General features: G+C 44.3%; 4 protein-coding genes across 6 annotated transcripts in view; 2 read left to right on the top strand and 2 right to left on the bottom strand.

Annotated features, from left to right (window-relative positions):
- LOC311245345 (proline-rich transmembrane protein 4-like) overlaps positions 1–15303 on the bottom strand; it is a gene marked incomplete at both ends in the record, with an annotated part of 25732 nt that extends 10429 nt beyond the window's left edge. Inside the window, 4 exons of the mRNA XM_084335188.1 lie at positions 12506–12684; positions 12828–13115; positions 13290–13319; positions 15300–15303. Coding sequence (XP_084191314.1) covers positions 12506–12684; positions 12828–13115; positions 13290–13319; positions 15300–15303 — 501 coding nt within the window. The remainder of the gene's footprint in view (positions 1–12505; positions 12685–12827; positions 13116–13289; positions 13320–15299) is intronic.
- A 30200-nt stretch (positions 15304–45503) lies between these two features.
- Positions 45504–55516, top strand: LOC311245344 (transmembrane protein 53; the record flags this gene model as incomplete). The annotated part of the gene is made up of 3 exons (XM_084335187.1): positions 45504–45737; positions 54276–54522; positions 55155–55516. 3 exons carry the CDS (start codon positions 45504–45506, stop codon positions 55514–55516), a joined length of 843 nt encoding a protein of 280 aa, XP_084191313.1.
- Positions 55517–68018: 12502 nt separating this feature from the next.
- On the top strand, positions 68019–106428 carry rbm28 (RNA binding motif protein 28). Of its 3 annotated transcripts, none has more exons than XM_084334816.1 (20): positions 68019–68338; positions 70936–71082; positions 71534–71730; positions 71883–71958; positions 72143–72235; positions 72655–72726; positions 73790–73901; positions 74838–75067; positions 75197–75263; positions 75427–75536; positions 75671–75744; positions 76588–76723; positions 79571–79635; positions 81919–82080; positions 82291–82440; positions 90073–90147; positions 95328–95733; positions 96521–96659; positions 101536–101650; positions 104665–106428. In XM_084334816.1, exons 1-20 carry the CDS (start codon positions 68215–68217, stop codon positions 104803–104805), a joined length of 2691 nt encoding a protein of 896 aa, XP_084190942.1. In that variant the 5' UTR covers positions 68019–68214; the 3' UTR covers positions 104806–106428. The 3 variants fall into 3 exon arrangements, with proteins under 3 accessions (XP_084190942.1, XP_084190943.1, XP_084190941.1); XM_084334817.1 differs by having other exon boundaries at positions 72655–72735; positions 74838–75054; positions 75199–75263; XM_084334815.1 differs by having other exon boundaries at positions 72655–72735.
- Positions 106429–113271: 6843 nt separating this feature from the next.
- Positions 113272–113874, bottom strand: LOC311245343 (leptin-like; the record flags this gene model as incomplete). The annotated part of the gene is made up of 2 exons (XM_084335186.1): positions 113272–113613; positions 113722–113874. 2 exons carry the CDS (start codon positions 113872–113874, stop codon positions 113272–113274), a joined length of 495 nt encoding a protein of 164 aa, XP_084191312.1.
- Between the last annotated feature and the right edge of the window lie 30305 nt (positions 113875–144179).

Raw genomic sequence — 144179 nt, 5'->3', positions numbered from 1 at the left:
CTCCCGTTCTGTCAGATCCCGATTTTCAACTGCCATTCAAGTTGGCAGTGGATGCTAGTGACCTCGGTGCTGGAGCCGTCCTCCTGCAAGAGGATGCATTAGAGGTGGAGCACCCAGTGTGCTACTTTTCTAAAAAGTTTGACAGGCATCAACTGCACTACTCTACTATAGAGAAGGAGGCGCTCGCTTTGGTTCTTGCCTTGAACCATTTTGATGTTTACGTGGGATCCTCCAGTTTACCCCTTGTTGTGTATACAGACCATAACCCTTTGGTTTTTCTTCGCAGCATGGTGAATTCGAATCATCGTTTGATGCGATGGACTTTGTTCCTCCAGGCGTATAACTTGGATATTCGCCACATTCGTGGGAGGGACAACGTGCTAGCAGACGCCCTCTCACGATCGTAGTACCGGTGTTTGTGGTACCCGTTATCGCTGTTGTGGTAGAGGCCCTGACAACTAAGGGGTCACAGTTGTTTTTGTTTTGTTTATGGGTTGTTGTGTAGTGGTTGCCTCTTGGGCAACCAGTTTGGTGGGGGAGGTGTTATGTACTAGAGGCCTGGTCACTCCTGTGTCACCAGGGCAGGCAGGTGAGGGCTGCCAATTAGCCAATTAGTGCTGATTGGTTACCTGCTGGGGAGCTTCAAAGGCAGACCCAGAAACACACATGCACGGTCTGTGCCTAGTGAAAGAGCTGTCAGGTTCTTACAGTCCTTGTCCGTTGGGTTACCAGTACATTAGCTTATAGTTATATTAGTAGTTCCTTGGTTTAGTAGCATTTTTGAGTTAGAGCACAGGGTTTTGGTGTTGATTACACATAGGTTGCGTACCCATGAGCCAGGGTCGTAACAGTCCCCCATTTTCAATTCATCATAATAAGCGTGACTCGCTATGAGTGACGCACAAACAGCTGTTTCCGCGTGCTACACGCGTACAGTACAGTACGCGTACAGTACAGCTCAATACATACAATTGTTAAGGGGATGCAGACCAGAGAAAGACTTTCGTCTTGTTTACATCAGGGTCCCCCATTTTAAATTCATCATAATAAGCGTGACATTATATGTGCGCTAAAGTTCGCGTTTAAAGTGCTTAGACATTTCGGTAAATGCCCGGTAAATGCCGGTTCATTCATGCTTTGAGGCACGCTTCCTGACAGGATTTTATAATATTGTATTTTATAATATTGTAGCTTGACAACGCTCTCAGCTGAGAGTCAAGAAACGACGCTCTCAGCAGTCATCTTATGCAGCATCACTTTTCACATCAAAACAAAAGTAGAACTGTAATGTGGAGTGGACTTAAACATATTTACAATTAGCATTTTATAAAGTAGAACTGTAATGTTTACTTTCTCAGTCAGTGCTAAGTGCAGCATCCCTTTTCACATCAAAACATGTTTAAACAACCATTAAGCAGTGTTGGGCAAGTTACTCAGGAAGTATAGGAGTTGCGGAAAGCAGGATGAGAGAGCGTAGATTGCAGTGTGTATCATTTAATCATTTATCACTTAACATTTAACATTTGAAAGGCATACACACATTGGGGGATATCTTCGATGACTATGGTCTCCGCAGTCTTCGAGATATATCCAACAAATTTGACCTCACCAGTTCCACTTTTTTCTTCTATTTACAAATAAGAGCAGCTTTGAAGGCTCACGGAGTCCCATTAGATGTTCCACTTGAGCACCACAGGTTTCACAAATTATTATGATGAATGAAAATGGGGGACCCTGATGTAAACAAGACGAGCGAGTCATGCTTATTATGGTGAATTAAAAATGAAAATGGGGGACCGCGATGTAAACAAGACGAAAGTCGTGTAGCACGCGGAAACAGCTGTTCGCGCGTCACTCATAGCGAGGGGGGCGTACGCGTGGAAACAGCTGTCGATTTAGCGTCCGCTGCTGCGGGGCGTAGCGAGGGGGGCGTGCTAGCGTAGGTCAGCGGCCAATCAGAGCGCAAAACGGGAACGCGGAAACACAAATGCGTTGGTAAAAGCATACACGCCGGCCGGACACGTCTTCTTTAAACAAGTCAAGAAGAAACATCACAATAAATCAAGAACAAAACAAAAACACTATAAAGTACATTTTTTTTTTTATATAAATTAAATAAATGAATGCAACACTCCCAGACATACCCCACGCGAAGGTAAGGAAAAACTCACTAAAACCTAAAACCTAGCAATAGGTGAGGAGAGAAACCTTAGAAGGGCCGTTCAAGGGGAGGATCTCCCTTCTTAGATGTCGGTGATAGTAGTGTTGCAATAAAACAATTAATTAATTCGTTTAATAAACTATGGATTGGGATTTGAACCCCCCCCCCCCCCCCCTTGTTTGAGGAGATACCAGTGGGTCTACAGTATGTCAGGATTTCCCAATATTGGGGTCGATATAGAAAACATCCTAATCAAACAAAGATTTGTGTGATAAATCAAATTAATAATAATAATAATAATAATAATAATAATAATAATAATAATAATAATAATAATAATAATAATAATAATAATAATAATAATAATAATAATAATAATAATAATAATAATAATAATAATAATAATAATAATAATATTATTATTATTATTATTATTATTATTATTATTATTATTATTATTATTATTATTATTATTATTATTATTATTATTATTATTATTATTATTATTATTATTATTATTATTATTATTATTATTATTATTATTATTATTATTATTATTATTATTGTAACTGAGGGGTACAATTCCCTGACTGTATTACTAGATATGATACTTACTACCACTACCTTTGTACTTAATATTCGGCCACCCAGTACACGGCATAAATATATTATCATGAACACTCTCACGTAGATGAAACGGATCCAACACAAATGTACGAATTAGAAACAGGTCTTTATTTCCTACACAGCGATGGTGTGTAGAATAAGCACTTAATCACTTAATTACATTTATGAATTGAAATAGTATGCACTTTTATGGCAAGGAGTATTCGTCGGTATATCAATAGATAATGTCCAATCTCTGAAGGCGCAGGTGGTAAATATACGACCTGGAATAGTTAAGGAATAACAGCAATGATACTTTAATGATTATAGGCTGGATACACTAGAGGGGGTTAATCCGGTCGCTTGTAAGCCGACAGGAGTAGGAGGGGGGGGGGGGGTAGAATCCAGCTGCCTCGTCCGGCCAAGGGTATCCCAGGTGAACCCACTGTAGTGCCGTTCAATGCGCCGGCGATCCTTGGACCACAGATGAAAGCAGGTGGACTCTTTGTGGGCCGGCTCTCTCCGGTCCACGGGGGAGAGATGTGGAGAGACCTCGTCTTGCAGAGCGTCTCCTCACCTTGCGTCCTCTCCAGGGGGGGGGGTTCCAACACACGGTAGTGTCGGGGGTCTTTATCCATAGAATAATCAAAGTATCCAAAGCATAATCCGTGCCTGGGAAGGCGGGCTGTCGTCGGTAGAATAATCCGGTATACAGGTCCACTCGCTCGTCGGCTCTGGGGCTCCTCGGGTGCAGCTTCACATAGGGTCAACCACCCTGGGTAAGCAGCCAGTTCTCTGCCCGAAACGATGGGGTACTGACTACGGTAGTATTCTCACCGCACGAAGCACTATATATTAACAGACTATTATTAGCTTAATAGACTACGTCCAACTCGACGATATAGTGCCAAATATGACTATTCAAATATTAATATACACGATGTCTCAATACCGATGGTAGGCCGAACTTGGCCTTACTCCCACACGTGGCATCGCGGGGAGGCTTTACGTCTGTGACTCTATTGGAGGGTAAGAAACTGGACTGAAAAGAAAGTCCTACTTTAGTAGCGCAGTATATATACGCACTATGAACAAATAGTCCCATTAGTGGTGCGGTAGCCAAATTCCTACGCGGAACTAGGACTTGTTCGTACATGTCGAGCGGTACGTTTGAACTGGGTCTGAGGGGTATGGCAGCCTGGCACCAAGGTCTCGACCAATAGTAGAATGGAGACTATTATGGGATGTTCAGTAGGCTAGAATGGATATTCAATGCATATTGTACAAGGAATATACAAGGGATATCAGGGAATATTAGAGAATATACAAATACAATTAAATATATATATATAAATAAATATATATATTCGGTTTAATCTGGCCCTTCACAACAGCCACCCCCTGAATAGGTCCCAGACCTAATCAGTTAAACGGAGACAGATTAATCGCGTTGTCTATTTACACATAAGGGTTTGCTGTAGGGGTCAGTCAACTTCACAAAGTCATAGGGTTGTAGGGTCATGGTCATCATCGATTGTGTCTGGGAGTCGAGGCAGTTCTATGGGCCTTGCCACGGGACGGGTGTAAGTGCGACCCTGGACGAGCACTTCAGCTGCTCGGACCTTGCCGTCGGCACCGGTGATCACTTTGCTTACGCGGCCGGCCGGCCACATAGCTCTGGGCAGTGATTGATCAATAATCATGACGACTGTTCCTTCTGTCAAATTGTCTCTCTCCTTTACCCACTTCTGGCGGGTCTGTAGAGACGGTAGGTAGTGCAGTAGGAAACTGTTCCAAAACTTGTCGGCTAATACTTGGCTGTACCTCCACATTCGTCGGCCGTTCGCTTCTTCAGGCCGGTACATTGTCTGGGGTAATGTGGGATCTAGCCGCCCCATCAGGAGTGTGTTGGGGGTAACTGGGTCGATATCCGCCACATCACTGGAGACATATCCGAGGGGCTTCGAGTTAAGTACTCCCTCAATCTCCGTGAGGACTGTCATTAGGACTTCTTCCGCCACAGTCTGGGCCCCAAGTACTGCGTACAGGGCTGTCTTTATGGAGCGCACTTCTCGTTCCCAAGTGCCACCGAAGTGGGGTGCGTTTGGGGGGTTGAATTGGAAATCAACCTGTGCTGGAGCGAGGTGGGTCTTAAGTTCTGGGCCCATAGCTTGGAAGCTCTCTCTCAGTTCTCTTTCGCCGCCTTTAAAGTTTGTCCCATGATCGGACAATAGGGTAGACGGTCTTCCTTTCCGTGATATGAATCTACGGAAGGCCATAAGGAATGAGTCTGTGCTCATGGTCGGGAGAAGCTCGATGTGTATCGCTCTGGTGGTCATGCATTTGAATACAATACCCCACCGCTTCTCGGTTCCTCTTCCTTTCTTTATGTGCAGCGGGCCAAAGCAGTCCATACCCGTTGAGTGGAATGGCTTGTCACCGATTCGGAGGCGACATGGAGGAAGGTCAGCCATCCTTGGTATGCTGGGCTGCGCGCGCCACTTGCGGCAGTCTAGACATGTTCGTTGGAAGCGTCGTACCGCCTCTCTTCCTTGTAGGATCCAGTAACGACGTCTGATTTCCGCGAAGACTCTTTCTGCTCCTGCGTGATGTACATCCTCATCGTATTTCTTTATAATCAGCTCTGTGACCTTGTGTCGGCTGTTCAATACGATCGGGTATTTAATGTCATCCGGTAGATTGGGGGCTCTGCGTAGGCGACCACCCACTCTGATGAGGGTGTGAGCGTCGCTCTCGGGGGCCAGGTGAATTAATCTGCTGTCGGATGGGACGGGCTTTCCTCCCTGTAGACAGGCCAATTCATCGGGGAACGAGTCTCTCTGGGCTCGCTGCAGTAGAAGCAATTCTGCTTCCTCGTAGTTAGCTGCTGACATATCAGCGGGGGACTTGCACTCCGGGTGGTACCGCAGGAATGTTCTTTGTTGTGCACTCTCTATGGACGTGCAATCGTTTATGTTAGGGTCGGTGGAGGCTACGGTGCTCAATCCACAGAACACAGACTTCTTAATTTCCACCTCCTCTGGACTTGCTTCCCTCGGGATAGGCATGGGCCACTGTCCTTCCGGGAGTCTTAGGAATGCGGGGCCATCACTGTAGACATTGCGACGGGTGAGGTCATCCAGGGGCATCCCCCGGGTGATGACGTCAGCTGGGTTCTGTTTTGTATCAACGTAGCGCCCCTCTGTTTCTCCGGTTAACTCTTCGGTTAAGTCTTGAATCTCGGTGACTCTGACTCCCACGAAGACTTTGTACTTGCATGAGTCCGATTTGATCCAGGCGAGTACCGTCGTGGAATCTGACCACAGGATTGTTCTAGACACCGGTATGGTGAGCTCACGTTGGATGAGCGTGGCTAGGTGCGCTCCGGCTAGGGCTGCGCAGAGCTCTAGACGTGGGATAGATTGTTGCTTGCGTGGGGCTATTCTCGAGCGGGCGAGGACAAATGCTGTGTAGATCTCTCCCCCCTGGTCTTGGGCCCGCAAGTAGGCTACTGATCCGTATGCGACCTCTGAGGCGTCACTGAAGACGTGTAAGTCCATTTTACATGTCTCTGGCCTCACCGTGGGTGGGAAGTAGCTTCGGCGCATATTAACGCCTGGGAGTGAGTGGAGCTCCATCTCCCACTCTCTCCAGGTGGATGCAAGGTGTGCGGGAATGGGGTCGTCCCAGCCCTGGTCCTTGTCCCACAATGCTCGTACAATCATTTTTGCCCTGGTGGTGTACGGTAGAATACATCCTAGCGGGTCATATTGTCGGGCGAGTGTTGTGTACACACTCCGTCTGGTGGTCGGCGCCGCCGCCGGCCTTCCCTGCTCCGTAGTCAGGGGCTTGTGTCTGTAGTGAAGCGAATCTGTTTTGAATCGCCACACCAATCCCAGGGTCATCTCCTGGGCTTCTCCCGGGATTGTAGCCATCCAGGTCTCGCTGCTGGCTGCCTTGTCCTCGGAGGAGAGGCTGCGCAGTACTTGCGGATCGCTGCTGGCCCACTGCCTGAGATCAAAGCCGCCTTTGATCAATGAGGCGCGGAGTTTAATCAGGAGAGCCTCGGCTTCTTCCTGGGTTGAAAGGCTTTGTAGACAGTTGTCTACGTAGAAGCTGTTCTTTACGCTGTGTCGGACCTCTTCGTCCGCTGCTGGGTCCTCTGCTACATGTTTCTGTAGTGCAAATGTCGCACAGCAGGGGCTGCACGTCGTTCCAAAGGGGAGGACTTCCCATTGGTAGATGGCTGGGTGCTCATCTCCTGGCTTCTCTCTCCATAGGAACCGTAACAGGGGCTTGTCCGCCTCTACTAATCTCACCTGCAGGAACATTCCTTTAATGTCCCCGCTGATGGCCACCTTTTCCTGGCGGAAGCGGAGTAGAACGCCGAGTAGGGAGGGGCCGAGTGTGGGACCGGGCAGTAACTCTTTATTCAGATTTTGGGATCCGATCTGGTAGCTGCAGTTAAATACTATGCGGTCTTTACCGTTGTGATGGACCTTGTGGTGGGGCACGTACCACGATTCAGTGGTCTGGTCAGCCTCTTTAATGTCCATCTTTGTGACGTGTCCCGCTGTGATGAGCTTCTCAATCTCAGCGCGGTATACACTCTCTTGGGCGGGGTTCTTGGCTAAGCGCCGCTCCGTGTTCAGCAGGTACCGTTCTATGGCGTCTGTCTTGGCGTGGAAAGTAGGCATTCCTTCTCGCCGCAGGAGTGGCGTGGCGTATCTCAACACGCCGTTGACCGGGACTCTCTTGGTCCCTGTCTCGAGGAGGTGAATGGCGTAAATGTCATCTTTAGAGCGAATGTCTTTCTTTCCATTCTTAAAGGGCATTTGTTCCAAGCTCCATAGCCGCTCTACGTGTTGCAGGAGTGCGGTTTCTCCCTCTGTGACTCGGGAGTGGAGACATCTAGTGGCTGTACTTCGGTTGAGAGATTTGGCGAGCGGGCCTTGGAGAGTCCATCCCAAACGGGTCTCGACTGCTGCAGGACAGCCTCGGGGTCCGGTATGAACCCGGTCTATCGGGACAATGAGGTCTGCATGGTCGGAGCCTATCAACAGGGTCGGCATAGCATTGTCTATGAGCGGGATCGGTAACTTGCGCAGATGTGCATATTTCTCCATCAGCTTGGCGACGGGGTATGTGTACCGCGACAGTCCTATTTCTTGGCTGGTGAAAGCGTCTGCAATCTGGTACCGTCGCTCAGGCTGGCCGCTTGCTGCGATAGAGAATGAGACATTCTCGCCCTTTATCGTCTTCAAATCTCGTCTTATTGTCCGAATTGTCATTTGGGTTTCGCTTCCCCGCAGCCCTAGCTGGGCCGCAGCGGAGGCGAGCAGCAGGGTCTTCTCTGACCCGTCATCGAGGACGGCGTAAGTGTCCAGGACTTTATTCTGGTAGCTTATTGTCACACGCACTACTTTTAGGAGTACTCGGGCTCCACTGCTGCTGGCGGGATCGATGTACATGACGCTCGCTTTGCGGCTGGATGGTGCAGGTGAAGGGCGCCGTCTGTTACTGTCGTGAAGTATGTCCAGATGGGCTCCATCGCACTTGGTGCACCTTTTCTTTAAGCGGCATTCGGCTGCCATGTGTGAGCGCGCACAGCGAAAACAGCGCTTGTTGGACTTTATCCATTGACCTGCTTCCTCCGCGTTCAGCTTGGGGAAGGAGTCACATTGCGCTAGCCAGTGTTCTTTCTCACAGTAGGGGCACACTATCTTCCACTTCTCCGTTCTGGAGGGGGTACTGTGGCTCCTGCTGCTCGGTACTGACTCCGATTGGTGCATCACAGTCACCGATCTTCTTCCATCATTTAGTCGTCTGGTTCCTTCTCTGGAGCCAGGGGTGCTCCGTCCGAATGTATCTAGCCGTAGGCTGCTGACTTCTCTCGCCAGGAAGTCTGCTAGATCGAGGAGGTTCGGTTCGGGGCCATTCGGGTCTCTGTGGTCCCTCTGCCGCCTAAAGCGCTCCTGACGAGCGGGCGGCAGCTTCTCCAGGATCCTTTCCACATTTGAGTTGGCGTAAAGTTGCTCCTTGGTATGGGCTGGTACCGGCAGTGTACCATGGCCCGCTTGTCCAGGTGCTGTTCCTCGGTGCGGGTCGTGCGTCGTGCTCACCCGTGTATAGAGTCGGGGGTCTGTAGCGCAGCTCCGCGGGAGTATAGCCTGGGCTGTACCGGACCTCCTGGTCCGGTAGAGTACTGTGCTGTCTTCGGGCGCGGTTCTCCTCCTCTTCCTCTTCGTCTTCAGTTAGGTCATCCAGTGCTTGTAGTCTCTGGTTTAGCCTCTCCACAGGATATGCTGCTCCTTCCCGGTTGCTAGGTCTCGCTTGGACCGGTGGGGGGAGGTGGTCTGTGGGGGGTATAGACCTCGTCTGTTGGTCAAGTTCAGGGTTGTTTACTCGGCTAGGGGATGCCGCCCTGGAGGTGTGTCTAGACGAGTTCCTGGAGCCTCTGGCGGAGGGAGAGGGTGTTGTCCGTCTGATCAGCTGTTCTATCTGTCGCGCTCTGCGTCCCGTAGAGCACCAGCAGTTGCTCGCTGGCTGTCTGCTCGGTCTCGGGCCACATTCTCTTCCATCTGAATGCGTCTTATTTCTAGACGTATATGCTCTTCTTCGCTCCGCTGCTGGATCTGCAGTCGGTCGCGTTCAGCAGCGGCGTTCAGGCTGATGAGGAAGGCCTGCTGTAGGGTCCTCTCTGCCTCGCTAGGAGAAGGCGGTTGTATAGGGGAGCCTTCCCTCGGGGTACTCCTTGCGGAGCCTTGGAGCTCTATCTCCACGGTGCTCTCCCCGTCTTCTTCCGTGCCGAGTTCTCTCTCGGTAGCGTTGTATTCCTCCCGGGACTCATCGGGGACTACTTCTTCAGTACTGGCGGGGTGTGAAGTCATGTCTGGTTCCCACTGGTCCCCACCGTGAACTTGGTCAGTTACATTAGAGCCCGTAGGGGCCTCTATGGTCGGGGTAGTCTGGGCGTTGGGGTTAGACATACTTTTACTTTCTAGTTTTACCGCGTTTACTGTTAGTAGAAGACTAGGTTGTTGACTGACAGCGTAAGCCTCTAAGTACTGAGGGAGCCGTCGTTCGCGCTGCGGGCGTTGGTTAGGAGGATCGTTTCGTGGAGTGTTCATCATAGGCCATTTCAATATTAATAACACTATATTAATATTACACTAATTACCATCCGGCTCGAAGGACCAATTGTAACTGAGGGGTACAATTCCCTGACTGTATTACTAGATATGATACTTACTACCACTACCTTTGTACTTAATATTCGGCCACCCAGTACACGGCATAAATATATTATCATGAACACTCTCACGTAGATGAAACGGATCCAACACAAATGTACGAATTAGAAACAGGTCTTTATTTCCTACACAGCGATGGTGTGTAGAATAAGCACTTAATCACTTAATTACATTTATGAATTGAAATAGTATGCACTTTTATGGCAAGGAGTATTCGTCGGTATATCAATAGATAATGTCCAATCTCTGAAGGCGCAGGTGGTAAATATACGACCTGGAATAGTTAAGGAATAACAGCAATGATACTTTAATGATTATAGGCTGGATACACTAGAGGGGGTTAATCCGGTCGCTTGTAAGCCGACAGGAGTAGGAGGGGGGGGGGGGGGGGTAGAATCCAGCTGCATCGTCCGGCCAAGGGTATCCCAGGTGAACCCACTGTAGTGCCGTTCAATGCGCCGGCGATCCTTGGACCACAGATGAAAGCAGGTGGACTCTTTGTGGGCCGGCTCTCTCCGGTCCACGGGGGAGAGATGTGGAGAGACCTCGTCTTGCAGAGCGTCTCCTCACCTTGCGTCCTCTCCAGGGGGGGGGGTTCCAACACACGGTAGTGTCGGGGGTCTTTATCCATAGAATAATCAAAGTATCCAAAGCATAATCCGTGCCTGGGAAGGCGGGCTGTCGTCGGTAGAATAATCCGGTATACAGGTCCACTCGCTCGTCGGCTCTGGGGCTCCTCGGGTGCAGCTTCACATAGGGTCAACCACCCTGGGTAAGCAGCCAGTTCTCTGCCCGAAACGATGGGGTACTGACTACGGTAGTATTCTCACCGCACGAAGCACTATATATTAACAGACTATTATTAGCTTAATAGACTACGTCCAACTCGACGATATAGTGCCAAATATGACTATTCAAATATTAATATACACGATGTCTCAATACCGATGGTAGGCCGAACTTGGCCTTACTCCCACACGTGGCATCGCGGGGAGGCTTTACGTCTGTGACTCTATTGGAGGGTAAGAAACTGGACTGAAAAGAAAGTCCTACTTTAGTAGCGCAGTATATATACGCACTATGAACAAATAGTCCCATTAGTGGTGCGGTAGCCAAATTCCTACGCGGAACTAGGACTTGTTCGTACATGTCGAGCGGTACGTTTGAACTGGGTCTGAGGGGTATGGCAGCCTGGCACCAAGGTCTCGACCAATAGTAGAATGGAGACTATTATGGGATGTTCAGTAGGCTAGAATGGATATTCAATGCATATTGTACAAGGAATATACAAGGGATATCAGGGAATATTAGAGAATATACAAATACAATTAAATATATATATATAAATAAATATATATATTCGGTTTAATCTGGCCCTTCACAACAATTATTATTATTATTATTATTATTATTATTATTATTATTATTATTATTATTATTATTATTATTATTATTATTATTATTATTATTATTATTATTATTATTATTATTATTATTATTATTATTATTATTGCAGTCTGTAGTTGTCAACCAGCAGCCTTGGTTTCAGTCCAATAGAGAACTATGGGTTGCAAAGTTCTTGTTTTGCATCATGCTACAGTGAACACCAGTACATGACAGCACAGTTCCCATGTGTTTAAAATGTGTGCAGGTCACAGCAATGGTCCAATCTCATTATGGGGTCACCTGCCAAAAAAAGGATGGGATCCCCTGTGTATTAATGAGCTTGGATCTGAGGCCAGAATTATTTGGGTCCTTCAAGAGCCCCTTGAATGAGATACAGGTACATACCCTGAAGCTGCTATTATGTGGGACATGTGCCAGTGTCAGCCAGAGGTGGGCGCCATGTCTAAACCAGTTCTGTCAGAGTTCTGCTTAAAGCTATAGCTGACACATCTCATCAACAAGCAGCGTGGAGGAGCTGTGTGGAACGGGAGAATAGACGATGAAAGGATTTTAAACAGAAGGAGATTGAGAGGGGTGAGAGAGAGTAGATGAGGGCGAGGGAGAAATGGTGGAGTGTAGGGATGCAAGCCGTTCTGTGAATGTAAAACAACTGTGTTTGCCAGTAGAATACATACACACAGCACTGCAGTAAAAATCGTGGGCTTGGCGCAAAAGGGGCATAAGTGACACCTAAGGCGAAAATGAGTTTCATATATAATTTTAAAGCTCTTGATGAGCTCTATCAAATGGTAAAAGGATAAGTCGACTATCATTTAACTTTTTCAAATAAAGGCTGAAAACATAAAGGCGTAAGTGGGAACCTTCAATTGAGTTTGGCGTTCTCCTGTAAAATTCTGAAAATGTCACTTACGCCCCTTTTGCGCAAAGCCCTCGAAATACAAACCAGAGGCAATGTCTATGAATAAGTAAAGAACTATGATTCTTAATCAAATCAAAACTTCCAAACAAGCCAGAGTGATATGGCACCCTCACCTTTGTCTGTTTGTATGGTGCCAGTTCCATCGTTACGCGTCGGCACCTCCTCTCCAGCTGGCTCCAGCAGGCCTGTGTCCTCCTGTTTCTCCCCCTGCGTGGCGACTGAGGGGGCATCGGCCCACCCCCACCTGTCCATGGTCAGAGTAGGGGTGAGGTGCTCTGTAAGGAGCCACGCTCCGGCAGGTGGTGTTGGGGAGATATCCAAGCCTGTGTCTGATGGACCTGAGCCAGACATCAGGACAGATAATACGCTATCGGTCGTCTCACTCTGCTTGGCTGGGAGAGCTGGTGGGTTCTCTCCTGGTTGTGAAAGGTGTCTTGGGTAGTTTGTGATCGTAACCCCCTCGTTGGTCCGGCATCTCCACCTGGTGTAACGATCTCTAGCCGACTCGTAGTCTCTGTGGAACTGAAAGTCTCGATCCATTTCTTGCTGGGGTACAAAACAGGCGCCTCTGAACTCTCCTGCATGTCGGTGTATTCGCCGATAACTCCCTGTCTGTCGACTTCCTCGGACGTCCAACCCAGAGGCAGAGCCAGGAAGTCAGCCATGTCGGGTTGAAACGCGGGACGCGCTGGTAGTGAAGCGGGGCTGTCGGGGGTCTGTGGGTGGCTCGCCGGCTGCAGTGTTCCCCCGACATCGTCTCGGCTGGAGGCTGTGACAGGGGAGAAAGGACAGCAGAGAGAGGGACAAACAGAAGACAAAGGGGTCCGAAGAGAGGAGCATGGTGAGGAGGCCTGGTACACTCCTCTCTACGGTCACATGCTGTTGGCCGTTTGTGAGGTCACGGTCCTGTCCTGTCACATGGGCGGGACCACTAATCTCTGACCTCTGGTTCCTGGGAGATCTTCCACCTCACCTGCGGAACAAAAGGAAAAATCACATTTGAGTAATAATTAACTCAACATAATCCGGTCTCTCTTAGTGAGGAATGTGGGTGAGGGTGAGCACTCGATATCGGATAACGCCATTTCATTGATAGTATCAAATGTCTTCTTATTCATCCTTCACTTTTTCCCCTACACAGAATTAGTCATTACACCCTTCAGCTGGCATGCGCATGCACAACGCACACACACGCACACACACACACAACACACGCACACACATGTACACACACGCACACACACACGTACACACACAAATCTTGTTACATACCTCTCTAGCACTTAATTACCCTTTATTTTAGTCCACTTGCCTCCTAGCTCTTACCTCATAAATAGTCCCACTTTGCTGCAGCCTCTCTCCAGCTCAGACAGCCATGCTGCTCCACATCGCTGCATGCCTGCAGTCTGTCTGCGTAGCACTCGGTGTCCTTTCATGCTCGCTGTGTGGTGGTGCCCCTCCTCCTCTCCATCAGACAGCCAACACATGGGACTGGACCCGGACAGACCGCACCTCCTCCAGACAGCGCCCTGTTCCACACACTGCTGCTGCTGCTGCTACTGCTGCTCTGCTGCACACAGAGACAGCTCCTGCTTTCATGTGTGTGTGTGCGTTGCGTTGTGCGTCGTGCGTGCGTGTGCGTGTGCGTGTGTGTTGTGTGCGTGCGTGTGTGTGTGCGTGTGTGTGTGTGTGTTGCGCGCGCAGCGTGCGTGCGTGCTGCGTGTTGTGTGTGTGTGTGTGTGTGTGTGTGTGTGTGTGTTGTGTGTGTGTGTGTGTGTGTGTGTGTGTGTGTGGTGTGTGTGCGTGTGTGTGCGTGTACGTGCTTCACTCTAGCCAGGTTCCTGGCACAATAGAAATTACACTCCCAATTGTCTCTTACACACACAACAATGCACTCAGAGAGAGAAAAAGAGAGAGAATAAATCTATCAGTAGAGAGAGAGAGAGAGAGAGAGAGAGAGAGAGAGAAGAGAGAGAGAGAGAGAGAGAGAGAGAGAGAGAGAGAGAGAGAGAGAGAGCGAGAGAGAGAGAGAGATTATTGGCTAGTGTGCACTACTCTGCATTGAATTAACCACCGGATCAATAAATGGTAATATAGGATGTAATTTACAGCTGGTGTGTGACCTCCCTCTCTGCCAAAGCATATCAAATCGTTAGTTCAATTGGAAACGTGCCACGACATAGAAAACTACTTCAAAAACAGTGCCTCCAAATAGATACCACATTCCATTAGCTTGTACATCGCCATTGGTTGCTAATTGCGCCGGACGTTTCACCCACACAAGTTGTGTTTTTAAAAAGGGGTGGGGGGCGTATGCCTGCATGTGTCTATGTGCCTGCGTACTCTTGTGGATGTGCTGTTTTAACAAGGAATTATTACTTAGGTAACGTCCTTGATTGGTCATTCACATGACCCTGCCTCCGTGTGTCAATTATGGCCAGCTACTGTGACAACAGTGTCACTCTCTCCGACGTCCACCTCCTCTCTCTCTCCTCTCTCTCTCTCTCTCTCTCCTCTCTCTCTCTCTCTCTCTCTCTCTCTATCTCTCTCTCTCTCTCTCTCTCAAACCCCCAGCAAACCCTGTGGCCTCATGGCCTAATTCAATTCCTTGGATACGTCTAAAATAGACACTGATCTACATAGTTGGTCTTAAACGCTGTGTTTTCTCTCCCTCGCCGGCTGAATGGTGGTGAATCTGCTTATCCTTTACCTTGTATCACTGAGTTCATGGGATCACACTGATTTCATCTTTTATAAAGCCGGTAACATTACTGACGTTGAAGGCACTGTGTTTGTTAAAAACCCCGAATGGAGCACATCTTAACAACACATTTTGCACATGTATCTAATGTGTATAACAACCATGAAAAAGTAAGTAACATTCTACTGGTCTTTAAATTGTATATACAAGATTTAAAAAATATTATTTTTAAATGTATTAAATCATTCTGACCCATGTTGACCCATTCAGCTGTCAAGTGAGAGCCTTCATCAAAGAGATAACAAAAATTATAGGCCAGTAGAAATACTTGAGACACTGTTTTTTATTGATGGACCTTTTCTACTTTTTCAAGATGGTCCCTACATTATGTTGAGCAGTACCCTGATAGGAACTCTGATGATGCATTTGTTTGTATCTGGTGTGCGTATGTATGTATGTATGTATGTATGTATGTTATGTATGTATGTATGTATGTATGTTATGTATGTATGTATGTATTGTATGTATGTATGTATGTATGTATGTATGTATGTATGTATGTATGTATGTATGTATGTATGTATGTATTGTGTGTGTGTGTGTGTGTGTGTGTGTGTGTGTGTGTGTGTGTGTATGTATGTATGTATGTATGTATGTATGTATGTATGTATGTATGTATGTTATGTATGTATGTATGTATGTATGTATGTATGTATGTATGTATGTATGTATGTATGTATGTATGTATGTATGTATGTATGTATGTATGTATGTATGTATGCATGCATGCATGCATGCATGCATGCATGCATGCATGTATGTATGTGTGTGTGTGTGTGTGTGTGTGTGTGTGTGTGTGTGTGTGTGTGTGTGTGTGTGTGTGTGTGTGGTGTGTGTGTGTATGTATGTATGTATGTATGTATGTATGTATGTATGTATGTATGTATGTATGTATGTATGTATGTATGTATGTATGTATGTATGTATGTATGTATGTGTGTGTGTGTGTGTGTGTGTGTGAGTGTGTGTGTGTGTGTGTGTGTGTGTGTGTGTGTGTGTGTGTGTGTGTGTGTGTGTGTGTGTGTGTGTGGTGTGTGTGTGTGAGTGTGTGTGTGTGTGTGTGTGTGTGTGTGTGTGTGTGTGTGTGTGTGTGTGTGTGTGTGTGTGTGTGTGTGTGTGTGTGTGTGTGTGTGTGTGTGTGTGTGTGTGTGTGTGTGTGTGTGTGTGTGTGTGTGTGTGTGTGTGTGTGTGTGTGTGTGTGTGTGTGTGTGTGTGTGTGTGTGTGTATGTATGTATGTGGGGAGGGTTTGGTAGTAACTGACTTCATGTAATCAAGATTACGTAATCAGATTACGAAAAATAAATAACTACAGTATAATCAGCCCCGATTACATTTGGAATATGTGTAATTAGATTATAGTTAAATTTGTCAAGGAAGCTTGATTATATTTTTGATTACGTCTTTAAAATATGGCAATTTTCAACCCCCACCCTCGAGAGCTCAGCAGGACAGAAAGGGTTCCCCTTCCTAAATACAGACCCCCGCCGTCCCAATCCACACCCTGACCCCCCCCCACCCCCCCCCCCCACTCTGGCTAATCTGAGAGCCACACAATGGCGGTGATCTCAGCCTGTGCTTTTTCAACAGGACTGTTTCTACTAGCACAAAAGACAGGTACTTACACATAACACCCTCAACCTGCCTGAGTTGTGTCTTCAAGTGATGCACAACTGAGGGATGAGGTCTTGAAGCCACTTGCCATCACTCTTGACCAGAAATAAATGCTTATTTTGAATGCTGATCCCCACACTAATTAGTCTAAAGAAGAAGCTATGTGAGAAGAGAGCTGCAACATGCCTTTTCTCTGATGTCATTGGCACCATCCTGGCAGTAAGACACATGCGTTGCACAGTTGGTCTATCCCACAGTTCTATTTGTGGTGGCTGGAAGAAGCTGAAAGAGAGGAACTGCGGGCAAGCTTGGTGTTGGAGGCAACCTGCCTGGATCCAGTTGATGATGCCATGTCCAACGACAGCAGCATGGATTCTACATGGTCAGAAGAGGGTTTCTTCAGTTTGGGACCTGGAAACTACAATCTTTGGAGTAACCGCGTTCAAAACCGCTTTGAACAAGTGCTCCTCTTGCACTACAAGAGCAAACTCCTCCCTGTGGCCATTGATTAAAAACATCAGCAACAAAGACTTGAAGAAAATAAACAACACAGAACACCTGTAGACGTTTATATAATGTTTTTGTCATTTGATTTGACCAACTGTAAATGCTGAGTATGCTATTTTATTTTGCAAATGTTGGGATGATCAAAAACAATTTATGGGAAATGTTTTTGTACGAGGTGCAATCCTTTCAATGTTTCTCTCTCTCTCTCTCTCTCTCTCTCTCTCTCTCTCTCTCTCTCTCTCTCTCTCTCTCTCTCTCTCTCTCTCTCTCTCATCCAGTAACTACATTTCTGTAGTAATCTGACCCAACTCTGAACGTAATACTGTAGGTGCGTACTGTATGTATTTAAGTACAACAGCTGGTAATAATAATGAAGACACAAAGGGCGGTCGACTGTGTCAAATGTAATGTGTCGCTGTGACAACAAATCTATTGGCTCCAGAGAAGTGATGAATGGAGTGCTGTAGCGTCAGTTTCCCCTAAACCCATCAGGCATGTGCAGGAGTTTCTGCCGACCTGGCAAAACGTCCTTTGCTTGTCATTCTTTTTTCGTCTGCCTGGTGAGAAGAGAAAAGAAGATAAGAGGAGAAGGGGAGAGAAGAGGAGAAGACGAAAAGAGAAGAACTCAGTTGTCAATTTACACAAGGCAACTGAAATGTGTCTCTTTTCCACATATCCCTCCACATACACTCGTACCTTACATACTGTAGGCGCCTGTATGCGTTTCACCAGAGGGGTCAGAGCTCAGCAGAGAAGGCCATTTCAGACGGTCAGTGGTTATAGGAGGGACGGCAGCATCCTGAGGGGCCGGTTTGACCCGCTGTCCGATGACAGCACAGGAAAGCACCAACCCAGCCGGAACTAAGGGGTCTGGAGAGGAACAATGACAGGCCAAACACATGAGCTCAGTGAGGTGCATCGCCAAATTACTGCCGCCTCACACTGGCTATCCAAAACCCCTGCATACACAGTCACTGGGCATCTGGTCTCTGTTTGGACAAGTCATCCCCTAACAAGACAGAGTCAGCAGGGACTGGTGGTCTGTGTGTGTGTGTGTGTGTGTGTGTGTGTGTGTGTGTGTGTGTGTGTGTGTGTGTGTGTGTGTGTGTGTGTGTGTGTGTGTGTGTGTGTGTGTGTGTGTGTGTGTGTGTGTGTGTGTGTGTGTGTGTGTGTGTGTGTGTGTGTGTGTGTGTGTGTGTGTGTGTGTGTGTGTGTGTGTGTGTGTTTCTTGCATTGATTGTATGGGTCTACACTAATTGAACAAGTGCAATAGCTGCAACCCTTTCGTGATAGGCCACTCCCAATGCCATGCCCACTTTTAGCCAATTAGCATGAACACACACACACACACACACACACACACACACACACACACACACACACACACACACACACACACACACACACACACACACACACACACACACACACACACACACACACACACACACACACACACAACCTCCATGTCAAATTTCTGCCTCCTAGGGTGAAACCTGTGGCCGCTAGAGGGTGGGGAAATCTTTGTGGACCAACCAACAGTGACCTATAGAGCTGCTGGTCGCAGCTAAAAATCAATCCCTGAATTCCTAAACAGTGAGCAAAGAATCGTTTCATAGGTTCACAAGGTGCTTTAGTGGTGGAAATGGCTCCATCTACTGGTTATTCCGTGTATTATGGATCAGACAAATGAAACAGATTACTTCAAGGAGCTTTGCTATGAAGTATGTCCAGGTTTTTTTTATCCAAAAAAGCACCGTGGAAACTGTTTTGCTTCTCAAAATAAACCATGCTTTATTGTACATGCACACACAACATACAACAACGACCTGTTTGTAATTTACACACATACATATACAGTAACGACACGGCTTGACACTATAATAATATTAATAATAATAAAATTTCTGGCTAGTCCACATATAAGAGTCAAGTCAAGAGTCAAGAGTCACTTTATTGTCCCATCAGCATCAGCTGGGAAATTTGTCTTGGGCTTACACCCACACTGCAGCCACAAACACATACAGACTAGTGCTGTAAATAGATTCATTTTTTTTTTACAAATTAATCACCATTTTCTGTAATTATTAATCTAGATAAAAAATTGCATTTTTCTACTTAAGACCGAAGCTTGTAACAGATATTTACTTGAGTAAAATCATGGAATTAATGTAAAATCAACACAAATAAAGTATATTTAGATTCAAAGACTATTTTAATAGCTTTCTTTGAATACAGTTTCTCTCCTGTGAAATACAAATTGTTGAGATCAGAGGCTCTGTGTAAGATTGTTAGTAACTGTCTAACTGTACATATGGCTGTTTACACTAGTAACTGTTTACCTGCATATATAATTGTCTCCACCAGTAACTGTCTAGTTGCATATATACCAACCAACAGTGACCTATAGAGCTGCTGGTCGCAGCTAAAAATCAATCCCTGAATACCTAAACAGTGAGCAAAGAATCGTTTCATAGGTTCACAAGGTGCTTTAGTGGTGGAAATGGCTCCACCTACTGGTTATTCCGTGTATTATGGATCAGACAAATGAAACAGATTACTTCAAGGAGCTTTGCTATGAAGTATGTCCAGGTTTTTTATCCAAAAAAGCACCGTGGAGACAGTTTTGCTTCTCAAAATAAACCATGTTTTATTGTACATGCACACACAACATACAACAACAGTTAGACAGTAACTGTCTAACTGTACATATGGCTGTTTACACTAGTAACTGTTTACCTGCATATATAATTGTCTCCACCAGTGACTGTCTAGTTGCATATATATCTGTTCCCACTAGAGGGCGCTCTAGGCGGAGCCACCCAGGTACTCCACCTTGTGGCGAGTATAAAAGCAAAGGTATACTCCCATTTCATTCTCTCTCCCAATGTCTCTCAGTGAGAGAAGAACATGTATGTTACTGCTGCTCTTTCCATGTGAATAAAAAGAAACCACACCAGTTCAGGCTCAAGATAGAAACCATGCCTCTTGACCACATTATTGTCGCCCTATAGCCGAATTCTGTTAACAGGTTATGGGCCCAGATAACGCCGGGGCAAAATAGTGGAAGTACTGTAGCAAGCTTAGCTGAAGTATAGGCTAGGATAGTGCCGGGAGCACCGCGTGGCTAGACGCTAGGCCAACAAGAGCGAAAGCTAAGCATACCATTAACGAAGAGGATGGAAAACAAGAGAAGAGGCAAATGGCCGACATTCAATGGAAAAGCAGAGAACTACGAGCTCTGGGAAGAGCGCATGCTGTGCTACATGCACGGGGCAGGGCTGAAGGAGACGATCCTGGGGGCCCCCACCGGAGAACTGACAGCGGAAGAGCAAGCCCTGGACGACCAGCGGAACGCAAGCGCGTACTGTGAGTTAGCACCGATGCTCGACGACACCAGCCTGGGGCTGATATTCCGCGACACTAAAGACAGAGGCCGAGAAAGCCTGGCGGTATTGAGAGAGCATTTCATCCAGCGAGGAAGACCCAGAGTCGTGGCCCTCTACACAGCACTAACAGGCCTGAGGAAGGAAACCACCGAAACCGTGACCGAATACGTCAACAGAGCGGAGCAAATCACGACGCCACTGAGGAGTGCCAGAGAAGCACCAAGCAATGGGCTAATGATGGCGATGATAATGAGAGGACTAACGGAGCTGTACAAATCGTTCAAACTCCTGGTAACACACGGTTCAACGGACATTACATTGGGACAATTTAAGGAACTTCAAGGCCTCAGAATACACCCACCCAGCCGCCGCGGAGGAGGGGGAGAGGGTGCACCGAGCGACGCCAAGAGAGAGAACCAGGACCACGACGGAACTGGCGTGTTGGCGATGCGGAGATAAAGGCTGTCTGGTGTAGCTTCTGCAAATCCACGGGGCACACAGACAGAGCGTGCATGAAGAAACACAACCAGAGCGCGCAATACGCGCATGGACAAGATGGCGGCTACGGACGAGACAACGGCCATGAACGAGACGGAGGCTATGGACAAAATGGCGACTACAGACGAGACGAAGGCCACGGACAAAATGGCGGCTACAGACAAGATGAAGGCCACGGACAAAATGGCGGCTACAGACGAGACGGAGGCCACGGACAAAATGGCGACTACGGACAAGATAACGGCTGTGGACAGGATGACGACAGCGGACACGACGACTATCGACGTGAGATGAATCGAGACGACGCCCGGAGAATCGATGGCGGCGACGATCGACGTGAGGCGAGTCGAGACGACGCCCGGAGGATAACGGGACAAGAAGACTGCGCTTTTGGAGCGCGGACGGCGGGCATTGCCGGACCAGCCCAGCTGCAGCGGGCCCAGAGAAGGGGACTGATCGTGGACACGGGCGCGTCGTCCCATGTCATCAACGACAGGGGTCGGTTCAAGAACTTTGACGACGCTTTCCACCCGGAGAGGCACTGCATGGAGCTGGCGGACGGTAGACGCATCTACGGATTGGCACAAGAGAGGGGAGACGCACAGGTATGCCTCACGGACAGCAAGGGGCGCCGGCGTACGGTGACGCTAAAGAACGCTCTATACGTACCATCGTTCCCACAAGGACTATTCTCTGTAATAGCTGCTACTGCAAGCGGCGCCAAGGTATTCTTCGATAAAGGTAAAAATGTTCTTGTAGAACCTGACGGTACCCGGTTTTCCATAAAGATGTACCAGAGAATATTTTATCTGAAAACGGAGTGTAATGACAATGACCAGTGTAATGATAATGATGATGTGTGTAGCGGGACGGCCAGTCACGATATTCAGACATGGCACGAGATTATGGGTCATTGTAATTACGAGGATTTACTGAAACTGCAAGTAGTGTCAGAGGACATGCACATTGAAGGGGAGAAGCGTAGACCTGACAAAAATTGTGCAATGTGCAAAAGGGGGACGTTTACCCAACCGAGATACAGAAATCCCACAGACAGAGTAAGGGTACCACTTGCACTAGTTGACATGGACCTAGCAGGCCCAGTAAGCAACAAGTCCATAGGAGGTTTTAGATATGTACAGTCCTTTACAGACGTGTGTACAGGGGCAGTGTTTGTTTACTTTATCAAAGAAAAGAGTGACACTCCAGGCCACAGAAAGATTCCTGGCACCAAAGAGCCTGTGGCATTATGCGGTGCAAGAAGCCGCTTACACCAGAAACAGGTGCTTTAATAAGCACTCGGGCACCACCCCGTATACAGCGCTGACAGGAAAGAAGTGTAATCTAGCCAGAATGCACCGATTTGGATCAGTGTGTTATGCGTACCTGCATGACAGGGGAAAACCCAAGTCCAAGGATGTAGAATGATTTTTCGTAGGCACGACAGAGGAAGTCCTGCTTTCCTAGTTTATCACCCCGGTAACGGGAGAGTGCAGAAACACATGCTAGTCAAGTTTGTCATGAAGACAACCTGTGTGTGAGAACTGGGGTCTGGAGCACAGCCCAATTGCTGAACACACGAGAGGAGAGGTTTCAAGGGTGTTTAATTGTCAAATGAGCAACACAGGAATTGGGGGAATAGAACAGGGTTATGTTCTGTCTTGTGGCTGCCGTGGCGGCAGCGAGCGAGCAAGCGGTCCTTGTGCTTGTCTTGGAAGCTGCTGGGCTGCAGCGGGAGAACAAGTGTTCCTCTTCGGGGACAGGAGACGTCCAGGCAGGGACAGCGGTCCTTTGGGGCACAGGAGAGAACAGGTTAAAGTAGGCAAATACAAGGTTGGAAACCAGCAGAGCTTCAGGCAGAGACGTCGTACCTGGGCAGTGGTAATTAATACCACGACAGCTTCTGGTCAGCGTTGAGGGGTAGAAGTAGTCCCCCCATCAGGGAAGGATTGAGTGCAGCTGTGGAGAGTGGGGTGCCTGACCGCGTGCGAATTAGGGGGATGGAGTACAGCTGGGTGTATGAGGGTAAAGGAAGGGGTGGCTGGAGAAGGAGAGGATGAGGAGGAGTGTGCAGTGGATGGAGAGGGGGGTGAAGAGGAGCATGTGGAGGACGTGAGGGGAAAAGGAGGGGGAGTGAAGTAGGCCCGTGCTGTGATTATGACAGGACCCCCCTCTCTACGGGCGCCTCCCGGCGGCCCAGGCTTGTCAGGGTGAGCCTGATGAAAGTCCCGGATGAGATCCGGGTCCAGGATCATCGGCCGGGAGATCCAGCTCCGCTCCTCCGGGCCGTAGCCCTCCCAGTCGACCAGGTACTCGAAGCCGCGGCCGCGTCGCGGCACGTCCAGCAACTCCCAGACCACATAGGCCGGGTGGTCGTCTACCACCAGCGGAGGAGGGTCTCTGGAGCAGGGGGAGACAGGGGACTGGAGACCACCGGTTTGAGCTGGGAGACATGGAAGGAAGGGTGAATGCGCATATGGGGGGGGAGCTGGAGCTTGACAACAGAGGGATTTATGAGGGACAGGATTTTGTAGGGCCCCACGAAACGGGGGGTTAGTTTCCGTGAGACGGATTTGAGTGGCAGGTCCCGAGATGAGAGCCATACCATCTGACCTGGTACATAGGCGGGAGCCGGGGTCCGGTGGCGGTCGGCGAAGCGCCGGTTCTGGTCCGTAGTGCGGAGCAGCGCAGCCCTCGTCTCCTCCCAGATCGTCCTGCAGCGACAGAGATGGTCTTGCACCGACGGCACGGCGATCTCCTCTTCCTGGGCAGGGAACAGCGGGGGTTGGTAGTCCAAAGATGACTCGAAGGGGGACTGACCTGTGGCCGCCGAAGACAGGGAATTGTGGGCGTATTCGACCCATGGCAGGAAGGCGCTCCAGCCGGAGGGGTCCCGGGCCGTCACGCAGCGGAGTGTGGATCCCAGGTCCTGGTTGGCCCGCTCCGACTGGCCGTTGGTCTGTGGGTGGAACCCGGAGGAGAGGCTGACCGTGGCCCCCAGAGCCCGACCGAAGGCCCTCCAGACCTGGGATATGAACTGAGGGCCCCTGTCGGAGACGATGTCTGCCGGTATCCCATGGAATCGGAAGACGTGGAGTACCATCAGGTCAGCAGTCTCTGCAGCAGAGGGGAGTTTGGGAAGAGCAACGAAGTGCACAGCCTTTGAGAAACGGTCAACAATGGTGAGGATGGCTGTGTTACCGTGTGAGAGGGGAAGGCCGGTGACGAAGTCCAGGGCGACGTGCGACCAGGGCCGACCGGGGACAGGGAGCGGACGAATGAGCCCGGCGGACGGTCGATGGGAGGCCTTCGCACGAGCACAGATGGTGCACGCCAGGACGAAAGCGCGGGTGTCCTCTCTCATGGTGACCCACCAGAAGTGCCTCTTCAGCAGGGATAGTGTCCGGTCGATCCCCGGGTGGCACGCGAACCGGGAAGCGTGAACCCACTCGAGCACCTGGGAGCGGACAAGGTCAGGGACAAAAAGCCGGTTAGGTGGACCGTTACCTGGGTCCGGCTGGGCACGCTGTGCCTCCCTGACGATGGACTGGATCTCCCAGGTGGCAGTGGCCACCAGACAGGATGTGGAAAGGATGGTGTCGGGGTGTGTGGGACCCTCCTCGGGGACGAACTGCCGGGAGAGGGCGTCTGGCTTGGTGTTCTTGGAACCAGGCCGGTAGGTCAGGGTAAATTAAACCTGGCAAGAGTTCAGGCGCTTGGCCGTTGAGACGTAGGCGAGGTTCTTGTGGTCCGTCCAAACCAGGAAGGGGACCTCTGATCCCTCCAGCCAGTGCCTTCATTCCTCCAGGGCTAGCTTGACCGCCAGGAGCTCCAGGTTCCCGATGTCATAGTTGACCTCGGCTGGGGTTAGGCGGCGTGAGAAGAAGGCGCAGGGGTGCAGCTTCTGGTCGGTGGCAGAGCGTTGGGAAAGAACCGCCCCCACTCCGGTGCAGGAGGCGTCCACCTCCACCACGAACTGGCGGGACGTGTCCGGCTGGACGAGGATGGGAGCGGTGGTGAAGCGCCGGCGCAGCTCGGCGAAGGCGGAGTCCACTGCGTCGGACCAGACGAAGGGCACGGAAGGCGAGGTGATTTGGGTGAGGGGCGCCGCGACCAGGCTGTAGTCCCTGATGAAGCGCCGATAAAAGTTGGTGTTACGTATTACTTTCACATGGTGGAGGGATACTTATTGTCTGTGGTGCATATTCACATTGTGGTTAAGTGTGCTGTCACTAATTGGTGGTTTAATTGACACACTGTTTCTTCCTGTTTTTGTTATTAAAATGGCCGCCCTTCTAATTCATCACAGGTGTGGTGATGAGGCACCACGCCCTACAAATGCAGTGCAGGGAGCAGTTGTCAAGTCTCCCCACTTCACAAGAGATGTCTCAGCTCTCCAGCGTCTCACCTGCTCTCACTGCTTGTTGTACATTCGGCTTGTTCTTCCTTTTTGCCTATAGTTTTGTTATTTAACTTTGGAGTCTGGAACACCCAGCTCCCACTATTTCTGTCCATTTAGTTAGCTGTGTAAATAAATAGTTATTTTTGATAAACTTTTGTCCAGTGTCCTGTGTCCACCACGTCGCATTCAAGGCCTTGACGAGCCATATTTTAGGCTTGAATGTAACATGGGGGCTCTAGCCGGTCTTCAAACAGGTAAGTATGCTCTTAATTTATCATTTGATTTGACTACTGGTATGCTTTAAAATATTTAGTTTAGTGGACACCACAGGTAGGTAATTTCATTGTTTTCTGGCTGTTGTTAGCCTCCTGTGTACCACGTACTCCTGGGGCGGTCAAAGAAGTGATTGGTATATGATCTTTGGCTGGTAGCAGGTGTGGTTGAAGAAAGCTAGGTCTACAGTGCATTAGCTTTCAATATAGGTAGGTTAGGGGGCCGGAGAATGTAATTAGTGTGTTAGGACCTGATGTAAGTGTTTTTGTTAGATTAGACATGTGGTGGGCCTAGCAGTCCTTCTTTTGACTGCAGTATAGGTTTTAGAAGCTATTTGTGAGTCAAATCAGATTGTATGGAGCACCTGTTTGGATTATTTGAATTTGTTTGTTGAATTTGTTGAGTGTAACACAAGGGGTTTTGCCTCACTTGGTTTGTTACTGAAGAGCGTTTGTTCCAGTATTTTGGGATAAATGTCTACCACAGGGTTAGTCTTGTGGGTGGTTCGTCTCAGCAGAGGCCTGTAGCTAGTGTCCAGTAGCAGTGTCTGCTGTAATTATCTAGTATAGGATCTGTGTGTGGTTAGTAGTGATTCTCTAGTATAGGATCTGTGTGCATTATTGAGCTTGACCTTTTGATCCAGTATGTGTTATGCCGTGTGTCTTAAATACAGTGTGATTTGTTTTGCGTGCTAACATGAATGCCGTGTGTTTTGAACTACTGCTTGTGAGTTTAATTGCGTGCTGTGTTATGCCGTGTATCTTACATCACTGTCATTTAATTACGTGCTACACCTTTTTGTGGATACAGGGAAATTGGAGTTTGAACCCCAGGTCGTAGGAACGGTGGGTGAGTTGCTTGTGTTTAGGATATTGGACTATATCCCTTATTGTGGATTAATTGTAGTATTGGTAATTAATTAATTGGTTGATTAATTAATTAGTAGGTAATATTGTTTTCATTTGTTGTCGTTTACTGAGGATAATAGTAAAAATGACGTTGGACATGGAGGATTTTGTTGCGTGGCCAACAGTGGCAAAGGTAAAAGAATGTTCTGACGATGAGTTGGTGCAATTAGCGGCTCATTATTCTATGTTAACGTTTGAAGCAAGCCTGGAGAGGGAGTACTTGCAATATCAGTTGCTTGGATGTTTGCATTTTGTCATGTATCTTGACATATCCTTGTTGCCTATAGAGGAACAGAAGCAGATATTGCTGCAAGCAATGGGTGAGTGTTTTGATAGATGGCACGCTGAGAGGAAACGAGGGGGCGAGGCCCAGGTTCTCAGCGCTCGCTTTCGCTCTATTCAAGTGGCTATAGAAGCTGTTAAAGTGCTAGCTGCAAAGGCAGAGCGAGCTGAGAGACAACGGGAGCGCGAGGCCCAAGAGGCTATCGAAGTGGCTCGGTATGCTGCTGCAAAGAGGGAGCGTGAGGGAAGAGCAGCTGCTGCCCGGGCCCAGGAAGCTATTGAGGTGGCACAGGAGGTAAGTGCCCAGGCTGCGTTTGACCGTGCACAGGAGGTACGTGCCCAGGCTGCGTTTGACCGTGTGATGGCACGGCGTAGTTTAGTTATTGCAGGGGCAGGTGTTGTTGTTGAAGATTTTGGAATGCACACTGTGAATGTACCTCTGCATAGTGTTGTTCCTGTTTGTGCCCTAGTGTCAGGCCCGGTGCTGAAACCGGAGGTGACATGCGTGCCAGATACTCAAGTGGCGGAGCAGTATCTCGTGGGCTTCCCAGCCTGTACGGTGGCTGAGGCCACAGCCGAATTGGAGGATGCGAGTGAGGAGGATGTTGCTAATTCATGTGGCACCATTTCTGTTGGTGTTTCTGATGTTTCATGTGGCACCGTTCTGGTTGAAGAGGCTACAAGGCCAGAATTAGGCTGCCAGCCTTCCTGTAGCTCTAGTGTTCATGATGTCTCACTTGTCAGCGGTGATGATCCCAGTATGTCAGTTATTGGTTCTGATATTGTTTCACGTGACCACACTGACTCTCTGTCAGGCACTGGGTATGCTATGTATGCTTGTCAACCTGGTTACCTGTGTCCTGTACAGCAGGAGCTGTCTTCACAACCTTGTCTAATGAGTGGCAACCATTTTGATCGTGATGGTGCTGGTGTGTGTGCCACCATTTTGGATCCTGACGATGTTACTGTGTGTGGCCCCATTGTTGCTCATGACAGTGCTAGTTTAGGTGACGCCATTTTGGATCCTGACCATGTTATTTTTTGTGGCGCCATTTTGAGTGGTGATCCAAATGTTTTTGTGATTGATGAGATGGTACTGTGTTCCAGAGACGGTGGTGACGTGCCTGTGGCGGTACGTCCTGCTCTGGGAGATCATGGTTTAATGTCTGCTCCTGGACTGCCGGTGTCAGGAGGAAGGGAGATGGGCCCTGTGGTGGTGCCAGGGACATGTGGAGTGTCTTGTGTTCCTGTTGGCTATCTTGGCTATCCTGAGTGCAATGAGCCTGTCTCTCATTTTGATTCCGGTTTGATGCCTCTTTTTGACAGGTCGGTATCGGTGGAGCGGCCTGTTGAGGTAAAGTTTTTGTTTTGTGGTGATGTGTTGGTGGGTGGATTATCTTCTAGGCCTTGCGCCTCAGTGGGGGCTGAGTGGGGTTTAGTTGCCCAGATGTTTCCACCGGCTCCGCTCCATCCGGGCCTGGCTGGGTACATTTTGGAGGGGTCTCGCTTGAGCGGGTATCAGGACGGGGTTGTTTGTGCTAAGCAACGGTGTCGAGTGTTCCTCAGTAGGGAGCATTCGACTGAGTTAAGGGTTGTGTTCGACAGGGGCCGACCCATTGTCACTCTGTGGTAGTGGCTCGCTTTGTGGGTCACAGTTTTTTTTGGTGTACAGTTGAGTGTGACTCTTGACCGGGGCTCACACTCAACACAGTACGGGCACTACACATGTTTGAGTGTGTGGTTGCATTTTTTTTGGGTAAGGTTGGTAAGTATCCCTTTATTTATGTTCATTCTCTTGGTGATGGTTTCTTTGGGCTATAGTTGGGAGAAGAACATAAATCTTCGGTGTGGGGGTGTTACGTATTACTTTCACATGGTGGAGGGATACTTACTGTCTGTGGTGCATATTCACATTATAGTTAAGTGTGCTGTCACTAATTGGTGGTTTAATTGACACACTGTTTCTTCCTGTTTTTGTTATTAAAATGGCCGCCCTTCTAATTCATCACAGGTGTGGTGATGAGACACCACGCCCTACAAATGCAGTGCAGGGAGCAGTTGTCAAGTCTCCCCACTTCACAAGAGATGTCTCAGCTCTCCAGCGTCTCACCTGCTCTCACTGCTTGTTGTACATTCGGCTTGTTCTTCCTTTTTGCCTATAGTTTTGTTATTTAACTTTGGAGTCTGGAACACCCAGCTCCCACTATTTCTGTCCATTTAGTTAGCTGTGTAAATAAATAGTTATTTTTGATAAACTTTTGTCCAGTGTCCTGTGTCCACCACGTCGCATTCAAGGCCTTGACGAGCCATATTTTAGGCTTGAATGTAACAGTTGGCAAACCCCAGGAAGCGTTGGAGCTGTTTGACGTTGGTGGGACGGGGCCAGTCGGACACCGCTCTGATCTTCTCGGGGTCCGCCCGGATCTTGCCGCCCTCAATGATGTAGCCGAGGAAGCCGATGGAGGAGACGTGGAACTCACACTTCTCCGCCTTGACGAACAGCTTGTTCTCCAGAAGACGCTGGAGGACCCGGCGGACGTGCTGGACATGCTCCTCCATGGAGCGGGAGAAGATCAGGATGTCGTCTAAGTAGACGAAAACGGAGTGGTGGAGTACGTCACGGAGAACGTCATTGACGAGGGCCTGGAAGACAGCAGGGGCGTTGGTCAGTCCAAAGGGCATTACCTTGTACTCGAAGTGGCCGAGTGGTGTCTTGAAGGCCGTCTTCCACTCGTCTCCCTCCCGCATGCGGACAAGGTGATAGGCGTTCCTGAGGTCCAGTTTTGTGAAGATGGTGGCACCTTGCAGGGGCTCAAAAGCAGAGTCGATTAAAGGCAGGGGGTACTTGTTTTTTACCGTGATGTTGTTGAGGCCCCGGTAGCGTGAATATTAAAGGCAACCAACTTGTGTTCGGCTTTTCTCTGATTGGCCGCGCCCCCCCGCCCCCACGCGCAGGCAAGCGCAGTCGTCCCACGTCCCAAATGAAATCCAAGGAGCGCGCGCGAGCGGCAGCGCGAGCAACCAACTTGTGGCTGCTGTTCCAACGCACTTGTGTTGGGCTGCGGTAGCAGTGGAGCGCTATGAAATGCGCTGAACTAGAAAGCGTAACGTTATTATGTTTCGCGTTTTTAACAACCAACTACCAGATTCACTCGTGTATAAACAAAGCCCATACAGTTATGAAATGCGCTGAACTAGAAAGCGTAACGTTAATATAGAAAACACATCATTATGATATTGTCAGAGGGAGAGGCATGACTTCGCGACAGCCATATTAGACACTCACTGTACATCAGTGTGGAACTGTAACGTTATATGTTATTTCGCCCGTGGAGGCTGCTGAGCCTGAAGCGCCAGCGGGGCGACGCGGTGGTTTATCCCCGGCTTTCGTGCGCCGCCGCCGGCTTGATACAGCTTCAGCAGCAGCAGCGGCGGTGCTCTGTTGTAGGAAGCCCTTCAATGACAGCGGCGCGCTCTCATATTTTGCGAATGCATAAACTATATCTTAAATTATGGCTATGTGTCTAATATGGCTGTCGCTTATCAATGACTTCGCGACAGCCATATTAGACACTCACTGTACATCAGTGTGGAACTGTAACGTTATATGTTATTTCGCCCGTGGAGGCTGCTGAGCCTGAAGCGCCAGCGGGGCGACGCGGTGGTTTATCCCCGGCTTTCGTGCGCCGCCGCCGGCTTGATACAGCTTCAGCAGCAGCAGCGGCGGTGCTCTGTTGTAGGAAGCCCTTCAATGACAGCGGCGCGCTCTCATATTTTGCGAATGCATAAACTATATCTTAAATTATGGCTATGTGTCTAATATGGCTGTCGCTTATCAATGACTTCGCGACAGCCATATTAGACACATCGCCATAATTTAAGATATAGTTTATGCATTCGCAAATATGAGAGCTCTGTCATTGAAGTGGGTGGTGGCAGCATTACTAACAGTAGCGATTTTTATTGTTTTGTCATGACCAAACATAATCCCAACATAGATAGGAGGTGTACTGTATGTCAAATGTCGGTCATGTGGTGGAAGAGTTTAGTACAGTCACACAACAGAACACCGCTGTAACAGTCACACAACAGAACACCGCTGGTTCGACCAGCGCTTCTGCCGCGCCGCAAGGGCGTGTGCTAGTGGATTGATTGATTGGCCGTGTGGCCAATCAGAGAAACGCTGAACGAAAAGCTGAACACAAGTTGGTTGCCTTTAATATTCACGCGCCCCGGTAATCGATACAGGGGCGAAGGGAACAATCCTTCTTGGAAACGAAGAAGAATCCTGCGCCGACAGGAGGAGGAGGGGGTGATTATGCCCGAGGCCAAGGATTCGTGGATGTACTTCTCCATTGATTCTCTCTCTGGGCGTGAGAGGTTGAACAGGCGACTCGCGGGGAGTGGCGCTCCGGGGAGTAAATCAATGGCACAGTCATATTGGCGATGAGGAGGCAGGGAGAGAGCCTGTTGTTTGCTGAAAACCGCTTTTAAATCATGGTAGGCCGGCGGAATTGCAGACAGATCAATGTTCTCATTGGGGGGGTGCGAACCGGCGCCCTCTGGTGGCAACCGAGCCGATTGCAGACAAGCGACGTGACAGTGGGCGCTCCAGCTGGTCACCAGGCCGGTAGGCCAATTGATAACGGGATTGTGTAACTTGAGCCAAGGCATGCCCAGGACAATGGGATTGTGGGGAGAGTTGGTAACGTGAAACCGAATATTCTCGCTGTGATTCCCGGATAGCAGAAGGTGGAGGGGTATGGTGTGGCGAGTAATTCGTGTGAGAAGTTTTCCATTTAACCCCCTGGCGTCACGGGGTATCGGTAGGGCGTCAGTGGTGATGTTGTAACGGGAGACTACCCCGGCATCGATGAGGTTCTCGTCGGCCCCTGAGTCAACCAGGGCGGATAGCGGGAGCGATTGGTTATTTAGACACAGCGTAGCGCTGAATAGCATGCTTGGGCCGGAGGTGGGAGCGATATCAAGACTCGAACAGACGCCCAGCGCTACTGTCGAGCCCCGTCGTCTTGGGCGAAGCGAGCACGAGACAACGGAGTGACCTAATTGGCCGCAGTATAGACATGCTCCTGTGGCGAGCCTGTGTCGGCGTTCGCTGGGGGGAAGGCGTGAGCGGTCGAGATCCATGGGCTCGGAGGAACTACTTCCTTCAGCGCGGACGACGCGGCGTATAGGTGGATGAGTGGTGCTAGCTTTCTCTCGACGACGTTCCCGAAGACGCATGTCCAGTTCCCTGGCCAAATGGATTAGCACGCCCAGGGAGGTGGGTCTTTCTTTGGACGCAAGCTCGTCTTTTATAGCGTTGCTCAAGCCTTGGCGGAATGCGCCTCGCAACGGTGTGTCCCCCCAGTCGGAGCCGGCGGCGAGGATGTGGAACTCGATAGCGTATTCGCTTACGCTGCGACTTCCCTGGTGGATCGAAAACAAGCCGGAGGCCCCCTCTGAGCCATCTGGAGGGTGGTCAAACACTTAACAGCTTCTGGTCAGCGTCGAGGGGTAGAAGTAGTCCCCCCATCAGGGAAGGATTGAGTGCAGCTGTGTAGAGTGGGGTGCCTGACCGCGTGCGAATTAGGGGGATGGAGTACAGCTGGGTGTATGAGGGTAAAGGAAGGGGTGGCTGGAGAAGGAGAGGATGAGGAGGAGTGTGCAGTGGATGGAGAGGGGGATGAAGAGGAGCGTGTGGAGGACATGAGGGGAAAAGGAGGGGGAGTGAAGTAGGCCCGTGCTGTGATTATAACACTGTGAGAGTGAGACACAGACAGAGGAGCCAGAGCTGGACTCCAGAGCAAGGTGTGTAGAAACAGAAACACATCACCCCAGTGTACTTAGTACAGTTGTGCAGACAGACAGTCAGCAACCCCCAGAGGGCGATGACGAGGAGCACCTGAGGGTGACGTCAAGTGCCCCAAGCAGTGGGAGGTATTCCCCAAGGGAACACAAACCCCCAGAATATCTGCCAGACTATGCCAGGAAAGGGAGTGACGAGGAGGACAATACACCTACCCTTGTTGAGTACTACTACAGGGTAGTCAGTGGGATAAACCCGACTTTTAAGGAGGCCACATTGTCCCCCGAAGAGGGCAGACATACAGTGGGAGGAAAATGGGTGTATTCAACCAAGTTACCAGAGGGCAGACAGACAGTGGGAGGGAAATGGTTGTATTCGATCCAGGAGGGTATTGAAGACCACGGTAAATACAAAGTATGGTTCATAGAAAATTGATTAAATGCTGAAGAAATGAGCCATATGTTTGGTCCCATGTTTAAGTACAGAGGTGGATGAGTTACCAGGTTTAAAATACTGAAATGGATCTTATGTTTAACCCCATGTTAAAGTACAGAGGTGATTCAATGTTTAAATACAAAGAAAGACCTAGGCAGGTTAAACCATTTTATAGGTATGGACTTCGAACAGCCTACCAACTGTGTAAAAATATCCCAGATGAGATATGTGGGAAAAAGTTCCTGAGATGTTTTTGACTGAAGTAAGAAATGTATTGTTATGGTTTGTAAACAACCCCAACAGCACGACACAGACAGGTAGTTCAGAGTTAGCCAAAAACTAAGGGCGTATTTATTTTCAAACAGAAAGAGCGAAAAAACAACATGAAGCATTCAGGGGGAATGTCCTGGAGCAGAGTAGGCTCTGCGGCTCTGCAGCTCGGCCCAGAGCAGAGTTGGCTCTGTGGCGCTGCGGCCTCTGGCTCTGCGGCTCTGCAGCTTAGCCCAGAGCAGAGTTGGCTCTGTGGCGCTGCAGCCTCTGGCTCTGCGGCTCTGCAGCTTACTGTCAATCCACTCGGAGAGGAACAGAGAAAAATAGGAATGTCAACAACCGAACGCAGGGATTACGAGGCAGTCCAGTAATAAAGCTGAGTCCAGAAATAACAAAGGCGATACCTCTTCAGTGTTAACGAAACACACAAAAAACAGATAGATCTTGAGTCCAGGAAAAACGAGGAAAAACAGAGCATCAAAAAATACACTTCCAAAAACTCACCAAGGGGCAAGGTGAGATACGGGGCGCGGGTCCAGGGGAGCAGAGAGGGGCGACAACGGCGAATTCCAAGGCGTACTGGAGAAACAGATGGAGAACAACACGGGAGGAACAAGCTGCAGGCGGAGGTAAGCAAAACGACCCGACAATGAACCTTCAGAAACGCCGAGTATATAAGGGCTCCCTTCGAGCTGATTCGATACTCCCTTCAGGTGTGTGGAGGTAATTGGTACCTGGAAGCGTGTGGTAATGGACCAATCCTCACATGTATAGATAAACTGTGGGTAGCTTCATTCTGTTGGACAACCTGTACTCGCCCTGACCTATGTTCTGTAGTGAGTAAGAGTGTCATAGTATTTTTGTTGACCCCACAGAGAATAATTGAACTACGTCAAAAATATGTTTTTCGTTATCCCAGAGGTGCTGCAGATGGACAGCGGTGTTTCAGAAAAGACAACAAAGGTTTAAGGGCTTAGAGCCTACAGTGATACTATCAGCCTGTGAAGCTGAGTATATGTTTCTAGCTATGACAATGCAAAATGTGTTTATCTAGAGCAGGGGTGGGCAACTTTGTATATGGTGAGGGCCACTAAATTTCCACAATCAATCTGGGGGGCCGCATTGTTTATCGGCAGTCCCGCCAGTAGTACCCCATCACTCAAATAGCCCATAATAGTCACAGATGTGATAAATAAGGCATATAAACTATTATAATTTGTTGTAACTTTGTTTTTATTCCATTTAAAACGCATTTAGTAATGCTTAATTTCAACTTTATGAATTTATAAATACAGCTGAATTTGAAAGTATTGCTGTGTAACCCAAATATATACAAAAGTGACAAATTATAATTAAGGCTTCTATTAAAATAAATGTATAAACTTAAGGCCCATTCCTGCTGCATTTCACTACAACAGTAAATCAAAAGTGCAATAATAAATGATTTTGTTAAATGTATAAACTTTTATCCTGCTACTAAACAAAACATTCCTGAGTGCCTCCCATTGACCCTTTATCAGACTGGCATGACATTCACACTCCCCCCACAGTGGGTCAATAATGGTTCTGTCTTTAATGAGACACTTGTGGTCTCTCCTGTTGGCGCACAATAGAAGGAATGTCAACTTCAATGTTTGTGCATGCAATCTGCATCAGATGAAATACCATTTCATTTTTGTGTGCACGCGTGCACGTACTTCTGCTCAGAAAAGTGCTGGGACGGCGTGGTAACGCGCGGCATGACCACTGCACCCCTGATTATTAGTGACCCACAATAGATGGAAATTATGTTAGCGAACTTACCTGATGTATAATGCAGTGCAGCATTGGACACTCAACGCCACTCTGCCTTAGAAGCCCGGCGAATCCTGTGTTTTCCTTTCATTGCGGGTGCTCCATCGGTAACAACAGCAGACAGTTTATCAAACCCCCCATATTGCTGCACGGCACTTTCAACAGTGTTGAATATGTCCACACTAGGGCTGACCCCTATTAGTCGAATAGTCGACTAATCGATCGAAAGGAGCCATAGTCGACTGCCAACCTCTTAGTCGAATGCAAAAAAATAAAATAATAATAATATTATTAATTTCTTTTAATTGTTTTTAATAAATATTGGCCTGGGGCCGCATGGAGTGTCGGTGAGGGCTGCATGCGGCCTGCGGGCCGCCAGTTGCCCCTCCCTGATCTAGAGCAACTGCTCTAAGTGATGAAGATAAGGTTATGAATGTATTGCTCAAAATGGAGTAGGTAATTGAAATGTATCCTCTATACCGAATATGGTGTTTTTGAAGAATGGGCGTTCTGTCAAAACCGTTTAAAATGATGAACATTGTGTATATATGGAGACTGTTGTTTATGAGGACAACCATGGGACCATTGTGATTACTAGGAACTAGGGATGTCCGATATTATCGGCCGACCGATATTATCGGCCGATATCGGCAGTAAAATGTGATATCGGAAAATATCGGTATCGGTTTAAAAAAAGAAAAAAACAATAACAATATTTGTTATATATATATCCAGTGAAATTATTAGTTACCTGAAATTATTCCGTTTTTTGGGGTGGGAAACCCTGCATATATCGGTATCGGTTGATATCGGTTGATATCGGTATCGGAAATTAAGAGTTGGACAATATCGGAATATCGGTATCGGTAAAAAAGCCAATATCGAGCATCCCTACTAGGAACCCAATGTGTCAATATACAGTAGATGTAAACATGTCATTATAAATAATATCATCTCATCAGGTATGTCATCAGATAAGAAAGAATGACACCGGTTTACTGTCCAATGGACGACAGAGTAATAGATACTATGAGGGAGCCTGTTTCAAATTAAAATTAAAGGGATTTGCAAAGGTCATGTTTAATGTGAAGATATTGACTGTCATACCCTATGGATGTTTTTTGGATTATATTATTTCCTTTGTTAAATGTTTTTCCCAGAAGTCAGCCAGTATGCTAATGCAAACCTAAGTGGGAGTGTTGAGATCAGAGGCTCTGTGTAGGATTGTTAGTCTAACTGTACATATGGCTGTTTACACTAGTAACTGTTACCTGCATATATAATTGTCTCCACCAGTGACTGTCTAGTTGCATATATATCTGTTCCCACTAGAGGGCGCTCTAGGCGGAGCCACCCAGGTACTCCACCTTGTGGCGAGTATAAAAGCAAAGGTATACTCCCATTTCGTTCTCTCCCCCAATGTCTCTCAGTGAGAGAAGAACATGTATGTTACTGCTGCTCTTTCCATGTGAATAAAAAGAAACCACGTCAGTTCAGGCTCAAGATAGAAACCATGCATCTTGACCACATTATTGTCGCCCTATAGCCGAATTCTGTTAACACAAATGTTCAACAAAACCATCAACATTGACTCAGCTAGACCTCTTTCTTATATCTGCAGCGCTAAGATTGAAGATAGACAAACTCTAACCTTAACCAACTTCGAAAGAGCGCCTAAGCTTAACCGTCCAAAGAACTTGCCGTCACATGATTGGGCGCACATGTCACATGACCAGAAACGTCAGTGGCCAATCAGATCGTGCAAAAGGACAACTTGCTTGTGGGAAGTATAGACGCGGCCGCGACCCTCTCTACAACCGCACGTCTCAACTGAGCTTGGTCAAGGGGGAGGGGCTAGGCCCAATGTAGAGTGACGTCCCTCGTCGCCAATCAGCGCAGACGTACTTCGACATACTTCCGTACTTTCCGCCAATCAGCGTGCGTCCTGTGGCTGCCACAGGATGCCAGTGAGAGGATTCTCCGGCGCTGCAGCTGGACCCTATTGTAAAATGTTGTTGTCTTGATTGATTGATTGATTGATTGATTGATTGAAAAGTTTATTAACAGATTGCAGAATGGGTACAGTACAGTACAGCTCAATGCATACAATTGTTAAGGGGATGCAGACCAGAGAAAGACTTTTGTCTTGTTTACATCAGGGTCCCCCATTTTCAATTCATCATAATGTGACACACACGACATACAGATAGACACCTACTGCTACATCTATACATCCAATGTACCTACCCAACCCCCCCCCCCCCCCCCCCCCCCCCCTACCCAACCTCCTCCAATGTACAGTTTCTACGTCAAATGTATATACTCTTTTTTCTGGACTCTTTTCGTATCACAAACAGTACTGTATTTGCAAATCTGGTATGTCATAAATGTATAGATGTAGCAGTACTGTCTATCTGTATGTCATGTATGTCATATATGTTACGATGAATTGAAAATGGGGGACCCTGATGTAAACAAGACGAAAGTCTTTCTCTGGTCTGCATCCCCTTAACAAGTATTGAGCTGTACTGTACTGTACCCATTCTGCAATCTGTTAATAAAGTTTTCAATCAATTCAATCAATCAACATTTATGACATACCAGATTTGCAAATACAGTAAGTACTGTTTGTGATACAAAAAGTGTCCAGAAAAAGACGTAGAAACTGTACATTGGAGGAGGTTGGGTAGGTGGGGTGGGGTTGGGTGGGGGGCTGTACATTGGAAGAAAGAGGCGTCGTCTGTGTTTCGAACTTCGAACTTTACCCAAGTTAGAAGAAGAAAAATAAACATGAAATCATCAGAGACATGGACATGAGCTTTGTTTTACATGGGGGACGCACATTCGAAGCGAAATGTAAATAAACCGAGGAAGTAGACTTGAGCGTAAAAAGGCGACTAAACTGGATATAAAATACAATGCAGTTTATCTTTGACATATAACTTCACTATCGCCTGTCAAGTGTCAACACGAACACGTGCATTCGAGGTCGACGAGGATTTTGAAGACTGTCGATTCATACAGCAGGTACGGATTCAACAACGGAGAAGTAGTTGAATCGTTTAATGTCACGGCATCTGTGCAGCCTTGTTTATTCACTGTTATGGAAACGACGACGAACGCAGCCATATCATATATCATACATGTTTATTTTATTTTTACGCAGCAAATATAGTACGTTTACCAACACCACTGTATTTTTATAACCAAAATTATTAATAGCAGATTTGTAATTTGTGTAATGTCCTGAAAGCCCGGACTGGGGAACAGATCGCAGTGCCTCGGCGTGGATGAGAACCGTGTCGGGTGAATGTGGGACGTGTTGAGGGTATAAGCTTGAGAAGATCATTATGGCAACACGGCTTATTATCATTGTGTCCTTGTTTGATTGCAATCATCACCTGTCATTTGCGAACCAATATGTGACGTTAGACCTATGCGATGGGATAGTTTGCTTGTTGTCAACTAGTTTAAAGGGTTGAGAGATTGATTGATTGATTGATTGATTGATTGATTGATTGATACAAAATTCAAAATTGTATGATTGCAGAATGGGTACAATACAGTACAGCGCAATACACACAATAATTGTTAAGGGGATGCAGAGAAATACTTTCGTCTTGTTTACATCAGGGTCCCAGATCAGAGAGCGAGAGAGAGGGTGCTGGTGAGATACTGCATGTACCCGTGAAATCCACAACAACAACTAGATTGAATCCACCCTAGACAGCTATAGGTGCATGTTGGTGAAGCGAATAATGTATAGTCTTCATTCTCCTTGATTTGTACCGCAATTTGTAATGTTATTGGTATCTATAATTAAAACATCACTTAAATGCATCAGGGTTATCCACTGGAGCCATAATGACCAAAACCACGGAGCGCACAATAGGCAGTAGAGCACAGAGTTGGCCTGCTGAAATTGATTTCATTTCAGTCATTACAGTGCTTAACGTCGGGTCAGCTTGGCATTTATTTCTGTCAATGTGCTGGTTCTGTAGCACTAGGACTGGGTCAGTCAACTCAACATCCTTGGCTCCCGGCGCACCGAAGATAGTCTACACCAGTGGCGGACTGGGACACAAATTCAGCCCGGGACATTCAGACGCACCAGCCCACACACCGGCCCACGCACCGGCCCCGAAACCGGCCCACACAACGGCCGTTATGAAACACTTGTCCAGTATTAAACAACCCAAGGCTGTGGCTAAGGAGTCAACATCAGGGAGACCAAATCTACACCCCGCCCCTAGATGTGCACTCGTGCACAGTGCACACACACACACACACACACACACACACACACATATACCGTTACTTTGGCTTTTTACTTTTTAGTAACATCTTAGTGCCTCATTAGCCTAGGGATTAAGGATACATGAAGTATTAACTACACCATAATGATATTGAGGTTTTGATCCATAGAAAGGTCTGTGCTACACAATTTCAGTTAGATTGGATTTATTGTCCTTTAATTTGGCACACATGACATTAGTTGCTTGCCGTTTAATCAACATCGAAAGACCCCCCACTTCCTCCCAGACACCCATTCCAAGAGTCTCAGTCTCTCTCAGTCTCTCTCAGTCTCTCAGTCTCTCTCAGTCTCTCTCAGTCTCTCAGTCTCTCTCAGTCTCTCTCAGTCTCTCAGTCTCTCTCAGTCTCTCTCAGTCTCTCTCTCTCTCTCTCTCTCTCTCTCTCTCTCTCTCTCTCTCTCTCTCTCTCTCTCTCTCTCTCTCTCTCTCTCTCTCTCTCTCTCAATAGTGACTCAGTATTAGCAGAGTTGATTTTGTCTGGGCTCTGCTGAGAAGTCATGGGTCAAATAGAAGGTGTGGGGGTGACTAGAGAAGATGGGGAAGTTGGTGAGTGGTGACTACTCCCATTTTCAGAATTTGAGGGTTCATTGGAATCTGATTTTCTTCAGAATTCAATGAGGCAGAGAATGCTCTGATTCAGACTGACATCACATCTATATTCTGTATGCTGTTCCAACTCTTTGTTGAGGCTTTATTGAATAAAATGTTTGAATACAATGTTTTTATCGCTGCACCATTTCATCCAATAGAGAAAAACATGTTATCTTCACTAGAATTGAAAATAAAGTTGAAATCTGTGCTAGTAGTGATGGACCCAGTAGTGGGGGCAGTAAGGAAGAAGATACAAATATACTAGGGATGTTCGATATTGGCTTTTTTACCGATATCCGATATAGTCCAACACTTAAATTTCCGATACCGATATCAACCGATACCAATATATGCAGGGTTTCCCCCCCAAAAAACGAATAATTTCAGGTAATTAACATTACATATCTCTTGTTGTGGAATTAACACAACATTATGCATACTTTTGACAATAAATAAAATCAGAATTTGTTCTTACTTGCTTGCCTGGGTAAATAAAGGTTAAATAAATATAAAAAATAAAGATATTTAATTTTTCTTTTTTTGAAAACAGATACTGATAATTTCCGATATCACATTTTAATGCCAATATCGGTAGGCCGATAATATCGGACATCACTAAAATATACACATTATAATACACAATTTGAAAAGTAATGTCATGATCTAGGTGTCTTTTATAAACGTTTTCATTCTACTGGATGAAGCTCAACTTCATCATGGCTGCTTGCCATCTCTCTCTCTCTCTCTCTCTCTCTCTCTCTCTCTCTCTCTCTGCATTCACACTCACACACGGTACTGGTGGTCATGAGCAGCATCAGCAAACACAGCTGCCCTGTGGCAGACTGACGGAATCATGTCTGCTATTCAGCGCCAACCACCATCAACAACCTTCATAAATACATTCAACATTAATGGAATAGGCTAACTACCAACTTAGCTGTAGCAGTTAGCTGTTATATGCAATCACATTTGTTTAACTACGGGGTAGTAGTTGACCGAGTTGTTAGCTTAAGCTAGTTAGCTGTGGTTATTTACAAACATGTAGATGAGACTAATCATATCGAGAACATGGCTAACAGTTGGGAATTCTAAGGTACATCTTATTTAAGCATGTAAAATGGCAACTAATCAATTCAATCAATTAGATTACCAATATTATATCAACATGAAAATTTGGAAGGGAACATAATAGTATTTTATTTTAGTATTTACTATTATAATATTAGTAGCCGATTAATTTGCAGCCCGTCCTAGGTTCTGATTGGCTCTCTAGGTTAGCACTTTAGCTTCTGATGCTGTGGTGGGCACTAGTCCTAACATTGCTAACTAAACCTTTAGTCAGAGAAAAAACTTCACGAGTCACGACTATTTATGTCCACGTGCTGTAAGGAATCAGGAATACGGAAAGCACATTGTCTTGTAATAGAATGACTGAAATCACTGCAAGAGCTAGTATAGGCTAGCTAGCCCTCATGAACCGGCAGACACCAACAGTAGAATATGCACTAGGCTACTGCACGCACCTGTCATGTTACTGTTGGTTCCTTCCACTTGAACTTCATCATTATTAGCAGCAGCAGCTACTCTAACGAGAGCCCTTCCTCTACTAAACATGTCTGTAATTTTAGAACATTGTTCTGCGTCTTTTACTAGCAATTTTAGTTTTTTTATTCTAGCTTTTTCAGCTCCACATTTTTTTTTTTCGTTCTCCATTTCTGCGCTTCTAGGCCTACTCGCGGTTGGGAGGAAACGTGAATCTCATTCACTGATGTCTCATGTCTCATTCAAGACAAAAACAAAAGCATGTCTTTCACTTAACACCAAGAAAACAGTGTCTATGATGTTCACAAAGTCACCAGTAGAGGTCACTCACTCTAATGTGTTTCTGGGAGAGGCGGAGCTGGACATTGTACATTCATTCGGGAGCATGTCTATGTTCCCCGGGTCCTATGTTCCCCGGGTCCTATGTTCCCCGGGTTCTATGTTCCCCGCTTTGATTGATTGAAATTTTTAGACCACCAGCCCTGATTCCAAACTCTAACCGTAACCAGTTCGAAAGAGGGCCTAAGCTTAACCAGTTCGAAACAAGGCGGACATTCATAATTAATAAAATAATAGAAATTAATAAAAATGTCAATCTATTAATCAATCAAGCGGGGAACATAGGACCCGGGGAACATAGGACCCGGGGAACATAAGGATGATCCCATTAATTCAAGTATCTTGGGGTCACATTGGACTCTACATTGACCTTCAAAAAGTCATGTGAAGAAAGTGACAAACAGTCAAGTTTAACATCGAAAACTTCAGGCAGATCAGGCCCTGCCTGCCAGTTAATGCTGCAAGGATGTTTCTGCATTCAATGATTTTATCACACATCGAGTACTGTTTTATCAACTGGTCTCTTTCATATGTCACTACTCTTACACCAATACTCTACAAAATACTCAATTACTCTACAAAAAAGCCATAAAAGTATTTGATAGGAAACCAATTTCATTTCATCACTGTAATGTTTTAGAAAAACATAACATGCAACAAGGTTCTGCATGGACTTGCCCCTCCCCCATTGAATGAGTTCATCCAACAGAAAGCAGACACTGGCATTACCACCAGGGCCATCAGTAGAGGGGACTGTAAGGTGCCTTTTCGGTATACTACCTTTGCAAAAACTGTGTTCTCTGTTAAAGGTGGTAACTACTGGAATAGCCTACCAGTTGTGATTAGAGAGTGCCCTACATACTCCATGTTCAAGACCCATCTTAAACTGCATCTTAAGGCAAACCAGAACTGTGATCATTTTTAATCTGATTTAGTTTATGCAACTTGTTTATTGTTTTATTGCCGGCCCACACAATGGCCCACATACTGGCCCACACACCGGCCCACACACCGGCCCACATACTGGCCCACACACCGGCCCACACACTGGCCCACATTAGTGGCCCACACACCGACTCACACACTGGCCCACACACTGGCCCACACACTGGCCCACACACTGGCCCACATACTGGCCCACACACCGGCCCACACACCGGCCCACATACTGGCCCACACACTGGCCCACACACTGGCCCACACACTGGCCCACATTAGTGGCCCACACACCGACTCACACACCGGCCCACACACTGGCCCACATTAGTGGCCCACACACTGGCCCACACACTGGCCCACATACTGGCCCACACACCGGCCCACACACCGGCCCACATACTGGCCCACACACTGGCCCACACACTGGCCCACACACTGGCCCACATTAGTGGCCCACACACCGACTCACACACCGGCCCACACACTGGCCCACACACCGGCCCACACACCGGCCCACACACCGGCCCACATACTGGCCCACACACTGGCCCACACACTGGCCCACACACTGGCCCACATTAGTGGCCCACACACCGACTCACACACCGGCCCACACACTGGCCCACTTTAGTGGCCCACACACTGGCCCACACACTGGCCCACACACCGGCCCACATTAGTGGCCCACACACCGACTCACACACCGGCCCACACACTGGCCCACTTTAGTGGCCCACACACTGGCCCACACACTGGCCCACACACCGGCCCACATTAGTGGCCCACACACCGGCCCACATTAGTGGCCCACACACTGGCCCCCCCAAAAAAAAAAAAAAAAAAAAAAACATATATATATATATATATATATTTTTTTTTTTGTACCAGCCCACTTTGGTTCCGGCCCATCGGGATTCGTCCCGAACGTCCTGATGGCCAGTCCGCCACTGGTCTACACGCTCCCTCCTCCTCAGCGGAGTTGTCTGTGAACTTGACAACTTCATTGGATTTATTTATTCTCTAAGAATATCTATACTCATACGATTAAATATTGTTTAAAATAAAACGCTAAATGCTATTATTCTGTGTCATGTTTCCAAATAAGATTGTTCACAACGGGACATGCTGTATACATTGAATTAGTTGGTTAGACCTCGGTGATCAATCTCGCTCATGAAGTTTCTCAGAGTTCGCTCGGGTTAGACCATTATTTCACATCCCATGGGGGTGTTTCATGACCATATATGGATAATCGTGCACGAGCATAGACGTTAAGAACAAATGGTATTTATCAACACGGAGTGTGCGTAGGACCTGTGCACGCACATTTGATAAATCCCGATTTTTCTGTACGTACACACATTCTAAATTCCATGCTTAAGAACGAAAATAGAACACTTTCTAAGCATTGTTGATAAATGAGGGCCCAGGAGTGCCGAGTCGTCAGCAAACAGGAACAGGTTGCAATCGCATGCCGATTTCATATCATTGATATATATTAAAAACAGTTGAGGCCCCAAAATGCTTCCCTGGGGGACCCCACATGTCACTGGAAGGGACGAGGACAAGGTGCCATTGATGTCTACCACCTGTTCTCTTCCCTCCAGGTAGGACTTGACCCATTTGGCTGACTTGCTATCAAAGCCTATCGCTCTAAATTTTTCTAGTAGGATAGAGTGGTTGACCGTGTCAAACGCCTTTTGCAGGTCCAACATGACCATCCCGCAGTAGTTCCCCTTGTCCATCTCACGTTTTATATAATCGGTCAGGTACAGTAAACGGGTGTCAGTGGAGTGTGATTTTTTTTAAACCTGATTGGAACTGGTACAGCAGTCTATGTTCAGTCAGGTAGTTGTCTATCTGCTCATATACCAGCCTCTCAATTACCTTTCATATGGAACAAAGGATAGAAACGGGCGGTAGTTACCTGGATCCAGTTTGCTTCCTTTTTTAAATAGAGGGGTTACCCTAGCAAGCTTGAGTTCTTGCGGGATGTGACCCTGGTTGATGGAGAGGTTGGTGATATGGGCTACAATGGGAGCTATGATGGAAGCAGAGTCTCTGAGAAATCTGGTGGGAATATTGTCATGGCCTGTGGCTTTTGTTGGCTGCAGCATACTGAGCTTTTTCATAACCTCTTCAGTAGTTACTTCAGTCAATACTTCAGTACATTGGAGAGGGTTGGGTGGGTGGGTTTGGACATTTACAGGGCCAGTTTCGAATTGCAGCAGAAAGCTAACACCTCTCCCGCAGGCTAACCCAGTCGTGTCCGCTTCCATTCATTGTGCTAAGCTAGGCTAACATGCAACCAGATAGCTTTCTACTGAACGCACAGAGAGGAAACTGGTATCTATCTTCTTTTCTCTCTCTGGAGAAGATGGTAAGCTAATTTCCCAAGATGTTGGCGTGTTCTTTTAAGCTCCTTTTCTCCTCTCTCTCCTTCAGACTCTGGCTATACTCCCACTCCCCGGTCCCAGCAGTTAGCACGTCACTATGCTGGCTGCCAGGGCAGCTGCCATCAGCGGGGTCACGTCACATCGCATCTGTAAGAACATCACCCTCTTCCTGAACGAGTCTCCCACTCCTCCAAATCGGACTCCAATCCCTGTTGCCACCAAACCTCTTCTCTTGATGCTACCCTGGTTGGGGTCGCGGCCTAAAGCTGTGGCTAGATACTGTGAAATATACTTCCGTAGCGGCTTTGACATACTCGTGGTGGAGTCTGAGGTAAGAAGGGCACAAACCGATGGCTGTGAACCTTTAGTATGCAGCATGGTATCCTTTCACCCCACAATATTGTATCGATGTGTGACAGCCCGGTACCATGGTGTTTTTCACAGTACTTGCAGTACTTCCAGGATATGCATATTATGATACAATGTCAACCATGTAGCAGGTACATTTACTTTGTTTATTTTCTACTTTTGTTTACTTACTTGGGGAATCCCGCGAGCACTCCTTATGTCCTATTGATTAATACAAAAGCTAATCTCTTGTTCAGATGAAAAGCAGAAGAGAAGCAGAAGCAGAAGACTTTGTGTATATTGAGGTGTTGTCTTTATACCATCACATACTAAATGTATGACATTATAAATTCACTGTGTTGTGTTTACAGAATGTGGTTACTCGGTATAACTCACTATGTTCAATTGTGACTCCTGTATCATGGTGGTATCTTATCGTCGGATTCTTAAGATAACATAGGATCATTTTATATATATTTTTTTGGGGGGGGGGGGGGGGATTCGGGAATCATAGCAGGAAGGGGGAGGGGAGGTACAGGTATGGGCAGGGTAATGGAAGAAAGAAAATTAAACTGTATAAACTAGGGGTGGGACGATACATCGATCCAGATCGATACATCGATGTAATTATCAACAATCGAATCGGATCGATGCGATGTAATAAGATCGATTCATATCGATACTCTTATTTTGAAAATCCTGTGGCGAGTCTCATATCCGCCCAAGAACAACAGCAGTAGCTCCGTGTGTGTAGATGTTACAGCATAGCATTCTCCCTTTCTGTGTGTGTGTGTGTGCCCGCGTCTTTGGAAAGACCAGATGAGGTCAGAGGAGTTTGATGTTTAAATGTTATTTAAACATAAACAATATAATACATAATAAATGTAGGCCTATACATGATCATGCAACATCAACAAATTGTTGTAGGAACGGTTTGGGAGAGGGAGGTTGTGAGTTTTGAGTTCCAAAAAATGTAGCTTAAAGTTTAACGCTCAATATATAAAAACGTGGCACTTTACAGTGAACAGGAGGTCTATTTGTATTACAAACAATAGATTGATTTTCCTTTAAATGTCTGGAAGAGCTCAAAAATACAAATGTCAAATGATATTTTCATTACCTTTTTTTTGTTGATCTAAATGTTACTGATTGTGTTAAATGGGCATATGATATCATCTCATATCGATCGCAGGCACCTGAATCTAATCGTATCGTATTGTATCGTGAGAGACTTTGTGATATCGGCAAATATCGTATCGTTGTCCAAAGAATCAATATCGTATCGTATCATGATGAAACTGGTGATTCCCACCCCTAGTATAAACAAAGGCACAGGTGTTAACTCAATCAGCGCCAGGGGTCGGGGCACCAATGGGGAGACTGCGACATTTGCGAGTGCTTAAAATATATCTTATAGCTATGGGTCTAATACACCCGTCGATTGTCAGTGAGTTGCTTCCAGTCGACATGCACAAAACAGATTGTTTTCATCCGTACATTTCCGTTTTTATACCGTGGTGAATAAGAGTATATTTCCAGAGCATTCTGTCTAATCTCAAGAAACTCGAGCAAACGGCGCTTCAATGTATTTCCTTAGAAATTGTGCCATTTGTTGCTTGATTTATGAATCGTTCTGAAAATAATGCTAGATTATCGGTATTATATGTGTCATCATGCGTGAACAGAAGCGGGGGCTGAAAAATCGCTTCTCAGTGCTTTGCCTGCAGCCAACGTCAGAAACACACACACACGAAAGAAACATCGGATTAACCCAAGATTCGTAACATAGAGTCCTTACCTGGTCTTTGATGTCCTGCAAAAAGATTAATCCAATTCCTGATCGCCATTCCAAATATTGATCGCGTTTATTGATCCAACGTTAATTTATATGTCTGAAAGGCATAATCCATGCTGCCAGGGACCGAAACTAAAGCCCGCCGCCCGCCAGGGGCGGGCTGTTTTTACCTTTGGCGCATGACACTTAGAGGGCTGCCCGCCGTGTGGCGTGTAGACGTGTAGTTCATAACTTCATAACGATACTCTTGTGCGAGTACAGATTATAGCCGCTCGTCTTTTTTTTCTCCGCCGCGAGATCGTTAAAAAACTACAAGTCCCACATCGCACTAGGTCCAATCACAGTAGAGTGACGTGACTGGTTTCATGAGAAAAAAAGCAAATGACCAATCGGAAGCTATCATTTGGCTTGTTTACTTCCATCTGCTCTAGTCTATATCGGACCGCCAAGAGCTAACGTTACTGTTTAAACAATGACCCAGTCAACTATTCACTTTTAGTTTAATACATGACGAGGCATTGTCTAACGGTATCTAGCTGGCTAGCTACTGATAGCTGCTGATATCAACAAATGCTCCAGCAATAGTCTACTCGAGTGCATAATACCTCCGGTCCCTCGTTAGCTAGCTTAGCTAGCTCACGTTGATCCATATGTCCCAGTAAACTAAATTGTCTTAACGTTATCTACTGGGCTAGCAGTAGCTACAGATAGCTCCTGATATCAATGTCTTATAACATTGATTGAATGCGTATTCTAGCTGAGGGCATGTTGAATGTGATTTGACAAAAGAACGGTAACGTTATAAATAGGTCCAGCTGCATCGCCGGAGAATCCTTGCATGCTGAATGTAGGGTCTAGCTGAATATAGGGTCTAGCTGCAGGGCCGGAGAATCCTTGCTGGAGCTGGAGGCTACTCAAGTATACACACAGACAGTGGAGCTGTTTGCAGATAGCAAGCATTTTGACTTATTGCGTGGTGGCGATGTCTCGCAGATAATACAACTACAAGTATGATTATATAATATATATTTTATTTAAAAAAAAAATTATATAAAATATATATATATATTTTTTTAATCAAAAAAAATTTGGCAGGTAAGAAATATGCTTGGCGGGTAGACTCTTCCCATCTACCCGCCACTGGCCGGTGAGTCAAAAAGTTAATTTCGCTCCCTGCATGCTGCTCTCGGTCTCCCCAGTCCATGTGTTATAACGATACTGCATGCCTGAGAAGGAAAACCTGGACCGGACTTGTTAGATCAACGTACAGCCCAAGGGGAAGGGATTTCAATTATGTGCAATACCGGCTGGAAGGCGAAGGCGTATTTGCCCTTTGCTAGCTCAGACCCATTCCCAATGATAACATCAGGCTGGATGGATGAAAAATTAATGGATATAGCTAATAAAAGAAATAACGATTAAAACCCAACTTTTTTCGTGATTGGCGCTGAACGGTTGGCGAGTTAACCCGACTTTTCTCGTGACTAGCGCTGAATGAGTTAAAGGTCCCGTGTTTTGCTATTCCTTTCACTATTTGGGCAATGTTACACATTTCCTGTGAGTCTATGGAACACATCTGTAAGTTTTCTTTTCAAAAAAAATGCATTGTTTTGTACTCTAAAGCAGCATTTTTCCACTTCAAGATTTCAAGCTGTTTTGGGCTGGGCTCTGCCCATAAGCGTTTTGAGTGACAGTCACCCACAGTCTGCACTGGCAGACAGAGAGAGACATAGAGAGATTGAGGGGGATATTATAAAATTTCGCCGTGGGGGGGCATAATCCCACGGGACAATGCATTGGTAACTTGTTTCAAATGACAAGATATACCCCTGTGAATATTATTGCATGGATCAGAATACGGGCGTGGGAGCGTGCGCAATTATATTTTGCAGCAGGTTGACAGTGATATGCGAGTGCTCCCGACTCTGTGCGTGCGCGCGGTCGAGAGTGTGTGTGTAAATTAGAGGATGACATATTTTCGGGATTCCCACGGGATGGGAGTCAATTTCACTTTGAATCCCGTGATTGGGCAGGACCGGGAGTAAAAGTCAACGGGAGCAGAAGGGAGTGGGAACTATGACAACAAAATCAACGGGATTTGGACGGGAGTGATACATCGGTGCTTCAGTAATGTAAATGTTTGGTGGTTTTATATTTAACTAAGGCAGACATCAGGGCTGTACAGCGTGCTATGAAAAAATCGGTCTGTGCGATGAATGAATTTACTGCACTAGTGTAACGGAGGTACCGCAGGGTACAAGTAGTGACGTGGCTGTGGACGTTAAGCGGTACTGCAAGTAAACTCACTCCCCAGAGGCATCCAGACCGAGTAGCAAGAGGTGAGTTCACCTCTTGGTACAGTGGTCTGTGATGTCGCCCCCGGTGCGGGAGACCGGGATTCAACTCCCACTCAGGGCAATCCCTTAACACGGGTCGAATCGAAATAAACACAACACAGTAAGATCACACCGGCTACACGTGGTGCCGTGACCCGGATGCCCTGGGTGGAGTGAGTTTAGGGGGGTGAGTGTAACGGAGGTACCGCAGTCTATCCACAGTCACGGGTACAAGTAGTGACGTGGCTGTGGACGTTAAGCGGTACTGCAAGTAAACGCACTCCCCAGAGGCATCCAGACCGAGTAGCAAGAGGTGAGTTCACCTCTTGGTACAGTGGTCTGTGATGTCGCCCCCGGTGCGGGAGGCCGGGGTTCAACTCCCACTCAGGGCAATACCTTAACAGGGGTTGAATCGAAATAAACACAACGCAGTAAGATCACACCGGCTACACTAGCACCCTAGCGATAAGCGTTCGGTTCATATCGATACTCTTATTTTGAAAATCCTGTGGCAAGTCTCATTTCTGCCCAAGCGCAGCTCCGGCAGCCCAACAACAACAGCGTGCTACTGCTATGTTATGTTAGAGTGCGCATTTTGCGACCAGGGAATAAGTCCCTGCCTGTTTTTCCCCGCAACGCTTCCAATGCATCTTACATGATTTGCATCCTCACCTAAACTAACTAGTTAGCTGCTACACTACGCGACCAAGGTACCCATGTACATGTCAAAATACTTCCCAAAGGTCAGTGAATACCACGATCACAACACCAGAGGGAGCTCCACAAATCATGTAAAACCCAGATTCGGCTCAAACAAGGGACTAAACACGTTTCGCAATTATGCCACATCAATGTGGAACGCCCTACCTAAAGCTGTAAAGGAATGTGAATCACTACCCACTTTCAAAAACACTCTCAAAAAACACCTACGTGAGACTGCAATTCGAAACTGGCCCCTACAAATGTCCTAACCTAGTTGTACAGTAAATTACCAAGTAAGGCTTTGTCAGTATTCCAATGTACAGTGTAAAATGTGTGTGTGTCCCCTACCCAACCCCCCCCCCCCCCCCCCACCTCCAATGTACAGCCCTCACCCACCCACCCCACCCAACCCCACCCCACCCACCCAACCTCCTCCAATGTACAGTTTCTACGCCAAATGTATATACACTTTTTTTCTGGACACTTTTGTATCACAAACAGTACTGTATTTGCAAATCTGATATGTCATAAATGTATAGATGTAGCAGTACTGTCTATCTGTATGTCATGTATGTCATATATGTTATGATGAATTGAAAATGGGGGACCCTGATGTAAACAAGACAAAAGTCTTTCTCTGGTCTGCATCCCCTTAACAATTGTATGTATTGAGCTGTACTGTACTGTACCCATTCTGCAATCTGTTAATAAACTTTTCAATCAATCAATCAATACCGGTAACTAAACTAAGCTAACCCGGCTCAGAGGCAGAGAAAACAGTGAGGAAAGGGAGGGGGTGGGGGAGCCTCAGCCTCTCTCTGTCCCTCTCTCTACGTCAATGATTTTAAGTAGGTGAGGTCAAAGGAGTTTGATAGTATTTACTGAGGATGGCCAGATAATGTTGATATTTAAACATAACAAATATAATACATAATAAATGTATACATGATCATGCAACATAAAAAGAAATTAGGAACTGTTTGGGAGAGGGAGGTAGGGAGGGGTTTTAGGTTGTGTGTTGTGAGTTACAAAAAATCTAATTTGTTATTTCAAATTTAAAGCTCAATATATCAAAACGTGGCACTTTACAGTGAACATGAGGTCTATTTGTGTTAAAAACTACATTGTTTTCCATTTAAATGTCTGGAAGAGCAAAATAAAAAAAATTAAAATTATATTTTCATTACCTTGTTTGAGTTGATCTAAATGTTACTGGTTGTGTTAAATGGGCTTATCGTCTCATATCGATTGCAGGCACCTGCATCGTATCGTATCGTGGCAGACTTTGTGATATCGGCAAATATCGTATCGTTGTCCAAATAATCAATATCGTATCGTATCGTGATGAAACTGGTGATTCCCACCCCTAGTAGAGTCCATACACCAACACCAAATCCCATAATTCCTTACACGTAACGTGTCTGGCTGTGTGACGTCAACTTGTCAGCCTGAAAATGACAGCCAAACATGGCACTGCAACTAAATAACACAAATACAATAGGCACATTTGTGACTGTTACAAATATAACACGTTTTATACTTGTGCTACAAGATTTTGGCCTGTGCTACAAAACTATCAACCTCTGCTATGTGCTATGTGCAAAAAAAGTTAACGTACAGCCCTACAGACATGATGTGACCCATGTACTGCATATTTTATACTGAGGAAGAAAAACGGAGCAGGATTGGTAAACGGGAGTGGGATGGGAGTGGGATTCTATAAAAGTTTGGCTCGGGATTGGGACGGGATTGGGATCAGTCCTCTGTGGGAGTGGGAGGGAGTGGGATTTTTTCTAAACTCTCACTTGGGATTGGGATGGGATGGGATTATTTCTGTGGGAGTGGGAAGGAGCGGGAGTCAAAATCCACTCACATGTCAGCCTCTAGTGCAGGGCTATTCAACTAAATTGTTCAGGGGGCCAAATTGTCAGAAACCCAAGGGGCCAGGGGCCGGACTGCCACGGCGCCTCCCCGTGCTATGAATATATGTACACTTGACACAACACGCAACCACATTTTCACAACTTTTATTTAACTATATTGCAAAAGTAGTATACTTTTCAAAGAAAGTGCTTCATTTATGACTGTGCAACAACTGCAACATCTCCTCTTCAACATTTCAATATAAAAAAAAAAAAAAAAAAAACAAGTGCATGATGTGCATCTGAACATTCTAACATCAACACTTGAACAAAAAACACATTTATAGCTGAGCTTATGAAAAAGTGCTTCATGTCTGTGCAACAACAGCCAATCACAGCATCTTATTAGCACTTATTGTCCACTCTTAACTCTCAAACATCAGGGGGGGTGGGGGGCAGACAGGCCTAGCCTACATACACACATCTAATGAGAGAGATTGCACTTCTTTGACTGGGCAATGGCAGAGAAAGAGGGTTCATAGGTGAGGGCTACCCGCAAACAGTGATGCAAATGCTCATTTGTCAAGGAGGCACGGTTGCTTGTTTTAATGGCATTCATGTGAGAGAAACTGGATTCACAGGTGTATGTTGAGCCAAACATTGTTAGCACAGATATTGCCAGTGTTTTTATTTTGGGGAATGTGTTGACATGAATACACTTTATCCAAAATGTTGTGGTGGATTCATTCTCAAGTGCCTGCTTCAGAGCAGATGATGCTTGCATGTCAATTATTTCAAGTTGCAGGAGACCTTCATCAATGTGAAGTGATGCAAGGAACTCTTGTCCTTTTGTGGAAATAGCAGCTACATTGGCAAATGGGTTGCTCACAAAATGCATCAATTCTCTGGGCATGTCAAATTCATCAAATCGACTTGCAAAGTTTTCCCTCAATTTATCAATGAAATCTGTCATTAATTGAGTGACTTTTGGCTCAATTGTGCGTGTGAACGTTGACATGGAAAAAAAAATATTGAAAAAAAAAAAAAAAATTAAAAGAAATTATTATTATTATTATTTTTTATTATCATGTAATCTTTTGCGGGTCGGTCAGAATCATCCCGCGGGCCGGATCTGGCCCGCGGGCCGCCAGTTGAATAGCCCTGCTCTAGTGTAAATGCTCCGTGTCCCTCTCTCTCTCTCTCTCTCTCCCTCTCTCTCCCTCTCTCTCGCTCGTTCTCTGCTCTCTCTGTCGGCACCCACGCCACGTCAACCCGTTTGAGGAAGTGTCAGTATTTCCACTCGCTCTGTTGTTGAGCGAATGGTTGAGTGTAGCTACAACCATAGTTATGCAGATGAGAATTCTTGGACGTCACAGGTACGCAAAATTCAGAATAGCTTAGTTCAGTGAGGGAGGATCTCGTGAACTTGAGACTGGACTGATGAGCCAAAATGAGAATTAGAGACACAGACCCCATTGATACAACCCCATATTGCTAGAAAACAATGTTAAACACTGGGAAAGGCCATTTGTAAGACACAGGACCTTTAATATACATTACAATAAATATAAGCAATAAAAAATTATTGAATCTAAATATATATATTTGAGTAAAGAGTAGACCCAAGGTTCCGATGAGGGTCTGTACCCTATGGTCATAATATACGTTATAGTCCATGCAGGTTTTGGTGAGAGTTAAGGGTCAGACATTCCTAATAGTTCTCAAGTTCTGCAGGTGTAAGTTCTCCAGCTGCTGGCAGCAGAGCCTGAGTGTTGCTTGCTCACTGAGTAGCGCTGATGTCTTCCCTCTCCCCTGCCGTTTCCTAGGTAACCGGCTTCGTGTGGTCTCGCTGGGGACTGGAATATGGAGGGAGGGTTCTGGAGCTGCTCCACAGCGAGCGCTTCGTCTCACGCCCGCTTCTTGTGCACGCCTTCTCCCTCGGCGGATACACGTTCGCCCAGCTGCTCGTGCACGTGTCCCAGGACACGGAGAAATACCAGGGGCTCACTGGGAGGATCAGGGGCCACATCTACGATAGCTTGGTGATTGGGTCTCTAGAGAGGATGGCTGTAGGTAATGTACAGCTACTCTTATCAGTTGATGAAGTATTGTGTTACTCATTCTTTGCAGGCATTCGCCTTATTTAAAGATGCTGTAATTTAGTTTTTTAAATAATAGCTCTACATGCTGACAGCCATCACTGATATGGAGTGTTTGGTCAGTAACATGGGTCTCCCAGTCCCTCCGCTCTGCAGGAAACAGAAAATAAATGTTCTGGTATCCCGTTCCCACTTTATCCAATCAGGAGAGAGAACGCCACACTACAAAAATTGTCTGCCTAAAATAAGAAATAAAAAGTAGTTTTATACTACACATATATATGTTCTTGAAATATGTAATATAATTACCCCAGCGCAGTAAGCTAATTTTACTTGGCAAGATTTCTTGAAATACATAAACATATCTAGGGTTCTCTCTCCTGATTGGATAAAGTGGGAATGGGATGCCAGGAAATGTATTTAACACTTATTTTAACAAAAATAATACCACTTGCAGCACCTCTTTAAATGCACGGTTGCCAGATATTCCGCAGCACAATAATCATAATGCTGTCATATCCTGAATTAGGTTCGATTGCGTTCTTTTGAGATATGTCATCTTTTACGTACACACTCTCATGGCAGTGATTTCTCTGCTCCCTTCAGGTCTGGGTAAAAATGTATTTCCCCGTTGGGAGAAATTGGTGACACAAGCGAGCCTGCTCTACTTCACCGTCTTCAAATACCAAACGGTGGCTTACTTTGACAGAGCCATCGATGTGTTCCGGGACCCCCCGCTCAGCGCGCCCGCGCTGTTCTTCTACTGCGAGAATGACACGCTGTCTGACCCGCTGGCCCTGGAAGAGCTGGTCCACCTCTGGCAGAAACGAGGGATGGATGTCACGGCGAAGAAATGGGAGGATTCGACACACACGGGCCACCTGAAGAGGCACCCGCAGGAGTACCGGGCTACTCTGGACGCCTTCCTCCAATCCCTCAGCCTGGCTCCTCTCAAGGCCAAGATGTGACGCTCGCTACTCAGCCAGAGTCAGTGCAGACGGAAGCAGACAATGCAATACAATTCAGCAGCAGTGACATGAAACTGTGGGGAAAGAAACCATTTATTTTTTAAGTTTCTCAGTTTACACTCCGAGATGTAGCCCCAGCTATGGTTCATATACAATCTACAATACTATTACAATTTCCTTTTAAGACTTACATTTTGGGATGATCCCATTGGTTGGGGAGTTTATTATCATTCTAAATGGTAAATGGCTGCATTTATATAGTGCCTTTATCCAAAGCGCTTTACAATTTGTTCCTCACATTTTTACCCATTCACTCACATTCACACACCGACGGCGGAGGCAACCATGCAAGGTGCCAACCTGCTCATCGGGAGCAATTAGGGGTTAAGTGTCTTGCTCAAGGACACATCGACACGTTGCCCGGGAGGAGTGGGAATCTAACCGGGAATCTCCGGATTGCCAGACGACTGCTCTACCTCCCGAGCCACTGTTGCACTAATTCTAAATTAGATTGAAGGCCTACCTCAACTTCAATCCTTAAGCCGTTTCCCCATCAGTTAGCCATTGTGCAGAGTGTTGCATTGCATTTAATCGTCTATGGAAAAAAACTGATTTACCGTAAACTTGTGACCTAATATAAATAATAAAATAAATTAAAATAATAAATTAAAATAAATTTATGTAAGCTGCTACTTGCCCAGTAAAGTTGCTGTTAGGCAGACAATGAAAAACACATGGAATACCAAGCATAAATACATAGATTTGCACAAGAGTTTAATGTAATTTATCCAATCAAGTGCATTTCACAAGTAGGAAGGGGATATATGCACGCAACATGTAAACAACAACATTAATTTTGCACTCACCAAGATTTTTTTAATTATTAAGTTATTTTCTGACAGGAAGTTAAACATTCGGTATAAGCATCATACCGCGGTGGAGGAGATATCCGAAGTGATGGCCTTTATGGAAAAGAGTAGGCTATAACCAAACAAGATCAAAATAGCTCAGTAATTGTTATAGATTGATGTTATTTTAAAGAGTAACTAACTACAGTATGTTTATGATAATAGTCTTATATTATATGTGATCTTCCTGTGATTTCTGTTGTGGAGGAAGCCATGTGGGAATGATGACTAAACCTGGACTAAATCTTGAAATGAAGGGTCATCTACAGACCTGAGTAGAGTAGGTAAAAAGCCAGATCTATTGTAGATGCAGGTAATTACCAAACACCAACATAAGTGTATATTCAGGATACACATCGCCAGCAACCAGAACAACTTTTTTCAATGTGTCTCGGCATATTAAGTATCTGGATGTGTATGGATTTATGTCAAACCCTGTCCTCTTGATCCTCTAATCTCAACTGTTGCTTCCCTGTGTCGAGTCATTTGTGATTTTGACCTATAGTCTTATGTGCAAAGTATCTTTATCTTGGCATAGGAGTGCTCATCCGGGGGCCAGCTTACTGTACATCTTGTGTTCATGTGGTCATATAACCTGATGTGATTCAAAACTATTCCATATGGCCTCTGATGACTGAGACAGCCATGGCATTATGTAATTAAGTCAACCCGTAGGAGGCTGCTCCCATCAGGATGGAAATGCTTCACTATAGGATGATCTGTCCTAGAACCGTCCTAAAGTACAGTTTTATTCATCCCAAACTGAAGAACTGTCCTAAAGTCCAGTTTTATTCATCCCAAACTGAAGAACCGTCCTAAAGTACAGATTTATTAATCCTAAACTGAAGAACCGTCCTAACGTACAGTTTTATTCATCCCAAACTGAAAAAGAACTGTCTCAAAAGAAAGTGTGTGGTTGTATGTGAATTCAGCCTTTTTTTATCTACCATCCTGGGGCCGTCCCAGATCAAATAATGTTGCCCTCGGGATGTGGAATTCCCTTCATTTCAATCCCCACATGTCACTCATAATGGGGCTGCTAGGGCCTAAAACATGCCAGAAAGATTCACCCCACCTGCTTTCAATAGAGCCTGTGTCCCTCACTCTTGTATATCTCTGGAACTATGCAGTTTGGGGAGAGAATTGTGTTTACAGAGACATTGGCAGAGCCTGCAATTGTTTTACAAAACATTCATACAGTTCTTATGTCATAATAAATTAAAACGAAATAATTTTGAGGCACTGTGTGAACCAAATGCAAGCCTAGGAGATACTTCTTTTGAATAGTAAATATATTTGTAAACAATATGCTAACAATGCTATTGTAAACAATAGAATGAAGAGGTAACTTTTCAGTTAGCTTTCTAGCTTCAAACGTTCGAGGGACTACATTTTCCTCTGAAGACAGTTTGTTATGTTATTAAAATACAATGGCATGCTTCAAGTTTCTCTCCCAAAACTACTTAGTGCACCTTTAAAATCCATTTCATAGTTTAGCCCAGTAGGCTTAAGTACAGTAGTTAGTGGCTACTTATTTCAGTGTGATTTGTCATCACTAGTCATAATCTGCACTATACATGTATGGAAGATTTGAATATAGAAGTAGATCTGTATTAAATATTATTCTGTGTGTTACAGAAATTTAACGTAATCTGATAGCCTTGGGAAAACTAGTAAAGAAAAAGAGAGAAGGTTGTTTGGGAAAAGTCATGGGCAAAACATGTCCAATGAAAGTGGTGGATTTGAAGATATAACATTGTTTGGTAGACCTTTTATAGTATGTTTCCATTTCATGGTGTGAATATTTCCTATACTACTTGAAATAACTTGCTATGCAACTTAAAAACTCAAGACATGTTACAGCATGTGAGTGTTTGTTTATTTTTTCAATAAAAGTTATCATGATGCCACTCTTAAATGGGTTTATTTAATAATGTAATAATTAAATAATGTGTTTAGCAATGTAGCGTAAGAGTCTTATGGTGCAAGGCCAGAAATCTGACGTAACCCAAGGTGGCAAATTCTAATAGAGTGTTATGAAAACAAATGTCTAGATAATATTTAGATTTAACCATTGCTGACTAGTAGCTTAGTGTAGTAGCTCTAGTAGACTGTTATGAAAAGCAATGTCTAGATCATATTTAGATTTAACTAATGCTGACTAGTAGCTTAGTGTTTTGAAGCCCATGAAGATAACCAATCTCTGGTACCACCTACTGAGGTGGCTAAATCATTACGGTGCCTGGTGTGGGAAAATCGAAAAGGAATAATGTAGATGTTGTGGAATGTAATCACATCACTGTTTCGATGATATGGAATAATCTAAATGCATTATTCACGGAGGCGGACTTGAGTCTGGTTGAAGGTGGAATTTAATGAAGCATCATGTTGCAGCAGCATGGAGATACAAAGAACGCTTATCCTTGGATTTCTAGAATGGTGAGCTAACAAAATACATATATGATAGTAGATAAACTAAGTAAAACATTAACATACAGAATATAAGTCGCAAAGAGTATGAAAGATATCATGTGACGGAGTCCATGAGAGATATGGGGTGTTTACATAGGTCGATATAGAACTGGGTGAAATGTGAGTTTGAGTATGTGTGTGTGAAAGATGTGTGCTGGTAAACTTCCAAACTAGGGTCCATATGAATAGATTACTGTGTATAGTTTTCAATAGTAGCTTAGTGCCTGTTTATTATCACTGTGAGACCAGTGTAAATCCCTTTACGCCTGTAGTGGGCTTAATAATAAGGCTAAAGAGAGGGCCTAGACCTCTCACCTCAAAATATCTGAAGAGCAGTCACACATTTACAAATATGTCAGATGTATGTACAAATATGTTGTATGGTCTCTAACCATTGTACCCTGGTCTTTGAGTTGCATAAATCAAGTGTATAACTGTAAAGCTCAGACTGAATACTGAGCCCAATTGCACAGGCTGTATAACTAACTTGTATACAGTGAGATTCAGTTGCAAACAATTGTATCACCACATTGAAAGGGCTTTTTATTCACATCATCACACATGGATGCAATGGAGCTCTTTTTGGATCATGCAATGGGGCTCTTTGGGTCCTAGCTTTACAGACAGGCCCAGTTTATGAAATGCCAACTTTGTTTAGGGACCAAAATTAGCAGAAAATAGGCTAAAATATAAAGAAATGTGCATAAAAATGACTATATCTTTCTCTGTTAACTATGGAATGTCACCACTATCAAGAGATCAAAGTAGGTAATTACGCTATTTGATGAAAGCATGAGAAAGAATAACTAGATGATGAACTGTGGAACATCAATATTAAGTGGTGATTGTGAAAGCGGTGATTAATTCCATATATATCTATGATTAATTCCACGTTCTCCATTAATTCCACCCAAAGACTTCAAAATTGCGAGAGTAACACACCCTGCACAAAAAGGGCAGCAAATTAGACCCAGTTTCTATCCTTACCTCCATCTCGAAAGTCATGGAAAAAATAGTATATGAACAGGTCGAAAAGTACCTTGCGGAAAAAAATCTAATCTACGAATTCCAATCTGGCTTCAGAACATCCCACTCCACTGACACATGCCTTCTCTATTTAAACGACCACATCAAACAAGAGGTGGACGCGGGCAAATACTGCGGCATGGTCATGCTGGACCTACAAAAGGCCTTCGACACTGTCAATCACTCCATTCTGATTGACAAGCTAAAAGCCATTGGTTTTGATAGTCTATCAGTGAGCTGGATGCAATCCTACCTGGAGGGGAGAGAACAGATGGTGGAGGTAAACGGTACCCTATCCACCCCCCCCCCCTTCCCAGTGAGCTGTGGTGTTCCACAAGGAAGCTACTGTTCCTAATTTATGCAAATTACATGTCGTCAGCTTGAGTCTGCAACTTGTTCCTGTTCGCGGACGACTCAGCCCTGCTGGTCTCTGACAAGAACAAGTTACAGGTTGAAAAAACCCTCAGCTCGGAACTAGGCAAAATCTGCATCTGGCTCGCTGATAACAAACTATCATTACACCTGGGTAAAACAGAGTCCATTCTCTTCGGTTCAAATAACAAACTCAGCAAGACCGACGGCTTCTCAGTTACAGTGGGTGATAATATTGTCACAAGGAAAGATGAAATTACATACCTGGCTAGGTTCCATCCTAGAGGCAAATCTTTCCTGTGACAAAATGGCATCCAATGTAATAAAAAAAAGTCAACCAACAAACTCGATTCTTGTACCGGATCTCCTCTCTGGTAAACAAGAATACCCTGAAGACTCTGGCAGGAGCACTCATTCAAGGGTACTACGACTATGCTTGCACCTCATGGTACCAAAGCACCTCAAAGGCGCTAAAAACTAAATTACAACCATCTCAAAACAAACTGGTCAGACTACTGCTTGACCTTACTCCTAGAACCCACCTCACCCCTGCCCACTTTGACAACCTAGGATGGCTTAGAGTAGACGACAGAGTACAGCAACTTGTAATGGGCCTGGTCTACAAGATACACTACACGAGTACACTAAGGTACCCATGTACATGTAAAATAAAAAAACGTCCCAAAGGTCAGTGAATACCACGATCACAACACCAGAGGGAGCTCCACAAATCATGTTAACCCCAGATTCGGCTCAAACAAGGGACTAAACACGTTTCACAATTATGCCACATCAATGTGGAACGCCCTACCCACAGCTGTAAAGGAATGTGAATCACTACCCACTTTCAAAACCACTCTCAAAGAGCACCTACGAGAGACTGCAATTCGAAACTGGCCCCTGTAAATGTCCTAACGCAACCCCCTCCCATGTACAATAAATGTCCTATTAAACCCAATAATACACGAGACCAGTGGCGGACTGGGACACAAATTCAGCCCGGGACATTCAGACGCACCAGCCCACACACCGGCCCACGCACCTGCCCACGCACCGGCCCCGAAACCGGCCCACACAACGGGCGTTATGAAACACTTGTCCAGTATTAAACAACCCAAGGCTGTGGCTAAGGAGTCAACATCAGGGAGACCAAATCTACACACCGCCCCTAGATGTGCACTCATGCACAGTGCACACACACACACACACAGACACACACATACATATACCGTTACTTCCCGTCATTGGCATATGTTTTTTTTTTACTAACATCTTAGTGCCTCATTAGCCTAGGGATTAAGGATACATGAAGTATTAACTACACCATAATAATATTGAGGTTTGATCCATAGAAAGTAGGGATGTCCGATATTATCGGCCTACTGATATTATCGGCCGATATCGGCATTAAAATGTGATATCGAAAAATATCGGTATCGGTTTTAAAGAAATAATATTTTATTTACATTTCTATAACCTTTATTTACCCAGGCAAGCAAGTAAGAACCAATTCATATTTTATTTATTGTCAAAAGTATGCATAATGTTGTGTTAATTCCACAACAAGAGATATGTAATGTTAATTACCTGAAATTATTCCATTTCTTGGGTCGGGAAACCCTGCATATATCGGTATCGGTTGATATCGGTATCGGAAATTAAGAGTTGGACAATATCGGTATATCGGTATCGGTAAAAAAGCCAATATCGAGCATCCCTAATAGAAAGGTCTGTGCTACACAATTTCAGTTAGATTGGATTTATTGTCCTTTAATTTGGCACTCATGACATTAGTTGCTTGCCGTTTAATCAACATTGAAAGACCCCCCACTTCCTCCCAGACACCCATTCCAAGAGCCTGTTTTATCTCTCGCTCTCTCTCTCTCTCTCTCTCTCTCTCTCTCTCTCTCTCTCTCTCTCTCTCTCTCTCTCTCTCTCTCTCTCTCTTTCTCTCTCTCTCTCTCTCTCTCTCTCTCTCTCTCTCTCTCTCTCTCTCTCTCTCTCTCTCTCTCTCTCTCTCTCTCTCTCTCTCTCTCTCTATGTATGTGTCTCTCTGTGTGTGTGTGTGTCTCTCTCTCTGTCTCTCCCTCTCTCTGTGTGTCTCTCTCTGTGTCTCTCTCTCTCTGTCTCTCTCTCTCTGTGTCTGTCTGTCTGTCTGTCTGTCTGGACTGGGCTCTCTCTCTCCCCTCAGGGTCAGCTGTGCTGGACTGGGCGCTCTCTCTCCCCTCAGGGTCAGCTGTGCTGGATTGGGCGCTCTCTCTTTCCTCAGAGTCAACTGCATAAGAAGAACATCAGCAATCAATAATAATGGCTTGAATTCATACAGCGTTTTTCAGCCTTTTGAAAACACCCAAAGTAGTAGTAGTAGTAGTAGTAGTAGTAGTAGTAGTAGTTTATTCAGTCATCATCTCACACAATACAATATACCCCATCATTTAACAATATTTGATTTTACAGTGACTGAAAAGGTACAGACTGAAGCATAATGCTTATATATGCCTGTCCTATATTCTTAACAAATATTTAAAAAATTGGCGGCTACGTGGCGTAGTGGGCAAGGCGCTCGCCACAAATACTGGAGACGCTGGGCTCGCCTGTTCGAGCCCAGCGCTCCACATTGCTTTCAGTTTAGCTGGTCGTTCATACTAATACACATTGGCCGTATTAGGGGGTGGGAAACTGATGGGTGGGGATTGGGCGTTGTGGACAGCGACTCCTACAGGTCGGTTGGTGTGCCTGCGCAGTAGAATCAGGAAGTGTCGGGGGCAGCGTGAGCCTCCCACGCGTTACTCCTCGCCACTGAGAGATCGAGCTGCGCAGGTGAAAAGATGCGACTGCTGTTACCTCAAGTACCGGAGGGGACTTGTGCTATGTATGACTTAGTCCACATTGCAGCCGGCTTGTGGGAGGCAAGAAACAGCGTTCGTGACAGGTGAGGGTTGAATTGGATGATACGAAATTGGGATGGGAGAAAATGTAGAAAATGGGAGAAAAAGTGGATAAAAAAAAACAAACATTTAAAAAATTAAGACTCCAAAACAGTATTCTAAAAGAAAATAGCAAAAGAAAACAGTATTATTCACCCCTGTAGTTTTCAAAAATAGCTTTACAAATTTTTATTAAAAACCAAAAGCGAATTACTCATTCTTAACTGTATATCAGCATTGTTCCACAAAGCGCTTCACAGAAACCATCAAGCACTCACACTCACACAGTCATACACTACTGGTGGTTGTGAGCAGCATCAGCAAACACAGCTGCCCTGTGGCAGACTGACGGAATCATGTCTGCTAATCAGCGCCAACCACCATCAACAACCTTCATAAATACATTCAACATTAATGGAATAGGCTAACTACCAACTTAGCTGTAGCAGTTAGCTGTTATATGCAATCACATATGTTTAACTACGGGGTAGTAGTTGACCTAGTTGTTAGCTTAAGCTAGTTAGCTGTGGTTATTTACAAACATGTAGATGAGACTAATCATATACAGATTGAGAACATGGCTAACAGTTGGGAATTCTAAGGTACATCTTATTTAAGCATGTAAAATGGCAACTAATCAATTCAATCAATTAGATTACCAATATTATATCAACATGAAAATTTGGAAGGGAACATAATAGTATTTTATTTTAGTATTTACTATTATAATATTAGTAGCCGATTAATTTGCAGCCCGTCCTAGGTTCTGATTGGCTCTCTAGGTTAGCACTTTAGCTTCTGATGCTGTGGTGGGCACTAGTCCTAACATTGCTAACTAAACTTTTAGTCAGAGAAAAAACGTCACGAGTCACAACTATTTACGTCCACGTGCTGTAAGGAATCAGGAATACGGAAAGCACATTGTCTTGTAATAGAATGACTGAAATCACTGCAAGAGCTAGTATAGGCTAGCTAGCCCTCATGAACCGGCAGACACCAACAGTAGAATATGCACTAGGCTACTGCATGCACCTGTCATGTTACTGTTGGTTCCTTCCACTTGAACTTCATCATCATTAGCAGCAGCAGCGGGTAAACATGTCTGTAATTTTAGAACATTGTTCTGCGTCTTTTACTAGCAATTTTAGTTTTTTAATTCTAGCTTTTTCAGCTCCCCCCTTCTTTTTTTGCATTCTCCATTTCTGCGCTTCTAGGCCTACTCGCGGTTGGGAGGAAACGTGAATCTCATTCACTGATGTCTCATGTCTCATTCAAGACTGGCTAACAAAAGCATGTATTTCCCTTAACACCAAGAAAACAGTGTGTATGATGTTCACAAAGTCACCAGTAGAGGTCACTCACTCTAATGTGTTTCTGGGAGAGGCGGAGCTGGACATTGTACATTAATTCAAGTATCTTGGGGTCACATTGGACTCTACATTGACCTTCAAAAAGTCATGTGAAGAAAGTGACAAACAGTCAAGTTTAACATCGAAAACTTCAGGCAGATCAGGCCCTGCCTGCCAGTTAATGCTGCAAGGATGTTTCTGCATTCAATGATTTTATCACACATCGAGTAGGCCTACTGTTTTATCAACTGGTCTCTTTTATATGTCACTACTCTTACACCAATATAATTACTCTACAAAAAAGCCATAAAAGTATTTGATAGGAAACCAATTTCATTTCATCACTGTAATGTTTTAGAAAAACATAACATGCTAATTTTCGAGAATTTCCAAGTTTTCAAATATACTTGCTTCATGTACAAGGTTCTGCATGGACTTGCCCCTCCCCCATTGAATGAGTTCATCCAACAGAAAGCAGACACTGGCATTACCACCAGGGCCATCAGTAGAGGGGACTGTAAGGTGCCTTTTCGTTACATATTCCATGTTCAAGACCCATCTTAAACTGCATCTTAAGGCAAACCAGAACTGTGATAATTTTTAATCTGATTTAGTTTATGCAACTTGTTTATTGTTTTATTGCCGGCCCACACACTGGCCCACACACCGGCCCACATAATGGCCCACACACCGGCCCACATATGGCCCACACACTGGCCCACACACTACACCGGCCCACACACTACACCGGCCCACACACCGGCCCACATTAGTGGCCCACACACTGGCCCACACACTGGCCCACACACCGGCCCACACACTGGCCCACATACTGGCCCACACACCGGCCCACACACCGGCCCACATACTGGCCCACACACCGGCCCACACACTGGCCCACATTAGTGGCCCACACACCGACTCACACACTGGCCCACACACCGGCCCACACACCGGCCCACATACTGGCCCACACACCGGCCCACACACTGGCCCACACACTGGCCCACATTAGTGGCCCACACACCGACTCACACACTGGCCCACACACCGGCCCACACACTGGCCCACATTAGTGGCCCACACACCGACTCACACACTGGCCCACACACTGGCCCACACACTGGCCCACACATCGGCCCACATTAGTGGCCCACACACTGGCCCACACACTGGCCCCAAAAAAAAAGTAAAAAAGTTATAAAAAAAAAAAGTATAATTTTTTTTTTTTTTTTTTTTTTTTTTGACCAGCCCACTTTGGTCCCGGCCCATCGGGATTCGTCCCGAACGTCCCGATGGCCAGTCCGCCACTGCACGAGACCCTCTTCTTGGGACCAAGTAAGGTTTAGTCGATAATCCAATGTACAGTTACCCCCCCCCCCCCCCCCACCTCCAATGTACAGTTTTCCCCCCACCCCACCTACCCAACCCCCCCTCCTACCAACCTCCTCCAATGCATTTTCTTCATCAAATGTTATACTCTCTTTTTTAGACTCTTCTTGTATCAAAAACAGTACTGTATTTGTAAATCTGGTATGTCATAAATGTATAGATGTAGCAGTACTGTCTATCTGTATGTATGTCATATATGTTATGATTAATTGAAAATGGGGGACCCTGATGTAAACAAGACAAAATTCTTTCTCTGGTCTGCATCCCAAGTCAAGTCAAGAGTTTTATTTGTCACGGCATACAAGTATACAATGAAATGTGGGTGGTCTTGCCTGCAACGATGTGCAAATAACATATAATAGAATCAACATTGTGCAATAAACAAGTAACATTGTGCAATAAACAAGTAACATATTAGGGCATATCGGTATATGTACATAAGTTATTTACAGAGCATGGAGGACATGCTAGGTCCTTTGGTAGTGTCTTTCTGTACATGCTAATTTATACAATCTCCGGTTATACTATACTATTTTTAGTGTGTGCAGCATGAGTGTGTGCTTGCTCATGTTAAAGTGGCTGCTAGTGTGTGAGCGTGTACAGTGTGTGTGCTCATGTGTGCTTGTGTGTGGAGAGTTCAGTACGCAGGGCGCGTGTATACCTTCCGCAACGGAATTCGGTTTCCGGGTTCCTCTGATTGGCCGCGACCGCCACCTGACCCGCCCCCCTATCCAGCGCTGCCGCTTCTTCAATTTATACGCATGGAAGTATTGACTGAATGAATGAATGAAAACTTTATTTAACAGATTGGAGAATGGGTACAATACAGTACGGCTCAATACACACAATTGTTAAGGGGATGCAGACCTGAGAAAGACGTTTGTCTTGTTTACATCAGGGTCCCCCATTTTCAATTCATATAGAACGACTACGCCGTAACAAATCATTAAAAAAATATACCGTTAACTGGAATATGTTGTGCCTTTACACATATGTTGGATTATGTAATTGGTTTGTCATGACAAACAAATAAAATATCGCATCGCCGGCTGTCTCTGGCTTGCTCCAGCGGACACCAGAGCTCAGCCAGCGGCGAGAATGTGCTGCCGCGAGCGGCATCGCTGAGCTCTGGCTCTGACTACATGCAGTCACTGAGTGTTGTTGTAGCCAGCGGGTAAATCGCGATTTTTTTATTTGTTTGTCATGACAAACCAATTACATAATCCAACATATGTGTAAAGGCACAACATATTCCAGTTAACGGTATATTTTTTTAATTGTTACGGCGTAGTCGTTCTATATGAATTGAGAATGGGGGACCCTGATGTAAACAAGACAAATGTCTTTCTCAGGTCTCCATCCCCTTAACAATTGTGTGTATTGAGCCGTACTGTATTGTACCCATTCTGCAATCTGTTAAATAAAGTTTTCATTCATTCATTCATTCATTCATTCATTCATTCATTCATTCATTCATTCATTCATTCATTCATTCAGTCATTCAGTCAATACTTCCATGTGTATAAATTGAGGAAGCGAGCGAGTCCGCGGCCACTCGCTCTGCCGCGCGCGGCAGCGCTGGATAGGGGGGCGGGTCACGTGGCGGTCACGGCCAATCAGAGGAACCCGGAAACCGAATTCCGTTGTGGAAGGTATACAAGCGTTCAGGGCTCTGATGGCCTGGGGGAAGAAGCTGAGCCGAAGTCTCTCTGTCCTAGTAGCTGGTGTTCGCAGGCGTCTGCCTGACCTCAGCAGCATGAACAGGCTGTTGTTGGGGTGGTGTGGGTCTTTCATTATTCTGCAGGCTCCCCTTAACAATTGTGTGTATTGAGCTGTACTGTATTGTACCCATTCTGCAATCTGTTAATAACATTTTCAATCAATCAAACTCTACTGCACCTCAGGGTGTGAGGCGTGACAAACACTGTGCAGTACTTGAGTCCTAACAGCGAGAAGCAGCAATACGCCAACGGGCGCCTAAACCTGCCGAAAGGCAAACGAAGAAGAACATTTGATTAGATGACACATTTCCGCTCGATTTTAAAGATGGCTGCCCCCGCATGTAAACATGCGATGGTCTAATTTCTTTCCGAGACGTGTTTGTGATATTATTATCTTGCAAGTTGAACCATATCTCAAAATTAATATAATTAAAAAAGTATTATAGATCCGTGTTTTACACATCAGATCGCCACCACCCGAGACGATAGACGTTGAGTTAACGTTAACTTAGCCACAGCCACGTTTGAGCCATGCCAGGGCACAGTGTGACGTTGTTCGTCCGCAATTTACCAGCTTCTGCTTCGAACAAACATTTGGAGGAGATATTCTCCGAAATTGGCCCCGTGAAGCAGTGCTTCGTTGTGAATGAGAAAGGTGAGACACAACTATTAAGTAATTCATGTTCCGTTAAAACCTAGGTCGTAATGACGAGAATGGGAATGCCAGGTGGCAATAACGCACGTTACTACTAGCCGAATTCCGAAAACGAACACACGTGATGTACAGAGACGTCATGTGTGTACTAGGTACACAGAGATGTTAAACAATGCCATGGCATGTGTGGACTGACCGATCAATCATAGCCAGGGATCATGAATGAATGAAAACTTTATTTAACAGATTGCAGAATGGGCTCAGTACAGTACGGCTCAATACACAATTGTAAGGGGATGCAGACCAGAGAAAGACTTTGATTGATTGATTGAAAAGTTTATTAACAGATTGCAGAATGGGTACAGTACAGCTCAATACATACAATTGTTAAGAGGATGCAGACCTGAGAAAGACTTTCGTCTTGTTTCCATCAGGGTCCCCCATTTTCAATTCATCATATGACACACACGACATACAGATAGATAGACAGTACTGCTACATCTATACATTTATGACATACCAGATTTTCAAATACAGTACTGTTTGTAATTGTGATACTAAAAAAATCCAGAAAAAGAGTGTATATACATTTGACATAGAAACTGTGCATTGGGGGAGGTTGGGTAGGTGGGGTGGGGCTGTACATTGGAGGTGGGGGTGGGGGGGGGGGGGAACACTGTACATTGGAATACTGACATACATTTGACATAGAAACTGTACATTGGAGGAGGTTGGGTAGGTGGGGTGGGGTTGGGTGGGGCTGTACATTGGAATACTGACAAAGCCATGCTTGGTCTTTATTGTACAACTGGGTTAGGACATTTGTAGGGGCCAGTTTTGAATTGCAGTCTCCCGTAGGTGTTCTTTGAGAGTGTTTTTGAAGGTGGGTAGTGATTCACATTCCTTTACAGCTTTGGGTAGGGCGTTCCACATTGTTGTGGCATAATTGCGAAACGTGTTTAGTCCCTTGTTTGAGCCGAATCTGGGTTTTACATGATTTGTGGAGCTCCCTCTGGTGTTGTGATCGTGGTATTCACTGACCTTTGGGAAGTATTTTGACATGTACATGGGTGTGTAGTGTATCTTGTAGACCAGGCCCATTGCAAGTTGCTGTACTCTGTCGTCTACTCTAAGCCATCCTAGGTTGGCAAAGTGTGCAGGGGTGAGGTGGGTTCTAGGAGTCAGGTCAAGCAGTAGTCTGACTAGTTTGTTTTGAGATGTTTGTAATTTGGTTTTTAGTGCCTTTGAGGTGCTTTGGTACCATGAGGTGCAAGCATAGTCGTAGTACCCTTGAATGAGTGCTCCTGCCAGAGTCTTCAGGGTATTCTTGTTTACCAGGGAGGAGATCCGGTACAAGAATCGAGTTCGTTGATTGACTTTTTTTATTACATTGGATGCCATTTTGTCACAGGAAAGATTAGCCTCTAGGATGGAACCCAGGTAGGTAATTTCATCTTTCCTTGTGACAATATTGTCACCCACTGTAACTGAGAAGCTATTATTCTAGAAATCTATTCTAATAGAACCACTATTCGACTTAATATATTATAGTAGAAGCACTATTAAACTTAATATATTGTAATAGTACTTCTAGTTTCACTGTAGACAGCTACAAGGTAACATATAGTTATGGAATGGACTACTACCGGGTGTGCCAATAGTATACGTTTCCTCTTATCGTGTACAAACATGAATATATTCACATGAAACACACATACAGACATTTGATGAGCACATGTTGCTGGTGTGTCAGGGACACACAACGGAATCATGGAAATATGCGTCCGCTATGCCTGGTCTGAGCATCATAGCAATTCTGTACGACTGATTGTACACCTTATTTGACTCTTGCCATATGTGAGCTAACAAAATTCATACAGGATAGTAGATAAACAAAGTAAAACATTAACAATATAAATCACAAATAGTTGAACGATATGATGATCATGTGACGGAGTGTTTACTCATATGAGTAAACAAGTTGGCAGACCTGGCATTCTGTAGAATCAGAATCAGAAAGGTCTTTATTGCCAAGTAGTTTACACATACAAGGAATTGTATTTGGTCATTCGGTGTGACATTAAGACAGACAATTATGGTATAATAAAATAAAAGGTAGAATAAAATCAAATGGAATATAAACTAAATTAAAATAGAAGTACAATAGAATATAATTATAAAATAGGCCAGGGATGTACAGTTGTGCATGATGTGGTCAAGTATTTATACACTAATTAGAATATAAATAACATACAGTGGGATGGAATATTTAACAGGGCTGTGCACTTGAGCAGTAATGTGCAAAAATAATTAACAGTGAAGAATGAACAAGTATGAAGAGTTTTGAGTGTATATACTGTACAAATATATAGTCCAGTCAGTGTCCGTGGGGGTCCCGAGACTCCCGACCCGAGCCTTGTTGATGAGGCTCACTGCAGACAGAGGGGTAGAAGTTGTACTGGAGCACAGTCTAACTGGAGGATGTAGTTAACCGATGGACACGCCTAATAACACTAGACACAGTTCTTGAGGTATGTTCTGTCATAATGGTTGGCTTCTATAATGTTTTATCCTTGCCACCTTGTTTTCTCCATCAGGCACACAAACATGTCGGGGCTTCGGCTACGTCACCTACTCCATGGAGGAGGACGCACAGCGCGCGCTGAAGGAAGTGAAGGACTACGAAGGGAAGAGGATACAGTTGTCCTTGGCAAAAAGGAAAATAATCGAGAAGAAGAAAGGAGGTATGAATGAATAATGTCTCCAGAGACACTAACAAAGCTTAGATGAGAGAGTTTTAGCAGTGGCTTAATTAGCCTATATCAAGTCAAGTGTTCCTTTATTAATCCCCTTGGAGGGAATTCAGGTGTCATAGCAGCATGGGGAAGGGTAGGTAGAAAAGACAATAATAGAAATAGTAATACTAGTGGAATGGCATTCAATCAATAATAGTAATAATGATAATAGTGTACATGGTATACACTGCACCAGAGCCCATGCAGTGTTTAGTATTAAGAGTCAGACAGTCCTCAGTTCTCATTTGAAGTAAGGTGTAACTGATGTATCTAAAACTCTGCCCCCTTTTCCTGATCCTTCAATCACAACGGTTTCTTGATTGGAGGATCAAGAAAAAAGGGTGGTGCTTGAGATAGGTCCATTGTTCATCTTTGTGTGGTCTTTCTTTTCTCCATGTAGCACCAAAAGTGCCAGATTCATCATCAAAAGAGCCGGCTCCTGCATCACAAGAGCCAGATCCACCGTCCATAGAGCCGGCTCCTGTGTCAAAAGAGCCAGCTCAGCCGCCAGCACCAAAAGAAATTGAGCCGAAATGTAAAGGCACGAAGAAAATCAAATTGAAAGCAAAGCTTATCATCAGAAACCTTAGTTTTAAGGTATGTTGCTGTTGTGTGTAGTAATGTAACATTAAAGGTGCACTGTGCCTTTTTTGGTGATTTGCTTACATAAAATAATTCTATCTTATGTCATCATGAATCAAACAGAAGCTTTGAATATATATGTAAACTATATTTTCTTTGTTTTAAAGTGTTCTCAGGAGGATCTGAAGCAAACCTTTGCCAAGTTTGGAACAGTGGTTGAGGCCTACATCCCCCTTAAACCAGGTAAATAATAATACAAAAAAACGTTCAATAAGTTCAGAGGAAAACGGATCTTTTAAAATAATGATAGATGTGCTACTTGATGTAGAGAACGAGAACAAATGAGCTTTTTGAATTAACGTGTTTGTTATGAGTAGGTTAATTGTTCCTTTCTGTGTTTTCTGTGCGTTTGCCTTTCTCTCTATAGATGGGAAGATGCGAGGTTTTGCATTTGTCCTGTTTAAGACTATGTACGAGGCAGGGAACGCGCTGAATGCTATGAACATGAAGGAGATTAAAGGTTCGTAGACGCTACTACTTCTGTTTCCATCGTGTCCATGAGCACCATTGTTCTGCTTTATTTATTTATATAGAAATAATAATTATATATCTATTTATTTTTATGAATGACCTACTTGGGGTAAAAAATGTCTGCTCGACTAAAGACATCATTACTTGACACATAGTCATGGAAATTGTAGACTAATCGCTTACTTGATTGAGTATAAATAAGTCTAACATTATGTTTGTGCAGAAGAACCTCTTTAAATGTAGTGCTAACCTGTGCTCATCATTGTTCAGGAAATAACTCATATGACATGGACAAAAGCATAAACATTTACTTATCGCTTTTTTATAAATACATTTTTGTGTAATCTTTTTTAAAATCTGTGTAGTGTAACTGATTTAGTGCCATCTGAATTGTGGTTTCTTCCACAGGACGGCAGGTAGCAGTTGACTGGGCTGTAGCTAAGGACAAGTTTCTTGCCATGCAACCATCCTCCAGCTCAGGTAAAAGCAGTTAAGTGTGCAAATCAAAAGAGGAACAAGTGCCAGCTTCAACTCATATATCCATTGACCAGATCAACTCAGTGCGGTTGTCTGCTGCCGCGCTGATATAAGTTGTGTGTTCTGAGATCATTCTCCTACTCTTGAGAGTTGGACGGCATTCCACTGTCAACGTCTCTGCCCAAACAGGAAGTAAACTAACCTGCTACCTTTACTCATATTATTTCCCTTAACATATTGAATAAATAATATTGTATTATTGTTCACCCAATATTTTTTATGTCTCTGTTACAAATAAGAACTGAAAATGAGAAAAAAGTTAAATAATTAAATGTCACGATGCCTGTGCAAAGTAGAGCTGTGGAGCATCAGGGCTGTTGCCAGTGGACATCTTACTTTTTAGAGGTCTCTCATCATCCCACAGGACCGCAGCTGAGTGTTTCTTTATGTTTGTTTGTGGCACACCTGTAAACCTTTAAACATTGTTGTCTATGAACAGCGCAGAACAAGGAAACTATAAAAGGACGGGTCAGAACACCAGCATTCTAGTCTGATTGGTGCCAGACTTTAGTGCCAGTTCTATTGAAGCCCATGGGAGATGCATGGAGAAGCAAGATATACAATCAACCAATAAATCAAAGCTAGTTGATGCAACACATTGCAGATGGTTCTGCCATCCGAGGTAATAACCTGTTTAAAATGACGGATCATAAACAAGGAGATGGCTGATCCCATTCAACTGAACGTTTCCACACTTTAGTTTCCTTGCCGCATAATTTTAAGCCATTTCTGAGATACCAGAGCTGAGGAGCCTGGCACCAAAAGTCAGGACCATCCTCAGAATTCCAACATCAATTCAAACTGTAAAGGAATCCTTTGACACATGTATGCCTACTGTACATTATATCCATGTGACTCACTTTTTGTGAATTACTCTTATGTACCTGATAAACTGGCCAGCGGGTAAATTTGCCAGAACAAATTGTTAGGTTCTATTACTCATAAATTCATAAATAAATGTATAATATAGAACCCATGCAATGACATTTGAGTTTTGTTTACATAGGACCTAAGAAACCAGAGGAGAGTACAGCGAAGCAGCCAACCACAGGAAGTGACTCTGAAGAAGAGGAGGAGGAGGAGGAAGAGGAGACTCATGCAGCACCTCAGGAGAAAAAGTATGGATCTCAAGCTCACATTCCAATATTGGTTCTAAAATGTATATACAGTATATAATTCCTTTGTCAATGCTTTAGATAGAAATGTCCTTGTCACTGTATATCTTTCTCTATGGCCTTAATTAAGATACAAAATATTATTAGCCATATTTCCCTACACAACATTGGTTCTTTGGGATTGTAAAGCAGTTAATTTAAAACAAACATAATGACCATTAGTTGTTAGGGTTTCAACCTCTTCAAATATCACAGTTTTAATCACCCATTGCCTAGTTTAAACAGGCACAAACTAAATCTATGTAACTGTTTTACAATCTCCAAGACCCAGCCATGTTGTGTAGTAAAATCATTGTGGCTAATCTTAAAGGGGAACTATTTTACTATTTCTTTCACTATTTGGGCACTTTTACACAATTCCTCTGAGTCTATGGAACACCTCTGTAATATATATATTTTTTTTATTCATTGTTTTGTATTTCTAATCAAGTCCTCAAGAACAGCATTTTTCTACCTCAAGATCTCGAGCTGTTTTGAGCCTGGGCTCCTAAACCACTGTGTGTGGCCGTGTTCGCCTGAACATTAACATGCAGCGGTGACTATATGACATCACATATAGGCACATTTTCAAACGACTCAGTTCAGTGAGGGTGAATATTGTGAGAGGAGAATTGGAAGAATGCGCCAATATGAGAATTTTGAGACATAGATCATATTAATATAAGTTCACATAGCTAGGAAACAATGCTAAACACTCAAAAAGGCCATTTATAAGATAGTTCCCCTTTAAATTATTTGGCCAGAGCCTACGGTTCTAGCGAACGTTCTGGAACCAGAGAGGAGGGGACGGCCACTACGAGCTCTATAGATTATTAATATTCAACTGCATGTTATTGTTAAGCATGACAGTAAATGCTGTTGTATTGCTTATCTGTGTAGAGCCAGCGCTAAACCAACTGCACACCAGGTAGAAGAGTCCCATTCAGAGGATGATGAGAATGATGATGATGGCGGAGATGAAGACAGTGAGGAGGAAGAGGACGATGTTTCCCAGGAAGGAGAAGATAATGACGGCAGTAGCCACGACGACGATGATGATGACGACGACGATGATGATGATGATGATGATGATGATGATGATGACGATGATGATGATGATGACGATGATGGTATGATTCTGCCACTATTTCCCCATATTATTTGGCATAGGATGCAATGGAAAATGTGTATTTATTTTGTGGAAATGGATGCTCTTCTCACCCTGCCTGCTTGATCTCTCTCTCTCTCTCTCTCTCTAGATCATAAAAAGAAATCAAGGAAGCCTCTGCCTTCGGATGTGAATGAGGGCAGAACAGTCTTCATCAGGTTGGTAATTATCCATATATCCTTTTACTTTGCCATATTAATGTTACATTGTACCAACTCACTAAATGTACCTGGTGATTAAACTTGATTCAGACTCTTCTCGTTTCCTTTCCTCATCTGTTCATCCTGATTGTGCCTCTTCCTCCCTCGCTTGCTGATTCAGGAACCTGTCCTTTGACACCGATGCAGAGGGCCTGGAGAAGGCTTTACTGCATTACGGAGAGCTCAACTACGCCAAGATCGTTGTCCACCACGACACGGAACACTCCAAAGGTGTGCTTGAGTAACACACTACATCTTCCTTTCATCTTAGAAAACAGGCTGATTGTCTGACAATGTTGATTCTACTCCTCAGGTCGTGCCTTCGCCAAGTTCAATTGTTTTTTTGTATGTTGATTCTACTCCAGGTGTTGCCTTCGCCAAATTCAAGAATAAAGAAGCTGCAGAGAGATGCATGGCTGCTGCTCAGGACGAAGCAGAGGTAAGATGCAACTGTTGCTTTTAATCACTGAATGTGAATGTGTACATACACACTGAAAAATCTAAAGTTTAAAACATGTCATTTTCACAAAATACGACGAGTAGGTGAAAAAGAGGATGAATGAGAGATGAAGCTAGTGAGGAGGAGACAAGTTAATTAAAGACACTTATTACATGGCGTTTTAACATTCGCCGAAATGCTTGATTGTGATTGGTCAATAGCGCTCGTCAGAGGTCCGTTATTACTCGATAACGGACCTCTGCCGAGCAATAATGACCGTTGTGCGCAGCTGTAGTAATCAAGCCCACACGACAGAACAGAACCGCGTCTGCATTTGATCTCGTCTTGTCGATGGTGTAAAATGAATTACGTATATTAGTAAGTTAGCCCTGTAATAAGCGGGATAATGTATAGCTATACTCGGTCATTGTCGCAAAATAATTGACCTTCACTACGTTTAAAGAACACCTCTGCGAGGCGCCTCGGTATTCTAAACTCTGTCGGTCAATTATTTTGCGACAATGACCTCGTAGCTATACATTATCCCTTACTTAATGTTTTGCACACTGAGTGTATATTGCCTCTTTGTGGCGGTGGTGTCCAGCTGTAATGTGGAGTGTTTGTTTCAGAGTGGTGGTGTAATGTGGAGTGTTTGTTTCAGAGTGGTGGTGTAATGGAGTGTTTGTTTCAGAGTGGTGGTGTAATGTGGAGTGTTTGTTTCAGAGTGGTGGTGTAATGGAGTGTTTGTTTCAGAGTGGTGGTGTAATGGAGTGTTTGTTTCAGAGTCGTAGTGTAATGGAGTGTTTGTTTCAGAGTGGTGGTGTAATGGAGTGTTTGTTTCAGAGTGGTGGTTTCCGGGTAGATGGCAGGAAGCTGATAATTGTGCCAGCAGTGACCAGGGAGGATGCTGTCAAGCTGAATGAAGTAAAAAAGAAGGTGGAAACGGGCACCAGGAACATGTATCTGGCCAGAGAGGGAAGTGAGTAACTTATCCTCCTTCTTTAGGAACAGTGTATGTCCTCGTCGTTAACACATTTTATGTTCATAGGTGTATAAAGTGTGTTTTTGGTATAAAGTGTGTGTTTTTGGTAGATCAACATCATATCCTTTTGATGTTGAAAATATGCTTCATGAAATGTGAAAGTCGCTAGGCAATTTTACCATTGTGAAAACCACTGTATTGTTTATTTTCACTAATGTTAATATGTTATTCTACGACACGCTAGTCAAATTCACACGGCAACCGGCAGCACCCGGGAGTTAAGGGGGGCAATGTTGATTTATTTTAACACTACACAAAATGATCTTGAACCACCTCCAATTATATTAGCAATGAATAAAATAACATCACAGAAGAAAATATTTTCAAAGATATACAAAATACTGGCAACTAAGCGCAGACACTACATTCCATCTCCCCTTCACAAAATGGACACATTCACAATGACTAACAACACTAACCTTCAATTAATCCAATATAAGGTGTTACACAGAGTACATATCACACAGCACAGGATGTTTCAAATGAGATTTGCAAGCACAGATGCATGCTCCCATTGCACCCTCAACACCCCAGACAACTATTTCCATGCCACCTGGCTCTGCCCACCTGTTCAAGACTTCTGGAATTCCGTAATCAATACACTATCCCAGGTCATGAGCTGCAGCATTCCTCTCTCCCCCCCCCCTCTGTCTACTTGGGGACACTACTGCTATCCATTTAATAGTCCAGAACACCAAACCCCTGCTCATTTTCCTAGCTGTCGCCAAGAAAACTATCCTCTTAACCCATTGCTTGCCAATGACTTGTTAACACGTCATTCTCCGCCATGCGTAATCTGCCAATGACGCCGTAAGGTGTCTTTGAGATCAATATTTCATATTTTCGTCATGGTATTCACATTTCACCCACGGAGTCTTGGCTGGTGCTGTAGGACTCTGCAACGCTTCAATACCGCCACCTCGTGGCCGATCGACGAGTTGCCAAACCGGAAGTGGCCGGAAGTGCTTGGTCCGTCCCCTATTCCGTCCAGCCACTTGTTATCGCTCCCGGGACTCAACCCAGACACCGTGGATATCGATCCGTTGCCATAACTCAATAAACAACATGATTGGACGTATATTAGTATTATACAAACCGGAACTGGATCACCTCGATCAACATCACATAACTGGGATCTGTTTGCGCCAGTGTGATCGCCCAACGGTAAGAGGAGGCTGACGTTACTTTTAGCCTGTTTGTTTATTATTATCCATACAAACTGCTCTGATCAATATATCACCCATACTACATAAATTATTTAACGTCGGCCACAGAATTATAAACACCCCCCCCCCCCCCCCGCCTCCGTTCACCCGCGCATGATAAGTCATAACGTTTAGGATAATGTACAGTTGAAATTTTTAATCTGTCGTCAATCGGTATCGAACTGCATTTGATGATCTAATATATGCATTTATGGCTATATCTCACGTTCTAGGAAATACTGCAGAAAACGATAAAAACATATTTATACTCTAGACCAGGGGTGCACAACCTTTTTTGAACCAAGATCTACTTTTAAATTTACCACCTAGCCGAGAGCTACCAGCCAAAATTGTATATTGTAAGCCGTCATTTGAGGCTTTATAAAAGCAGCATAATGAACACAAATCTGTCAGTGCCGAGTCTGACCTCATCTTAAATACCAAACAGCATTGCTTGTTGTAGTTAACAAGGAGAGGCAGAGTTGATTTTGCAAAAAAAAAAAAAAAATTAATCGAGATCTACTTGAAATCAGCCCGCGATCTACCTGTCGATCGCAATCGACTGGTTGGGCACCACTGCTCTAGACCGTATTTTTGTATGAATGTGTGAATGAAAAGTAAAATGTTCCTACATCCTGAACGATAGATAATTGATGTTGAATGGGCCATAGTAATATCAATTTAGCAATACAATTAAAAAAGTTATAGCCCTGCAAAGAAGGTGAACATCTCCATAGACAAATAGAGCTTGCAGAGATCAAACAGCGATGGATATAAGCTCCGGCAGAGAATTTAAACTGGAAGACAAGAAAAAACGTGAATTCTGGGCAATGGTTGGGCCTTCTTTCAAATTACATATAACAGGAAACAATCTCAACCATGGATCACATCGAAGTCTCACAATTTAATAACATCTGGGAATTGCTTGTGGATAATCTAGGCTCCTAATCAAATGAGATTGACCTGTGAGCCATCCACTCCACAACCACCCTTCTCTCCATCCCCCTCCTCACCCCCTCCTTTACTTACTCCCCTCTCTGCCCCCCCCCCTTTTCCCTTGTCATGTGTATTCGTTGTTGTCCTTCATTGTCCTTAGTTGTAATTTGTTTGTCAATGTCTAGTCTGAGTCCTCCCCCTCTGAGAGGGCAATTAAATGTCACTATTTTTCTTATTTTACTACACTTTTTGCACTGTAAATAGTTAAAATGTATAATACATAATAAAGTTGTCCCCCGAAGAGGTTGGGTGGATGGAGTGCCCTCAAAAAAAGGACACAAAAATGTATAAGGTAGCAGTCCCTAGGAGATGGAAGTATTGCTATTTTCTTTTCACAGAGAAGGGAGATATTGGCAAATCTTTTACACAGTAATAATATCTTACACAGTATAATGAGTTAATATGAGTTAATTAACTATAATTTTACACTCATACTCGTAGATGGTAGTGAATATGGTATTTCTCGCCAGCAGTAGTAGGAATGCCTCGCAGCACAGTGCTTGGCGATTGCTGATTGGTCAGAGCACTCTTGATCTCTTCTAAGTCCCTCCCTCACTCTCTTCCCTCTCTCACCATCATCCAGTGATCCGTGCTGGAACCAATGCTGCAGAGGGCGTTCCTGAAACAGACATGGAGAAGAGAACCAGAGTAAGTGCCTTCTCTTTCGGTGCAATGTGTGGTGTGTTGCTAGGCAACAGTCACGACTACAGTGGACCCCCTTCTTGGTTTGTCTATATGAACAGATTATATCGTTTAGCTAATTAAACTAAATTACACTCTGTTTCTCTATCTAAGTCTCAAATCATATTGCCTCTACATCTTTTTCCATCAACAATGGTTAGTCTTTAGTTCTTATTAGCAATCTTGTATCTTTTACATATCATGTAATTTTTTTTTACATGATATGAAAGTAAAGGTTCATACCTCCAAAATAAAGCCATCACTTGTACAAATTGGGCAGATACTTTTCAATCGATGTCTTATGAACCATGATGATAACACAATACCTTTTTTTGAGCGACAGGGCTCAGAAGAACTCGAGCCATTTCTGCTAACTAATGCATGCAGACTACTTTACCCAGACATCATTGCCATCATACTGTAACCCCACCCCCCCCACACACACTTAACACCTTCCAGACTGAGAGCAGCCGTTGTGGCTTTGTTATTATGATGTGACGATAAGTTTGAATTTCAACATTGTTATCACACCACACAAACTAAAACCCCTCCCTACCTCCCTCTCCCAAACCGTTCCTACAACCATTTTTGTGTTGCATGATCATGTATACATTCTAGGGATGTCCGATATTATCGGCCGATATCGGCATTATAATGTGATATCGAAAAATATCGGTATCTGTTTTTTTCTTTTTTTTACATTTCTATAACCTTTATTTACCCAGGCAAGCAAGTAAGAACAAATTCTGATTTTATTTATTGTCAAAAGTATGCATAATGTTGTGTTAATTCCACAACAAGAGATATGTAATGTTAATTACCTGAAATTATAAATTGTTTGGGGGGGGGGGGGGGGGGGGGAACCCTGCATATATCGGTATCGGTTGATATCGGTATCGGAAATTAAGAGTTGGACAATATCGGTATATCGGTATCGGTAAAAAAGCCAATATTGAGCATCCCTAATTGAAGTTTAAATATCAACATTATCATTTACCAGAAATCAGCTGTTATCAGAACCAGAACATAATCGATTTAAGCATTACATCACGCAACAGTGTGTTATAGAAATTAGATCACGCCTATGGGTGGTTGGTCAGACCCCCATAGGCGTGATCTAATTTCTATAACACACTCTGTCGCGTGATGTAGTGCTTTTATACAATGGCCGAATTCATCCAACCTTATTGTTATACAATAAACACAGTAATTGAAGCATAATGGAGATTTATTCACAAAACCATCAGCAGAAAAAGTAGGTAAAAAAAAATAAGTTGCCTCCGTGTGAAGTTGCCTCCGTGTCTAGAAGCAGCTGGGAGGTGCAGTGTTTCAAAGCATGCCATCTAACAAAACCAATTACATAATCCAACATTGTGTAAACAACTAACATTCCAGTTAACAGTATCTTTATTATTCGTTACGAATATATCCATATTTCCATTGTGTCCGGGACATCCAGTGAAATCGATTCGTGCGACAGTGTCCTTTGCAGAGGCAGGTTGCTACAAAGCATGGCATCTAACAGTGAAGTTAGCGGTTGTTATTGGATTGATTGATTGATTGATTGATTGAAAATTGTATTACCAGATTGCAGAATGGGTACAATACAGTACAGCTCAATACACACAATTGTTAAGGGGATGCAGACCAGAGAAAGACTTTCGTCTTGTTTACATCAGGGTCCCCCATTTTCAATGCATCATAACATATGACATACAGATAGACAGTGCTACATCTATACATAGGTTGCTTCAAAGCATGCCATCTAACAGTGAAGTTAGCGGTTGTTATTGGATTGATTGATTGATTTAAAATTTTATTAATAGTGAAATGACAGTGTCCTTTTGAAGGAGAGGGAGGTTCTACAACGAATGCCATCTAACACCACACTTCCCGCGATTTATTTTGTTTCACAATGAGTCATGACCAACCAATTACATAATCCAACATTGTGTAAGCAACTAACACATTCCATGTGACAGAATCGTTTTTGAATGAGTCGTTAGGACGATATCAATACATCCATTCATAAAGGTTATTGTTATTGGTTTCATTCCTAAAAACACGAACGGCGGAGTGATTCGGAAACAAAGTAATTCGGTTGTGGGCGGGTTCTGGCATCACGTGGAGTGTTATGAGAAATAACAACGGCTGAAAGAAGTGTTTCAGCCAATCAGAATCAAGAAATTTGCATGCCATTGTATAATGCTAAATAAAGTCATACATTTTGTTTGAACTTCTTTCTCTTAGTTTGAGGAGCTGAAGAGGGCCAAGCTGCGGGACATCAACGTGTTTGTGTCCAAGACTCGCCTGTGCATCCATAACCTGCCCAAGTCTGTCAGTACCCCAAAACTGAAGGCACTGTGTCTACAAGCAGTGAAAGGAGGATCCAACAAAGTCCACATTACTGAGGTAAGATGCAACATGGTATAACGGTAGACGGTCCATACAGCGCAAAAACGCTTTGTTCAACCACACCAAGAAATACTTCTGTGCAAGTCTGCCAGAGAGCTAAAAGACATCTCTAACTTTTTCCACTAGGAGGCACTGTTGTTCTCTGACCTCTATCTGCCATGACAATTGACTGTTTTGTGTGTGTGTGTGCTCTTTCTCTCTTTCCAGTGTAGGGTGATGTATGACAAGAAGCCAGAGAAAGGCCAGGCGATGGGCACCTCACTTGGTTACGGCTTTGTCCAGTTCCGTGTGCATGAGCATGCACTGGCTACACTCCGACATCTCAACAACAACCCTGACATCTTTGGCGCAAACAAGGTGTGGGAGTGTGTGCATGCTCTTTAAGCTGATATAAATCTATAAATGATTGACATTTATAGGGCTCTATTGTCAAGCGTGGCCGGCAGTGTCGCTAATATGTCTATACTACTATGCACTCAAGTCTGTAGCACTCAAGTTCGACATTGTTTGACGAACAATGTTACTGACCCTTAGCTGCCAGAGTTGTACCCTTCCTGCTGACTTTTTGTACAGAACTTGTAAATCGCTTTGGATTAAAGCAGCAGCTAAATGACTAAATGTAAATGCAGGTGGATTGGCGTATTCATCAGGTGCAAGGCTAATTCTTTCCACCTGTTCCTGTTTGATCATTTCTTGGCTCAAGAGGAGCCCGCCTGCACAGCGATGGCTAGGGTGCTGTAGCCCCGGGTGTGTTACTAAAAATCCACAGGCGCTGTGCAGTCTTTTGATGTCCATTTTGGCATTCAATTGTGCTCTGAGCTATTTTCGTGACATTATGCAAGGGTGCACAGGAACGTCTGTCCATATTCCTACAAACCATTTTCATGGATGTTAGGCTATTGTAAAAGCATTATATATTATATGCATTTCACATCACTTTAATGGTGCTATATCACATCCAGGCACTAGATGCCGCACTAGAACACCAACATGTCATTTATCCAGTCAGTTGCATTCCACGTGGGGAAATTGGAAGTAGGGAGGGGATACATGCCTGCAACATGTAAACAACAACATTAATTTTGGACCCGCCAAAATGTTATGATAAATTCATTAACAGGTTCAGCGCCAGAGGTTGCTGTGACCGTATGGTTGTGTGTGCCAGCGCTGTAATGAATGGAGATACATGCCGGTGTTTGCAGTGCTAAAACTATATTAAATATTATAGCTATGGATCTAATAACATAGTCGAGTGTCAGTGAGTTTTTCCGGTCAAGATGCAAAAAACAGATCATTTTTCCATCCATACATTTCCGTTTTATACCGTGGTGAATATGAGTATAGTTTTAGAGTAATTCTGTCTAATCCCAGGAAACGCAGCCAAACAGCGTTTTACTGCATTTCATTATAAATCGTGCCATTCCTCGCCTGGATCAATAATCAATCTGAAATCAACGCTAGATTATCGGTATTATGTTTCATCATGCATGCATGAAAGGGTGGGGGGGGGGTTCTATGCTTCGATCGCCACCAATGGAATACGTTACACACAGGGAGCGAAATTAACTTTTTGACTCACCGGCCAGTGGCGGGTAGATGGGAAGAGTCTACCCGCCAAGCATATTTCTTACCTGCCAAATTTTTTTTGATCAAAAATATATATATATATATTTTATATAATTTTTTTTTTAAATAAAATATATATTATATAATCATACTTGTAGTTGTATTATCTGCGAGACATCGCCACCACGCAATAAGTCAAAATGCTTGCTATCTGCAAACAGCTCCACTGTCTGTGTGTATACTTGAGTAGCCTCCAGCTCCAGCAAGGATTCTCCGGCCCTGCAGCTAGACCCTATATTCAGCTAGACCCTACATTCAGCATGCAAGGATTCTCCGGCGATGCAGCTGGACCCAATTTTAACGTTACGGTTATTTTGTCAAATCACATTCAACATGCCCTCAGCTAGAATACGCATTCAATCAATGTTATAAGACATTGATATCAGGAGCTATCTGTAGCTACTGCTAGCCCGGTAGATAACGTTAAGACAATTTAGTTTACTGGGACAGATCGATCTAAGTGAGCTAGCTAACGCGAGCTAGCTAACGAGGGAACGGAGGTATTATGCAGCTCATGGAGGTCCGATCTAGACTAGAGCAGACTGCTACCATTCTGAGAGCTTAACGTTAGCACTAGAGCTGCGGGCGAGCTGCTACCATTCTGAGAGCTTAACGTTAGCACTAGATGCTGCAGGCGAGCTGCTACCATTCTGAGAGCTTAACGTTAGCAGTGGCACTAGAGCTGCGGGCCGCTCTGTGTTGATACGAGCAGAAGCCAATAGTATCCCGCTGCAGGGCTGGGCGGATATGACTCGTTGCCACGTTTTTTTTCAAAATAAGAATATCATACGAACCGAATGCTGCTAACTGCCGGAGCTATCGATATTATGACTCTAGCTGCGCTTGGGCCGGAAATGAGACCCGCACAGATTTTCAAAATAAGAGTATAGTTATGAACTACACGTCCACACGCCACACGGCGGGCAGGGCTCACAGTGGCAAATGCCAAAGGTAAAAACTGAGCGCCCCTGGCGGGCGGCGGGCTTTGATTTCGCCCCCTGGTTACACAGTACATTACAGACACACACTCCGATCGCGGGGAAAGAATTATCGGATCAGCGCAAGATTGATAGCATGTCTATGATGTACTCCATTCAACGTAATCCAGCATTGAACATGAACAGGGGGGGGGGGGGGGGGGGGGTGACCCTCATCGATGCATCCGTTATAACCGCTTGCCCTGCCCTGGTCTGTATTTAGACCCCGCCCGCACGCCGCAGCTTGGCCCAGACACCAAGCAACATTGTTTCAAATAGAGTGCAATAGCGGCGCAAGGCGTTAGGCGGCGGTATTGAACGTTTGCGATCTCAGACCCATTCCCAATGATAACTGCCTGGATGTATGAATTATGAAGGGAAATATCGAATAAAAGAAATAACGATGAAAACCCGACTTTCCTCGCCCAACGTTCGGCGAGTTAACCCAATTTATGTCGGGGTCTGGCGTCCAATGTGTTAATCTATATTTTTGGCGGGGGGGGGAGCAATTATTTTATTCCGTACTTTTCTAAAAGCTCTGTGGATGTATTATTTAAATTTTTTTTTATTGTACTCTATACATTTTTTATCTATAGCACCTTTAAGTAAATCCTTCAACCAATGACATTTTAATTAGTTTCACACTATGCACTTGTGGTTATTGAATCATATGTGGATCAGTCAATTTGCATCATTACGCATGTAAATCATCATGATGCTGACAATTAGTCAACCTAACTACTGAACACAATTAAAAGATCAAATTAAACTAAACGGGAGTCCTTGCAACCGAGCAGAGCACCAAGGTTGTTAATTAAAGTGTCTGTGGTAGGAATGTTCTATTTTCTCGTATTCAAACAAGATTAGGCAAGCTTAGCTTAGTTAAGCCGGACCTGGATAAATGCCAGTGCTAGACTCACACATGCATGTTTCAACAGTCAGTCACTCCGACATTGGCTCGTATTTGGGCCCTGCTGGCCCAGCCAGAAGTATTTAATAGCCAGCACTAGGGCTGCAACTAATGACTAATTTGGTAGTCGACTAATCTGCCGATTATTTTTTCGATTAGTCGACTAATCGAAAACCAATGTAAACAACAACAACAACAAAAAAAAAAGGATTTTTTTTTTTTTTTTTTTTTATTATTATTTTTAATTACCTATCTTTGTGAAAGTGGCTTCTCAGCTCTGGTCCAGCTGAAGACAGAGCAGAGGAACAGATTGGACATTGAGCATGACCTCAGAGTTGCTTGTCTACCATCACTCCAGACTTTGAGACTCTTGTCAGGACCAAACAACAACATCATAACATGATGATCCCATAGCAAATTAAAATAATGACTCATGAAACATTTTAATTTGGATCTTTAAGCCACTTTAAATAAAAATGTATTTGAAGAACAATACAGCAATCACTCATAACAAGATAAATAAATTAAATAATACAAATTAAAGTGGAAGTGTACTTTAAATAACTTTTGTTTGCTGTGTGTGAGAGGAGTCCGTGTGTGTGTGTGTGTCTTACTCTGATCGCTGTGTGAGTGAGAGGAGTGTGTGTATGTACTGTGTAATTTGTGTGTGTCTTACTCTGATCGCTGTGTGAGTGAGAGGTGTGTACTGTGTAATTTGTGTATGTGTGTGTGTCTTACTCTGATCGCTGTGTGTGAGTGAGAGGAGTGTGAATGTGTGTGTGTCTTACTCTGATCGCTGTGTGTGAGTGAGAGGAGTGTGAATGTGTGTGTGTCTTACTCTGATCGCTGTGTGTGAGAGAGAGGAGTGTGAATGTGTGTGTGTCTTACTCTGATCGCTGTGTGTGAGTGAGAGGAGTGTGTATGTGTGTGTGTCTTACTCTGATCGCTGTGTGTGAGTGAGAGGAGTGTGTATGTGTGTGTCTTACTCTGATCGCTGTGTGTGAGTGAGAGGAGTGCGTGTGTAATGTATTGTGTGTCTAGTCTGATCATCATCTCCTGCAGGGGAACAATGTTTTCAATGTCCAAAATTTGCTATGGGATCATCATGTTATGATGTCTGGAACCCTGAGAAGCCACTCTCACAAAGATAGGTAGTGCACAAAAAAAAAAAAAAATTAAATAATTTTTTTTTTTTTAATGACTAATCGACGCAACAATTTCTCGTCGACGATTTTTTATAATCGACGTCGTCGATTATGTCGACTAATCGTTGCAGCCCTAGCCAGCACAGTAGATGTTCTATACACCGGAGTCTTTATGAGCCAGCACAGTAGATGTTCTACACACCTGAGTCTTTATGAGCCAGCACAGTAGATGTTCTACACACCTGAGTCTTTATGAGCCAGCACAGTAGATGTTCTATACACCTGAGTCTTTATGAGCCAGCATAGTAGATGTTCTACACACCTGAGTCTTTATGAGCCAGCACAGTAGATGTTCTACACACCTGAGTCTTTATGAGCCAGCACAGTAGATGTTCTACACACCTGAGTCTTCCTCAAGTGTTCAGGTCTCGAAGTGAGGTGAGGAAGACTGGTGTCAAAACATCAGTTGTATAGACTATCCTTGTTGCTCGCTGGAAAATATATAATTGAGAAAACACGCCTTCTTGAAATATGCTGCATCTTGGCACACAGGCTGTGTCTGAGAAGTCTTCAGTACTACCTACACAATCGGACAGAAGCTACTAACCCTACTACCCTCAGTACCTACACAACCAGACAGAAGCTACTAACCCTACTACCCTCAGTACCTACACAACCACACAGAAGCTACTAACCCTACTACCCTCAGTACCTACACAACCAGACAAGCTACTAACCCTACTACCCTCAGTACCTACACAATCTGACAGAAGGTACTAACCCTACTACCCTCAGTACCTACACAATCTGACAGAAGGTACTAACTGTACTACCCTCAGTACCTACACAACCACACAGAAGGTACTAACTGTACTACCCTCAGTACCTACACAACCACACAGAAGGTACTAACTGTACTACCCTCAGTACCTACACAACCACACAGAAGGTACTAACTGTACTAATCCTCAATACCTACACCAGTGGTTCCCAAACTGTGGTGCGAGCCCTCTTGGGGCTGTGTGACATGAAAAGGCTAATGGCTGTGCTATGGTGTTATTTTACTAATAAATATAACTAATATACATTATTTCAAATGGGGATTTTCACTGTGTAAATCATGAAATTTACTAAACTTTTAAATAAAAAAAATGTACGTTTTAACACTTTGATTGCCTAAGGCTAAATTCATGATATACCATAGGTTGCCAGCTCTATTTGTCTATGGATAAGTACCCCTTCTTTGCAGGGCTATAACTTTTTAAATTCTATTGCTAAATTGCCATTATTATGGCCCATTCAAAGTCCTATATGTATTGTTCATTGTGTAGCAACGTTAAACTTTTTCATTCACATATTCATAGTAAAATATGGTCTAATGTATAAGTATGTTTTCATCTCTTTCTGCAGCTTTCTCCAGAACGTGATCTATAGCCCCAAATGCATTATATTGATGATGAAATACAGTTTGATGGCAATCGGCGCGATATAAAAAATTTCAATTGGACGTACTTCTAGAAGTTTCTACGTATCATCTGATATTGACCGGATGGGCGGGGGATCGTTTATAATTCCGTGGGCAGCGTTATATCATTCATCTAGTGTGGGTCATATGTTCATCAGAGCAGTTTATATCGAACACGTTCAAAAATAACGCTGAATCTTACCGTATCTTCCTCGCGCCGTTGGACGATCAGCATGGTGTAGACCGTTTTCGATTATGGGATGTTTATCCAGATGAACCATTTTCAGGTTGTATAATACTATATACGTCCAAATAACGTTGTTTATTGAGTTAGGGCGAGCGATTGATCATCCAGTGTGTTGAGATGGAGTCCGGCTACCGATCGCGAGTGCCCGGAGCACATAGGATGAGCACTTCCTGTTTGGCGAGCCCCTCCCTCTTGGCCGATCTGCCGATCGGCCACCAGATGGCGCTCTCGAACCGTTAAACAGTTGATGGGAGCTCACCAGTACATCTCAGGGCTCCGGAAAGAAAATATGATTTCGATCACAGATTTTTGAAATATTGATATCAAAGACGAGTTACGGCGTCTTCGGCAACTTGAGCATGGCGGGGAAGGACGCCTAAAAACGTCTTCCGGCAGCCAAAGTGTTAATAATAATAATTTAAAAAAAGATGTATCCAAAATGCACTTTACTTCCTGCCAAAATGCCATAGGCGCGCGACTGGGACCGGTGTGCTATTATTGTGGCAGCGTATTATGCTCATGTGGTTCCCCCTATACACTTCATGCGTTCTTGGAGGGACACAAAGTTGTCATGGGTGAACCTGTAAAAAGCCTAATAACAGAACACCTCAACCAACTCGCTGAGCAGCTACGGACATATTTCCCACCTATGGATGCATCTCAGACGTGGATTCAACAAATTTTTTAGTTTTTTGGCCAATTTTGTTCTTTTGTGTGGTGAAGTATTTTATTTTGTTTGTCATACTTTGGTATGTGTTCTTATTGGATTAAACCTGATGCCTTTAGTGCGCCTATGAATAGACTGGGTTGTCTTTTTTATGTTGGGCATTGGGGGGTGCGTCAGCTAGGTCGGGAGGTGACAGGGGGTGCATGGCCAAAAAAGTTTGGGAACCGCTGACCTACACAATCAGACGGAAGCTACTAACCCTACTACCCTCAATACCTACACAATCAGACGGAAGCTACTAACCCTACTACCCTCAATACCTACACAATCAGACGGAAGCTACTAACCCTACTACCCTCAATACCTACACAATCAGACGGAAGCTACTAACCCTACTACCCTCAATACCTACACAATCAGACGGAAGCTACTAACCCTACTACCCTCAATACCTACACAATCAGACGGAAGCTACTAACCCTACTACCCTCAATACCTACACAATCAGACGGAAGCTACTAACCCTACTACCCTCAATACCTACACAATCGCACAGAAGCTACTAACCCTACTACCCTCAATACCTACACAATCTGACAGAAGCTACTAAACCACTTGTCCAGATGACCCGTGGGGAAATGACCAGAATGTCAAAATGATCAAATGACCCCGACGTTGCTGGTATTTGGTATTAAGGCTGTTTGCCATTGACCTAGATCTTAGCTTGCAGTCAATGACATCACATTGCTGTATCCTTGAAATTTTGGGGCCTTGTGCAACATTTTGTCCGGCACGCTTTTTAAAAGCTAATTATTGGACAAAAGTGTTGACATCTGTGCATATCTGTTTGTGTAAGGTATTTGTTTTGGCAACCAGTGGCATTTAATTACTGCCGGCCTGTAATCCATGTCATTGAACTTTTGTCTCCGTGTGTTCTTGTGTTTTCCCACAGAGGCCTATAGTGGAGTTCTCGCTGGAGGATGGGAAAAAACTCAAAATGAAAGAAATGCGTCAGCAAAAAAACAAGGTGCGTGTTTATAATGGGGCAGGGCCAGGGCTTGACATTAACACCCGCCAAATGTGGGTAGAATTTGGCAGTGGCGTGTAACTCTGTCACTCTTACCAGGCACTTTGGCGGGTGACCTTTTTTCATTTCCCCACAGGGGAGGAATCTAACTTTTTGGCTTACCAGCCAACTGGCGAGTAGATGATTTTTTTTACCAGCCAAACTGATTTTTTACCAGCCAAAAATAAATCACTAATTGTGATAATTACTTCTTTGTATGTCTTCGTCTAAATTGATTTTCAATCATAGTAATAATCACACCGTGTCTCTACTCTTTAAAAATATTTATTAGCATAAAACATTAAGTGTCTCTACTCTTCACAATATTAGCATAAAACATGTATTAATCACACCGTCTCTACTCTTCAAAATATTAGGATATCACATATTAACATGAAAGAGGGAACTATTCTGGACTGGGTTGGGCTGAACTGGGCAGTGAAAGATGCTGGACTGGGTTGGGCTGAACTGGGCAGTGAAAGATGCTGGACTGGGTTGGGCTGAACTAGGCAGTGAAAGATGCTGGACTGGGTTGGGCTGAACTGGGCAGTGAAAGATGCTGGACTGGGTTGGGCTGAACTGGGCAGTGAAAGATGCTGGGCTGGACTGGGTTGGGCAGAGAAAGTTGGGCTGGTCTAGTTTGGGCTGGACTGGGCTGGGCAGTGAAATAACCAAGCATTTCACTGTAATGTAATAGCTAAATAAAAAAAACTTGAATTTGACTTGTTACATTTGCACTCTGGTTGGATGCCAAACGTATTCTGGTTGTACTGTACTTGTGCTGTATGATGACAATACATTGGAATCTAATCTCATGTCAACGCTAGGGGTTCAGCAGGTATATTCTGAATGACAAGTATGACAACATCACCATTGTGAAGGGCATATGGGCGACTGGTGATATGGAGGGAAACCCGGTAATAATTCGGTAATAATAAAATGTCACTCGGCTGCATTTAAGCAAAGCCGCTCAGTATAGTCGTCCACTATGTTCAATGCGCGTTATGGTAGCTTGTTACATGCTAGGTAGCTAGCCGGCTAATGCTGGGTTAGCCTCACGGCCACTTGTCATTCGGATCGGAATACGGGCGTGCACGTGGGAGCTTGCGCAAAATCGGACAAGACCCAACTACTTGAAGTTTTAGCCACCCCCAACTGCATTACACAGCTTGAAGTGTTGCCCACGGACCACCACGAGGAGGTAACTTCAATAGGTGTGGCCGGTATGAGCACTCACGGTTAGAGCTGCCGCGGTATCGGTATTACCGCGGTATCGCTGTTACATCATGCCCACCGCAGCGTTGGGCTGAATACCGGCATCACCGCTGTTTTTTATTATATTATTATTATTATTATTATTACGCTCTCGTTGGGCTTGCGGCTCTGCAGATATACCCTACTTCTCTGTCGAGATTCCAAGCGACCCTATTGGGTACCAGAAAAGTCACATGAAACACTGCAGACCACTGATTGGTCAGAAGAGATATGCGTCACATGCTTGGAGTGGGGCGGCGTGGCTCAGGGGTAGAGCGGGGCGTCCAATGATCGAAGGGTTGGTGGTTCGAATCCCGCTCAAGCCCATGTCCATCCCATTGCCGTTGTGTCCTTGGGCAAGACACTTAACCTACTTGCCTCGTATGAATGTGTATGCATGTGAATGAATGTTGGTGGTGGTCGGAGGGGCCGTAGGCGTTGATTATTCGCCACGCTTCCGTGAGTCTGCCTCAGGGCAGCTCTGGCTGCAATTGTAGCTTACCACCACCGGTATGACTGTGTATGAACGAATAATGGACTCTGTGAAGCGCTCTGAGTCAGAGCAACAGTCAGTCAGAGAAGAGCGCTATATAAATCCAATCCATTATTATTATTATTTTGGAGCATCTTGCAGTGCTTTTACTTCCTGAATCTCAGCCATCACAACACGGCTAATAGTACGTTAGCTCCCACCGGAGACCGGAGTGGATTACCGACGCCGTCGCTCCTCAGGGAACGAGGCATAATGATTTTACTGCAACGAAATGTTATAATAAAAGCCCTTCGTTCTATACACTTGTCTGATTGAAAACTTTATTAACAGACCGCAGAATGGGTACAACTCGGCACGCTCTGAGCAAAGAAAGGAACTTAGATATTAATTGAGTAACGCTTGCCTTGCTATGGTCCGGTAAATACGAACGTGTAACTATACTAACGTTAATGCCACAAATCGAATGCCTTTGTAATCATAAGTAGTAACGTTATAATAATAAGAAGAAGAAAGGGTCGGGGGGGTAACCGGCGGGCGCGCCGCTACCACCCCTGCTCGCGACACCGAGGGGAGACTTCGAATCCGTGTTTCACTTTTAATAACGAATGCGTGCATGCCGAATCCCAAACAATATTCATGCTGCAAAGTCATCCTCTAAAGATAGACATTTAGACTAGAGGCAGGCTATATGCTATAAAGAGTAGACTACAAAAAAAATGCATTCAAACTTTTTTTTTTTTGTGTGTGTGTGTGCGGTAATAACCGCGGCGGTAGGAAATATTTTGCAAATGTGTGCGGTAAGGAAAACATCAATACCGCGGCAGCTCTACTCACGGTCCAGGTTTCACCCTCTCGGGCTTATATCCCAGATTTGTTCCCCTCACATCCACAAAGGCCCTCTGACTGTTTTATACACATTTGTCTCTGTTCTCCCATATGTTAGATTCTGATCAATCGGCCAGTATCACGTCTTCATCTGTTTGGCTTGTGTAATCATCTCCCCATCTGCGTTGTGTACTTTTAATGGTCCTGACGTCTCATACACTGGCTGATACAATCCTTATCTCTCCCCGTTAGTGCGATCCGCAAACCATAATAATCCTCCACCTTCGTAAGAATTCGACACTTTGACACAGCGTAATACCTTACAAGGAAGAGCGTTGTTTATTCAATAAACAGAACCTCATAATCAGATGTTATCAAATTGTATCGTCCTTGCTATCGTCCTTCTGCTATTCAGTCCAATGGTGGTCAGGCCTGGTCGTTAGCCAAGACCATCCTCGTGGTAGCCGAAGCTAATAATGATGTGGCATCCTTCCTTCCCCTCCCCCCCCCCCTCTCCGTGATGAGAGGAGAGAGTCTCTAGTCAGATTGTAGTCTGCCTTTAGCCGCTCTTGGTCTGGCTTACACCCGGAAACACTGTTAGATTTATAGGACCTTCGCCATAGCAACGATAGCCCGCCCCTCTTCTGGTTGTCATGCGACGTGCTGTCATGACAACTGCTAATAACCTTTCACACATTTTAAACGTTTCATTACTGTCAAAACCTCCATCGCGCTCTGCCTCTGTGTCTCCTACCACGGTATCAGCATGTTGTGTCTTAGATCGGAATTCAAAACAAACACCCTGCTCGGTCAGTGTGCTGCTATTCAGTGACTCCTGCTCGCTCTGAAACACCTCTTCCACCACCCTCTTCTAAGGCAAACCATGCACATTTCGATCTCTCTGACCCGGCACCATTAGATGTGGTCATCTCCCCCCAATCTATACATCACATACATTGAAAAACCACCGATTTCCCTCACATACCTGTCTGGGATGGTGTCCACAATACACTTTCACCTCCCTGGAGAACCCTTAACACATTAACTGCCACAGAGTTTGCCCGTCTCATACCACTCTCTGCCACCACTCTAAGCCTATGGAGATGTTCACCTTCTTTGCAGGGCTATAACTTTTTAAATTGTATTGCTAAATTGACATTACTATGGCCCATTCAACATCGATTATCTATCGTTCAGGATGTAGGAACGTTATACTTTCATAGATTCATACGAAAATACCGTCTAGAATATAAATATGTTTTTATCGTTTTTTTGCAGTAATTCCTAGAACGTGAGTTATAGGCATAAACGCATATATAGATTATCAACTGCCTTTGTTGCCGATACACGCTATATAAAAAATGTCAACTGTACATGATCCTAAACGTTATGACTGATCATGCGCGGATGAACGGGGGGGGGGGGGGGGGTCGTTTATAATTCCGTGATCGTCAGTAAATGCTTAATGTAGTATGGGTGATATATTGATCAGCAGTTTGCATTAATAATAATAAACAATCACGCTGAAAATAACGTCAGCGTCCTCTTACCGTTCGCCGCTGAGACTGGAGGAAAAAGATCCCACTTATTTGACGTGGATCGACTAGATCCATTTCCGGTTTGTATAATAATAATAAACGCCCAAATCATATCGATTATTGAGTTATGGCAGCGATCCATATGTACGGATGTGTGTCTAGAGTCCTGCAACAATATGTGAGTGCCGGACGCATTTCCCCGGTGCACGGAGATCACCAGAGATCCATTTCTGGTTGTAACTCGCCCGATCACCACCAGGCGGCAGTATTGAAGCGTTGCAGAGTTGTGCAGGCTCCCACTGTATCAGTCGAGGCTGGGTGAGGGAATTATGAAATATGATCTCAATAACGTTGTACGCCGTGGAATGGCAGAATTAGCATGACCTTGAAACACGTTGTACAACGTTATTGGCGCCAGATGTGTTAAGAGAGTCATAGTTACTCCCGCCATTTACCCGCGCTTCATTGCATTTCTTCACTTTGACATTTATAGTTACTCCTGCCGTTTACCCGCGCTCTATTGCCCGCCTGCCTACCCACATGGAGGTCAGGAAACCTTGACCTTTGACCCCCCCTCCCATTTGGCGTTAGATGTTATTTTAGCACACACACCACACTACTGACATTGGATTAGATGTTTCTGTTCAAATAAAATCTTATGTCCAAACAAATGCATGCAGTTTGGACATGGAAAACCACTAGCCACAGTGGCTGGTGAGCCAAAAAGTTATTGTCAAGCCCTGGGCGAGGCAATATGTAAGAAATTAATAGATCATGGACCATGATCACAAGAAAGTGTCATATCAAACCAAACGCACTTACATTTCAGTTCTTATCTTGGGAGAAATCTGAGTCAATATTTTGCTTGTTATAATACATTTAGATGACAGACTTCTCCACCACAGTATCGAAATATCTTCATTTAGTCAGAATATGATTCCATTAAAATCCTGAAATATGCAAACGCATGATACGAGTACCTTGGAACTTTTTATCAATGTATGTACGTGTACCTTCTGCATTTTTATCAGGAGCAATCCAGGAATGGGCCTACTAAGAGTGGAGCGACGCCTCAGACCCAGGCACCTGTAGGTGGAACAGGCCCTAAGAGAGGTGGACCAAACAAACCGTCTCCATTGGTGCCTCAGACCCAGGCACCTGGAGGTGGACCAGGACCAAACAAACCGTCTCCATTGGTGCCTCAGTCCCAGGCACCTGCAGGTGGACCAGGCCCTAAGAGAGGTGGACCAAACACACCGTCTCCATTGACGCCTCAGACCCAGGCACCTGGAGGTGGAACAGGCCCTAAGAGAGGTGGACCAAACACACCGTCTCCATTGACGCCTCAGACCCAGGCACCTGGAGGTGGAACAGGCCCTAAGAGAGGTGGACCAAACACACCGCCTCCATTGACAGCACAGGCTAAGAAGGATGGAGGTAAAGGACATTTTATATCATCTATCACATTAAACATGTTTCTCCCAAGTCTGTATTTACATTAGGGATGGGCAACACTCACAAAATTACTATTCGATAGTCACTAGGAACTATTCGATTACTAATCAAAAATTGTCTTTGATAACTGCTAGATATTTGCGAGTAGCAGCAGGCTTACGTTATTTCCAGGAAAAAAAGCATTCATCCCTAAAGTTACAATGTGTGATGCTTGAAATGTCTGAGCTTCCACGCTAACGTATGGTTTTGTTTTTACTTAATAACGAACGTGAGATACTCAAACAAGCGAGCTAGCCGGTTGTTGTCATTGCTAACAGCTAATGCTAGTGCACTGAGCTATCGTATTTCGGGAACAAAAGCATTCATTCTGAATGTTACATCACTGATGCATGAAATGTGTGAGCTTAGTGAAACAACATGACAAACATACAAAACGTTGCTACCATGTAACATCTCCAGTCTCTCTTTCTTCATCTTTTCTGTTCTTCCAGCTGTTAACATACTGTTATGCTACCTGGCTAGCTACCTGTACCCAGCATGCCGTTCAATGGTGTAACAGTTAATAGGGTCCCCTCTCAATATATTACACATTGTAGGTGCCGGTAAAAACAGGGAATTTCCTTTTTGACTAAATTATATTTGCATAAACAAATCTATAAATTTTCTTGACTATTCGAATATTAGAAAATCGATGCCCATCCCTCATTTACGTTTACTCTTCTCATATCTCTGCCATCCGTCTTGTCCCTCCATGCTGTGTATTGAGCAGCTCCCGCTCAAAGCCAGAACAAAGGCAAAGGCTACTCTGGCTTCCAGACCAAGATTGAGGTTGAACACGTGGAGCTGGAAGACGGGAAGAAACGGAGGAAGGTTCTGCCCATGCCCTCCAAACGTGGACCCAAGATCAGGTACTGTTTGTTTTATTGATTTGTTTGTTTTATTTAGATTTTTTTAACCTCTTAACTCATTCCCTGCCAACAACGATTTTATACGCGTTTGTCCGCCAATCGTTGAACGCCAACCACGTATACGGTATATGCGTTATTTGATCGTTATTTCTTTTATTCGCTATTTCCATTCGTTATCCATCCAGGGAGCCTATGTTACCATAGGGAATGAGTCTGAGATTGCAAAAGTCCAATACGCCGCCTGGTGGTATGCGGCCGATGTTGCACTTCCTTTGAGACTCTGTGTATGGGGCTGTGTGTCGATGAAATTCCTCCGGGCAGACTTTTCTAGTAACCTGGACCAAGGGCTTCACCCGATCGCATAGTTTTTGGGACCCCCGATTCATTATGCTGTGGTGGGTTATGTCGTGGCCCATGTGGACATACGATCTACCAGATGGCAATCAAATAATTGAAATATTCTTTTTGGAATCCCACCGGCCACAGGTAGGAGCAATTTAATGTCAATTTCAGCTTGATTGTGCCTTGTTTTCATAGCCATCGCCCTTATCAGCGTATGTTGTTGTACTAACGAATGACGTTATTGACAATCAATTAATCAGAAACGACCCCCCCCCCCCCCCCCCTTTCATGCATTAATGATGGAACATAATATACAGATCATATGCATTTAAATTTGTTATTGTAGCGTGTATAGGGACAAAATGCCAATGGATTAAGTATAATATACGTCGCAGGCTATTACTAGCCTCCCAGGAATTACCCTAAACCGCTCTAAAACCATACTTATATTCACCACAGTATAAAACGGGAATGTATGGATGGAAAAATGATTTATTTTTCACATCTTGAACGATAGATACTCGATGTCAAATGGGCCATAGTATTGCATCCATAGCTATATTATAGTTATAGCCCTGCAAACAAGGTGACCGACTCCATTGGTTTAATGTGTGGCAGCACATAGCCATATCCCGTTCCCAGCGTGGCAGAGAAAGAGTTAACAGGCACCCAGAAAAGTGTCTATTTTTTTTTTTACTTGAACTTGAGGACTGCATACCTTTTTTGCAAAGCTTCGCTTTATCCTTTATACTTATAGCACATGCATAAGCCTTGTCTCTTTTGAAAGATGACGTTCTGAAGTTACTAATGCAAAAAAGGAAATTCACTTGTAGTGCTAATGAAATAGAGTAACAGAGGTCTGAACTTGAGTTGAACTTTGTAATCAGGGCCGGGGACCACACAGCTGAGCCCCGGCACGGCGCGACCAGGATCAAGTCCTGCGCTCCCGACGTACCCGCCCCAACAGCTGAGCTATCGGGTGTAAGGGGGGGAATGCGTACAGAATCCCGGGCGGCCACGGAATCGGTCCCAGCCCTGTCCGACTATGTCTGGACGTAGTCCCCACTCGTCAGGGTGAGGACCGCCCGCGACATCACATCTGCACCCACATTCTCCCTGCCGGGGATGTGGAGAGCCCTCAGGCTGCGCAGATGGAGAACGCCCATAGCCAGAGCCCGACCGCCGCCCGGTGTAGACGGGGGGAGCACACTCCTCCCTGTCTGTCAATATATGACGCTGACGTTGTGTTGTCCGTCCTGACCAAAACATGCTTGCCCACCACAAGGTGGCCGAGCCGTTTGAGGACCAGAAGGACTGCCTTCAATTCCAACACATTAAATGTAGCGCAGACAGCTGCCCCCTACTGCATTGGCCAGACACGTCCCCCACCCATCCCATGCACCAGGCCCTCCCCAGAGGACGAGGTCCCCCAGTACTGATATGGGAACCTTCAGCCGCTTCCACATGTCTTTCACCGGGTCCATTTCCATACTGGAAAAAAACCACCTCTGTATCCTCCTCATGAAGAGGAGGCCAAGAGGGACCACAGCAGCAGGTGCATCACGGACAGCGCCGTAACCGTCCTAGGACGGAACCTCCCGAGCGCGCCGAGAACCACCCACTCACCGCCGCTCTGAGAGGGATGCCCATATAGACCTTGAGCTTAGAAAAAGCCCAAGTACTCCACCTGTTGACTGGGAAGAGGAGTACTCTACTTCCAGTCTACAGCAAAACCCAGGCTGGTGAGGCACCACCTAGGGCCTCTCAAACGTAACCTCTGTCTCTCTCAAACGTAAACTCTGTCTCTCAAACGTAACCTCTGTCTCTCTCAAACGTAACCTCTGTCTCTCTCTAACGTAACCTCTGTCTCAAATGTAACCTGTCTCTCAAACGTAACCTCTGTCTCTCAAACGTAACCCAAACGTAACCTGTCTCTCAAACGTAACCTCTGTCTCTCTCAAATGTAACCTCTTATTTATTTATTACCATAAAACATTAATAAGTGTCTCTACTCTTCACAATATTAGCATAAAACATATATTAATCACACCGTCTCTACTCTTCAAAAATATTAGGATATCACATATTAACATGAAAGAGGGAACTATTCTGGACTGGGTTGGGCTGAACTGGGCAGTGAAAGATGCTGGGCTGGACTGTGTTGGGCAGGGAAAGTTGGGCTGGTCTAGGTTGGACTGGGTTGGGTTGGGCTGGACTGGGCTGGGCAGTGAAAGAACCAAGCATTTCACTGTAATGTAATGGCTAAATAAAACAACTTGAACTTGACTTGTTACATTTGCACTCTGGTTGGATGCCAAACGTATTCTGGTTGTACTGTACTTGTGCTGTATGATGACAATACATTGGAATCGAATCTCATGTCAACGCTAGGGGTTCAGCAGGTGTATTCTGAATGACAAGTATGACAACATCACCATTGTGAAGGGCATATGGGCGAGTGGTGATATGGGGGGAAACCCGGTAATAATTCAATAATAATAAAATGTCACTCGGCTGCATTGAAAGCTCGGCGTTGCTAATAAACATTTAAAATATTTTTTATAAACAAGTAAAAAAATCACTGAGCTAGCCTTGGCTAAAATGGCTGCTTCCGCATTTTCACGCAGGAGGGCTGTGATTGCTGGCTGCTTTGTCACGTGCCTGGTGCGCCCAGCAATCACAGCGCTCCTGCATGAAAATGCGGAAGCAGCCATTTTAGCCAAGGCTAGCTCAGTGATTTTTTTTACTCGTTTATAATGTTTATTAGCAACGCCGAGCTTTCAAACCCTGCCGCGTGTGTGTGTGAAACCCTAATGCAACGGTGAGTACCTATGAAATTTATATCTGATATATTTTGGACCCACCGCTCGTCTTTAACCAGTGCTTGATATGCACATTAACATGGCTAGTAACGTGGGAGCCAGTGACTGCGTATCGCAGTCACGAAAGGGGCTATGGAATTGTTAGCCTCACGCCCACTTGTCATTCTCATCTGACTCGAAGGAGACTCGTTGCATGCTGTTGTTCGCCCCCATGTCAGACCGCACTGATATCCGAAAAGCGACGACTCTACATGCAATTATTTTCATCCACTGATGTGTTTTTGTCTACGTTGTCAAGCCGGTGACAGGAGTCTGTAGGTCCGCACACAGTGGTCTGTCCACTTCCCCTAGATGGGCGGCATCTTCTAGAAAACGAGTGTTCATTGGAGGAGCTTAGAGCACAACGATGATGTTAATTGGTTATGGATTATTATGAGGCGCAAATGGGAGGAATCATAAGGGGGGAGAGTTCGGCTTGTGCCAGTGTGCGAATCTGCAGATTGCAGAATGATTTTTTTTGTTTTGTTTACTACTCGCCAGTGTGGCGAGTGCTCTTCATGAATCACAAACATAAATAATACTCGCATTTGGCGAGTAAAATGGCCTAATTTCCTCCCCTGGGTATCGCCATCACGTCACGCCCACCGCAGAGTCAAGCTGATTACCGCATCACCGGCTGTTTTAAATTTTTTTATAATAATAATTATAGTTGTGTATAGCCTATTTTCTTCACGCCATGTGTTCGAAAGTTTCCACTCGCAGTTGCACAGTTAACATTCTGATCGAACCCCAGAACTTGTTTTGCTGCTACGGAAAGTTTTCGCTTTGAATCTTCTAAAAACATGGATCTTTTTTATCCCGAAAGAAGACGGAGTGGTCACGGTTAGCGTGGACAGGTCAGTTCTGTTCTGGAGCAGTAGATATGCCATATTGTGTGTGTGTGTGTGTGTGCTGAGCGCAGTTGCCCAAGTTAACGTTAGCATGTTAGCTCCGTTTATTTGCTGGGTATATAAACTCGGGTCTGTAACAGGTAGAAAGCGGCACCTGGTAGAATAAGCTAAAATGTACTCCAGTCCTGGGCTGTGTTATGGTATGTGTTGAAGGATAGCCAGCTACACATAACGTTGGGGATTAAACTGTTGGCTATCTAATGTAACGATAGGGCTGAGTGAGCAGTTTAACTCTTGATTAAGCCCCATGTAATAACCGGATCCATCACTACCTTTAGCTGGTGTTAATTCGCTGGCCACAACAAACGATTCCATGACGTTATTATCTGTTATGCAGATAGATAGGACACAGTCAATTTATTCCTAGTTGGTTATTGAACCAAGCGTTTGGTTAACGTTAGCTACCGCAAGTCGCGACCAGCAGTTTCAAGAACAGGCTGAACAGCCAGCTGTTTTCAACCAATATTCCTGCTGCAAAGTCGTCCTCTTTAATGACAACACTGGAATAAAGATAGACATTTAACGTTAGACTAGAGGCTATAAAGAATAGACTACTACAGAAATAAATGCATTCGAAAAGTTTATTTATGTATTGCGGTTACGGCAGCGGTTTGAATGGCTTCGCTAATTTGTGCGGTAAGGAAAAAATCAATACCGCGGCAGCCCTACGTCAAACGTAACCTCTGTGTCTCTCAAACGTAACCTCTGTGTCTCTCAAACGTAACCTCTGTCTCTCTCAAACGTAACCTCTGTCTCTTGTAGGCTGCGTGATAAGGGGAAGCCAAAGGCTCCTCCACCCAAGATGCCCAAGAATGGACCCAGCAGGAAGGAACGACAGGGACTACAAAACATGGAAAAACCCACACAGAGAGCCAAGGTACATTAATGCACACTCTTATCAGTCACCCAGAAGTCCATAAATGTTCAGTACAGCCGGTTGATCTGGGGACCTTGTCCGATATTTAGACGGTGAGCGAGTTTGTTGTCAACAAACGGGGTTTCGTTGACCCCTGCGGAAACGTTTGCAGTCATCGTCCATCAATAGCTTATCAGACACCTGCGCTTCCTTGTCTCTATACCAATGTGACAGCCGTAAATAACCGTTCTTCCTGCCATTTGCAAAATGTTTACAGCTGTTTCCTGGTACTCCACAATGTTGAATTGAAAGACTACAGTAGAACACAGGACTCCCAAGATAACCAGATGAAGATCCTTGTGCTGAACCTTTTTTTCCCCCAATAAATATTTCTTAATTGTAAGTAGGGCTGCAACGATTAGTCGACATAATCGACGATGTCGATTATAAAAAATCGTAGACGAGAAATTGTTGCGTCGATTAGTCATTAAAAAAAAAAAATTTGTTTAATTTTTTTTTTTTTTTTTTGTGTGCACTACCTATCTTTGTGAGAGTGGCTTCTCAGGGTTCCAGACAACATCATAACATGATGATCCCATAGCAAATTTTGGACATTGAAAACATTGTTCCCCTGCAGGAGATGATGATCAGACTAGACACACAATACATTACACACGCACTCCTCTCACTCACACACAGCGATCAGAGTAAGACACACACATACACACTCCTCTCACTCACACACAGCGATCAGAGTAAGACACACACACATACACCAGCGTTTCCGTTAGCCGGTAATTACCGGTTTTTGACCGGCAAAATCTGTTGAAGTCCGACTTATTTAATATCTCCGGTCTTAATGTCCGGTGAAAATAATTCCCTGAGTCTAAGCACAATTTGATTATTTGAATTGTATTAAAATAGGCTAAAATTAAATAGCCTATGCGATGAACGAAACGATCATTACATTTGTTTCCTCGTTGCTTCTAATAATGACAACGACGTTGTCGGCGAGAGCTTAGTGCTGGTGTGCGGACTTTTGTGTGAAGCTGCAGAGCCAGAGAGGCAACGGCACAATGCAGTATTCCAGCAGTACTCCAATTTGGCCATTTTCAGCCAATGTTGGGTGGGGGGCGCTGCTGTGCGGTTCCCAGAAAAGAGCCAATAACAGCTAAATCAGCTTCTCTGCAGCGCCATACTCTTTGCAAATAAGTCGTTGCGAGGTGGAGAGAGTCGTCACGCAAACCACGATAATGTTGCCGTCTCTCTGCTTTCTCAGTTCTTCGCTTGATATAATTAATACAAATGTCCAATATAACGGAATTCGTTAGCTCATAAAAATGTGATTATAACAGACTGCTGTTTAGTGTCGGACCGACTGCCCACATACGCGGTCTATTTTAGTTCAAGTCAGCAGCAGCACGGAGTATCGAGGGACTTATTTTATTTGGAATATATTAATTAATGACTGTATACGCAAAAGTAGCCTAGTTTTAAGTAATAATATTATAAATCTACATGCCTTGAGGATGACATTCTTTATATTGCCTGCCTATCAATTGTTTTAAAGCTCAATAAACTATGACCGGAATTAATCTCATTTGTCCGGTAGATTGAAATCTTGCAGGTCACGGAGACCGGCAACAATTTTTTCTAACGGAAACCCTGACATACACACTCCTCTCACTCACACACAGCGATCAGAGTAAGACACACACACATACACACTCCTCTCTCTCACACAGCGATCAGAGTAAGACACACACACATTCACACTCCTCTCTCACACACAGCAATCAGAGTAAGACACACACATACACACTCCTCTCACTCACACACAGCGATCAGAGTAAGACACACACACATACACACTCCTCTCACTCACACACAGCGATCAGAGTAAGACACACACACATTCACACTCCTCTCTCACACACAGCAATCAGAGTAAGACACACACATACACACTCCTCTCACTCACACACAGCGATCAGAGTAAGACACACACACATACACACTCCTCTCACTCACACACAGCGATCAGAGTAAGACACACACACATTCACACTCCTCTCTCTCACACACAGCGATCAGAGTAAGACACACACACATTCACACTCCTCTCACTCACACACAGCGATCAGAGTAAGACACACACACATACACAAATTACACAGTACACACCTCTCACTCACACAGCGATCAGAGTAAGACACACACACAAATTACACAGTACACACACTCCTCTCACTCACACAGCGATCAGAGTAAGACACACACACATACACACACACACGGACTCCTCTCACACACAGCAAACAAAAGTTATTTAAAGTACACTTCCACTTTAATTTGTATTATTTAATTTATTTATCTTGTTATGAGTGATTGCTGTATTGTTCTTCAAATACATTTTCATTTAAAGTGGCTTAAAGATCCAAATTCAAATGTTTCATGAGTCATTATTTTAATTTGCTATGGGATCATCATGTTATGATGTTGTTGTTTGGTCCTGACAAGAGTCTCAAAGTCTGGGGTGATGGTAGACAAGCAACTCTGGGGTCATGCTCAATGTCCAATCTGTTCCTCTGCTCTGTCTTCAGCTGGACCAGAGCTGAGAAGCCACTTTCACAAAGATAGGTCATTTAAAAAAAAAAAAAAAAAAAATGTTTTTTGTTGTTGTTGTTTACATTGGTTTTCGATTAGTCGACTAATCGAAAAAATAATCGGCAGATTAGTCGACTACCAAATTAGTCATTAGTTGCAGCCCTAATTGTAAGTTGTTGGGGTGGGGGGCTTGGAAGATAATTTAGAATCATAGCTAAACACATCACAGCGACAGCACTCTCCGATTGGCCATCGCTGCTCAAAGGTTGAGCTGTAGTCGGCTACCTGCAGTGGATGTTTGTGACGAAGATGAGGGTCTCCCTCCCCACTGGACTCCATGAATAGAATCTCATCTCTTTGTTGCAGTCAATGAGGGAGAAAAAAAAAGGTCAGTGTAAGAGTGTGAATCCTGTTGTTCTGTTTTCCAGACTGGTAAAGCAGCCAAGAAGCATCTCAGGAACAGAGACGAGGACCGCTTTGACAGTCTGGTGCAACAGTACAAGAAGAAACTGATGGGTAGCGACAACCAGACCAGGATTCTGAAGAGAAACAAGTGGTTCGACAGTTAAAGTGTGTGTGTGTGTGTGTGTGTGTGTGTGTGTGTGTGTGTGTGTGTGTGTGCGCGCGCGCATTGGTGCTCTGTGCGCTCGTGTACACATAATCTGTATGTATGAGAGAATTGTATTGTATCTGTGTGAGTCTGTGGTCATTAATGATTTGTACAGCAGCTGCAAGAATAAAGCTTTGGTTTTTAAACATAGTGATGTTTTGAAAATAGACTGGACAAAAAAAAAGTAAAGCTATTGTATTAACATTGGACTTTGTTAAATATTTTAAATTTGGTGTACAGAAATGCACTAGTCGGTACCTTACAATAAATGTACTATAGTAGTTTAATGGTATTTTCAGATTTACCATTGTGCTGCCATGGTAAAAGGCATGGCTTGCCATGGTACCACTTTTGTATTTAATTATACCACCATGGTATAATCCAACTTAAACCATGATACCGATGGTACATGGCATAATCTTTTTGGTCACTACCACTTTTTTGTTATGGGGTGGTATATACATTTGGTTAATTCATCCTTTATTCCTAAAATGTTATTGTCTATGTGACCATGTTAACACTTTGATCGCCGGGGTTAAATTCATAATTTACCATCCCTCGCCAGCCCTATTTAACATGGAGAAGTTCCCCTTTGCAGGGCTATAACTTTTTAAATTGTATTGCTCAATTGACATTACTATGGCCCATTCAACGTCCTATATATATTGTTCAGGGTGTAGCAACGTTATACTTTTTCATTCACATATTCATACTAAAATACGGTCTAAAGTATAAGTATGTTTTTATTGTTTTCTGCAGCTTTCTCCAGAACTTGATTTATAGCCCTAAATGCATTATATTGATGATCAAATACAGTTTGGTAGGAATCTGTGCGAGATAAAAAATGTCAACTGGACGTGGTTCTAGGAGTTACTACGTATGATCTGATGTTGACCGGATGGGCGGGGGGTCGTTTATAATTCCGTGGGCAACGTTATATCATTCATCTAGTGTGGGTGATATGATCATCAGAGCAGTTAGTATCGAAGACATTACAAAATAACGCTGAAACTCACCGTAGCTTCCTCTCGCCGTTGGGAGATGAGCGTGGAACAGATTTTTTTTTATTATGGGATGTCGAAATATCCTATCCATTTCCAGGTTGTATAATAGTATATACGTCCAAATCATGTTGTTTATCGTGTTATTTGTAACTGATCACTATCCGTTGTGATCAGCTCGAGTCCTGGGACTATTACCGAGTGATCGGACCGAATTGCAATGAGCACCAGCTTCCACTTCCTGTTTCTCCCCTGGGCGATCCGCCGATCGGCCACCAGATGGCGCTCTTGAACCGTGGTAGAGTTGAGAGGGACTCAACAGTACATCTCATGTCTCCGGGGGAGAAATATGATTTCGATCACAGATTTTTGAAATATTGATATCAAAGACGCTGTCCAGCGTCTTCGGCAGAATGAGCATGGCGGGGAAAGACGTGTTTCAGCGTCAACGGCGATTAAAGTGTTAACATTGTTGCCATGAATTACTCGTGATGGAGTAATGTAAGAATACCAGCTATTGTTCACATAAATTCATTGTTAATATTATTTCTTTTTATTATTAAATTACATCAAAACACCTTCCCCAGTTTGTCATTGTGTGAGAGCCTGTAGGTTTGGTGTGGTGAAAGTAATCTTGCTGGTGGGGTTTACTGTTGTGTACGAGAGCAGCTTCACAGGGTCAGTTTCCATCACACGTAACTTTTTTTTAATTTATTTTATTTGTCCTTTATTTATGCAGGTGGTCTCACTGAGATCGAGATCTCTTTTTTTCAAGAGAGACCTGTGTACGTATAAAAACACATTGAACAAACAAGTACAGTTCATCAGTCATAGATCACCATACAGCAGTCGACAACGAACAAATGTAGATCAAAGGAAACGAGTACAAGCTAAACGTATAAAATATCAAGAGTTCAGTACTTTAACATCTTCTAACAGGATGATTATTTCAAGGTTTTCTGTAGTGCATTCCATTGGTATGGAGCATAGTATTTAAAACTGGTTTTGCCACACTCAGTTTTTACATGTGGTGTATCTAACTAAAGCAAAGTAACCCTGTGACCTAGGACCATATGTGCTGTATTTAAAAGCAATCAAAGAGCAGTGATGACGGGGAAGTTCCATGAGCAGAGCCGTATAGAGAAACAAAATACAGTGCAAGTCCTTTCACTTAGTTAAAAGGTCATCCCACTTTTTCACATAAAACACAACGGTGAGTGAGAAATGTATCTCCAGTGATAAAACACAGTGCCCTACGATACACGGCATCGAGGGGTTTTACAGTGGAGGGAGAGGCATGTGTGTACAGAATATCACCATAATCAAATACAGACATAATTGTGTTGATTGTACAACGGTCTTCCGACTGGCAGTGGAAAAGCACAGATTTGTTCAAATTCTTACTTTCAGCTTTTTAGACTAACCGAATTCTACAAGTTCAATTTGAGAACCTTGAAACAGGTCATGGTACACTTACAGTACGTCTTAGAATAGGAAATGACATGAGAAGTTAATGATAAACGGATGACCTCCCAAGCGTGCACATACTCCGTACTCCATGAGTGCCACAGTGGAGGCAACCGCTGGTATAAGGCCAAGAACGACAAGCCCCCCTCCTTTCTTGTAATGGGCCAACCCATCAAGGTGTATTCCCGTAATAAGACCTACCCATACCTTGGCCACAGGTTTAACAGCTGGAGAGTGGGGGGAGCAGGTCGAGGAGCTCACTACAGAGTTTCCCCATCGTCTACACCTGATTGACATGTCCCCCCTCCCCGTCATCATGAAGTTCCAGGCTGTAAGAGAGGTGGCTCTGGCTAAAATCCAACACCTTTTTGCCAATGTACACATCGCTCTCAAGGCACTGAGAGAAATGACAAACAAAACTGTTCAGCTGGTCATAAAGTGGGTAGGCCTCAACACACACTCCACACGGGGCATGATTTTTCTCCCATGTGGAGAGGGAGGGCTGGGAGTCCCCAATGTCGAGTGGACCTACATAGCCACCAGGCTAGCCCACCTGCTCCACATGATTAACAATGATGATGTCACCGTCGGAGAAATGGCCAGGGCCTCTCTCCTGCTGGATCTACGCAGAAGGAAGATCCCCCTGGCCACCGCAGACCAGAATAACTTCCTCGGCTTCAGGAAGAAAGACTCTGGGAAACTGGACTCTCGGGCCAAGGGCTTCGGGGTCTGGTCTGACTGGCCAGATCTCAATGACCTCTGCAACCAGACTGGAGTTCAGCTGAAATGGACAAGACTCACCAACACACAGACTGAAGTCCCTGTCTCTGGTGAACTTATCACAGACCCCTGTGTGGTTGTGAAGGCCAACATCACAACACCGCAGGAAGAGACTGTCGAACTGCACAGAGACTCTGCAAGGAGGGTTCTGCTTAGCATGAAGCAGTCTGAGATCAGGCAGCACTGGTGTGGACTCAGACTACAGGGAAAGCTAGCTTGTTTGGAGTTTGCTGACCACTCGGTCTCACACTCAGTGTATAAGAACGCCGCTGTTGGTGAGGATGTTTTAAAATGTACCATCAAAGCAAGACTGCAGGTATTACCCACTCAATACAATCTGTCCACTTGGTATCCTCAAACTCACAGTCCATTCTGTTTAAACCATCAGGATTCACAACACCTAGAATCCATTGCACACATAACAAATGGATGTAATGCATACAAACACCTGTACATCGCTCGTCATGACCGTATTGTGGACATTATGTCTGATGTGGTACGGAACATATCACCATCTAGTGCAGCAATGTACAAACATGCCAGAGTGAAACCAGAGTGGTTTGGCCTTACCAACGATGTTTTTGCTAACATACCAAATACACCGGACGTTGTTTTTGTTGCACCAGCCACAGGGAGGTGCTGGTCATAGAAGTAGGCTGTACCTTTGATCTGTACATGGACCAGGCCTTCCGGGACAAGTATATCAAATACCAACCACTGCTCAGTGTGATGGCTGACCTTGGGTATAGGTGTAGATATAGTGTACTTGTGTTCGGAAGTCTTGGCCATGTACACAAATGCACCATGACCGGTCTGAGAATTGCTGCAATGTCTAAAAGAAAAGCCAAACAAATTGCCAAATATTGCTCTGTCTCAGCTATTATTGGCAGCTTAGCCACGTGGATAAGGAGTTTCAAGTTCAAGTTTATTTAATAGTTGTCATACAGAAGTACAGAATACTTTTATACAAAATGCTTCTTACTGTTACGCTCCAGAGACTGTGCAAGACAAGATAAGTATGAAATAAAATAACATAGTATAGCATGTAAATTAGAAGTAAAAAAAATGAGGTCACAGTGTTCAGTATAGACATATGTACAATGTTCGATGCAGAATAGACGTAACTGAGTTACCATATAATATACAATACTATGCAGTGTACTAATATACAATACTATATAGTGCAAGGCAGAAATGGGATGAGGTGCAATTTAGGTACAATTTACAGTAGGTGTACGAGTTGTAGTGCAAATCCTTTATCAATAAATATAAAGTGTGTTTGTGTGATCTAAAGTGTGGAGAGTGGGTGCTGCAGTGTGTTGTTTGTTTAAGTGAGTGGGTGTGTGTGCTGTGTGCATTTGATGGTTGTTGCATAGTGTTTATTGTTTGTTTAGCAGCCTGATGGCCTGGGGATAGAAGCTTCTTCTGAGTCTTTCTGTGCTCGCCTTAAGACTCCGGTATCGCTTGCCTGACCGCAGCAGTTCAAAGAGGCAGTTGTTCGGGTGGCTCGAGTCCTTAATAATTCTCTTAGCCTTCCCCCTGCACCGCTTGTTGTAAATGTTCTGGAGGGTGGGAAGCCCCCCTCCAATTGTGCGTTCGGCTGAACGTGTCACTCTTTGTAGTCTGCTACGGTCTTGTGCAGTGCTATTCCCAAACCAGGAGGTGATGTTGCCAGTCAGGATGCTCTCTATTGTACATGAGTAGAAGTTCCTAAGGATCTTCTGACTGACTTGGAACTTCCTTAGGCGCCTGAGGAAGTAGAGGCGTTGTCGTGCCTTCTTCACAACACTGTCAATGTGTGTGGTCCATGTCAAATCCTCGGATATGTGGGCTCCTAGGTACTTGAAACTGTTCACTCTCTCAACCGGTACCCCGTCGATGCTGAGGGGGCTGTAGTCCTTGACCCCCGACCTCCTGAAGTCCACAATCATCTCTTTTGTTTTGCTGACGTTCAGGGAGAGGCAGTTCTCCTGACACCACTGTGACAGATTCTCTACCTCTTCCAGGTAGGCCCTCTCGTCGTTGGCAGAGATCAGGCCCACCACTACTGTGTCATCAGCAAATTTGATGATTGTGTTGTTGTTCCGCTGTGCTACGCAGTCATGTGTGTACAGGGAGTAGAGGAGGGGGCTCAGAACACAGCCCTGGGGGGCCCCTATGTTGAGCGTGATGGATGAGGAGGTGCAGTTGCCTGCTCTTACCACCTGGGGTCTGCCCGTCAGGAAGTCCAAGACCCACTGGCAGAGGTCATAGTTCAAGCCCAGGTCCCTGAGCTTGGCTATGAGTTTGGAGGGGACTATGGTATTGAATGCTGAGCTGTAGTCGATGAACAGCATTCTCACATAGTTCCCCTGCCTCTTGTCCAAGTGTGATGCTGCTGTGTGCAGCACATGGGCTATGGCGTCCTCCGTGGACCTGTTGGGGCGATATGCAAATTGCAGGGGGTCCAGGTTGATGGGGAGGGAGGAACAGATGTAGCCCTTCACTAGCTTCTCAAAGCACTTCATGGCTATGGAGGTGAGGGCTACAGGGCGGTAGTCGTTGAGGCAAGCGGGCGTAGATTTTTTGGGTACAGGGATGATGGTGGACTTCTTCAAAGGAGGTGCTATGACGTGTACCCTTAAGTGTTCAGTGCTGCTTGGCCCCGATACATTTGATTCCCTGTTTATGTAATATAATTTGTGGAACCAAATAAAGTATGTGTGCGCGTGCGCGCATTTGTGCTCTGTGCGCTCGTGTACACATAATCTGTATGTATGAGAGAATTGTATTGTATCTGTGTGAGTCTGTGGTCAATGATTTGTACAGCAGCTGCAAGAATAAAGCTTTGGTTTTTAAACATATTGATGTTTTGAAAATAGACTGGACAAAAAAAAAGTAAAGCTATAGTATTAACATTGGTCTTTGTTAAATATTTAAAATCTGGTGTACAGAAATGCACTAGTCGGTACCTTACAATAAATGTACTATAGTAGTTTAATGGTATTTTCAGATTTACCATTGTGCTGCCATGGTAAAAGGCATGGCTTGCCATGGTACCACTTTTGTATTTAATTATACCACCATGGTATAATCCAACTTAAACCATGATACCGATGGTACATGGCATAATCTTTTTGGTCACTACCACTTTTTTGTTATGGGGTGGTATATACATTTGGTTAATTCATCCTTTATTCCTAAAATGTTATTGTCTATGTGACCATGTTAACATTGTTGCCATGAATTACTCGTGATGGAGTAATGTAAGAATACCAGCTATTGTTCACATAAATTCATTGTTAATATTATTTCTTTTTATTATTAAATTACATCAAAACACCTTCCCCAGTTTGTCATTGTGTGAGAGCCTGTAGGTTTGTGTGGTGAAAGTCATCTAGCTGGTGGGGTTTACTGTTGTGTACGAGAGCAGCTTCACAGGGTCAGTTTCCATCACACGTAACTTTTTTTTAATTTCTTTTATTTGTCCTTTATTTATGCAGGTGGTCTCACTGAGATCGAGATCTCTTTTTTCAAGAGAGACCTGTGTACGTATAAAAACACATTGTACAAACAAGTACAGTTCATCAGTCATAGATCACCATACAGCAGTCGACAACGAACAAATGTAGATCAAAGGAAACGAGTACAAGCTAAACGTATAAAACATCAAGAGTTCAGTACTTTAACATCTTCTAACAAGATGATTATTTCAAGGTTTTCTGTGTAGTGCATTCCATTGGTATGGAGCATAGTATTTAAAACTGGTTTTGCCACGCTCAGTTTTTACATGTGGTGTATCTAAAGCAAAGTAACCCTGTGACCTAGGACCATATGTGCTTTATTTAAAAGCAATCAAAGAGCAGTGATGACGGGGAAGTTCCATGAGCAGAGCCGTATAGAGAAACAAAATACAGTGCAAGTCCTTTCACTTAGTTAAAGTGAAACATAAAATACAACGGTGAGTGAGAAATGTATCTCCAGTGATAAAACACAGTGCCCTACGATACACGGCATCGAGGGGTTTTACAGTGGAGGGAGAGGCATGTGTGTACAGAATGTCACCATAATCAAATACAGACATAATTGTGTTGATTGTACAACGGTCTTCCGACTGGCAGTGGAAAAGCACAGATTTGTTCAAATTCTTACTTTCAGCTTTTTAGACTAACCGAATTCTACAAGTTCAATTTGAGAACCTTGAAACAGGTCATGGTACACTTATAGTACTTTGTCTTAGACTAGGAAATTACATGAGAAGTTAATGATAAACGGATGACCTCCCAAGCGTGCACATATGCCTACACACAACATTGCAACTGTTCTTTCGTTTTTTGTGGGTTTTTTTTTCCACACTGAGATACACAAACACCCACATATATATATATATATTACACATGAACTATGACTTATTTCCTGTTACTCTTGACCCATTTCTCCAGTCATACTAAAACACAACATCAGCTCTTTGACACATTCGAATATTATAACAAAAATATTTTTCATATATTTTGGAATACATGTATAAAATATAAGTACAAAAATGTCCCGTTGTACAAAAATATTCAAGATAAATAGAGTAGATTTCAGTATGTTAATCCGGAGGGACTGTTGATATTGCACTGAGGAAGACTTTTCTTTCTTTTTTTAGCTCTCAGTTCTCATACAAAAACATCTGGGTTTCCTGGCATGGGCTGTCCTATGCCGGTTTCAGGAAACTCAAAGCATGACATCACTGCTCAGTGCTCATAGTGAGAATCCATCTGGAGCGGTCTACCTTACTCAACTGATCTTCGCTGTGTGTCCTTATTTCTCACTTTGTTGCTAGTTCTATGCCTAGTACATACAGTCCCATTTTCCTTCAGATCAGTCGAGTTAGAATTCAGATCCTTCTGTTAAACTACCAGTATGCATGTAAACATTGCTTGAGAAAGTGCACATTTTCTGCAGAATATACTTTTTCTTTTCTAAATATGAATAAATAGCTCAATAATATAGAATACATGGCTTGAAAATGCATTATAAAAACAAGTTAAATACATCAAAAGGGCGGGAGGTGAGTGAAGCCAGATTGAAAATTCTATTCTCAGCGTTCCACAAACTTACCTAAATTCAGCTACTGATTGAGAATTGTTCAATAAATATTCATCTCAATAGCTTCAATAAATTAACTACCGCTGGTTGGCACTCCCAGTCTCTCAGCAGGTCTCAAGGAGATCTAGGTTCTTCTGTAGCTCGCTGAGGAGCTCCTTCAGTCCCATCAGAGCCTCGATGGTCACAGTGTAAGTGTGGACGTCCTTGGAGCTCTGGAGCTCTGCTAGCCGTCCCTGCATCTTTGGCCTCTGGGTCTCCCCGCATTTCCTCCTCATCCAGGGTGCCAGTAATCCCCTCAGCGAGGACACCTCCTCCTTCAGCTGGACGAACCCGTCCACGTCTTCGGAGAGCAGGCTCTGATAGTCTTCCAGGAGCCACACGAGGGAGGAGAGGCCGTCCAGACTGTCGGCAGGCGAGTTGGCGGTCGGACCATTAGGCAACAGCGGCTGGAGAGATGGAAAGAGGTAAATGTTTCATTCAAACGCACCGGCCTGTGTGATCATACTTGACTGTTTGCAGGGAGAACAGTTACAGTGAAGTATCTAAATAATTACCTGAGTGGCGAATTCTATTTTCCTCACTAACTGTTCAGCAACCCGCTTGACTTTGGACCTCATGATCTTAGCTTCCCCGGATAGAGGGGCTGCAGTTCCTAAACTGAGTATCTGCAGCAGAGAGGACAGCATGAGGGCCTGGGAGTAATCCATGTCTGAGATACACGGGATGTTCAGGATATGTTTCTCGGTCAGCTCCTTGGAGAAAGAGGATGAGAGAAATGTTTAACTTTCAAATAGATAGTAGTTATATAAATAGTACACTACACTACACATATATGATGCTATGCTCTTCACACTCATGTTCCTCCACTATAGTCTCTGCTCTCATACGTCTGTGTCTTTTCTGGTTATAAACCCATCAAAAGGTGCATGTCTACGTGCCGTCACTTTACACACCTGTACTTCCTTACAGTAACCGCTATCACTTTTGTGTACACCAGTAGGATCAAAGATCAGAGATTCTGGCTGGATACACTTCAAACGCCCAAGCCTACTCTCTCAGTCCTTGCTACATGTTCTGTCAGGAATGGGTTTTAGAGAATCTTCTACTCATAGCAGAGGTGCATAAAGTGAAATGAAATCAAGTAACTGATATGTGACGATGCTTACGAGAAAAGGCAGTCTGACGAGCTGATGAGAATTACTTTAGAAAACTGCCTGCTACACAGCTCTCTGTAATAACCTCAGGGTTTTGATATTCGATTTCACCTCAGGATGTGTTTTTTGTAGGTTGTAAAAATCCAAACTATCAATACTTTAAATAACTGAAGTTTGACCATTAGCACATTAGTTGCAACTTCTATTCAACAATTGATTTAATTGGCCCCCAAACCCTGGTTCAAAACACACCATGACAAAAATAGATGAAAGATGAATGTGTTTTGAGAGAGATAGCTCTCAGATGGTACAACGGAGATGGAGGACATGGATAATGAATGATGTGATGGAGATGCAGTAGAGGAGGGGGAAACTTACCTTACGGTCGCTCTCTGTGTGTGTGTGCCAGTCCTCTCCATCAGGGTATCTTATAGAGGAGGGCTGTTGACTCACCACTTACTCACCTCTCCCCTTACCCCCCCCCTCTCTCCCCTATCCTCCCCCTTACTAACCTATCCCTCTCTTCTCTGTCCTCTGAGTCCCCTTGGTGAGGGGGACAGCAGTGTGTGTGTGTGGGGGGGGTCAAGACAAAACAACCTGGTGACCACCACCCTATCATATTTCATTCATTTACACACTCTCTCTCTCTCTCTCTCTCTCTCTCTCTCTCTCTCTCTCTCTCTCTCTCTCTCTCTCTCTCTCTCTCTCTCTCTCTCTCTCTCTCTCTCTCTCTCACTCTCACTCTCACTCTCACTCTCACTCTCACTCTCACTCTCACTCTCACTCTCTCGGTCTCGCTCTCTCTCTCTTGCACGCACACACACACACACACACACACACACACACACACACACACACACACACACACACACACACACACACACACACACACACACACACACACACACAGTGTCTAAAGCTACTTGTGGGCATATTTTAGATTTTAATCATTCTCTTTAGCCTGTGGTAAACACATCAAGCAGCCTTGGGGAGCATTAAAGGGAAATAAAGAAGTTTAAACAAGATTCACGTAGAATCCTAGTCCCAGATGAACCCTTTGAACCTGTTCTACCTGTTCTACCTTTTGGCAACAATGTTTCATACTTATGCCATCAGCTTGAAACTACTGTGACAAAGTCCATGCATAAAAGAAAAAACATTATTAGTCCAAGATATACATATTTTTTTTGTGTTAACTGGTATTTGTAAATGTTTTGGAATTTCCACCTTTACTCAGCTCATTGTACGTTGTGTGGATTCTATAAACGTCCCTACTCATATTATTATTATTATTATTATTATTATTATTATTATTATTATTATTATTATTATTATTATTATTATTATTATTATTATTATTATTATTATTATTATTATTATTAATTATTATTATTATTATTATTATTAATTATTATTATTATTATTATTATTATTATTATTATTATTTGAATTTGAATTTGAATTTGAATGATCATTATTAGATTTGTTTAGGTCTATATCTTAGGTCATTGGAGCTTGTAGGAACCTAAAATATGCTAGCTCACTTAAAGGTTATCAAGAGGGTAAGTGAACTTGTACAAAGTGCAAATAGTGTTGTAATTCAGTATTTCCTCCCATTATACCAGGATGGTGCTGCCACCTAGAGGTGTCTCCGAGGATCGTTACGGTTCAATATTGTGATTCACTTAAGTTGGTCAGTGAGCCACTTTCTCTCTACAAGGCTGGACCCTCCAAAGGTCTGGCGGAAATAAAGGGTGACACTCACGTTCAGACAGGGGATCACACAGTCCTCTCCACAGTCTAGCAGACATCTCAAGCAGCTCATCCATTTAGAAATTCTTCCAGTGACGGTCCAGTGTATTTGCAGGTCAATCCGAATGATTTTAGAGTGTGAATGCGATACATCACCTGAAAGCACTCAACCTCTACAGTCTTTAACTATAAACTATGAAACATGCTAAACTCTAAATGTACAGAACACGGTCTCAAACTTACTATCTTGAATTTGGTGTGAAAACAGTATTCATCTGAGGGTGGACGGAGACAGCGCAGCTCGTTCACGTCTCCCGACCAGGTCTAGAGATCTGAACCAGCACTGTACTGATCCTTCCCTGTCCCTCGACACCCACTCCTGTCCGTTGACCTGGACGCAAACATTTACTCAGCCCACGTGCACAAACCCTTGTTTGTGGCTTTTGATATGAGTTAATTTGGGACTGAGCTTGCATGATGTCTCCTCCTGCACGTCCTGGGATGTCACTAGTTGCTGTCTCATTGTGTGTCGCTTATCTGGAGTGTGTGTGTGTGTGTGTGTGTGTGTGTGTGTGTGTGTGTGTGTGTGTGTGTGTGTGTGTGTGTGTGTGTGTGTGTGTGTGTGTGTGTGTGTGTGTGTGTGTGTGTGTGTGTGTGTGTGTGTGTGTGTGTGTGTGTGTGTGTGTGTGTCTGTGTGTGTGTGTGTGTGTGTGTGTGTGTGTGTGTGTGTGTGTGTGTGTGTGTGTGCGTGTGTGTGTGTGTGAATATATGAGAGCACGATAGAGAGAGGGAGAGATTCCAACAGATCCGGAACAAGTGACATCACAGTTGTGTGAAACAGGGGGCACCCGTGTGGTGATGTGAGCCATGTTGCTTCATTATCTGTGTCATTGGGGCCTCAGCATGCCCCCCCCTGACACGCTGTAATCAGACGTCACCCAGTTGTCTTTGCAAATCACGCTCCTCCCCTCTGAGTCACTGGCATTTTTTTTTCTTACTTAAAGGGGAATGCCACCCATTTTAAGAATTCACACAATGACTATAGGTACAGACTTGAGGTCTTATCGAGCACTCTTCAAACATTTGACATGATATGAAAGTAGGCCTACAGGTCGAAATAAGCCATCACTTGAACAAATCGGGCGGATACTTTTCAATCTATGTTTTATGAACCATGATGATAACACAATACCCATTTCAGAGCCACATGCCTCAGAGAAACTGGGGCCATTTCTCTTACAATGTATAGCCTACTGTCATGCACTCTAGTCTTCCTAATATACTAACATACAATCAACACTGTAGCACACAAGTCTGAACACTTTGATGAACATTGTGAATCACTACCCACCTTCAAGACCTCTCTAAAAGAGCACCTACGGGTGACTGCAATTAGAAACTGGCCCCTGTAAATGTCCAAACCCAACCCCCTCCAATGTACAGTTCCCCCCCACCCGCCTACCCAAATACCCCCCCGCCCACCCCACCCACCCAACTACCTCCAATGTACAGTTCCCCCCCCCCCCACCCCACCCCACCTACCCAACCTCCTCCAATGTACAGTTTCTTCCCCCTCAAATGTATATACTCTCTTTTTTAGACTATTTTTGTATCACAAACAGTACTGTATATTTGTAGATCTGGTATGTCATAAATGTCTAGATGTAACAGTACTGTCTATCTGTATGTCATATATGTCATATATGTTATGATGAATTGAAAATGTGGGACCCTGATGTAAACAAGACAAAAGTCTTTCTCTGGTCTGCATCCCCTTAACAATTGTGTGTATTGTTGTACCCATTCTGCAATCTGTTAATAAAAATGTCAATCAATCAATCAATCAAACCCTTCCTGCTGACTTGTCATACACAACTTGTAACTCGCTTTGGATAAAAGCGTCAGCTAAATGACAACATGTAAATGTGAATAGATTACTTTACCCCCCCCCCCCCACCCCCACACACACACATTAACCTGTTAAGCTGTAGGGTCCCCCAATTGAGGGACCCTGCTGTTTGTATCATAAATCGATCAATACAGACCGTATTAACTAATGTTGTGTTTCTTTTTCAAATGTAGCCAAGAGTAAAGACCTTAACCCTATCAAAACAGCAGTCAAAGTGTATATTTTCAGCACTACGTTTGTTTACCAATGTTTTTAAGGGAAAAAAATAAATAGAATTATATCTCTCTTTTATCGTAAAACCATGAGGAAATTACTTTAACACTGTCATTGCGGTAAGAGGAGCTTTTACCCTATCCATAGATGTATGATTTGGCCATAATAAGGTCAAGGTCAAGTTCAAGGTCAAATATGTAAGGGATAATGTATAGCTACGAGGTCATTGTCGCAAAATAATTGACCGACACAGAGTTTAAAATACCGAGGCGCAGCGCCAAGGTGTTTTAAACGTCAGTGAAGGTAAATTATTTTGCGACAATGATCGAGTATAGCTATACATTATCCTGCTTATTACATGGCTAACTTACTAACAATATACCTAATTCATCGACAAGACTAGATCAAATGAAGACGCAGTTGTTCTGTGGCTCTGTCAGCCCAAATAAAGTGATTATTATTATCGGCAGTCGGCAGGTCTGTGGTCTGATTGCATGACTGAGTGCAGCTGTGCATATGCTGAGCTGCACTGATACAGTGTTGTAGTGGGCTTGATTGCGAACAGCTGCGCACAGCGGTCATTATTGTCCCACAGCGGTCATTATTGTGTGATAACGGACCTCTGACGCGCGCTATTGACCAATCACAAGCAAGCATTTCTGCGAATGTGAAAACGCCATGTAATAACAGGTTTTAACGTCTTTGTTATTCTGATGTGACCTCTCATGGCCAGTACAGAAAGACTCAGAAGGAGCTTCTATCCCCAAGCCATCAGGATGCTCAATGACTCTATGTAACATCAACCCATCCATCTACACTCATTGCACACACACCTTCTTCTTGGAAGCAGAGGAAGAACATACTGACTGAACTGTCCTGGGGCACAGGACGAACATACTGACTGAACTGTCCTGGGGCACAGGACGAACATACTGACTGAACTGTCCTGGGGCACAGGAAGAACATTGATTAATTGATTGATTGATTGAAAACTTTATTAACAGATTACAGAATGCGTACAATACAGTACAGCTCAATACTAACAACTGCTAAGAGGATGAAGACCAGAAAAAGACTTTCATCTTGTTTACATAAGGGTCCTCCATTTTCAATTAATCAAGACATTTATGACATACAAGACATACAAATATACGGTACTGTGTAAGAAAAAGATATCATAAAAAAAAATATATAGTACACCCGAAGGGGAAGAAACTGTACATTGGAGGGGTGGGTGGGTGAGGGGATTTTGACATTTACCAGGGCCAGTTTCTAATTGCAGCCACCCGTAGGTGCTCTTTGAGAGCGGTTTTGAAGGAGGGTAGGGATTCACATTCCTTTACGGCTGTGGGTAGGGCGTTCCACATTATTGTGGCATAATTGCTATTGACTGAACTGTCCTGGGGCACAGGAAGAACATACTGACTCCTGGGGCACAGGAAGAACATACTGACTGGATTGTCCTGGGGCACAGGAAGAACATACTGACTGAACTGTCCTGGGGCACAGGAAGAACATACTGGCTGAACTGTCCTGGGGCACAGGAAGAACATATTGACTGAACTGTCCTGGGGCACAGGAAGAACATATTGACTGAACTGTCCTGGGGCACAGGAAGAACATATTGACTGAACTGCCCTGGGGCACTGGAAGAACACAAGTGAATCCTAAAAACCCAGTGTAATGAAAAGCTAACGTCCAAACATGAAAAATCATCAGAATTCTAAATCAAAATTCTAATTCTAAATCAAAATTAAGATGAAATGTTTTTACAATTGAAGATGATTTTTTATTAAAAAAAATGCCCTAACATCATGGACTAATGAACATGTATGACATGGCCATGGCCCCCTCTTCCAATTGACCTATCTCAAGCCACATCCTCTTTTCGTGATCCTCCATTTACAACCGTCGCTTCCCTCAGACAAACAAAGTCAGAGGAAGGAATGTTATGTTTTTAGATGACAATTTCCCAATAGGATATTATTCAGAGGAAAACATTATTTAATAGAATCAATATGTGGTTTTCCAATTCACAGTTTTGATCGGAGGATCAAGAAAAGAGGGCAGGGCTTGAGATAGGTTGATTCCTTTCCCGTGGAGTTCCAGTATGAGTGATGTCACTAATCAGGGGCCAATGCAAAAACTCTTCTTTCTAACAATAGTAGAATGTTCACTAACACAGACTGAACCATGGAACTGCTGATGTGTTGAACTATATAACCCATCTGCACGACAATCGTCTGATTTCCTGGATTTGTCTGGAAATGGCTCCAGCACTTAACGTCAGCCAGCTTGCCTGCTCCCCTGAGAGACCCAGTTCAGAGAGGAGTGTTGTGTATAATAGTCTAATCTCTCTCTCTCTCTCTCTCTCTCTCTCTCTCTCTCTCTCTCTCTCTCTCTCTCTCTCTCTCTCTCTCTCTCTCTCTCTCTCTCTCTCTCTCTCTCTCTCTCTCTCTCTCTCTCTCACTCTCACTCTCACTCTCACTCTCACTCTCACTCTCACTCTCACTCTCACTCTCACTCCCACTCTCTCGGTCTCGCTCTCTCTCTCTCTTGCACACACACACACACACACACACACACACACACACACACACACACACACACACACACACACACACACACACACACACACACACACACACACACACACACACACACACACACACACACACACACACACACACACACACACACACACACACACACACACACACACACACACACACACACACACACACACACACACACACACACACACACACACACACACACACACACACACACACACACACACACACACACACACACACACACACACACACACACACACACACACACACAGTGTCCTAACCCAGGAAGAAGGGGTCCAGGGGACTGCAAACCTACCCAGCCTAGTTTATTTAGGAATATTCTGTGTACCTGAAAACATCTTCACTAAGTCTGGTTAGCTCATCACCTTTCATCTGTGGCTACATTGAAACTGCAATGGTTGAGCAAAACAAAAATGACTACTTTTTGGTTTATAGATTCAAATGTATAGTACAAACTAACATGGGAACTTCTGATTATATCTTGAAATAATTGAGTAACTATTATAAAAGCAATAATCCACTCCAGACCAGTAGAGCAGTCTGTTACATGTCATGCAGACACACTGTCTGAAGGGGCAATTCACTGAAAGACAATGACCATTTATCCCAAGGCTCTAAAGTGTCTAAACTGTTCTGCACACATTAATTTAGTTTGGCAGTTATTGAGAGTTAATGAGTTTGAATATCTCCTCCCATGACATCATCAGAGGACACTGAATCCTTGTGTTGGGTTAATTATAACTCCATGAAATTATGTAGATAAAAAAATTTCAATCCCTATTGCAATCCTCCTCAATATTTTTTTCATCTACATAATTTATGTGCTAAATAAATCAGCATTGTTTTTCGGTGAAGTGCCCCTTTAAGTTGTGATATGGGTTATTGCTTAAACATACAGTAGTAACGCACTGAAGTGACAGTGGCACTGACACTGACAGTACACAGTCAAGGACATACTAAACCAGGCCAACAAATGTATAGTGGCTCCATTCTTTTTGACCTGCCTTCCAGAGACTGATAACGTATTCTGTTTGATTCATTTAGATATAATGTAATGATGCTTGAAGAGTAATTTGATATAATCACTATATAATCACATCAATAAAAATTATAGCAAAATAAAAGGAAAACAGGAGACAAAATCAAAAGGTCATTCAATGAAAATTCCACCAAAAGAATAAAGCTTATTAATTATTCTTGTAATCTTACACATATTCCAAAACCATAAACGGTTTGATCATAGACATAGTTTTATATAGGGACGCTGGGGACATGTCCCTACCGAAGCCACATAGTTATAGGGACACTGGGGACATGTCCCTACCGAAGCCACATAGTTTATATAGGGACACTGGGGACATGTCCCTACCGAAGCCACATAGTTATATATAGGGACACTGGGGACATGTCCCTACCGAAGCCACATAGTTATATATAGGGACACTGGGGACATGTCCCTACTGAAGCCACATAGTTATAGGGACACTGGGGACATGTCCCTACTGAAGCCACATAGTTTATATAGGGACGCTGGGGACATGTCCCTACTGAAGCCACATAGTTTATATAGTGACACTGGGGACATGTCCCTACTGAAGCCACATACTTTATATAGGGACACTGGGGACATGTCCCTACTGAAGCCACATAGTTTATATAGGGACACTGGGGACATGTCCCTACTGAAGCCACATAGTTTATATAGTGACACTGGGGACATGTCCCTACTGAAGCCACATAGTTTATATAGGGACGCTGGGGACATGTCCCTACCGAAGCCACATAGTTATATATAGGGACACTGGGGACATGTCCCTACTGAAGCCACATAGTTTATATAGTGACACTGGGGACATGTCCCTACTGAAGCCACATAGTTTATATAGGGACGCTGGGGACATGTCCCTACCGAAGCCACATAGTTTATATAGTGACACTGGGGACATGTCCCTACTGAAGCCACATAGTTTATATAGGGACACTGGGGACATGTCCCTACTGAAGCCACATAGTTTATATAGGGACACTGGGGACATGTCCCTACCGAAGCCACATAGTTTATATAGGGACACTGGGGACATGTCCCTACCGAAGCCAAATAGTTTATATAGGGACACTGGGGACATGTCCCTACCGAAGCCAAATAGTTTATATAGGGACACTGGGGACATGTCCCTACCGAAGCCACATAGTTTATATAGGGACACTGGGGACATGTCCCTACTGAAGCCACATAGTTTATATAGGGACACTGGGGACATGTCCCTACCGAAGCCACATAGTTATAGGGACACTGGGGACATGTCCCTACTGAAGCCACATAGTTATATATAGGGACACTGGGGACATGACCCTACTGAAGCCACATAGTTTATATAGGGACACTGGGGACATGTCCCTACCGAAGCCACATAGTTATAGGGACACTGGGGACATGTCCCTACTGAAGCCACATAGTTATATATAGGGACACTGGGGACATGTCCCTACCGAAGCCACATAGTTATAGGGACACTGGGGACATGTCCCTACTGAAGCCACATAGTTTATATAGGGACACTGGGGACATGTCCCTACCGAAGCCACATAGTTTATATAGGGACACTGGGGACATGTCCCTACTGAAGCCACATAGTTTATATAGGGACACCATCATCCCTGTACCCAAAAAATCTACGCCCGCTTGCCTCAACGACTACCGCCCTGTAGCCCTCACCTCCATAGCCATGAAGTGCTTTGAGAAGCTAGTGAAGGGCTACATCTGTTCCTCCCTCCCCATCAACCTGGACCCTCTGCAATTTGCATATCGCCCCAACAGGTCCACGGAGGACGCCATAGCCCATGTGCTGCACACAGCAGCATCACATCTGGACAAGAGGCAGGGGAACTATGTGAGAATGCTGTTCATCGACTACAGCTCAGCATTCAATACCATAGTCCCCTCCAAACTCATAGCCAAGCTCAGGGACCTGGGCTTGAACTATGACCTGTGCCAGTGGGTCCTGGACTTCCTGACGGGCAGACCCCAGGTGGTAAGAGCCGGCAACTGCACCTCCTCATCCATCACGCTCAACATAGGGGCCCCCCAGGGCTGTGTTCTGAGCCCCCTCCTCTACTCCCTGTACACACATGACTGCGTAGCACAGCGGAACAACAACACCATCATCAAATTTGCTGATGACACAGTAGTGGTGGGCCTGATCTCTGCCAACGACGAAAGGGCCTACCTGGAAGAGGTAGAGAACCTGTCACAGTGGTGTCAGGAGAACTGCCTCTCCCTGAACGTCAGCAAAACAAAAGAGATGATTGTGGACTTCAGGAGGTCGGGGGTCAAGGACTACAGCCCCCTCAGCATCGACGGGGCACCAGTTGAGAGAGTGAACAGTTTCAAGTACCTCGGAGCCCACATATCCGAGGACTTGACATGGACCACACACATTGACAGTGTTGTGAAGAAGGCACGACAACGCCTCTACTTCCTCAGGCGCCTAAGGAAGTTCCAAGTCAGTCAGAAGATCCTTAGGAACTTCTACTCATGTACAATAGAGAGCATCCTGACCGGCAACATCACCTCCTGGTTTGGGAATAGCACTGCACAAGACCGTAGCAGACTACAAAGAGTGACACGTTCAGCCGAACGCACAATTAGAGGGGGGCTTCCCACCCTCCAGAACATTTACAACAAGCGGTGCAAGGGGAAGGCTAAGAGAATTATTAAGGACTCGAGCCACCCGAACAACTGCCTCTTTGAACTGCTGCCGTCAGGCAAGCGATACCGGAGTCTTATGGCGAGCACAGAAAGACTCAGAAGGAGCTTCTATCCCCAGGCCATCAGGCTGCTAAACGAACAATAATCGCTAAACGAACAATAATCACTATGCAACAACCATCAAATGCACACAGCACACACACCCACACGCACACACTCACTCAAACAACAACACACTGCAGCACCCACTCTCCACACTTTAGATCACACAAACACACTTACACTTTATATTTATTGATAAAGGATTTGCACTACAACTCGTACACCTACTGTGAATTGTACCTAAACAGCACCTCGTCCATTTATGCCTTGCACTATATAGTATTGTATATTAGTACACTGCACAGTATTGTATATTGTATGGTAACTACGTCTACGAACATTGTACATATGTCTAAACTGAACACTGTGACCTCTTTTTTTACTTCTAATTTTTACTATGTTTTTATTTCATACTTACCTTGTCATGCACAGTCTCTGGAGCGCAACAGTAAGAAGCATTTTGTACAAAAGTATTCTGTACTTCTGTATGACAACTATTAAAGAAACTTGAACTTGACATGTCCCTACTGAAGCCACATAGTTTATATAGTGACACTGGGGACATGTCCCTACTGAAGCCACATAGTTTATATAGGGACACTGGGGACATGTCCCTACTGAAGCCACATAGTTTATATAGGGACACTGGGGACATGTCCCTACCGAAGCCACATAGTTATATATAGGGACACTGGGGACATGTCCCTACTGAAGCCACATAGTTATATATAGGGACACTGGGGACATGTCCCTACTGAAGCCACATAGTTATATATAGGGACACTGGGGACATGTCCCTACTGAAGCCACATAGTTATATATAGGGACACTGGGGACATGTCCCTACCGAAGCCACATAGTTTATATAGTGACACTGGGGACATGTCCCTACCGAAGCCACATAGTTATATATAGGGACACTGGGGACATGTCCCTACTGAAGCCACATAGTTTATATAGTGACACTGGGGACATGTCCCTACTGAAGCCACATAGTTTATATAGGGACACTGGGGACATGTCCCTACCGAAGCCACATAGTTATATATAGGGACACTGGGGACATGTCCCTACTGAAGCCACATAGTTTATATAGTGACACTGGGGACATGTCCCTACCGAAGCCACATAGTTATATATAGGGACACTGGGGACATGTCCCTACTGAAGCCACATAGTTATATATAGGGACACTGGGGACATGTCCCTACTGAAGCCACATAGTTTATATAGGGACACTGGGGACATGTCCCTACTGAAGCCACATAGTTATATATAGGGACACTGGGGACATGACCCTACTGAAGCCACATAGTTATATATAGGGACACTGGGGACATGTCCCTACTGAAGCCACATAGTTATATATAGGGACACTGGGGACATGTCCCTACTGAAGCCACATAGTTTATATAGGGACACTGGGGACATGTCCCTACTGAAGCCACATAGTTATATATAGGGACACTGGGGACATGTCCCTACCGAAGCCAAATAGTTTATATAGGGACACTGGGGACATGTCCCTACCGAAGCCACATAGTTATATATAGGGACGCTGGGGACATGTCCCTACCGAAGCCACATAGTTTATATATAGGGACGCTGGGGACATGTCCCTACTGAAGCCACTTAGTTTATATATAGGGACGCTGGGGACATGACCCTACTGAAGCCACATAGTTATATATAGGGACACTGGGGACATGTCCCTACTGAAGCCACATAGTTTATATATGGACACTGGGGACATGTCCCTACCGAAGCCACATAGTTTATATAGGGACACTGGGGACATGTCCCTACCGAAGCCACATAGTTTATAAAGGGACACTGGGGACATGTCCCTACTGAAGCCACATACTTTATATAGTGACACTGGGGACATGTCCCTACTGAAGCCACATAGTTTATATAGGGACACTGGGGACATGTCCCTACTGAAGCCACATAGTTTTATATAGGGACACTGGGGACATGTCCCTACCGAAGCCACATAGTTATATATAGGGACACTGGGGACATGTCCCTACCGAAGCCACATAGTTATAGGGACACTGGGGACATGTCCCTACCGAAGCCACATAGTTATAGGGATGCTGGGGACATGTCCCTACTGAAGCCACATAGTTATATATAGGGACACTGGGGACATGTCCCTACCGAAGCCACATAGTTATAGGGACACTGGGGACATGTCCCTACTGAAGCCACATAGTTATATATAGGGACACTGGGGACATGTCCCTACTGAAGCCACATAGTTTATATAGTGACACTGGGGACATGTCCCTACTGAAGCCACATAGTTTATATAGGGACACTGGGGACATGTCCCTACCGAAGCCACATCGTTTATATAGGGACACTGGGGACATGTCCCTACTGAAGCCACATAGTTATATATAGGGACACTGGGGACATGTCCCTACTGAAGCCACATAGTTATATATAGGGACGCTGGGGACATGTCCCTACCGAAGCCACATAGTTTATATAGGGACACTGGGGACATGTCCCTACTGAAGCCACATAGTTATATATAGGGACACTGGGGACATGTCCCTACCGAAGCCACATAGTTATATATAGGGACACTGGGGACATGTCCCTACCGAAGCCACATAGTTATAGGGACACTGGGGACATGTCCCTACCGAAGCCACATAGTTATATATAGGGACACTGGGGACATGTCCCTACCGAAGCCACATAGTTATAGGGACACTGGGGACATGTCCCTACCGAAGCCACATACTTTATATAGGGACGCTGGGGACATGTCCCTACTGAAGCCACATAGTTTATATAGGGACACTGGGGACATGTCCCTACTGAAGCCACATAGTTATATATAGGGACACTGGGGACATGTCCCTACTGAAGCCACATAGTTATATATAGGGACACTGGGGACATGTCCCTACTGAAGCCACATAGTTATATATAGGGACACTGGGGACATGTCCCTACCGAAGCCACATAGTTATAGGGACACTGGGGACATGTCCCTACTGAAGCCACATAGTTATAGGGACACTGGGGACATGTCCCTACTGAAGCCACATAGTTTATATAGGGACACTGGGGACATGTCCCTACTGAAGCCACATAGTTTATAAAGGGACACTGGGGACATGTCCCTACTGAAGCCACATAGTTTATATAGGGACACTGGGGACATGTCCCTACTGAAGCCACATAGTTTATATAGGGACACTGGGGACATGTCCCTACTGAAGCCACATAGTTATATATAGGGACACTGGGGACATGTCCCTACCGAAGCCACATAGTTTATAAAGGGACACTGGGGACATGTCCCTACTGAAGCCACATAGTTTATATAGGGACACTGGGGACATGTCCCTACTGAAGCCACATAGTTATATATAGGGACACTGGGGACATGTCCCTACCGAAGCCACATAGTTATAGGGACACTGGGGACATGTCCCTACCGAAGCCACATAGTTATAGGGACACTGGGGACATGTCCCTACCGAAGCCACATAGTTTATAAAGGGACACTGGGGACATGTCCCTACTGAAGCCACATAGTTTTATATAGGGACACTGGGGACATGTCCCTACCGAAGCCACATACTTTATATAGGGACACTGGGGACATGTCCCTACTGAAGCCACATAGTTTATATAGTGACACTGGGGACATGTCCCTACTGAAGCCACATAGTTTATATAGTGACACTGGGGACATGTCCCTACTGAAGCCACATAGTTTATATAGGGACACTGGGGACATGTCCCTACTGAAGCCACATACTTTATATAGGGACACTGGGGACATGTCCCTACTGAAGCCACATAGTTTATATAGGGACACTGGGGACATGTCCCTACTGAAGCCACATAGTTATATATAGGGACACTGGGGACATGTCCCTACCGAAGCCACATAGTTATATATAGGGACACTGGGGACATGTCCCTACTGAAGCCACATAGTTTATATAGGGACACTGGGGACATGTCCCTACTGAAGCCACATAGTTTATATAGGGACACTGGGGACATGTCCCTACCGAAGCCACATAGTTTATATAGGGACACTGGGGACATGTCCCTACTGAAGCCACATAGTTATATATAGGGACACTGGGGACATGTCCCTACTGAAGCCACATAGTTTATATAGGGACACTGGGGACATGTCCCTACCGAAGCCACATAGTTTATATAGGGACACTGGGGACATGTCCCTACTGAAGCCACATAGTTATAGGGACACTGGGGACATGTCCCTACTGAAGCCACATAGTTTATATAGGGACACTGGGGACATGTCCCTACTGAAGCCACATAGTTTATATAGGGACACTGGGGACATGTCCCTACCGAAGCCACATAGTTTATATAGGGACACTGGGGACATGTCCCTACTGAAGCCACATAGTTTATATAGGGACACTGGGGACATGTCCCTACTGAAGCCACATAGTTATATATAGGGACACTGGGGACATGTCCCTACTGAAGCCACATAGTTATATATAGGGACACTGGGGACATGTCCCTACTGAAGCCACATAGTTATATATAGGGACACTGGGGACATGTCCCTACTGAAGCCACATAGTTTATATAGGGACGCTGGGGACATGTCCCTACTGAAGCCACATAGTTTATATAGTGACACTGGGGACATGTCCCTACTGAAGCCACATAGTTTATATAGGGACACTGGGGACATGTCCCTACTGAAGCCACATACTTTATATAGGGACACTGGGGACATGTCCCTACTGAAGCCACATAGTTTATATAGGGACACTGGGGACATGTCCCTACTGAAGCCACATAGTTATATATAGGGACACTGGGGACATGTCCCTACTGAAGCCACATAGTTATATATAGGGACACTGGGGACATGTCCCTACTGAAGCCACATAGTTATATATAGGGACACTGGGGACATGTCCCTACTGAAGCCACATAGTTATATATAGGGACACTGGGGACATGTCCCTACTGAAGCCACATAGTTTATATAGGGACACTGGGGACATGTCCCTACTGAAGCCACATAGTTTATATAGTGACACTGGGGACATGTCCCTACTGAAGCCACATAGTTTATATAGTGACACTGGGGACATGTCCCTACTGAAGCCACATAGTTATAGGGACGCTGGGGACATGTCCCTACTGAAGCCACATAGTTATAGGGACACTGGGGACATGTCCCTACTGAAGCCACATAGTTATATATAGGGACACTGGGGACATGTCCCTACCGAAGCCACATAGTTTATATAGGGACACTGGGGACATGTCCCTACCGAAGCCACATAGTTTATATAGGGACACTGGGGACATGTCCCTACTGAAGCCACATAGTTTATATAGGGACGCTGGGGACATGTCCCTACTGAAGCCACATAGTTTATATAGGGACACTGGGGACATGTCCCTACTGAAGCCACATAGTTTATATAGGGACACTGGGGACATGTCCCTACTGAAGCCACATCGTTTTATATAGGGACGCTGGGGACATGTCCCTACTGAAGCCACATAGTTATATATAGGGACACTGGGGACATGACCGAAGCCACAGAAACACGACTTGTATGAATAAAGAACATTCTTTTTAGAACATCTATTGGCCTCCATAGAGTTGCAGTATTTCTCTCCCTTGATAACAACTAACCTGGACAGTATTTACACTCAAATTAGTGCCAAAAGAAAATCTTAAGTGTCCCTACTGGAGCTCAAATCTAAACAAAAAAAGGACTAAAACATGACAGAAGCATCATTGCAGACAATGAATTCATCAAGTTTATACTTTAAGTGTATTTCAAACCCCTCTTCACATCACCTCCATTTTGAGTCAGGGTTAACTCAAATGGAGTTGAGGGCTTTCTCCAAGAGGTTATTGAGACAGAGACGACACACTGACAGAATTATTAATATGTCCAGCCCATTGTTTATCTGACACACACAGAGACAGTGTCATTCTGTCCCTCATAGTGAGGATGGTATTAGAATATCAGATGGACACAATCACTGTGTATATCGCTGCCGTCAGGTGAAAATCTCTAAAAAGGTAACATTTTCTTAATACGAATCACTGCACATACTCTGGTGCAGTGTGCTACTACGATATATACCATGTATACTATTAGCATTATTATTATTACTATTATTATTTATTTAATTCTGCTATTCCACTATTACTACTATATTCATTCTCTTTCCTGCCTGTACCTCCCCTCCCCCATGCTGCTATGACACCTGAATTCCCCCCAAGGGGATATAAAGCAACACTTGACTTGACTTGTATTTTAGAAGTTATGGGTTTAGTTTCATGGGGCCTCGAGTCATGAAACTTGCTCACATGCACAACTATGTAAACTTTCAATTCAAGTAGAAACATGAACGTCACCAAAAATAGGAGATTCACAGGTTTTTGCCAAACGCTCACGTATAACCGTTTCCTTCCTTCTGGGCTGACGCTCTGAGGTTTAACTTCGTCACCGTCTATTTGCTTCTCTCACATCGGGTCGGTGCACTTCTTGGAAGAAATGTTACAAAATCTTTTTCTGCACGAGTGGCTATTTTTGGCGCCTAGAGTCTGGCCCCGCACATGTCCTTGGAGAGCGAGGGAAGGGGCCAGTGTTTTAAGATGTTTTTACTGAGGTGGGAAGTGAAGCGGGGGGTTGGTCTGTGCGTAACAGGGCAAACCACGTGGTCAGGGAATACAGCTGGACCATATGGTGGGAATGACAGTTAATCAGATACTCTTGTTAAAGCTCACTTACTGTAACTCTTGTAAATTGCTCTGTTTGGTTTCATTTACTGTTAGCCCCTCCACCACCATCCGGCACACGTGTAAACCTTCCACTTCTGCTAAAGTCCATGAGCTTACACTTTTGAAGCACTCGGGTCACACAAAGTGATTGGCACAGAATTGTTGCTGAGCAGGCAATTCAGAAAAATAAGTGTCAGGATTTCAAAGTAAATGGAAAGGGGGGGTTGAAGGACACATGCCATAATTCCGGGAAAGAAGGTTAAGTTGTCAGATGACTATTTCCCAATAGGATATTATTGGAAGACATTATAGAATAGAGTTAATAGAATCAATACGTGGGTTCCCAAATCTTGTAAAAACTTGTTTCCCGACCACTGCCGACAAGAAACATGTTGCATTTCATTGTCGAGCCCAGCTCCTTCCATCTGGGTTGAATAAAGCCTGTTTCTTCTCCAACAACTTATGCTGATGCCTTTGCATGTGAGAAGTATGCCAGGAAGTTAGATGTATCATCGGGGGGTCTCGTCAAGAACAACCACGAGTCGGCCTCCAGGGAGGAGGTTCAGCACCTGGCGGTGTGGTGCGCAGACAACAACCTGGCCCTCAACACCAAGAAAACCAAGGAGCTCATTGTGGACTTGAGGAAGACCAAAGCAGGCACACACGCCCCCATCCATATCAACGTGACGGAGGTTGAGCGTGTCTCCAGCTTTAACTTCCTGGTTGTCCACATCTCCGAGGACCTCTCTTGGGCCCTCAACACCTCGACCCTTGTCAAGAAAGCTCACCATCATCTCTTCCTGAGGAAAGCCCACCTGTCTCCTCAGATTCTAGTGAACTTCTAGCCATGCGCTATAGAAAGCATACTCACTAACTCCATCACAGTCTGGTATGGCAACTGCTTTACCTCGGAATGGCCCAGAAAGCACTGCAGAGGGTGGTGAAAACCGCATCACCGGTACACCATTCCCTGCAATTGAGGCTGTCCAGTACAAACGGTGTCCTCTGGAGGGCACTACAGGAATCTTAGCTCCAGGACCAGCAGGCTCAGGAGTCAGGAACAGCTTCTTCCCTCAGCTGTCACCTTGTTGAACCATGGCCACACTATATATCTATATCTGTATATATATACAGAGCGAATCAAGATGGCGCCACGGATGGTCGCCTCTGTGTTTTGGTGTCACTTTATTGTATTATCTGTCTGTTAATGTCTGTCCGCTAATGTCGCACCAGTAACGTACTCATAACACTGTATATAATAAAACTAATTACTCCATAGCTTTATCATATACACTCCATATATACACGTTATACATGTACACTACAATGCATTTGACTGCCTTTGCACTCTGGTTAGATGCAAACTTCCTTTCCTGGTACTCTGTACTACAATGACAAATAGATCTAATGTAATATAATCACAGTTAACGAGACTGTCATGCTCTAGCTTTCTTTCCTTTTTTTGGCTGGAGTTTTAGGATTGGAACACCTGATGGCTACAGGGCAGTTTACTCATGAATTATAGTATTGTCTGAGAAGATCAGCAAGAAGCATGTAAAAACACAACTGAAAGCTTCGGACATGTGTCATCTGATCGTTTCCTCATAGCCAGACATTTAGACTAGATTGTGAATCAATTTATTAACCCTTTATTGCTCAGCACACATTTCCCTTCACCCAATAAAGAAAATAATTAATAGAATAGTTATTTTATAGATTATTTTGAAAATGTGTGTGTTCCCAATCCCTGGGCAAATTTAGCGTAACATCACAGCGCAACAAAATCACACTGCCTTTCTGTAATTGACCATATTCACACGGTGGCAATTTTGGCCATCCTTTCCCAGGTGGAAACTGGGTGGGAACAGGGTGGAAAGGAACCCAACCTGAGCATGACATAAGAGCAAAATGGCCACCGTGTGAATATGGTCAATGTTGCGCTCTACTTTATTGCTGGGTATACAATGATATCAGGGATTAACTCTTCACACAACTTCCCCCCAAAATCAGATTTTTATTGATGAAATTAATAAAGCGTGTGAAGTTTCTTCTGGTAAAGAAATTGGTATAATCTTGCCACATCATTATCGCCTTTTGATTGTGGTTCCTGTTGTGTAAATGATAGTGAAGTCCAGCCCATTGTTCATCTATGACACACAAACACACAAACAAACACACATGCACATGCACATGCACACACACACACACACACACACACACACACACACACACACACACACACACACACACACACATGCACACACACACACACACACACACACACACACACACACACACACACACACACACACACACACACACACACACACACACACACACACACACACACACACACACACACACACACACACACACACACACACACACACAGTGACAGACAGTGTGAGAGACACCCTGGATGACGTCATTCTGTCCCATGTATACTATTATCATTATTACTATTATTATTGGTTTAATTCTGCTATTCCACTGTCTATTACTACTATATTCATACTATTCATACATTCTCATTATGTTTCCTGTCTGTACCTCCCCTCCCCCAAGGGGATCAATGAAGCAACACTTGACTTGACTTGTATTTTAGAAGTTATGGGTTTAGTTTATTGGGGCCTCGAGTCATGAAACTTGCTCACATGCACAACTATGTAAATGTTTAATTCAAGTAGAAACATGAACGTCACCAAAATTGGAAATTCAAGGTTTTCGCCAAACGCTCACTTATAATCACCGGATTTGGTCATATTTCATTTCATTGCTTTGAAATGTCAAATTGCTGCCACCGTGATGAGCTGAGGTTTAACTCAGACATATTCAAACATTCTTCTTCACCGTCTATTTGCTTCTCTCACATCGGGTCGGTGCACTTCTTGGAAAAAATGGTACTAAATCTTTGTCTTTTTCTGTGCAAGTCACTATTCTTGGCACCTGGAGTCTGGCCCACACGTACTTGGAGAGTTCAAGATTCAAGATTCAAGATTCAAGAGGTTTAATCGTCACATACATACACAAGACATATAGTGAAATGAAGGTGGCCATGCCCGCCTTCGATTGTGCAAAAAATACAATAGAATAAAATAGAATAGATAATAAAATAGACATGATAAAAAGTACTAAGATAAAATACGATACAATGCTAAACTTACGAATTAAAAGGTAATGGGTCCTATGTACACTACTATACAATATCCTATACAATATACAGTTATACTATGTATACTAAACTATCCTAGCTTCTTTTTACCTTTAAAGTGACCTTTTCTTTAGTGTTTAAAGTGACCTGTAGGGTGTGTGTGTGTGTGTGTGTTCAATGTACAAGTGCACTGATAATATTTGTGTCCTTTAAACATTGTCTTTATGTGGACATAAATAAAGATTATAAATGTGTGTGTGTGTGTGTGTGTTCATGTGTGCCTGTGTGTGGAGGGATTAGTGTCCAGTGTTCTGATGGCCTGGGGGAAGAAGCTGAGTCTGAGTCTCTCTGTTCTTGCTGCATATATGCGTAGGCGCTTGAGAGTGAGGAAAGGCCAGTGTTTAAATTGAGTATAGACAACAGAGTTCAGTTCTGGAGTGGTGCAGAGTTCAGCAAGGTGACAGCCGAGGGGAAGAAGCTGTTTCTGAGCCTGCTGGTCCTCGAACTAAGAGGCCTGTAGTGCCTTCCAGAGGCACTGTTTGTACTGAACAGCCTCAATTGCAGGGAGTGGTGTACCGGTGATGCAGTGCTTTCTGGGCCATTCCGAGGCAAAGCAGTTAGTGAGTAATGAGTATGCTTTCTATAGCGCATGGGTAGGAGTTCACTAGAATGGTGTGCTTTCCTCAGAAAGAAGAGAAGTGAGATTTCTTTACCAGTGCTGAGGTGTTGAGGGTCCAAGAGAGGTCCTCTGAGATGTGGACACCCAGGAATTTAAAACTGGAGACACCAGTGATATGGATGGGGATGTGTGTGCCTGCTTTGGTCTTTCTGAAGTCTACGATGAGCTCCTTGGTTTTCTTGGTGTTGAGGGTCAGGTTGTTGTCGATGCACTACGCTGCCAGGTTCTGAACCTTCTCCCTGTAGGCCGAGTCATCGTTGGTCTTGACGAGACGGCGACGCGTCTAACTTCCTGCCATGTGTAAATGATACAGCTGTGACATAGTATGAAGTGTCTTCTATTATTTTTTATTTTTTTTTATTGGTCTTTTTCCCCCTCCATTTTCCTCTGATTTTCTCCCATCCCAATGTTATTCGTATGCCAATTCCCAGTCCCTTCCTGGTCGCTGCGCACTTACCCCCCACAGTCAGATCATCTGGGAGAGTGGAGGCTACCACGTGCTTCCTCCGACACACGTCCAGCCAATCACCGCTTCTTTTCACCTGGCAGCGCGGATTCTCATCGAGAGGGCGTAGCGTGTGGGAGGACCACACTATCCCCCTCGAGTCCTATCCGCGCTTAGCAGGCGCCCCGACCGAACTGTAGGAGTCGCTGTTTACAACGACCCGGACCCACCCCGCCAGCTTCTCCCACCCTCTAATACAGCCAATTGTATTAGTGCAGACGGCCAGCCAAGTTGGTGACAACCCCGGAGCTGTGAGCTGGATTCGAACAGGCGAATCCAGCTCACAGCTCCGGGGCTGGTGACGAACGCAATCTCCGCTCTGCCACCTAACCGCAGTGTCTTCTATTATTAAGTATAATTATATATTTCTCTAATTTGCAGTGTCCGCAACATTTGATTTGATCTGCTCATTTGTCTGTATTGATATTGTTATTTGTGACTTTGTACTTCTCTCTCTGCCTGCAGTCCCCCAGGATCAAGTAAGTCATCCCATGCTCGAGACACATGAGGGACTCTCATTGATTATTCATGAAGACGGGTGTCATGTGACTTATGGGAGAGGGTGAGTCACATCTTCAAAAGACTAGTGCCCCTACACACTATCTCACTGTATGTGTGTACATACGAATGGAAGGGACAAAAGTGTAGCCTCTGAAGTCGGATAAAAAAGAAGGTCGTGAAATAATGCACCATCTTTTTCTGGCTTGCGAGGCTAACAATAATGTACTATCTTTACACAACCATGGGAATTAGATTAACATAAAAGAGACCTATCCTCCTCAGTAGCCTAGTATTGGCCTGACTATCTAATCTAACGGTCCATTCCAGACACGGCATCAGATTACCGTTGCTGCAGGAGAACCAGGAATTCCACACGGCAGGAATTGTCTGGATGACTCACAGGAATTCCAGGAATTCTGAATTAATGGTCCAGCGCTTGTTGCGCCATTTGAGTTGTTTTCACTTCCAGTGACGTCCATGCTGTTAAATCGGATTCAAAAGCCTGAGTCAGCTTTTTTTTAATGGCGTGCAGGATGTGTCTCAGCTTCATAAAGATCCAGTTAATAAGAAGAACACTGAGTTGTCACATCCTATTGTGGCAGTAATGGAGGCCTTGCACGGAATGTTTGTGTAGTTCTCTTTCTTCCAGCATGGCTGCCTGTACAAATGTACCAACACACTTCTCTCTCTCTCTCTCGCTCTTTCTATCACTCACACACACACACACACACACACACACACACACACACACACACACACACACACACACACACACACACACACACACACACACACACACACACACACACACACACACACACACACACACACACACACACACACACACACACACACACACACACACACACACACTCACACACACACCTACACACCTACACACCTACACACCTACACACCTACACACCTACACACCTACACACCTACACACCTACACACCCAGTGTTCGAATTATGAGGGGGCCAATGGGGGCTCAGCCCCCATAGCTATAGTCTGAGCCCCCATAGTCAAGACCCCCTGTGGGGGTCTCTCAAAAAATTTATATAATTTTTTTTTTTTTTACGAATTAGTATTATTTATGTTACCTAAATAAATTGTTAATAGATCATATTTTTCTTTTCAGTTTTTAAAAGAACCGAGTAATTAATGTTGTGGAATAGGCTGCATTTCACCTCCAAGCCGCTATGCGTCACCCATAAGTTTAACGCTATTGCAACCTAGTGAAGAAGAAGCAGCAAGCAGCTGATGTAAACAGAAGGCTGCCGGTCCATGTCCTGCAACTGAAAACATAAACACTAAACATGCCGCCAAAAAGAAAAAAAAAAAAAAAAAAAAGCTCAACCCGCCGCAAGGCTGTACAAAGCTGGACAGCTTTGGTTTTATAAAAAGGCCAAAGACTGACGCTGTTAGTGTAGCAGCTAGCAGCGCTACTGTCACTGAAGTTGACACTGCTAGTGCTAGTACTAGTGTTAGCTCTGCTGCTCCTGTGCGCAGTGCACCTGTTATTGTTACCACGCCGGTTGCCACTGCCAGACCTGAGTCTCCACCACTAGACCTGGACTGCACTGCTACTCAACCACCACAATGCTGGGGTCCGAGTCAGTGGAACTTTTGGAAAAATAAATATGGCTGGTTATTTGCCAAGGAGGGATGCATTGGCTGCCTTCCATGTAAAAACGCCAAGATATTGTTACATAAATCATTTGGAGCCCATTTGGCAGAGCAGTGGATGAATGGGACTGTGACGAATTCAACGATTTACACATCAGCCTCAACAGCCAATGAATTAAATACGGTCCTAAAGGCAGAGTTGCAATCAGTGATGGAATGGATAAAGAATAACAAACTAGTTCTAAACATATCAAAGACAAGTAGCATCATTTTCGGTTCAAACCATACTCTAAGAACGAACCCAGTCTTGAAACTTTTGATAAGTGATGTGGTAATTAATCAAGTCCAGGAGACTAAACTCCTAGGGGTAACATTAGACAGTAAATTGTCATGGTCACACCATATAAACAATATAGTAGTGAAAATGGGAAGAGGGATTTCTGTTGTTAAAAGATGTGCTCATTTGTTACCACTAAATTCTATCAAACAGGTAATTCAAGCTCTGGTTTTGTCAAATCTTGACTATTGTCCTGCAGTATGGTCGAATGTAACAACGAATAAACTGAAAAAATTACAAATGGTACAAAACAAAGCAGCACGTATAGCGCTTCGCTGTGAGTACAGAACTAATGTTGCAGCGATGCACATTTGTTTAACTTGGTTACTTGTCAAACATAAATTACTCTGCTCACTCCTTGTATTCACAAGGAATATTCTTGTTACAAAGATCCCCTCAATTTTATATAACAATTTATCAATAAGTCTTGACAGACACAACCATTCCACCAGACATGCTTCTGCACGAGGTTTTACACTTCCAAAAGTGAGGTCGAATGCAATGAAGCGAACTGTCATGTTCCGTGGTATGCAGGAATGGAACTCTCTTCCCAGACATGTTAAGCAGGAGAATAGTAAATGCCGTTTTAAAATCGTGGTAAAACAACATTTTCAACCAAAGAAATTGACATTCCCTAATAGATAGTGTGTACGTAAATGAAAATGTATGTGTCTGATAAAGAGATAGGTATATATGGATGAAAAGGCATGTGTCTGATAGGGATATATTATTAAAATATTGTATAATTGGCTGATATGAACAGGTATTATTGTATTGTATTATGAATTCATAAGGCGTATATATTTTTATCTTGTATTATGAATTTGATTAGGGTTTTTATTGTTGTTTTAATTGTCTGTATGACATGTAAATGTTGTGAGTGTATAAGGGTTTTTATTGTTGTTTTAATGGTCTGTATGTCATGTAAATGTTATGGGTGTATAAGGGTTTTTATTGTTGTTTTAATTGTCTGTATGATATGTAAATGTTGTGAGTGTATACGTCTGTAACTGTATTTTATGTGTTATGGACCCCAGGAAGAATAGCCCCAGCACTGCTGTGGCTAATGGGGATCCAAATAAACGTAAACTTAAACTTAAACTAGCTCTCAGAGCAAGAAGTTGAGGAAGAGAATATAGTCGTCACTACTCGCTTTGGATAAAAGAGGTCAGTGGTTTGAATCCCGGCTCTTCCAGTCTGCATGTCGGTGACCTGCTGCAGTAGTTACTTTTCTTCTTGTTCTAAGAAGATGCTGCTACTTCTAATTTATTTTTCATTCAGTTCTTGATTACCTGTGCACATTTGTTTATAACATTATTTATTTTGTTTTATACAAGTATTTATTTTATGTTCATTTTATTATCAGATGATAATGTTACTTACTGTATCCTGATAAATGCTGCTGTTGTGCCATACAACTATTTATTTTCCATTAGATTATTTTGTTAGTTTTTGATTTATAAGTGCAGAGACAAATACATATTAATTCAAGTTCATAAATTTGGTCTAATTTTTCAAATTAAATTGTTGTATTTTTTCAGATGCAAAATGCAAATAAGTAAATATGGCATTATATATCAGAGGTGAGTAAGAAAATGAACAAATATTGATGGTTAAGAATGAGCCTGAATAATGACATCACACAATAGTCTAATGATTAGAATGTTGTGTGATGTCATTATTACTTAGTATTAGACTAATCCTAATGAGATATTCCTCTAAATATGACTTCGAAAACAGCCACAATTCCAGGAAAAAAAATTGTAAAAAAAAAAGAAATTCAGGGGGCCCCCATAGCTCTCAGGTGATAATTCGAACCCTGTACACACCTACACACACACACACACACACACACACACACACACACACACACACACACACACACACACACACACACACGTCACAGACACCCGCACACACACACATCACAGACACATAGCTTTCACTCATATCTCTACATCATTATCCAGATATCTCTCTGTACATCATTTCTATAACTCATATTATATACATCAATGATCCACTTTGTTTTGTCTGTACTGTACAAATAATTTAGTATCTTGTCATTCTACAGAGATCTAGGCAATAGGTCCATTAATCTATAGGGCTCTCCATGTTGCAACATGTCATTATGTCAGTGAACTCTATTCTTACTCTGCCAGTGGGTCTTGGACTTCCTGACGGGCAGACCCCAGGTGGTAAGAGCAGGCAACTGCACCTCCTCATCCATCACGCTCAACATAGGGGCCCCCCAGGGCTGTGTTCTGAGCCCCCTCCTCTACTCCCTGTACACACATGACTGCGTAGCACAGCGGAACAACAACACCATCATCAAATTTGCTGATGACACAGTAGTGGTGGGCCTGATCTCTGCCAACGACGAAAGGGCCTACCTGGAAGAGGTAGAGAACCTGTCACAGTGGTGTCAGGAGAACTGCCTCTCCCTGAACGTCAGCAAAACAAAAGAGATGATTGTGGACTTCAGGAGGTCGGGGGTCAAGGACTACAGCCCCCTCAGCATCGACGGGGCACCGGTTGAGAGAGTGAACAGTTTCAAGTACCTCGGAGCCCACATATCCGAGGATTTGACATGGACCACACACATTGACAGTGTTGTGAAGAAGGCACGACAACGCCTCTACTTCCTCAGGCGCCTAAGGAAGTTCCAAGTCAGTCAGAAGATCCTTAGGAACTTCTACTCATGTACAATAGAGAGCATCCTGACTGGCAACATCACCTCCTGGTTTGGGAATAGCACTGCACAAGACCGTAGCAGACTACAAAGAGTGACACGTTCAGCCGAACGCACAATAGGAGGGGGGCTTCCCACCCTCCAGAACATTTACAACAAGCGGTGCAAGGGGAAGGCTAAGAGAATTATTAAGGACTCGAGCCACCCGAACAACTGCCTCTTTGAACTGCTGCGGTCAGGCAAGCGATACCGGAGTCTTAAGGCGAGCACAGAAAGACTCAGAAGAAGCTTCTATCCCCAGGCCATCAGGCTGCTAAACGAACAATAAACACTATGCAACAACCATCAAATGCACACAGCACACACACCCACACGCACACACTCACTTAAACAAACAACACACTGCAGCACCCACTCTCCACACTTTAGATCACACAAACACACTTTATATTTATTGATAAAGGATTTGCACTACAACTCGTACACCTACTGTAAATTGTACCTAAATTGCACCTCATCCCATTTCTGCCTTGCACTATATAGTATTGTATATTAGTACACTGCACAGTATTGTATATTATATGGTAACTCAGTTACGTCTATTCTGCATCGAACATTGTACATATGTCTATACTGAACACAGTGACCTAATTTTTTTACTTCTAATTTACATGCTAGTAATTTTCATACTTATCTTGTCTTGCACAGTCTCTGGAGCGTAACAGTAAGAAGCATTTTGTATAAAAGTATTCTGTACTTCTGTATGACAACTATTAAAGAAACTTGAACTTGAAACTTAATCAAAGACTGTGTTGTCCGCCTCCGTGAATAATCTGGTAAATTGATTCCACATCAACCATTGTATTGTACATGGCAATAATAAATAATAATAATGCAGGACCTCTTCTTTAGAGGTCTTTATTCGGCATGTAACAAACTGGGACATGCAATGGGAGCGGCACACACACACTGGAATACACACACACACACACACACACACACATGCATTGTCTTTTTTCTCAGTCGCCGAAGCGATTGAGCTCTGCGCTTAACCCAACCCAATGGAAGAGACAACGGTTGCTATGTACAAAATAACTGTTGCTACAGTATGTGTTGATATATGAGAAACAAAAACATAATAATTTGGTGTCTTATTACTGGATCTTGTAAACAAGTCACAGTTGAATAGTGTTATCATGCTTTTCCGGTATGTTACCTACTCTACCACTGCACAGAAAATGCATTTTCTTTCCAAAGTGGTTACCAAAGATTACAGACAGGAAGAAAGAGAACTACACTAACATTCTGTCCATTACTGTAACCCTAACCCTAACCCTAACCCTAACCCTAACCCTAACCCTAAAAACTGTGTTACATAACCATTCTGGCAAGTTCTGGTTTTATTTCATTTTGGCTGCCTCAAAGATGACCAATTGCCAGGAATGAAGGAGGAGAAATGATTAAAAATACATTAGGTACAGATGTATGTGCCTCTAAAGCCTGACACTTTTAAGGTGTCAAATGTCTTGGTTTTAATTTCTTGGCTGCTGATGCCATCATCTTTCCCACCTATCCTATGTATGTTGGAGAAGCTTTTATTTGAGTGGATTTTGAATAATACATTTGTAGATGCACTTGCAGTAAACCCTGCTCCTTCCAGTTTGAACATTCTGTCAAGTCCCAGAAAAGACATTACATAAGGACAGCCGTGTTTGCACTGCAGAAACTTCCCCCGGTACTAGGGACTTGTTCAGGGACTCTGTATGTTTGCACTGTAGGAGCTTTCCCCCGGTACTAGGGACTTGTTCAGGAACTCAGTGCGTTTGCACCACAGAGATCAGGGTCTAAGCAGAAGTGTCAGGAGATTATTCTACCCTCCAAAAGACCCTGCTCTGGGGTTAGAACTTTTCTGAGATGTTCTGAACATTCTGAATGATCCAAGTACTTGCATTATTTAATTTCAACCGGCATTTCCAATGATCCGCAGCACAAACAATTTTTTTGTTAACCTCTTAACAGGCACCCAGAAAAGTTGCAATTTTTTTTACTTGAACTTGAGGACTGCATACTTTTTTTTTGAAAAGCGTATCTTTATACTTATAGCACATGCATAAGCCTGGTCTCTTTTGAAAGATAACATTCTGAAGTTTCTTACACAATAAAGAAAAATCACTTTTAGTGCTAAAAATTATATCCCAAAAAAGTACAAAAAGAAAAGTTCTCCAGTAATCCACTTCCTCATTGGCGGCAATGCATTCTGTGTGTTTTTCACTTCCTGTTTTGTAAATGTTCACGTAGATCCCTGATTCGCACATCCCAAGGTGGGGTATCATTGGAAAGCTACACTCATTGGCCACAACCCTATCCAATAATTTCCACAATCAGCGAATGATTGACAGTTCCAGAGCCTACAGGAGTCAGGGGTGGTAATCTGAGGCTTGCGTGTACAAAGTCGCACACCTGACATATCGGCATGTAACTCGAGAACCGCTGAACGGATTCTGTCGAGTGAGGTGGCATTTGAACGGCAAAAAATAGGGCTTTAATTCTATGTTGTATAAAAAATGCAGACCCAAGCTGCTAGATGCTCGCAAAAATTCAGTGAGTGAACGTGTGAGTGAACGTGTGAGTGAATGGGTGAATGTGAGGCACAAGTTGTAAAGCGCATTGGATAAAAGCTGCTTTATAAATGCAGTCCATTTGCAGTCCAAATCAATGCAGGCAGATTTGTCTTGCATCAGAGTTTATTCTGAGGTCACTAATGATTTTTGTAAGAGCAGTTTCAGTGCTATGGTGCGTTCTGAAGCCTGATTGAAATTCCTCCATGATGTTGTTTTCTTTGAGAAAGGAGTTTATTTGTATTGAGACAATTTTTTCAAGTATCTTGCTGATGAATGGGAGGTTGGATATCGGCCTATAGTTGGTTAGTACATTACTGTCTAGTTTGGCTTTCTTTAGTAAGGGTCTTACGACGGCTGTTTTGAATGCGTCTGGGAAAATACCTGTCAGAAGCGATGTATTTATAATATTTAGGATGACTTGCAATACTCTCGAATATTCGCTTAAAAATGCTGTGGGTATAGGGTCAATACAGGAAGTGGAGGAGTTATATTCCATGACAGTTTTGTAAAGCTCAGTTGAGGTAATCCAAGCGAATTTTCCTATGGTTAGTTTTTCGCAGGGTTTGCTGATGGTGTCCATGTTTGTATCAGGACTAATGCTGGCTCTAATTGAAGTTATTTTGTTATTGAAAAATAATGCTAGTTCTTCACATTTTGATGCAGGTGACTGTGGAGGGGTGGGG

The sequence above is a fragment of the Notolepis coatsorum genome (assembly GCF_963971535.1).
Source record: "Notolepis coatsorum genome assembly, chromosome: 18".
Classification (NCBI taxonomy): domain Eukaryota; kingdom Metazoa; phylum Chordata; class Actinopteri; order Aulopiformes; family Paralepididae; genus Notolepis; species Notolepis coatsorum.
This window is presented reverse-complemented; position numbering and strand designations above follow the sequence as displayed.

Coding starts and splice junctions, on each gene's coding strand:
- rbm28 (XM_084334815.1), top strand. CDS start 68,215: ATGCCAGGGCACAGTGTGACGTTGTTCGTCCGCAATTTACCAGCTTCT. Junction 75,264..75,426: donor GGCAGAACAGTCTTCATCAG/GTTGGTAATTAT, acceptor TTGCTGATTCAG/GAACCTGTCCTTTGACACCG. Junction 95,734..96,520: donor ACAGGCTAAGAAGGATGGAG/GTAAAGGACATT, acceptor TGTATTGAGCAG/CTCCCGCTCAAAGCCAGAAC.